At 43.3% G+C, this 121,896-nt stretch overlaps 3 protein-coding genes across 13 annotated transcripts in view; 2 read left to right on the forward strand and 1 right to left on the reverse strand.

Moving 5' to 3' along the window:
- Nucleotides 1–10,336, forward strand: part of RAB9A (RAB9A, member RAS oncogene family) — a 37,196-nt gene extending 26,860 nt beyond the window's left edge. For all 6 annotated transcript variants that reach the window (XM_040336527.1, XM_040336526.1, XM_040336523.1 and 3 more), the window contains one exon: nucleotides 5,590–10,336. In XM_040336527.1, coding sequence (XP_040192461.1) covers nucleotides 5,621–6,226 — 606 coding nt within the window. In that variant the 5' untranslated portion in view covers nucleotides 5,590–5,620 and the 3' untranslated portion in view covers nucleotides 6,227–10,336. The remainder of the gene's footprint in view (nucleotides 1–5,589) is intronic.
- Nucleotides 10,337–23,569: 13,233 nt separating this feature from the next.
- On the reverse strand, nucleotides 23,570–35,375 carry TRAPPC2 (trafficking protein particle complex subunit 2). Of its 5 annotated transcripts, none has more exons than XM_040336531.1 (5): nucleotides 35,267–35,375; nucleotides 30,986–31,110; nucleotides 29,794–29,938; nucleotides 27,605–27,690; nucleotides 23,570–23,889 (listed from the first exon to the last, which is right to left on the reverse strand). In XM_040336531.1, exons 2-5 carry the CDS (start codon nucleotides 31,076–31,078, stop codon nucleotides 23,791–23,793), a joined length of 423 nt encoding a protein of 140 aa, XP_040192465.1. In that variant the 5' UTR covers nucleotides 31,079–31,110; nucleotides 35,267–35,375; the 3' UTR covers nucleotides 23,570–23,790. The 5 variants fall into 5 exon arrangements, with proteins under 5 accessions (XP_040192465.1, XP_040192466.1, XP_040192467.1 ...); XM_040336532.1 differs by having other exon boundaries at nucleotides 30,986–31,100; nucleotides 35,267–35,369; XM_040336533.1 differs by having other exon boundaries at nucleotides 35,278–35,364.
- A 69-nt stretch (nucleotides 35,376–35,444) lies between these two features.
- OFD1 (OFD1 centriole and centriolar satellite protein) lies at nucleotides 35,445–120,565 on the forward strand. 2 transcript variants are annotated; one of them, XM_040336529.1, is made up of 23 exons: nucleotides 35,445–35,614; nucleotides 40,018–40,138; nucleotides 40,902–41,099; nucleotides 49,134–49,202; nucleotides 49,292–49,322; nucleotides 51,994–52,101; nucleotides 53,688–53,824; nucleotides 55,991–56,164; nucleotides 60,208–60,314; nucleotides 67,506–67,625; nucleotides 68,618–68,691; nucleotides 70,623–70,714; nucleotides 74,869–75,058; nucleotides 76,144–76,274; nucleotides 78,287–78,398; nucleotides 80,908–81,504; nucleotides 82,371–82,512; nucleotides 89,875–89,975; nucleotides 100,836–100,955; nucleotides 106,144–106,283; nucleotides 108,990–109,193; nucleotides 113,087–113,142; nucleotides 120,277–120,565. In XM_040336529.1, the coding sequence occupies exons 2-23, from the start codon at nucleotides 40,037–40,039 to the stop codon at nucleotides 120,320–120,322; spliced, it is 3,051 nt and encodes a 1,016-aa protein (XP_040192463.1). In that variant the 5' UTR covers nucleotides 35,445–35,614; nucleotides 40,018–40,036; the 3' UTR covers nucleotides 120,323–120,565. The 2 variants fall into 2 exon arrangements, with proteins under 2 accessions (XP_040192463.1, XP_040192464.1); XM_040336530.1 differs by having other exon boundaries at nucleotides 35,447–35,614; nucleotides 81,052–81,504.
- The last annotated feature ends 1,331 nt before the right edge of the window (nucleotides 120,566–121,896 follow it).

Below are 121,896 nucleotides of genomic sequence, written 5' to 3' on the forward strand. Positions count from 1 at the left end.
GCTGTGACTTTCTTTTTCACAATTCCTTTTTAGTTGTTGCACTTTTTAAATGAATGATCCTTATCCTGGTGTGTTAGCTTTGTGATTGAGCCTTTTGTTTTATTCATATATGCAGCTATGCGTTTTCTCCACCGAAAAAGAGTAGTTATGCTTTATGTAGCTCGCTAGCTTCAGTTTTGGGTGGACTGATTTTATAGATGCCTAATGAAACTATGTGCATTACAGTTGGCAACTGTACAAGCATGGTTCTTGCACTTTTCAGCAAATTTTCTGATTGACAATTTGCTTGGAATCTAGGAGCCAGCTAAAAAAGTTAGGAGCCAGAAAACGCACCCCGTCCCGACGAGCTTGCGCGCAGAAGCGAACACATACGTGAGCAGCGCCCGCATATGTAAACGGTGTTCAAACGAAATTTTGAAGCGTGACATGTTGGGTATGAATTTACTCGGCGTAACATTATCTTTTATAATATTTTAAAACAATGGGGATAACTTTACTGTTGTCTTATTTTTTTAATTAAAAAAAGTGTCATTTTTTCCCCCAAAAAAGTGCGCTTGTAAGACCGCTGCGCAAATACGACGTGACAGAAAGTATTGCAACGATCGCCATTTTATTCTCTAGGGTGTTAGGATAAAAAATATATATATAATGTTTGGGGGTTCTAATTAGAGGGAAGAAGATGGCAGTGAAAATAGTGAAAAATGACATTAGAATTGCTGTTTAACTTGTAATACCAACGGCCACCACCAGATGGCGCCAGCTCACATCTGGTGGTAATAACTTGTAATACCAACGGCTCACCACCAGATGGCACCACCTCACACCGCCCACCTTCCAAGCCAAGTCGCCAGGACACTATTTCTAGTCACCATGGCGACCTGGCGCCCGGGATTTGTTGATCCCTGTATATATATGTGTGTGTGTGTGTGTGTGTGTGTGTGTGTGTGTGTGTGTATATGTATATATATGTGTGTATGTGTGTGTGTGTGTGTGTGTGTGTATATATATATATGTGTGTGTATATATATATATATATATATATATATATATATATATATATATATATATATATATATATATATATATATATATATACACAGTGAGGAAAATAAGTATTTGAACACCCTGCTATTTTGCAAGTTCTCCCACTTGGAAATCATGGAGGGGTCTGAAATTGTCATCGTAGGTGCATGTCCACTGTGAGAGACATAATCAAAAAAAAAAAATTCCAGAAATCACAATTTATGATTTTTTTAACTATTTATTTGTATGATACAGCTGCAAATACGTATTTGAACACCTGTCTATCAGCTAGAATTCTGACCCTGAAAGACCTGTTAGTCTGCCTTTAAAATGTCCACCTCCACTCCATTTATTATCCTAAATTAGATGCACCTGTTTTAGGTCATTAGCTGCATAAAGACACCTGTCCACCCCATACAATCAGTAAGAATCCAACTACTAACATGGCCAAGACCAAAGAGCTGTCCAAAGACACTAGAGACAAAATTGTACACCTCCACAAGGCTGGAAAGGGCTACAGGGAAATTGCCAAGCAGCTTGGTGAAAAAAGGTCCACTGTTGGAGCAATCATTAGAAAATGGAAGAAGCTAAACATGACTGTCAATCTCCCTCGGACTGGGGCTCCATGCAAAATCTCACCTCGTGGGGTCTCAATGATCCTAAGAAAGGTGAGAAATCAGCCCAGGACTACACGGGAGGAGCTGGTCAATGACCTGAAAAGAGCTGGGACCACCGTTTCCAAGGTTACTGTTGGTAATACACTAAGACGTCATGGTTTGAAATCATGCATGGCACGGAAGGTTCCCCTGCTTAAACCAGCACATGTCAAGGCCCGTCTTAAGTTTGCCAATGACCATTTGGATGATCCAGAGGAGTCATGGGAGAAAGTCATGTGGTCAGATGAGACCAAAATATAACTTTTTGGTCATAATTCCACTAACCGTGTTTGGAGGAAGAAGAATGATGAGTACCATCCCAAGAACACCATCCCTACTGTGAAGCATGGGGGTGGTAGCATCATGCTTTGGGGGTGTTTTTCTGCACATGGGACAGGGCGACTGCACTGTATTAAGGAGAGTATGACCGGGGCCATGTATTGCGAGATTTTGGGCAACAACCTCTTTCCCTCAGTTAGAGCTTTGAAGATGGGTCGAGGCTGGGTCTTCCAACATGACAATGACCCGAAGCACACAGCCAGGATAACCAAGGAGTGGCTCTGTAAGAAGCATATCAAGGTTCTGGCGTGGCCTAGCCAGTCTCCAGACCTAAACCCAATAGAGAATCTTTGGAGGGAGCTCAAACTCCGTGTTTCTCAGCGACAGCCCAGAAACCTGACTGATCTAGAGAAGATCTGTGTGGAGGAGTAGGCCAAAATCCCTCCTCCAGTGTGTGCAAACCTGGTGAAAAACTACAAGAAACGTTTGACCTCTGTAATTGCAAACAAAGGCTACTGTACCAAATATTAACATTGATTTTCTCAGGTGTTCAAATACTTATTTGCAGCTGTATCTATACAAATAAATAGTTAAAAAAATCATACATTGTGATTTCTGGATTTTTTATTTTTTTTTGATTATGTCTCTCACAGTGGACATGCACCTACAATAACAATTTCAGACCCCTCCATGATTTCCAAGTGGGAGAACTTGCAAAATAGCAGGGTGTTCAAATACTTATTTTCATCACTGTGTATATATATATAGTTGCTGTCCCTTACTATGACCAGAATTTCTACAAACAAGCTTCAAAAATGATTCTCTTTGTAAGGGTAGGACAATCCCTTTACAAGACTGTGTATCAGATTGGCAACATGGGTTATTTCTCTGGAAAATCAATGAGTTTTTTTTTTTCTAATTATGATTGTAACGGGATGTCCCACACTCGCCTTGAGTGCTTCTGTCATATAGTGCTTCCTCCAGTCTGAATATAGATATTATAGCCGCATATTACAACTAAGAACTAGGCAGGACTCGTTTGGCTGCAAAGCTGGGACTGTTTATTTGAACAAGAATACAGGCTTTTATGCACTTGAGAAGGAGTCCCACACTGTCAGAGACCATCATGGCCTTTTTAATAATGTCCTTTTGCATTACATAACAGAACATCTTCCTAAATGCTTGTAACTCTTTAAAATGGCAGGGCCTATAGTCGGTAGGCAAGAGACTAGCATTCAGTCCCCTCCAAAAGCCTCTGTCCTGAGTGAGTCTATCACAATGATTTAGTAATTTTTTATTTTTTTTTATCAATCTCTTCGCAGATGATTAAATTACATATAAACTCAAAGAATTGCAAGTTAGGACAAGTGCACCTCTTTTAGACCGTTAAATTCCATATGCTTCCATTGCCCTTCTCTCTGAGGCGAGAGTGATGGTCATAACTCCTACATATGGTAATAAAAAGTAAGGAAGAATCATGCTAAACATTAAATGTGAAGTCCATGGGTGTATCCATATGGATTATAATCCTCTGTGCAAATATGTCCACAAGCAATGTGATAATGGTTCAATTTCTTTAATAACGGTGTCCATCACAAAAAAAGTGCAGTGAATCTACCAATAGCTGTAGAAACTGCTATCCAGGTCCTATAGACATTTTATTGCAGGGGGTCGGTGTGCGCCCATGGCTTAAAACCCAGCCGGGAACTTTCTCCACATCTTAGGGATTCTTCAGGGGGGGGGGGGGGGTTGTGAAATGGCGACAATGCAGCAGCACAGCTTGAAGACAGCCGTTACACCTTAACAGGAATTGCATGAAAAAGGCGAGGGGTCCTCAATACTTTCCTCCATAACATCCTAAAAGGGGGGGGGGTTCACCCAAAAAAAACAATTCTAACATTACATTAAGCTCCATTCCGACATTGACTGTACGCTGATCTTTTTTTTTTTTTTTTGCTGTACATACCGTTATATCTTTATTTTCTCCCCCGGCTTCTGGGTAGTGAATCCAGCGGGAGTGGGCGTTCCTATGCGCAGGCTAATTGAGTGACGTATGACATAAGCTTCCCCCGGTGCATACGGCCGCGTCACGAGTTGCTGAAAGAAGCCGAACGTCGGCTTGTTTCGGCAACTCGTGACGCGGCCGTATGCGCCGGGGGGAAGCTTATGCCATACGTCAATCAATTAGCCTGTGCATAGGAATGCCCACTCCCGCAGGATTCACTACCCGGAAACCGGGGGAGAAAATAAAGATATAACGGTATGTACGAAAAAAAAAAAAAAGATCAGCGTACAGTCAATGTCGGAATGGAGCTTAATGTAATGTTAGACATTTTTTATTTGGGTGAACCCCTGCTTTAAGTAAAGAAAGTTCCACCTCTGATTCCTGAGTCAATGGGAAAAGAGGACATGTAGCATTTCTGGCCTCTGGAAACCAGAGCTTCTAGAAGTCTGAATTCTTGTAAATTTTTCAGCACATGGCTGAGAAATCTGCTTTTGTCAGACAGGCTTCATGGTGTGTGCCTGAGAGGAAACTAAAATCAGATGAGGAGAGTGGTGTCATTGTAGGGCATTGCTCGAGTACAATGCAACAGCTATCGCCCTAGATGGTGTTTTCTGTAGGTTGTTTTCAGAATGCATGGTATTTATCCCCTTTTTGTCCTAGCTCCATTGCATCTGCGCTCCACCATTGCAAAATGAGGCATCACCACTGTACTCGCGGAATAGCATGTGGAATGGATGGGGCTTTACCCATCCAGATATAACCCAGGCGTCAACTGTGTTCCTGTGGCTGTCTTCACAGTGGATAGCAGGAGTACAGCAACGTAGTAAGCCTAGACAGGAGAGCAACTGCCAACTGCTTGCACCTGAGAAATATTGGAGGAAATTATAATCGGGGCACCACATTAAAAATGAATAACTCTCCATTCTTATGCCTATAGAACACACTGAGGAATATTTTATTTAAAGCCAAGAACTGGTGTTGACATACAGGCAAACCCTGTCTTTTAACTATGACCCTGGGCCTGCTAGGAGTCCAGGATTCGCCTGTCAAGGTGGGCATGCCCCCAAGGGGTCTTCAGGGTCTGGGAACCATAGAAATTGACCTAGGCCCTGGATCTGTATAGCATGGCTAACTACACACATTACACTATGTGCCAAGGTAAGGCCTAAGGCAGGATCCAGTTCCTGAAACAAACAACAAAGGCCAGACTCACAAACTGGGGTCCAGATATGTACCCAAAGTAACACCAAGATGTACGGATCTAAAAACTGTTAGTTAGCTCAGGGCAATAAGCAGTCCAATTTTATTATTATAATTTTTTTTTTTTTAACCCAATCTCCAAAAGAGAACCGATCTATGCCTAAAAAAATAGAAAGCTCATGGAGTGGGCGGGGTTATTTGAGTGTACACTAGGGGTGGCCCTTGCAAGTTATTTTTTTTTGTCAGTGTACAATCACCTAAAGGTAGTCTGCATATAACCATGAGATTATATTAAACTACATAAAACACATTATATTGTATTGACTAAATCTAATTTGGCTTACTGCAATCTGCAAATGCCTGTAGTGATTTCTTTGCAGCTATTAACGTCCTAATGTATTTTCTCCTTTTTTTTTTTTTTTTCAGAAAATAAATTGGGAGACCTTTCTTTATAACAATGGCAGGCAAGTCGTCTTTGCTAAAAGTAATCCTTTTGGGAGATGGTGGAGTCGGAAAGAGTTCTCTCATGAATCGCTACGTTACCAACAAATTTGACACCCAGTTATTTCACACCATAGGAGTTGAGTTTTTGAATAAGGAACTGGAGGTGGACAATCATTCAGTGACCATGCAGATATGGGATACTGCGGGCCAAGAACGTTTCAGGAGCCTGAGGACCCCTTTCTATAGGGGATCTGACTGTTGCCTGCTGACATTCAGTGTTGATGACTCTCAGAGTTTTCAAAACCTCAACAACTGGAAGAAAGAATTTGTCTACTATGCGGATGTTAAAGATCCAGAACATTTCCCATTTGTGGTTTTGGGAAACAAAATAGACATCAATGAGCGTCAAGTCTCAACAGAAGAAGCTGAGGGTTGGTGCAGAGACAATGGGAACCATCCCTATTTTGAGACAAGTGCTAAGGATGCCACTAATGTTTCGGCAGCATTTGAAGAAGCTGTCAGAAGAGTTTTGGCTATTGAAGATCGAACAGATCAACTGATCCATAATGATACAGTGAATCTACATAGAAAGCCCAAATCCAGTTCAACCTGCTGTTGACTTTTATTTATGGGAAGTCCGCTTCTAACACCTTCAGTATGAGCTGGACTTTTTCACCATATAGGTCTACTATGTATTCATCAGTAGGCCTGGGTTGCTTCACTGGAAAAGAACAAGTGATGAGTAGTCATTTAATGAAACTTCGCTATGGAAAAGCCATAGGCCTCACAAAGACTTTACCCTTGTGGTGCCAGGATATGTACCACACAGTGCGTACGGTTTCCTTGGTAAATGTGCTTATTAATACAACTAACAATAATTTACTATACTGAGACACAGAGGAAGACTATAAATTTAAAACTTCATGTTGTATGACTGATTACATGAATGACAAATATGAGAAAATAATAGACCTATAATAATTATGTTTGTGACCATTTTTCCTTTTAGACTGTGCCCAGTTGCAACTGATAAATACAGAGTTCAATAACTGATAACAGTGAAAGATACCGACTTTAAATGTGATCACTTTGTTTTGATCTGTAATCGGTGTTTGTTTTTCATCACTTATTGCATTTAGTATTGTTATATTTGTACCTGAGACTGTTTGTTCTTTTTGTTTTTTTATTCTAATATCTAAAATCGGGTGTAGACAATACAGAACTGAGAAGCCCTAGTCAGTACAGTCTAGCAGCATTTGTATGAAGTCAATTAACATGCACTTCATTGAGAGCTCGAAAGGCTGTAAGATGGCAGCTGTAGAAGTTTATAAGCTACCGGGCTTCTGGAATTTATCTGGCCCTGCCAGGAATGAGAAATCGTGAATATGCATAATATACCCTTGCCTACGATGAGAAAAAAAATATATTTTGGAGCTATGATCAGTGTCTGATAACATAAAATTAAGTTTATGAACAAGCAATGAGCTATATTTAAAAACAAATTTATTTTTTGGGGGCAAGGGAGTAGGGGTTGACTTTGGGCCGCTGTATCTCAGCCTTTGTAATTTCCTGCGGAAAATTGTGAAACCTGTATCCTCGAACAACGCTGATAAGAAGTTGGGTATCTTGGATACATGATACTTCAAGTGTTATTAAAGGCAATGTTGTATATATTTTTTTTAAATAACATGTTATATTTGCCTGCTCTGTGCAATGGTTTTGCACAGAGCAGCTCAGATTCTTCTCTTTGAGGGTCCCCATGCCGGCACTAGTGCCCCCAGAGCAAGCAGCTTGCCCCCAGCAGACTCGCTCCCGAGCAGCTGCTCTGCGTGTCCATTCACACACAGAGCCTCGGCTCCACTCCTTCTCTGTCCCCATTGGCTTACTGGCTGTGCTTGACAGTAGCTGTCTCATACAGTGAGGGAGAGTCCCTAGCGAGCCAAGGCTCCTGTGCACATCGGTGAGGTACAGATAAGTATTGGGGGGAGTTGCTGCACATAGGTGTGTGTTTTGTTTTTTTAACCTTTGTGCATAGAATGCATGAGGGTAAAAAAACTTGAGCCTTTAGAACCACTTTCAGCAAATACCTTGTTCACATACAACTAATAGCCATAAAAATAAAATTTTGCCCTGTTAGGATCTAATAAAAAATCATGGACTTTTTCCTTTACATTTTCAGAGGATGTCGTTTAAGGATCAGCAATCATGGTCCGCAAGCTACTGATCTTTAGTCTGGACCAAGAGCTGCCTTTTGATAGCTCTGTTTTGCTGTGATCACCCTCCTAAACGTTGGCTGCCTAGTGACGCATACATACAACGCATGGGTGTTAATGCCCACCCTTTTGCCACTGCACATGTGTTGGGTGGTAGTAAAGGAGTAAAGCATGGGTCCTTAGGACAGAGCCTTTTGCCATATTTATGCCCCAGAGTGTATAACGTGCTTATACTCTCCTCTTTAAATAATATTATTTTGTCCACTATAGTACCAGGGTAGTTTTGTTTCAAGTTAACAGTTGGTTTACAAAGTAAACCTTTAGACAAAAGCCTCATTTTAAAAAAGGTTACATCCAAATAAATTGATTCAGTTCAGACTAGCTCTTGGCAACTGTGAGAACATGAGTTTTTCTCTGTACTAGTTTCATCACAATTACACTAGCACAGTATAGCTCATTCTGTCTAATGAAGAGTAAAGGTCTCAGGTGCCTGCTACTAGAATTCTGTGCATAAATAGTTGCAAGATCGAAGACGGGCAGATGCTAATAGGCGGAAGAATCTCCATAGGGATAATAAACTGGCACATAACCCAACCTGTGAGTTTCTGCTTCGGACATGTCAATCTAGTTGGAAGGGCATCACCCTTTTGATCAGTTGTTGTACAATTTAAGAATTAAGCATTTTTTTGACACTGCAGTATCTTAAAGTGAACCTGTACTTTGCTAAAGAAGGACAAAATGGGGTTACTTTAGTGTTCCTCCTATACACTCCCTTTCTTGCTTCCTTACTGCTTTGATTGGCCACCCAGAACAAAGAAAAAAAATTCAGGTACGGTGAGCATGTGTCTTCCCCCTCCACTCCTTTTTATGTAGTGACTAGTTGATAGGCACCAATGGAGTCAAAGGAGCAAAGAAAATTATTAGTGCTGTGTAAGCTATGACCAGAACAACTTAATTACTTAAAGGTCGTCTTCTCCTCATTCTTGTGGGCAATGAAGAGGTACCTGTTAGCAACTCGGAAGGTGGAGGTGAATCTGTTACTTTGCCGTGCATAGGCAAATCCCTTTAACTCTGTTTTCTGTGTTCACACTTCTGTAACTTTTTTTTTTATTTTTAACATTTTGCATCATCCAAGCAGGTGCAAATTGGCGGAATCTTCTTAATCTGCACCCTGTACAATATGCAGCCTATTTGTTCTAAACGGCATTGTCATCAGTTATGTAAATTTTGACTTTTTCTCAAAACTCCTCAGCTAAGCCCTCGTGTCTAACCACTACCCTAGGGATGATGACATGTTTACTGCCCCATAGAGGGCACAGTCAAAGGAAGGCCAGACATGTCTTAGGTGTGTGAACTCTGATTGGCAGCCTGGTTTTTCCTTTGCTTTGTAAGTGGCAAGATGGCAGCACAACCCAGTTGGGGAAAAACTTGTTATTTCAGGTACATAGTTTTTGTTCAGCGATAGCTTTATAAAAAAAATAATTCATATTTGGCAGCAAGTTTTTTAAAACATTGTCAAAGAAAATTGTTGCTACTAAATATACAGGCATTACTGTCCCAGTAATGCCTGGTAATGACAATGGGGAGTAAGGAGAATCTGCCAAATAGAAACTGAGTTTCTCAGACTCCCCCCCCAAAATATAAAAAAAAAATGTTGACTATAGCTTTCACCTTAAATACATGATTCCTGTTCTATTAGCATTTTATAGGACAGATATTCGGAATAATGATGACCTGGTCTAATCAAAATATCCCTTGATAATGACTGCTCCACAGCAACCAGTCAGTTTGTGATCTGCCGTGGAAAATTTACAATTGAAGAATTAAAGTTTAAAATCGTAATAATCGTGTCAGGAAAACAAAGTGTGTAAAAAAAACTATACTTGTATGTCACATTCACTAAGCTATAGTGATTCTTCTATGAAATTGTGACCATAATTTGGGAAAAGAGAGCTAAATGATAAGTCCCAAGCCTAAAAATAATAGTTTGTGGTGGTAACATGCATTTATAATTATGGCCTACTCAATTGAGCCCATTGAAGTATTGTATTATGCAGAAAAAGGAGAAATAGCCAGATTTATTGTGTAAAACAAATGTAAGATTTAAAAATAATAACTTGAATGTGTAAAAAGCACTACTTGAGAAGGCGTTTTAACAAATAAATGTTTGGATTTATTTTTTTTATGATAGTCTGCATTCCATTGGTTTACAAATTGACTTGCTAATTTAAAGATATTTAGCATTTTTTTTTAATTTTACAGGTACTTTTTTGTTTTCAGGCTTTCCTTTCTAATGGAAATGAACAGTTCGCTTAGGGTCCTAATCCTATAAATGTGGAAGCTGCCGATTTGGAAATTTGTATTCGGTGATGTGCTAATTTTTAAGTTTGAGAAAAATGTTTGCATTATGTATGTTTTGTAGATTTGTCAAATCAATCGTTCTAATTGCCTTCACCACTGCTGATTATACAGTTCCTGAGATGCTAACAATAAAGCACTAGGTATTTAACATTTAACACATTTTTTTTTGTGTCCTTTTTTATCTTTAAATAGTGTGTTTGTAACAAATGAAAAAAGACCACCTTCGATGTTTCTTTGCACTACTGTCACAGAACATTAAATCAACATTGAAACTGTAGAGTGCAAAATGTGGTGCATCTGGTTTTCTGGAAAGCTGAAAGCATAACTCCGGCCAAATTTTTATTTATTTTTCCCCATGTCCTTATTGCTGATCTCCTACCTTCACCAACTTAATCACTGTAATAACAGCACAATTGGCACAGCGCGCTGTCGATCATAATGGCGGGAGGCGGGACAACAGCGGGTGGTGTTCTTGTATACTATACCTGACACCGTGGGAGATTCCCCGCGGTGTCATGCAAGTGATTACTGGTAATAATTCCCACCCGTACTGGTGGGACTGACATGTGGCACTGGTAGGTCTGACAAGCTCCCACCACGTTGCACTGGTTTGTAGTTATAACATTTTATTATTTATAAGGGGCTGTAACCTATCATACCATGTATTGTATTATGTATGGCTTGCTAGCTGCAGAATGAGAGGGTGTGATTTATGTTGAAGTGGGCAAGTTCACATTTACATGTACAGGCGTAGTGTGCCTCCCACATTCACTCCCATCCCAAGGATTTATGGGAATTGTAGGCTGATTACAGTTAGAGAGAGAAAATAGGATATGCTGCAATCGCTGTTCTAAGAGATTCTCCCTGCCAGAAAAGATGCATTTCTTGAATCACAAAGCAGACTTCCTGAAAATTAAATCGGTCATATCTCTTAAACGGTAAGAAATTTCACAAATGTAATAGCTGGTGTGTGTGTGTGGTGGTGGGGGTGTACTAATGGGGGATTTTTTTTGGAAAATCCCAGCGTTCTGCTTAAAGGGATATTTTATGTACCTGCCAAAAATTATTTTTGGCCTGAGAAAAGAAAGACGCAGCTATCACATTGAGGACTGATAAGCGGCAATATTACATTTTTGTTCTTGGAGGGGACATCACAATCTCTTTCACATCAAAGTTTAAAATGGTAAAAGCTATGCAATTTTCCTTTTTAGTTTGCATAGGGATTGTGAGTATACAGCCTTAACATTCAGCCACAATTTATATATTTCTTTGAGATCTGGGTTCTGACTTGACCATTCCAGGACATTAATGTTTTTAAATCAATCATGTGGCTTTTTGCTTGGTGTCACTGGAGTTTATTTACTAAAGACAAATAAAGCTGTACAGCTTTCAAGGGAATTTGCATGTAACAATGTTGTAGTGCCACAAGATTAGAGGCTTTGTGGATTAGTCGTGCAGCTGGAAAGAAGTCTGTGGCAGCATGGAATAAGGCAAAGATTCCCCTGGTCAAAAATGTACCACTTTATTTTTCAGAGTACAGTTTTTAAAGTCAATTTAGCTATGGTCACTGCTCTGGTCTCAGATTCTCCATGTGCACAGTTCAACCCATCTAACTGTAGGGGGGAGCATGGCTTCTGAAGTGCTGCTTCCTTAACTGTGACAAACCCGCTGATTTAAAGCAGCAGTAGGTACACCCATAAGGTAAGCAAGCTAAACTACCTTTTTCACCAGGGGTACCATGTTGGACTGACAGCACTGTGGGATTGGTTTACTAAAACTGGAGAGTGCAAAATCTGGTGCAGCTGTGCATGATAGAAAAAGGAATGAAGTTGCGCAACTTCATTCCTTTTTCTGTACTATTTTTGTGTGTATAACACTTAGTCGTTGCAGCTTATATTATTTTAGTTTTTTCTAGCGCGGTAATTCTGTTCTTTTTTCTAAGCTGTACATGATAGCCACTTGGTTTCTAACTTTAACCACTTGACAACTGGGCACTTAAACACCCTTAATAACCAGACCAATTTTCAGCTTTTGGTGCTCTCACGTTTTGAATGACAATAACTCAGTCATACAACACTGTAACCAAATGAAATTTTTGTCCTTTTTTTCCCACAAATAGAGCTTTCTTTTGGTGGTATTTGATCACCTCTGCGTTTTTTTTTTCACGCTATTAATGAAAAAAGAACGAAAATTTTGTAAAAAAAATGAATTTTTCTTCATTTCTATCATATCATTTTGTAAAAAAGTAATTTTCCTCATACATTTGGCCTAAAATGCATACTGCTACATATTTTTGGTAAAAAAAAAAAAAATAATTTGGATATTATTTAGTCTGGGTGAAAGTTATAGGGTCTACAAGCTTTGGTACCAATTTCTGAAAATTGAACAATTTGATCACACCTGAAGTACTGACAGCTTCTCATTTCTTGAGACCCTAACAAGCCAATACAGTACAAATACCCCCCAAATGACCCCTTTTTGGAAAGTAGACATTCCAAGGTAGTTAGTAAGAGTCATAGTTAGTTTTTTGAAGTTGTCATTTTTTCCCACAATTCTTTGCAAAATTAAGATTTTTTTATTTTTATTTTTTTCATACCAATATTGTCATTATAACAGGTTATTTCTCTCACATGGCATGTATATTCCACAAATGACACCCCAAAATATATTCTGCTGCTCCTCCTGAGTATGGCGATACTACATGTGTGAGACTTTTACACAGCGTGGCCACATACAGAGGCCCAACACCGAAGTAGCAACTTCAAGCATTCTAGGAGCATAAATTACACATCTAATCTCTCAACCACCTATTACACTTTTGAAGGCCCTGGAGCACCAGGACAATGGAAACGCCCACAAAGTGACCCCATTTTGGAAAGCTAACACCCCAACGTATAATCTATGAGGCATAATGAGTCTTTTGAACAGTTCATTTTTTTGCAGATGTTTTTGGAAAATGTGAAAAAAAAAATGAAAACGCATTTTTTTTACACAAAGTTGTCCATTTATAGGATATTTCCACAACATAGCATGTACATAGCAAAAATTACACCCCAAAATATATTCTGCTGCTCCTCCTGAGTATGGTGATACCACATGTGTGAGACTTTTACACAGCCTGGCCACATGGAGACCCAACATCCAAGAAGCACCATCAGGTGTTGTAGGGACACAAATTACACATCCAATTTCCTTACAATCTATCACATTTTTGAAGGCCCTTCATATTTCTAACACAGCATGTACATACCAAGAATTACACCCTAAAATACATTCTGCTGAGTAATGGGTACAAAAAAAAAAGGATTACCTGTGTTTTTAGTAGTGCAATTGTCCACAGGAGGAGAGCCCTGATCCAGGCAGCAGGCAGGGACGTGGTCAGCGACAATGAATGGAATTGTCCAGGCAGCAATATTGTTCATAGTCGGTACATAGCCAGCAGTGCCAAAATATTGGTCCTGGTAGTAAGGCCAGGAAAGAATGGGGACAGGGGTAGAGGCTTCTCCCACCCAAATCTCTTTGAAGCCTCCGGGCAACCAGACCCTAATCTGGGAATGAGAAAACTAAAAAATTAGTTTTTTCATCCAGAAAAACAATTCTGGAGCCCCTCACATGTGTGAGACCCCTGTGTTCCCACTAGCATAGCAGGGTAAAAGATCAATCCAAGGGGCAGGCAAAAAACGTGGTCAAACAGTCCAGGGTCAATTCCAGAGCAGGCAGATGTAGGTACAGTTTAGGGTTAGGCAAAAGAGTGGTCGTATAACAAGCCAGGGTCAGTTCCAGAGAAAGCAGATGTATTTTTAGCATTAGGCAAAATCGTGGTCGTATAACAGTCCAGGGTCGGTTCCGGAGAAGGCAGAGGTATGTAGAGTGCAGTGGCATAAGGGGTGTGGAGGAAAATGACAGGGAATTTGAATTTTGTTTACCTAATAATTTTCAATAGTGTGGTAACGGCGGAAACATGCACCTAAACAGAGGCCTGGTTGGGAGGGACAATCGGGACAATAAACTGTTGTGTCTCTTCTGACTCTGACTCTGGCGCACACCCGGCATTTCTTCTGACGGGCTGCACCTGTTCGACGGGGGGGGATTTTGTCAGGAAAGTGCCGTTCGTGAAGTCTGCTCACGCAATCAGTGCGAAGAATGTCTGGTGGCATTTCAGGGAACAAAAGGGCGGTGATAACGTCTTCTTGGTAGAGTAGATATGGAACGGGATTCTGTGTTGCTTTTTTGTAGATAACATAAGAGTTATAGAAGGCCAAACTGAAAAAGTAAATGGACACTTTTTTATACCAGTGACGGGATTTTCGGGAGGGAAGATGGGGTTCAATCATCTGGTCATTGAAGTCTACGCCACCCATAAATAAATTGTAATCGTAGACACAAGATGGTTTCTGCACTGGGCCGCTTCTTTTGGGGACTTCCACGTAGGTGTCATTGTGGATGGTGGTGAGCATGTGGACATCTCGTCTGTCCCTCCACTTGACAGCCAATAGCTCCTGGTTCCGTAAAGACGTCGTCTCTCCTCGTCTCAGCTTCTGATTCAACAATTTTTGGGGGAAGCCCTTTCTGTTTATTCTCACTGTGCCACATGCTGGGGTGTCTCTCCAGTAAAGATTTCTAAACAGGGGCAAGCTGGTATAAAAATTGTCCACGTAAAGGTGGTATCCTTTTCCAAGTAGTGGATAGATGAGCTCCCAGACGACTTTTCCACTTGTTCCGATGTATTCGGGGCATTCGCGGGGATGTAGTTGGGAGTCCTTCCCTTCGTAAACAATGAAGGAGTAGATGTACCCCGTGTCTCGGTCACACAGTTTGTACATCTTCACCCCATATCGGGCCCTTTTGCTTGGGATGAATTGTTTGATGCCCAGCCTGCCGTGGAATTTTACAAGGGACTCATCTATTGATATATTTTGTTGAGGGGTATATAACTGGGGGAATTTTTCAGAATTTTTTTTTAGAAGTGGCCGAATTTTAAATAATTTGTCAAAAGCAGGGTCATTTCGGGGAGGGCACTGGGTGTTGTCATTGAAGTGGAGGAATCGTAGAATAATAAAGTATCGGGATCTGGGCATACGGGATGAGAAGACGGGCATGTGGTGGATGGCTTTGGTAGACCAATAGGAGTACCCTTTGTTTTTTTTTGAGAGACCCATATTGAAGGTCAGGCCTAAGAATATTTTAAACTCCTCTACGGTCAGGTCTCTCCAATGAAAGGGGCGGGCATAGCTGGAATCGGGGTTGCTTACAATAAATTGCTGAGCGTAGGGATTGCACTGGGCCACAATAGATGACAATAATTCGTCTGTAAAAACTAAATGAAAAAAATCAATCATGTCAAAATTATCGGTGTTCACCTGTACACCTGGTTGGGCGGTGAAAGGGGGGATACTTGATGCTCCAGAATTCGAAGGCAGCCACAGGGGGTTTTGAAGGCCATAGGGAAGGCTGGCATGGCCCCTATCCCTTTGGGGCAGAGAGGACACCCTACTGGTGCCTGACCTTTGTTGCACTGCTTGTGGGGTGGACGGCACTGCTTGCGGGGTGGACGGCACTGCTTGCGGGGTGGACGGCACTGCTTGCGGGGTGGACGGCACTGCTCGCGAGGTGGACGGCACTGCTTGCGAGGTGGACGGCACTGCACTAGTAGTAGGCTGCTCCACGCCAGAACGCCTTCTTTTAACGGGCACAGGTTCCTCCTCTGAATCCGTATCAGACCCGCTTCCTGTTACGGGCTCATAGGCCGAATCGGAATCGGACAGAGACTCCTCGCAGCTGTCATCAGACGCCCATAGTTTCTGGAAGGCCTGCTCGGTGGTAAAAAAATTTTTTGCCATACTGGTGGCTAGTGAGGCTGGACTGCAGAACACTGGTGGGCACTAGTGGCACTGCAGTGGCGCAGGTGTAACTGATGGGCAAATGTGGCACTGGTGTGGCTCTGGTTGCACTGCTGTGGCTCTGGGGTCACTGATTAGCAGGCGGCACTGGTGGGCACAGGCGTCACTGCAGTGGTGCAGGTGGAACTGGTGTGGCACTGGTGGGGCACAGATGGCACTGGTGGGGCACAGATGGCACTGGTGGGGCGCAGATGAGCACTGGTGGGGCGCAGATGAGCACTGGTGGGGTGCAGATGAGCACTGGTGGGGTGCAGATGAGCACTGATGGGCACAGGCGGCACTGATGGGCACAGGCGGCACTGATGGGCACAGGTGGCACTGATGGGCACAGGCGGCACTGATGTGGCTCAGATGACACTGGTGTGGCTCAGATGACACTGGTGCGGCACTGGTTTGGTACAGGCGGCACTGGTGTGGCACAGGTGGCACTGATGGGCACAGGCGGCACTGATGTGGCAAAGATGACACTGGTGTGGCACTGGTGTGGCTCAGATGACACTGGTGCGGCACTGGTTTGGTACAGGCGGCACTGGTTTGGTACAGGTGGCACAGGTGGCACTGATGGGCACAGGTGGCACTGATGGGAACAGGCGGCACTGATGTGGCAAAGATGACACTGGTGTGGCACTGGTGTGGCTCAGATGACACTGGTGCGGCACTGGTTTGGTACAGGCGGCACTGGTTTGGTACAGGCGGCACTGGTGTGGCACAGGTGGCACTGATGGGCACAGGCGGCACTGATGGGCACAGGTGGCACTGATGGGCACAGGCGGCACTGATGTGGCTCAGATGACACTGGTGTGGCTCAGATGACACTGGTGCGGCACTGGTGTGGCACAGGCGGCACTGGTGTGGCACAGGCGGCACTTGTGGGCACAGGCGGCACAGGTGGCACTTATGGGCACAGGTGGCACTTATGGGCACAGGTGGCACTTATGGGCACAGGTGGCACTGATGTGGCAGTGTTGTGGCACTAATGTGGCACTGGTGTGCACTGGTGGGGCACTTGTGGGGCACAGATGGCACTAGTGGGGCACAGATGGCACTAGTGGGGCACAGATGGCACTGCCTGGGGCACAGATGGCACTGCCTGGGGTAAAGATGGCACTGCTGGGGAACAGATGGGGCACTGCTGGCACTTACTTTCATTGAAAAAAATCTCTCTCCTCTTCTCTCACGCTGCAACGGTGTGAGGAGAGGAGAGAGATGACCTGCAGGTGACCCAGCCGCAGGGTTTGTTTACAAATGTGATCGCGCTGTCATTGGACGGCGCGATCACGTGGTAAGGAGCCGCTTCCATTGGCTCCTTACCGCGAGTGCTGTTGCTGCGGGTCCCGTAGACCCGGCGAGCACCGGCGATCGCGTGTGCGCGCCCGCTCGGGCTCGCACAACTCCCTCTCTGGGAGGACGTACATTGACGCCCTCCTAGAGTACAGGAACTGCTCTGTAGCCGTATTTTGGCTATAGGGCGGTTACCAACTGGTTAACTTGTTCAATTTAAGCTTTGACAAAAAAAAAACTTGAGCTGATCAGTTTCTATGTAGAGCTTCACCATATTTTGGACTCTCCAGTTTTAGTAAATCAACTCGTGAAGTCTCACCGGTTGACACTGCATCTGTCTTGGTATGTAGGTGAAGAAGCCAATATAAAACACGATTTCTGATACAAGTAGTATTTAAAATATATTGACTTAATATAGAACTTGGATAAAATGCTTTTAAATTGACTGGAGTTATTGTTTTGAACAAATATTGTAAAAATGTATATTTGCATATTTTGAGTACTTTTGGCATTGGAATTCACTCCCCACCCACCAGTATCTTTGCTGGAGAATCGGATTCAAATATGTTGGGATGGTGACAACGCTGCCTTGCAGTCTCTCTGTGCATGCAGCATGTCTACTCTCAAATGCATGCTTCCAGTTAGGACTATAGGTGTGTATTCTGATGCTTTGAGTGCTGACAGGCACCAGACACCACAAAGCCCTGCTTTGGAAGCCACTCCCCAGCTCCTCCCATTTATGAGCAATCATTTAACAGCTGCATCATTCTGTACATTCTCTCTGCCAGTGTACTCATCACAGCCGCAGATCACCTGATTGCTGTATGAGATGTAGAGCGCATGCTTTCTAGCATGAAGTTCAGGGAAGCATGAGGAGACAGTCAATGGGTATAGAAAAGAATCACCCCCCTTTTTTTAAAATCACATTTTGTTGCTTTGCAGCCTGAAATGAAGACACAGTTTGTTTTATCCAGCTGTATTTACTCTTTACAACATCCAAGTGGAAGATATAACACCAAGTCAGAAAAAATAGGGTTGCACCCATATTGGTGCCAATACTAGGCATTTTCACGAGTATCGGTACTCGTGAAAATGCTCCGATACTGGAAGAGATATAGGCTTGGGAGCAGAACCCCCCCCCCCCTCCAGACAGCTTTCTTCTCTGGTGCAGGCCATCTTAATGCATAGGCCAACCTAGGCACTGTTGGGGGAGCTCCTGCAGTTTCCAGTACTCCTCTGGCACTTTTCCGGGTGTCAGAAGGAACCCCTGAGACAGAGCTATTTACTACTGCCTATGTGGGTGGAAATTTTACTGCACCAATCACAGGGGATGGAGAGGAGAGCCGATGGGAATCGGAGCAGTGCACATCCCTCCAGAACAAGTAGCAGGGGTAAGATAATGCCTGGATCTAGGGGGGTATTAGGGAGTGGTGGTGTACTGGGGAGGCCTCCCCACTTCTAAGCCCTCCACCACCCCTGATGTATGCTGGTAGTCTCCGCATGGTACATATCTTGAGCTAAGTGCTCCTGTTCCCCATCCCATTCTCTGTGTGCAGTGAATGGCTAGCTACTACCAAGTTTCTGTTCCTACCATGGAATTTCACAGGTTGGAACTGCAACCAGGAGCTAGCTATACACAGCACATTGTAGCTGTAAGGGAATCAGATTTCAGCTCCAGTGTGTGCTGTGTGGGGAGCAGAAGCTCTGAGTTCCTCGTCGAGTTCTGGGATGAAGCCGCCGAGGAGCTCGGCGGGCCGCCTTCTCCCATTGAACAACGAGAAAATAGAGAACATGTTCTCTATTTTCTCGGCGGCTCCATCGAGCCAAAAGTGTACAGACGACAGAGTTTCTCGGCAGAATCCGGGTTTTGACCGAGTTTCTCTGTGAATTCTGCCGAGAAACTCTGTCGTGTGTACGGGGCCTTACTGTGTTCAGTGCAGGGATGGGAGGCAGAGCTCTGCCTAGTGCACTGGCAGCAGTGACCCCTGTACTGCGTCATCCTTCCCTCCATCAGCTGTCACCTCTGCCACCATGTCTCCCAATGGCCCTCCCATTCCCCTCCCCAGTGATCACATCCTTTTCCATCCCAACTCTCCCACCCCACAATTCCTATTTCACCCTGCTCTCACTTACCCCTTTACTCCCCCTCCCACCCTGCCCTCACCCCAGCCTCGCACAAACACCCCTCTACCTACACTTCCTAGGCAATATGTATCAGTATTTGGAATCTTGGGGGGGGGGGGGGGGGGGGAGAGAAAGAAGTATCGGTACTTTTGTGTTTAAAATAAAATTAATAAATGGTATCGATGAATACCTAAGAAAAAATTGTGCTTTATTTACAGCCTTTAGTCTGTTGGGATATGTCTGTACTAACTTTGCAATATTTGCCCACTCTTCTTTGCAGAGCTGTTCAAGTTCCGTTACATTTGATGGTGGCCGTTTGTGGACTGCAGTCATTCCACAGATTTTCAATGGGGTTTAAATCTGGGCTCTGACTAGGTCATGCAAGGACATTCACTTTTTTTTCTCCTTCAACCACTGTGTGGTCATTTTTGCTGTGTTCTTTGGGTCATTGGCATGTTAAAGGGTAAACTTTTTTCCCATTGACAACTTTTTAGCAGAGGGCAGCAGATTTTCCTCAAGAATTTGATGGTATTTTGCCCTATTAATTTTCCCTTCTATCCTGACAAGTGCTCCAGTCCCTGCTGCAGAGATATCCCCCCATAACAGGATATAACTACCTCTGTGCTTTACTGTAGGAATGGTGTTATTTGGATGGTGAGCTGTATTGGATTTCCACTAGGCACATCGTTTGGTGTGGAGGCCAAAAAAAATCCGTTTTAGTCTCATATGACAACAACACCTTTTTCCATGTGGCTGCAGACTCTTCAAGGTGGGTTTTGGCAAAGCTCATGTGTGACTGCATGTGGCCTTTCTTGAGGAGTGGCTTTTTTTCCCTCACAACCCTCTCATACAAGCCACATTTGTGGATAATTTGTGGTATTGTTGTCACTTGCACACAATAACTACTCTTCATCATAAATTCCTGCAATTGCTTCAGAGTTGCTGTAAGCCTCTTGGTAGCCTCCCTGGCCAGTTCCCTCCTGGTTATTTTATCCGGTTTGAAGTGACATCCCGATCCAAGGAGGGTCTGTCATACCAAATTCCACTTCTTAATGATAGACTTCACTGTTCTTCAAGGCATTCTCCTGACTTGTGTCTGTCCACAACTTTATCCCAGGGATCTTTTGACAGTCCCTTGCCACCTTGATTGATTGATTCAGTTGCACTATCGGGGACTGAAATGCTCCAGGAAAGCAATTTTCATGCTGAGCTAATCAAAATGATCACAGCTCAAAAGTCAAATGGCTTTGTGTGCCATTGAGAAGGTGATTAGTTACACTTGATTTGAGTTTACAAGTAATTTTTAAGAGAGTTTTTTTTTTAGTTTGTTTTTTCCTGACATGTTGGGGTTATATCTTTCACTTGGATATTATAAGTTGCACTGAGTAAATACAGCTGGATTAAAAAAAGCAACAAAATGTAATTATTTTAAAGGGAGATTCTTTTCTTTACCCACTGTATGTCTGTGAACCAGGAAAGTGAGAGGAGCACAATTAATGGTAAAAGTGCTATATTCTGCTGAGTGTTTACTACAGGTAATTTAATCCCTTAGGCCTGGTTCACACTATTGTAGGAATCGCAGCTATTCTTGCACCCGCAGTCAAAATGTGCAGGGCTGCCATTCACTCTTAATGGCAGCACGTTTGTGGGTGTGGGAACAACAAGAAACTGTAATGGTGCAAAACCATCATGCTATTGCCTGGCTGCTGTTTCTAAAATGGTGCACAATTCTCTTTTTTGCAGCCTATTTAATAAATGGGCGGCCGTGCCCTTGCAAACGCGGGCCACAAATCACAATAGTGTGAAGCAGGCCTAAGACCTATCCACTACAGAATACGTAGACGTAAAATAATTTTGCATTTGTTAAACATTTTGGCCCAGATTCTCATACATTTACGTTGCTCCTGGGCAGCGTAACGTATGTGATTTATGTTACACCGCCGCAGGTTTACAGCCTGATTCTCAGAACACTTACCTGTAAACTTGCGGCGGTGTATCGTTAAATCGCTAGGCGCAAGCCCGCCCAATTCAAATGGGGCGGGCACCATTTAAATTAGGCGCGCTCCCGCGCCGAGCGTACTGCGCATGCTCCGTCTGGTAAATTACCCGACGTGCATTGCGCTAAATGACGTCGCCCCGACGTCATTTGCTTAGACGTTTACGTAAATGGCGTCCAGCGCCATTCACGGACGTCTTACGCAAACAACATAATTTTTTTTAAATTCGACGCGGGAACGACAGCCATACTGAACATTGGTTGCCCCTCCTAATAGCAGGGGCAACCTCGCGCGTCGCGTACACTACGGAAACGACGTAAATTCTCAGCGTCGACTGCGCGTATGTTCGGGAATCTCGCGCAATTACCTCATTTGCATAGACGACGGGGAAAACGACGATGCGACACCTAGCGGCGGGGAAAAAAAAGAGCCTTACGCCTGTCAGATCTAATGGGTATCTATGCGTAACTGATTCTAAGAATCAGTCGCATAGATACCCGGGGCCAGATGAGGAGTTACGACGGCGCAAATGGTGTTGCGCCATCGTAACGCCTTTGAGAATCTGGGCCTTTATTTTTACTATTACTTACAATGACTGTTTTTCCACTTTTCTTGCTGAGTGAGGCACAGGTGGTTTAACCCTGCCCTTCACACTGGCATCCTGAGAAGTTCCTGTCACATGTTCCAGGAGGCAGAATTCCAGATAGTGAAGGGAGATTAAAATGGGAAGAGCGAGGAGGAAAAGGAAATTACAGTATGCAAAGAATAAAGTCTGCCATTGTCTATACCTATATCTGTAGATTGCTAGTACTAAACATTTCTAGAAATTACTTTGTTGTAATTTTTATGGTGTGAGGTTCCTCCAGAATATTACGTTTCCACCCTATCACTGGCTGTACAGGTAGAGGGCTTTACTAGTGAATTTGATTATACTAGCATCAAAGCCTGTTCAAATGTTGTAGATCCCCACACAGACATGCAAGTTGATTTGAGAGACCTCTGTGGAATATTTCAATTTTCTTTCATAAAAAGCATCCAATAATACCATACACAGCATCATCCATGTTGCAAATTTTATTCTTGAATATTGTGTCCCAGTCAAAATATTTTTGCTTAACAAAAAACATACATCTATTACAAGCAGTTGTTTTGCACAAAACACAATTGTAATGACAGTTCCCTGCTTGTGTTTTTATCTTGATAGCATCTTTTTTATATTGGTCCAAGCTAGACCCATGTAAGTATGCAATAAAGATCATACTTGGAGTTCATCTTTAGGCCTCTTGCATGTGACACTCCTGATTGAGCATCTACATTTTCAGGCTTTGTTTTGCATTTGTACATATTTACGCACATTTTTATGCGTGCAAACTTATTCTTGCCTTCTTTTTGCACAATATGTATATGAGCATTTGCATGCATGAGGCGTAAATTACTGACCAAAAAAGCCAATTTTTTTATTTTTACAGCTAATGGGCTGTATTTCAGCTCAGATAAAAATAAAAAGCTGTACTGAGCTTTTTCAAGCTGCAGTGTTGCAGCCATTACTCCTTGAGGCCTTAAAAGTGTAACTAAATACATTTTTTTTTTTTTTTTTTTTTAAGTTTTGGACAGTTGAGAGGGTCTACAACACCTGTAATTCTTTTATTGCTGTCTGTACCCCCCTTAAAGTAGATTCCCCTTCTCTATTTGTCCTGTCTTTATCATGTTCATTGAAAGTAAATAAAAATGGGTTGTCTCCAGAAAATAGAGGGGAAATCTTCCAATGGGAACACTAACTCTGGTGACCTGGGGGTCCCCTAGAGATTCCCTTAATTTGCAGGGATTTCCGCTAACCTGCGGTTTGGCTATGGGACAGGAAGTGAAGGGAAATCTCAGCCATAGGACACACAAAATCTGACAGGGGTATAAACCTCCCTTGCTCCATCCAAAATGGAAAGAAAAAAAGTTTTGCCTATAGTTCTACTTTAAGTTTGTATCTAGGCTAGCTTTTAAATTGTAAACCGGTTGGGAATTTTTTACACAGCATTACTCCTTGTAGCCAGATGAAATGTATGGGTAACCTGATGCAAGAAGAAAAAAAAAAGTCAATTGGTCTCTTATGTATTTCCACAATCTCTAGGATATATCTGTAATAATACATATTGCATACTCTTAGGCAATCCAGTAAAGAGTTGTCAATTGGGAAAAAAAATCCAATAAAAGTTTCTTGGAGAAAAGAATAGGATGTCGTAGCTCTCACAGGATGCACTCTGGCTCATAATGGAATAAATATCAAGCTTGCTCAGTTCCATGTGACTGCTTCATTTAGCTTAATAGATGTTTCTTGCCAAGGAACTGTATTTTACGATCGAAAGCAGTAGATCGTACAGGGGTGTTGGTTTCATAAAAAGGATTCATGGCAAACTGTGGAAAGAAAACAAAAGTACACATTTGTATCTACCTTTTTAATGAGCAAATACTAGGACTAGAATGAAGAACGTCGGCATTATAGGAATTTAATGTCCATACTAAACAGTCTGGGTGGCAGTTACAAGGAAACTATCTTTGTACCATACAGTATAAAAATCAGCTTTCTAAGCAGGATACATGTTGATGCTATTAGAGAAGTCATTGTTTTAAAGCAAACAAAACTGTTATTTAATGTATGCATGAAAATATTTTTTAATTTTAACAGTTTTGTTGTTTGCTTTAAAACGTGTTCTGTTGAAAAACAAACTGGCTGGCCAGATCACCAGGTGAAATAATGGAAAGAGCAAGAAAACTAATGCAACCAAACTAATGCAACCACAAAGAATTCCTGAGCTGCAATATAAAAAAAAAATAGATAGATAGAGATATATCTATATATATATATATATATATATCTAAAGACAGCTTTTCTTTTTCTTTGTGTTGGATAAAGTAGAGAGGGATTTAAACAGCTGTCAGGTTTTTTTTTTTGCTTTCCATGACACGTTTGGGGAGATTCACTCTCTCTTTGTCCTGTTTACTAATCAAAACAGGAAAAGAGGGTAAATCTTCAAAATGTGGAAACTAGTTCTGGTGACCTGGGGGGGCCTCAATAGATTTCCTGAATTTTGCAGGAATTTCCTCTCACTTCCTGTTTTGGCTATGAGACAAATTTAAGGTAAAACATAAAAATGAAAAGGGGTTCTAACCCTCCTTTTACTCTATCCAAGGTGGAAAGCAAAAAAGTTTTGGCCATAGTTCCACTTTAAAGTCATTCGGTCTGATTTAGGCCCCTTTCACACTGCTGCGACTTGAAAGTTGAGTGATTTTACGGCCAATTTACCGCAATTTCAGGGAATGCCTGTGCAAACTTGAGGTCTATGGACCTCAACTCGCATCAAAGTTGGACCAAAGTAGTACAAGGACTACTTTGAAGTTGCACAAATATGAATGGTTATCATTGGGGAACGAGTTGTCATGCAACTCTGATGTCCAAAGTCACACACGTGTGAAAGGGGCCTTAGGCACACACGGTAAGTTTATGTTCGTTCAGCCAGAAACAAAACTGAGCAGCTCATGAGGAGGACTCCACCCCCATGCCAGAACACACCGGTCAGCGCTCTCAGCCACTGGTAAAATGTCTCCTCAACCTGACGCCAGCGTTGCATCAAGTATTTGTCGTGTGAGCTGCCAGGCATTACAGTGATTTATCAGGTAAATTAGACTGCTTCTCATTGCAGAAAGGTTGTAGTTTACGTGATCCCCTTTATTGGCCAACTTAAGTTAATAAAGTTCAAGCTTTCAAGATGCCTTAGATTCCTTCTTCAGCCATTATGGAATTCTGGAAAACACATTTATACGAAGAGTTACAATTATAATTCAGAACTGTATAAAGTCTGAAGAAGGAATCTGAGGCATCCTGAAAGCTTGCATCTCTAATAATATTTTTTACGTTTTGGATAGAGTGCAGAGGGGTTGGAACATCTGTCAGTTTTGTGGTCTGTGCTCCCATTGCAGAGATTCACCCCCTCTTTGTCCTGTTTACCGTTATCAAAAGTAAAAGAAAATTCCAAATTTTGGGTTGACAGCAGAACAAAAACAGAGGGGAAATCTTCCAATGAGGAGACTAGTTCTGGTGACACACCAGGATTCTCTCACTTTGGAGAGATTTTCTCTCACTCCCTGTTTTATCTATTGGACAGAAAATGAAAATCTCGCCTTTGGGACACAGGTGGTGAAAAAAAACTGACAGGGTTAGAACCCTCCTTATGCTAACCAAAATGAAAAAAAAAAAAAAAAAAAAAAAAGTTTTGCCCTAAAGTGATTGTATAGTCTCTTTTGTCTCTATAAAGATAACAAACATGGTATACTTACCTTCTCTGTGAAATGGTTTTGCACAGAGCAGCCTGGATCCTTCTTTTCTCAGGTCCCTCTTTGTTGCTCCTGTTGAGTGCCCCCACAGCAAGCAGCTTGCTGTGGGGGCACCCAAGCTAAGCTGCAGCTCCATTCAGACACAGAGTTGCGGTTCGGCCCTGCCCCCTCTCTCTCCTGATTGGCTGACAGCAGTGGGAGCCAATGGCGCTGCTGCTGTGTCTCATCTAATCAGAAGGGGAGTGTCCCGGATGGCCGAGACACTCGTCAACATCACTGGACAGAGATGGGGCTTTGGTAAGTATTAGGGGGGCAGCTGCCCACAGAAAGATTTTTATCTTCATGCATAGAATGTATGAAGATAAGAAAAACTTCTGACTTTACAACCCCTTTAAGTAAGCCAATAAAGAGAGCATCATGTAAACTCACTTTCTCAATTAATTGATCCCTAACACAATCCATTACTTTACTACTGCCTATCATTGACATTTTTCTGTAGGTTGTGCGTTTTTGTAATTGACGTAATCTCAGGCAGCCAAGCATAGTAATCTCTATTACACACAAACACAAAATTCGGTATTCAAGGGTGTGTTTTATATTGGAAAATACAATACAAAAAATTCCTTCCACTTCCAATACCAGCTAGCAAGCAAAAAAATAATCCTACACCGTTTTAACAATTTCTGTTAAACAGTTTTTGTTGCATACGCATGCAAATAAATGTGGAAGCCCCACTGCATTATTAAGTGCCCCCTCTGTGCAATTCATATCTCTAACAGAACTCCCATCCCTGTATATTATATAAAAATGAATAAACTGAAGGCAACTATGCCTGGCGGTAGCCCATTTCTCCTTAAAGGTGAAGAGACCCAACAGAAGCCCAGTTAGGCCCCTTTCACACAGCAGCTGGATGACAGGTTTGTGTCCACTCCGCTGATGCAAAGCAAACACAGACACACCCCACTGTACTCTATGGGGCGGTTGACTTCCAACTGTCATCCAATCCAATCCAATGGATGGGGAGCCGATCCCCATCCACTGACATCCACCACTGCTCCATAGAGAGCAATGAAGGTTCCAATCAGGTCTGCTTAAAAAAACGTCAGAACATCTATGTGAAAGGGGCCTAAAGCACAATAGCAGAAATCAATTCACTACTTGCTTCGTATTGGTGCACTCAGGGCTGTTATAAATCACCGATAAAATCGACCCCATGTTTCTTGAAAATATATTGCATCTCTTTGATTTCTATAATTGTAACGCTATTAATAAGTAATGGACAGGTCTTTCCTCTGTACTTTGTCCAGTGATTGTCTGGGACAAAGAACTGCATAACATTATGTATGCATTTTGTCTTTTCTACCTACATGTCTCAAATGTAAATTCAGCAATTTTCCTTAGTGTATGCAACTGTTTATTTTTATATTGTATAGAACCATGGGAGTAATTGTTATGTGTAATATAACCACCACAATGTACACGAAAGGCCAAAAGCATTGGTTAATTTTGCTTTTTACAAAAGAAAATGTGCATGTTCACAAATGAATGTCTGCAGCTTGCTGAACAACCTCTGCGACTAAGTATACAATCAGTTCCTCTTCCAAAGATTAGGAGAACAATCCTCTCAATGTGCATTTACAGGAAAAAGACCTTGACTCCAATAACAGAATGGATGTAAACCTAGTATCTGTTCATCTATAACCCTACTGTATAGCTGGCCATCTGCTAAGTAAATGAACTGTGAATTCTCTCATAGCAAGCTGGCATACACACTGTAAAAACAAACATTATGCCATACCTTGATGTACAAGTCATACGCTTCATTAAAGAAATTCTTTATTCCATCTTCTTGCCGGACATCGTGCAGCATAATGAATCTCATATGTAAAATAATAAAGCTAAGGAAATTTAACAAGTGTTCACTTTCTGGCTTTTTATTTATTTTTTATTAAACTTTCTGAAAATCTAAATCCCATAACGAAAAGCCTATGGAAAAATCAGAGCCCAAATGGTTTCTAAAACATTAGCCATCTTGGACTGAAAAGATAGGACAGCTCAGAGTACTTCAGAAGTCAAAAAGTTTTTTTTCTTTCAATAAAATCAACTCCATGATGGGCTGCTGCAGCAGTTAGTGCTAAAGACCTCAGCACTTAAAGTGATTGTAAATCCTTTTATATACGCAATGAAGTTACTGGCCCCAGGTGATACACAGAGATGAAACAAATCCTCCTACATAAGTTGTACCTGTTGTCTACATCTGTTTAAAGTGCAAAATTTATAAAGTTTGTCTGAGGTGTCAGAAAAAAAGGGATCAGGAAGCTAAAATGACACTGTGCAGAACTCAGTAACGAAAGCCGATTGGATGGAAGGGATATATCCCCTTTACACAGCATACGGGGACAGAGTTGAGGCTGTCAATCAGCTGGAGATCCCTCCCATGTAACCTTTTTTTCTATTAGTGTCTGGAAAAATTGTCCGAAGTGATTCATGATGATAGCAAAGGAATTAAGTAGCAGACAGAAATGACACTTAGTACTCTGGATTGAGACAAGAACACACTATAGAGGGATATGCTTTGTTCATATTTCATGTCTGAAGTTAACAACCACTTTAACAACTTTGCTGTGTGGTTTTTGGTTGAAGCATTTGGTGTTGATTTACTAAAGGCAAATTTACTCTGCACTACAAGTGCAGTGACTGTAGATCTGAGGGCAAGATATGAAAAAAAGGGAATCTCTGCTATTTTTTTTTATCCAATCATGTGCAAGCAAAAATGCTCCTTTTTTTTCCTTGCAGGTCCCTCTCAGATCTACAGCTGCTGCACTTCCAAGGGCAAATTGGATTTGCCTTTAGTAAAAAACTTTGCCTGTCTTTGAATTTCATCTCTAAAGCATCTCTACTCCCTGGTCATGTTTTTGGGTGGCCCCATCCCCTTACTGGGTTTCATGGGGCCACCTTTGCGTGGTGGTATGCACTCCTGGTTGACAGCTACAGCCACTGCATGTGTACCACTTTAACTTTCTTACTATCTCAGTCTAACTGAAAACCTAGACAAGCGCATATACACTGCCTGCAAAGGTAGGAGACATCTGACCGGGTTAATGCTCCCCCTGCTGGCTGTATGTGTTAAATACAAAATATTCATGTGCAATCATTTATATTTACCTGAAAAAAAATTTTTTTAGGATGTTTTGAACATAATAAATTTGTCACACTAAGAAAACCACTGTTTTGTACTGCAGATAGTGAATAGAACTAGAACTGTGAAAGTCTTTCAAGCAAATGTTAGAATAGGTCAAATGGCTATTCAGGGAAATAACATATGCCTTTAAAGCTTTACATTATTAATCTTTTGTGTGCATTGGCATCATTCCTCAAGCAGATCTACTGATGAAGGAAGCTCTGTTGTTGAATGACAATTAAAGGGTCACTAAAGGAAAACATTTTTTTTGCTGAAATGACTGTTTACAGGGTATAGAGACATAAAAGTTAACTGATTCCTTTTAAAAATGATTAAAATAGATTAAATTGAATCATATAATGTGCCTCTAGTTTCACTTTCGGTTTTAAACTGGTTTCATGTTTATGTGAAGTAAAGAGACCCACAGAACAAAAACAAACAAATCCAGGGCAGTGTTTTGTTTTTAAAATGAATCTGATTGGTTCTGAGGAGTTTTAGACACACAGTAATGACAGCTTAGACCACCATGAAAAGCTCCCAGTACTGTGGTTATAAGGAGCCAGACAACCAGGAAGTGTGGCGATCACAGCAGAATTACAGCTACTTCAAAGCAAAAACGAACAATAAGGACATGAAACCAGTACTGCAGTAAGGTAAAGGAAGCTATTTAGCTAAAGAAAAAATTTCCTTTAGTGATCCTTTAATCAGTACTAAATGAACCAACAGTCAATTGCTATAAGAAAGCAGAATATAATTAGGAAATGTGCAAGGTTAACTTTGTATTCGTAGACTACAGAAAAGGATATGTCCAGCTGTTACAAAAGCAGAAACAAACCATTCATTAAACTTGTCAACTGTCTTGAGGTACATGTTGTTTGACAACCACATGTTCTCATCTACTAGGTCAAGTGCTGCATGGGCGATGAACTGGTTCAGATGGCGATGATCATCCTTTGAGGGAGAAAAAAAATAAATTACATTTAGAAATCAATATCTTACCGTCTGTGTATCTAGGTAAAAGTCTAAATGGTACAGAATGGACTACACCAAGCTTTCACGTTGCATAAACATTGAAGAGAAAAAAAACTCAAACTTTGGCTGGGCTGAAAACACAAGAAATGGCACATTGTGATTAACAGAAAATACCAGTCAGGACAAAAGTCACCAATAAACTGTACTGGTTTAAGTCCACTGTTATATTTTTAACCAAGAGCTCCAGAAGTACAAAGACTGAAGTTTAAATTCTGACCAGCTGAGTAGGCAGATGACAGGTCAGTGTCACCCCCACTTATGCAGAGCATACATGGACACAGTCTGCTCTACTCTATGGGCGGTCGGATGTAAACAGACCGCCTGTCCATTCACACCCTACTGCCATCTGATCCGATGGACAGAAAGGGAACATCTGTCTGTTTTTAGCGGATTGGATGTAGCCGGATGTAAACTGACACATGTCTGTTTACACTCACCTCTCCATAGAAAAGAATGGAGGTTCTAACAGGGTCTGCCTGAAACACGGACAGAACGTTAGTGTAAAAGGGGCCCAACTTTTATTTTGTAATACTTTTATAAAGGGGGGGGGGGCTAACTCTTAGTTGATGAGCCTGTACATTTTTCAAAGAGTTGCCCATTGACAATTTTGGGCGTCGTAGTCTTTTACCATTTTTTGGGAGCAATTTTGAGGCTTGATATCTTTGATATTTAATAAAGATGGCAATTCATTTTTTTAGATTTGACAGAATATTTGGAAAACATGTTGTGATTGTTTGCACTAATGCACTAAAAACATATTTGCACAAATATCATGCAACATAACAAATTGCAACTTACATTTACTCAACAGGTCCTCCGTTTTCAGAAACGATATTGTTTTTTTTTTTTTTTTACAATTCACTAATGCCATTATAATGTGTGTGAAAAGAAGAAAATGGTCCAGCAATGAAAGATTTAATACAAACACCCACCAGTGGAAAACTCAAAACAACTAGATACAAATACCTTCGACTCAGTCTTTCCTGGGGGCAGAAATTCCATCTCAAATACTGGGTTGTCATGATGTCCCACAATCACAAAATAGAAGCTGCCAGACATGTCAGGAATATATCAGGAATACCTAGGTACAACTACAAGTAAATTGTTATTATACAAGATTTATTTAGCGCCAACAGTTTAACGCAGTGCTTTACAACATGAGAGCAAACAGTACAGTTACAAGAGGAATCAGAGGGCCCTGCTCATTAGAGCTTACAATCTAAGAGGGAGGGTCAAGAGATACAAAAGATAATAACTGTGGGGGATGAGCTGAAGAAAAATAAAAGTACAGTTGTATAGTGGTACAGAATTAGAATAGAGCTCATAGTATTTGAAATTCCATTGTAATTTGACAAACCATGGTTGTGTAGGCCAGTGTGTTTCCCAAAGTATGGGAATTCTGGGAAATCAAGCCTGTCACAAATGCCGCTGCTGCTTTTCAGTTGTCAAAATACTGCTTCAAACCTGCTGACCAACCAACTACCACTTACTGCTATGGTAGTTGCTTAGCTGTAGAGCTTCATTCCTTATCTATCAATCAGTCTATATACCAGCTCTATGATGTACATGTTGAGGTTCATTTACTAAAGGCAAAAAGAGAATGAAGAGAAGAGAAAGTGGGGCTTGATTTACAAAAGGCAGATGGACTGTGGGAATATGGTAAAGCTTCACTTTGTAAAGAATACCCAATTAGGTGCAGAAAATAAATAAAAAATAAAACAGCATTGTTTACTTGCACATGATTGGATAATGGAAATAAGCAGAGCTTCACAACGTTCACAGAGCTATGGGAAAATGAGCACAACTGTACTTGCAAAGTGCACAGTCTATTTGCCATTAGTAAATTCACCCCACTGCATCTGTTTGATGTTTTTGCTGAATGGCTCCTCTCTTCATTCTCTTGTCCATCAACTGAATTGTACTTTCTAACACAGCCCTGACTAAAACACAGAATCAAATTATCCTGTCTGTGCCACAGCTAGTGCACTGTGCCTGTTATGGCATTCAGGAGACCTACTATGCTGTTGATCACATTTGTCACACTATTTGCCTTTGTTTCCATTTGCTAGACTACCTTCTCAACTGATCACTTAAATGTTTGATAGGCATGCACCAGCCGGATACTCCCTTGTCAGCATGTTTGGGTGCCATTAATTGTAAAGCCATTTGTTAAATGCAACAAGTATCTGAATCTGCCTTAATATTAGCTGTTTGTAACCTCTTGCACTCCTCTCTCTGGAAGGGGAAGCATGTGAGGCACAAATAAAAGGTGGATTTGGCTCACTCAGTAGAGGTAAAGAAGCTTTTTGTTTACTTTATAAAGCTTGTGCATCACATAGGGGGTTATTTACGAAAGGCAAATCCACTTTGCACTACAAGTTCACTGCAAGTGCACATGAAAGTTCAGTCGCTCTAGATCTAAGGGTGACATGCAAGGAAAATAAAAGACAGCATTTTAGCTTGCACATGATTGGATGATAAAATCAGCAGAGCTTCCCCTCATTTCAGATATAACCCTCAGATCTACAGCGACTGCACTTTCAGGTGCACTTACAGTGCAAAATGGATTTGCCTTTTCGTAAATAACCCCCATAGTATCTAGATTTGGAGCCCATTTAGGCTTCCACACGAGAGCCTTTAGAAGTACTTTACCTGCAGTAGCAAGAAGGGAATACACGCACAGTATTTCCCTTTTTGTTTATTTTTTATAAGACACTATCCTGGCTGTGCTGTCTAGCAGGTCTGTGTAAAGCTAAAACATAGTTATACAAAGCTATACATCCTTTTGCTGGTAAAATTGCTCCAAAAAATGTAATTTATCTGTGTATTTAGCAGTTTACATGGAGTTCATGCAGTATCAGTCCAATGCTGCATCCCCCCCCCCCCCGACACCTCTACACTGAGAACCGAGCCATCAATCACTGTCGATGGCTCGGTTCTCACAGCTCCTCGAGCAGAGAGCTGTAGACTATCAATCAGCTGCTCTCCTCCTCACTCACTGGAGTGCTGAGCTGTGGAGGGGGCAGAGCGGCCATCTCACGCTCTCAGCGGCTCTCAGAGGCTGAGCCGGGTGTCAGTCCAGATCGATTTCTGTGACATCATCAGAGAGCAGACTTCAGTCTGCTCTCTGCTGAAAACGGGTCACAGGAGTGCAAAACAAATTGCAGTCCTGTGACCCAGAGGAGAAGCCCAGCCAATCGAGCTTAGAATGGACTGCTCCTTTAAAGGATAAGTTAATCTTTAGGAACATGTTCCACCTGATTTTAAGGTGGAACATGTAACATGCTCCCAGTGCTGCAGCCGCACAGGGAGAAGTTCCCTGTACTAGCTGCCACTATTTGAAAACAGTATGGCTGTGCAGGGCTCCACCCATATGGCTGCTTAATTCAGACACACAACTGTGTGTATTTTCCTGTGAATGAACTACAAGTCCTGACATCCTTAGCGGCTGTCAGCTTCTAGTTCTCAATGAACTACCACAGTGCTGTGTTAATTCATCAAATCTTCCTGTCAGGGAGTATTGGCTTACCCGTACGGGATATACGAGGCAGCCGATACACTGACAGTGTGCAGAAGACCTACATGACATCAGAGATCTGCTGATCACTGGTGCAATGCTTTCCAGGCTACTGCAAAAAATAAATAAAAAAATGCACATTTATTTTTTTAAAGTGAACTTATCCTTTAAGAAAAGGTAATCTATAATAACTAAGGATGAGCTTGGCGTGTTCGCATGCTACTAGCGGTGCAACGGATCGTCATTGATCCGTGATCCGAACCGAAAAACATTGACCAGAACCGCACACACGTGATCCGAGGATTGATTTCTGAAAAAAAAAGTTGTTACGCATTTTCAGTCCACACACAGCGTGGTCATGGCGAGCGCAGGAACTTGAACGCCTCGCGTCATTTAAATCCCCTGTATGGGAGCATTTTGGCTTCCCTGTCAAATAGTGGTGCAACGGATCACAGTTGATCCGTGATCCGAACGGGTCACCCCCTTCGGATCGGCACACACTGTGATCCGCGGATTGCCGCGGCTCCAGAGCTAGGCCAAAGACGCGGCCTTTCCTAATGTTATGGCCCAACTCCAGAGCCGTGGCCATCTTGGTACACCCGGCGGCGGCCCTCCTCTCTGTTTACACCCACAGAGGAGGAGGAGCCAGCACTCATGGGACACACCGCTGGGGGGGGGGGTCTGTCTGTACTACCTGTGGGGGTCTGTACTACCTGGGGGGTGCCTGTACTGAGAGGAGGGGGGTGTCTGCACTGATATGGGTGTCTGCACCGAGGGGGTTCTTTACTGAGGGGGGACTATAGTTGGTGGGAGGGGGGGTGACACCATTTTTTTTTTCTGCACTGGGTGATGCCACTGCAGTGGGGGATATTACAGTGGAGGAATGTGAATATTACAGTGGGGGAGAATTTTTTTTTTTTTTGCCGATCCGAAAAATGATCCGATCCGTGACTCCTGATCCGAGGAACGATCCGAACTGTGAGTTTTTTGATCCGTTGCACCCCTACATGCGACACATGCAGAGCCCGCCAGGAAGTGTGCACAGCGCTGCGCTAATCACAGCCAGGGAGACATTGTCCCGATGCTTGGCTGCAGAGATCGGGAAATGTCTCCCTGGCTGTTATTAGCGCAGCACCGAGCACACTTCCTGGCGGGCTCTGCATGTGTACTATGCGAACACGCCAGAGCTCATCCTTAATAATAACAAGACACTACTGGGCTAAAACGTGTCCCAGATGATAGGAGATTGACAAACATCTCCTTTAATAACACTGTGTCGGATGCAGAACAACTTTCCTGTCTATGATTAGAACGCTCTCCCAGGAAAACCAAACAAAATCTAGGTAGCTGCGGAACAAATATGCCTGCCAACGTTTGGGCTAACTCACTTCACTGCCTGCCAATGCATGCGAGGAAAAATGTCACAAGTAAAAACAGGATTTTACCTCTTCTTCACTCCACCCACAAATAAAATCTGTCTAGAGTTGGGCTTTGCTGTTATATAGAAGTACCTCTGTGCACAATGTCCTCTGATAATAGAATTACAGTATAAATAAAAACACATCCTGGAAGTGGGTCAGTGTACAACCCAATGTTTACAGAGGAGATAATATGAGGATACATCTCCACTTATTATTCCCCAGCCTGACTACTCCTCTGTGCTTACAATGACTACCACCAAAACCCCCCGCACCCCATATACACACCGTATTTCCCTCACCCCCAAATACCTCTTTCTCACATCAACAGAGCTTTCCGTCGCAAGGCAATGACGTTCCAGAGCGCTCTTCCAATCAGATTCTCTACAGATGACAGCGCCGACCATCAGGAAAAAGGAAACTTTATTGACAAAGAGCATAGACAACGGACGTATTCGGGAATCGAGGCTTGGGACGCGGAATACGGCCCTGTCTGGTATTGGGCAGTAGAAAAACTAGCAGAGGATTGGTGGGGAGGTCCCGGGCTCTGCTTGTGATTGGCTGTGTGGTAGCTTCCAGTGGTCTCGGCGGTTATGAGTTGTGTGTATAGAGGAGTGCTGGTTGGTAGTGGAGACGACGCTGTGTGTGTTCCCTGCTGTAGTGAGTACATGGCATTGTCTTATACTTCTGTACTGGTCTGTGGATGGGGTGGCAGTGCAGTATGGGGGACTAACCTTAGTGTTACTTATCTCCGAATAGCTGAATTCAAACCCAGATCAGTTTTAGCTTACTGCACATCTTCCAATCTGATTGTACAATCCCCTTTTTAGCTGGTCATACACTGTGCAATCTCCTTTCAGAGTTACCAAAGCTATGAAATGAGAGGACAAACTAAGAAATTTAGTTTGTGATAAATCAGGCAGGCGCTTGCCCTACATAGCTGATGGTAGATCTCCAGGAAATTGTACAGTGTATGGTCAGCCCTAGATCTGACAACTATGACTACAGTACAAGGCCCTGCCTGACTTGATACAAATCGATTAGATAGTTTAAGTTGATTGCACAGTCGGATTGTAACATGTATGGCAACCTTTATAAATCCCCCCCCCTTTTTTTTATTTATTGTAGCTTCTCTTTTGTCTTTCTCCTCTCCAGGTTGTTCTCATGACTTGTTCAATCAAAGCAGATGTGAGCACAAATGCCGATAATCTCATACAATGTATAACATTGTCATTTATAAAACCTAGTGTGTGGGCATCATGAAACCCCACCCATGTGCAGAAAGAACACCGGGCAATTGTTTATGATACCCACTAGGCATTAAACCCAAAAACGAAAGATGAGCTCCGGCGTGTTTGCAAAGCCCATGTGCCGAGCACGCCAGGAAGTCGCACTGCGCTAATCACAGGCAGGGAGACATTGTCCCGACGTGCGGCTGCAGAGATCAGGAAATGCCTCACTGCCTAGGATTAGCGCAGCGCAGTGCCGACTTCCTGGCGGGCTTTGCACGTGGACTTTGCAAACACGCCGGAGCTCATCCTTACCAAAAACAAACATCTTAGATGTGGTGACTGTATTCGTTTTCCTTTTTTCTTCTTCTATTTTTGTTATCAGTAAGTCTGTTGTTTTTCAACGGAACAAGCTGTCTCGCAGTTACAGGGACGAGACAAACCATTTTTTAAAGGGGTTGTAAGGTGTGTGTGTTTTTTTTTTTTTTTTTTTTTTTTTTTTTTTTTTACTAACAATTTATACTTGCCTCCACTGTGCAGTTCTTTTTGCACAGAGTGGCCCCAATCTTGGTCTTCTGGGTCCCTCGGTGGCTGTCCCGGCTCCTCCCCGCAAAAGCTAACCCCCTTCATGGGAATCGCTCTCCCAAGTGGGTTAGCTTGCGGGCGCGCTCCTGTGATACAGCCAGTGGCTATAGCTGCCGACTGTATCACTGGGCCCCGCCCCCGTCATTGGATGTGATTGACAGCAGTGCAAGCCAATGGCTGCACTGCTATCAATCTATCCAATCAACGGGCAGACTCCGTGGAGAAAAGGACGCCGGACACGCGCACAGCAGGTGAACAGGGTCAGGTAAGTAAAACGAGGGGGCTGGGGGGGGGCCATCGTTGCCTGGTGTTTTTTCACCTTAATGCATAGGATGCATTAAGGTGAAAAAAACACAAACCTTTACAATCCCTTTAACACTGGCAGGGGTGCTTACAATGATCAGATTTTATCTACTCATGTAAAACCTTTATCCTAAAAGGGAAAAAAAACTGATTAGAAAGTGTGAGCTGGAGTTTGGCTTTATTTTATTAGTGTATTTAAATCTGCTAGTACATCTAACACTCTACGCTTACCAGACTAACAATTTTGTTGTCCAAAGGTGTCCTTGTGCTCCTTCATCCAGAGTGGTGGCACTCTAATACAGATGGTGTGTTAAATTTACTGGCAAAATCACCAGGAGAAAACGGAGGGAAAGCCAAAGAGAATAAAATAAACAGGGTTCTCAGAGCTATCCTTCCCTGTGGATGCCTAAAATATAACAAATCAAGGAAGGATTATTGTCCATAGAATATTACGGTGTACTGCCCATATAAATGTCCAGGTTGTTGGGTTGAAAACATTGCCTGGAATGTATGAATCGGGTAACTGTATTCAAAGAGGGTTGCAAGGCTGCTGAACCCATAGAAGGAAAGGAGGGGTGTAATTCAGTTTAATAATCAAAGAATAAAATGTTCCACTAACGAAGGTAACAATAGAACAAGTGTGAGACTGGTAAAGGCTCTGTGCAGTGATGTCCTGCCCAGCGAATAGCTATTGGCTGAGGAAGGAGGCGTGGCTTGCCTCCGAAAATGCATCCCAATTGGCTATTCCTCTCTGAGACTGACAGCTTGAGTCCCTGGCTTTTAAAAGCTTGTTCCCCCAGTGTCCTCCGACATCCTTCTGACACCGGAGCCGCAGCGCAGAGGCATGGACTGACGGCTCCACCACAGTGTTGCCAACCTCAGGCAGCATTTTTTACTGATAAAACATGTCAAATTTACTGGCAGAGCATATTTTTTTTTTACTGGCAACCTGAAAAAATGACAGCTATCCTAAAAAAAAAACCCAAAGTTATTAAAACAGTATAAACACAATATGGAAACACTGACAATGCCCCCAAACAGTCATTTGCCTGCTTCAGACTTAAAAACTCAACACAGCATGACAAATTATCATCCTCTAATATTTACAGACAGTTGTAAAAAATCACAGATTTTTACAAACTGACAGTAAGTTTACTGACGGTTGGCAACCCTGCTCCACCAGAGGGCAGAACATCACTGCACAGAGCCTTTACCAGTACCGCTTGTTCTATTGTTACCTTTGTGAGTGGAATATTTTATTCTATGATTAATAAAACTATTACACCAAGGGTGCGCTTGGCGCTCCTATCCCCTCTCCCTCCTCTCTTGCAAAGAGAATAAAACTAATGCAGGCTTCACATCTAAGGATTGGTAAGCTGCAATATAGTCAATTTTTGGTTTTGGGTTTATACCACTCTTAAGCCCTGTACACACGATCGTTTTGTCCAATGAAAACAGACTGTTTTCATTGGACAAACCGATCGTGTGCGGGCTCCATCAGTTTGTTTTTTGGTGAAAAAAAAATAGAACATGTTTAAAAATGTTCCTATGGATAAAAAACGATCGTCTGTATGGAAGTCCATCGGTCAAAAATCCCTGCATGCTCAGAATCAAGTCGACGCATACTCGGAAGCATTGAACTTCATTTTTCTCAGCACGTCGTAGTGTTTTAGGTCACCGTGTTTTGGCACGGTTGGATTTTTGACTGATGGTGTGTAGGCAAGACTGATGATAGTCGGCTTCGTCGGATTAGATTCCATCAGATATCCGATCGTGTGTACAGGGCTTAACACTCTACAATTCATGCTCATAAGCTCTGATGACTGGAATGCTAATGAGGTTAATTCAAGAAAGCAGAGGCTTGATAATGTAATTTTCCATAAAAAAGTGTAGAAGCCCTCCAAATTAATGTTGTCTTTTATTTATTTTTTTTCCTTGCCTAATTTAAAGCGGAACGTTACCCATAACAACTTAAAAAATAATGTTCTTTCGCAAGCAACATTCATTCCACATTAAAGCGGTCCTCCACCCTAAAGTGGAGTCCCGCTGATCGGAACCCTCCCCCCCCTCCGGTGTCACATTTGACACCTTTCAGGGGGGAGGGGGGTGCAGACACCTGTCTAAAGACAGGTATTTGCACCCACTTCCGGCCACACGATACGGGCGAAAGACGGGCATTCCGTCACATCCCGTCTGTCGCCCGTTGTGTGCTGGGAACACTCGGCTCCCAGCACACAGCGTGTGAGCCAATCGGCGGGCGCAGCGCGACTCGCGCATGCGCCGTAGGGAACCGGGCAGTGAAGCCGCAGCGCTTCACTTCCTGGTTCCCTCACCGTGGATGGAGGGGGGAGCAGCAGAGTGACGAGCGATCGCTCGTGCTCTGCTGCGATCGGCGCTGGACTCCAGGACAGGTAAGTGTCCTAATATTAAAAGTCAGCAGCTGCAGTATTTGTAGCTGCTGACTTTTAATATTTTGTTCCCATGGCACATCCGCTTTAATAGCTATGACAGTGTTTCTCAACTCCAGTCCTCAAGGCACACCCACAGGTCATGTTTTCAGGATTTCCCTCAGATGAAACAGCTGTGGTAATTACTAAGGCAGTGAAACTGATCAAATCACCTGTGCAAAATAATGGAAAGCCTGAAAACATGACCTGTTGGGGCGCCTTGAGGACTGGAGTTGAGAAACAGAAAGTTGGGGCAGTGTGAACCGAGCCCAAGGCTGTCAGCAGATTGACCTCTACAAATTCAGCAATGCCTAAAAATGGAGAGCAACTGAGCATGTGCAGAGCAGGGTGAGACTGTGTATTACTGGGTTTTAAACAATATAGACACTTATTTTTAATGTTTTACATTGCTATAATTGGAAAAAGGGGCAGCCTGAAGGGATCTAGCCGGATTTAATTTTTTGACTAAAGTTTCACTTTAAATTCTCTTTGTTTTTAGTGATTTGAGTTCCTCCTGCATGATGTCTCACGGGAAAAATAAATCTTTGACCACCCAAGAAGACGTGCGCAGAAGACTTTATCAAACCTTTAAAAGCAAAGGCGTTTTGGATTCATTGAAGGTAATTTTTTCTTCCCACTATATAACTGATACACATACTGCATACGGTGCATCTCAATAATATACAGTATATGTGTGTTGGAGAATACAACTGTTTCACACATTATGGTATTTATATCATGCACTGGATGGAAAGACCCTCATATTACAAAATAGGCAGGTCTTCTGTAATTGGGGCGCTTCTAATTGACATAACAAACCTAGACCGCTCTGTGTTAACTGGGAATCTATGAACCACATACTGGCTTTAGCTCAGTTCCCTCCCATTGGCCATGGTGGCAGTGCCCTTGCCATGCTAATGTTAGCTAAATAGCTACATCCTCCTAGCTGTATATCTGCAATGGGAGATGTGTGTATACAGAAGTTAGCGTGGATCTGTTTTAGGGGATGGTTCACACCAGAATTTCTGCATTCTGGATGTATTTCTGCATGCTTGTTTTCGATGCATCCTGGTGCATGTCCCTCCCTCTTCTTCTTTCTTCTTTCTTCTGTTTTGGTGCTTTTTATGTGTTTTGCCACATTCCAGATGCATTCCATACAGAAAAAAATGCAACATGTTCTACTTGTGTTGACTGCTTTGTAATGCACTGCGCCCTGTATATGTAAAGCGCTGCATAAATTGGCAGCGTTCTATAAGTTCCTGTAATAAATAAATAATGACTCAAGCATTTAATAAATGTATTTGTTTGACTGCCTTTTTCAGTAAGAAATGAATGTATGCGTATGTTAATACAGTTTTACACTTTGCCAATTGAATTCCTTAGACACAGCTACGAAACCAGCTTATTCAGGATCTGAATCCTCCTTCATATAGTAAAGAGCCGCTCCATTCTTCAGACACTCCCAGTAACTCTTTGGTACATCAAGTATGCAACAGCCTGGTAGCAGACCATATGAGAAGATGTGGTTATGAGTACTCTCTGTCTGTTTTTTATCCAGAGTGTGGACTGGAGAAGGAAAAGGTGAGGTGGCTTTTCATTCACGTATATAACTCTCTAGTAAGAAAGTTGCAGCAATTGACAGCATGGTTGCTAATTTGTTGATTTGTTGGCATTTTCTAAACTTTCTATATAATGGGTCTCGTCAAATGTTTCATTGCTTGATCCAATAATCCAAGTGGCTTAGTTGACCTATTTATAGATGTCACAAGACATGGTAACACAGGCAGCAACCTTGTAATATAAAGGGTGCCTGTACTTTTATAAATCTTCTATTCTACACCCCAGTATCACATTCTATGCACTAACTTGTCAGTGCAGTTCAAATGAAGTGATCAACCATTGCTTTTTATGGCCAGGCAGAAATATGTGCAGCATGTCACAGGGCCGCATGAACATACCACGCCCCGGGTAGGCTATAGCAGTGTACATCATGGACCCTTTTTTCTCGAGTCGTCTTCCAGGACGGCACCTTGAGAGTAGACTGGCTCCACCTGACAGGAAACACAATCAAAAAGAGGTTTAAAAACCCCGCCCCTCCCCGTGCACCTCAGTTCATGATTGTGTTTCCCCCAGCGAAACGTTTTTTTGTTTTTCCAAAAAGACCTAAGGCCTGGGGCTGGTGGTCCCCCTCCTGGAAGGTGAGCCATGGGTCCTGGGAGGCCTTGAGCTCAGTGAGGCTATTGCCTGTCCGGAGGGTCTCCCTGTATTGAGGGGGGGGGGAGCGGAAGGAAAAACCATGTTTGGAAACCCCCCCCCCCCCGGCTAGGTGTATCTGGGATAGTGGCTACCTCAGAACACCTAGGTGGCTGGAATCCCTCTCTCCCGAGCGTCTTCCTACCTGCTGGGCCGGGTAAAGATGCATCTCCGCGCTGTGGACTCGGCTGCTGTTCTCCCAGGCTCGTTTCTCGGTGGAGCCAGCATTCGACGCTGCATCGATGGCGGCGCATGGTGATGACGTACTTCCGGTTCCGGTCTTCACCAAAATGGCGGCCGCCATCGGCGTTAGCTCACACACACGGATCGCAGCAGGGGAGAGAGTGGCGCCCGATTCGACGGTGCCATGGAGCGTGAGGACCGCCCGGCACTATCCGCTGCTGCAGAGGAAGCCACCAGGGGTGAGTCTACCTCTAAAAAAACTCATTGGGGCACTTGGACTGGGTCCTTATTCCCCACACACCCCCCTTCCCTTCCCCTACTCCCTTTTTGTATTAAAGCCTCTGTCTTTTACTTTCAGGGGAAGAGGTTACTGCCCAGGGGGAGGCTTCTAGTGTTTCTGCTAAACATACATCTAAAGCTAAAAGATGTGGGAATTGTAGCATTAAGCTAGCCACTGACTATTCCAAGCTTTTGTGTGCTAAGTGCATTCAAAAACTTACAGGGAAGGAAACTTCGCTAATAATGAAAGAATTCCTGACGGTTCAGTCAGAGATGCTTTCCACATTAAACGAGAGGAAGCCTTAAAACCCAAAGGACCTGATCCCCTAGCAGCTGGACCCTCCTCACAGGAAAGCTTATCCACCTCGGCTCCAAAATTGTTGAGGGCTAGGGACGTTCTTCTGTCAGACTCTGAGGATTCAGAGGCTCAGGAAGAAGGTCTCATTGATAGCCAGACAGATGAGGAGGATGAAGATGCTAGATCAGGCAAATTCATTTTTTCAGCAGATGACATGGGTGGTTTACTGGCAGCTATCTATACCTCTGAGGGGATTCAGCAGCCGACCGAACTAGTGTCAGCACAGGATAAGATGTACCAGGGTTTAGCTAAACCCCAGCCAAAGGTTATCCCAGTTCACCAATCTCTTCAGGACTTAGTTCTAAAAGAGTGGGCAGAACCTGAAAAGAAGTTACTTAGGTACAAAACCTGGAAAAGGCGCTGTCCCTTTAAGGAGGAACTAGAAAACAAATTTTTCAAAGTCCCTAAACTAGACGCTTCCCTAGCTCAACTGTCTAGACAGTCTGACCTCTCCTTTGAGGATGCTGGGAATTTAAAAGATTCATTAGAGTCATAGGTAGCGCTGTCGCCTATCTAGCAGACGCATCAATTGAGTCCGCTCGAGCCTCTGCTAAAACAGGCGCTCTTATTAACGCCTCAAGAAGGGCACTATGGCTCAAAACATGGGAAGGAGATTTGGCCTCCAAATCCCGTCTCTGTGCCCTGCCCTTTGAGGGATCCCTCCTCTTTGGGACAGGTTTAGACCAGGCTCTAACTAGGGCCTCAGAAAAGGGTAAACGGTTCCCTCCCAAACCTAAACAAAATAGGAGGAGATTTTTTTCGAGGCCCCCAGAATAAAAATCGACCTTCAGACCGAAGAGCGGCCTTTAATAGGAAGTGGATCACAGGGAAGGATAAACCAAAAGGGGGAATCCTTTTCCCTGATCCTAAACCCGCTGGAAAAGACTCCAAGTGACTCGAGAGTCGGGGGAAGGCTCTCCCGATTTCTTCCAGCTTGGGAAAGCATAACGCAGAGTCCTCATATTTTGCAGATAGTGAAGGAAGGCTACAGATTGGAATTCCGCCATCTTCCCCCACCAATTTTCCTCCTCACTCATTTACCCCAAAATCCCCTCAAAGCGGCAAGCCTTCTAGGGAATGTGTCAGACCTAGCACAACAGGGGGTCATAGTCACAGTTCCGGTAGACCAACAGGGTCAGGGGGTGTACTCTCACATCTTCGTAGTACCAAAACCCTCGGGAAAATTCCGTCTAATCATCAACTTAAAACCCCTGAATACTTATCTCCTCTACAAGAGGTTCCGCATGGAAAACATTTACAGTCTCAAAGGACTTCTTTTAGAAGGGATATTTATGATAACCATAGACCTGAAGGACGCCTACCTCCATGTCCCCATTTACCAGGACCATCAAAGATTCCTGAGATTCGCCATTGTTTCCCCTCAGGGGATCCAACACTGGCAATTCACCGCTCTCCCCTTTGGGCTTGCCTCCAGCCCAAGAGTTTTCACAAAGGTGCTAGCAGAGGTGGTCGCCTTTTTACATCTGAAAGGCATCTCCCTTGTCCCCTACCTCGACGATCTGCTGCTGTTCAATCCCAGTCGGGCACTTCTTCTCACGGACCTGACCACCGTCCTGACTACACTGGAATCCTTAGGATGGATTATAAACAGAGAAAAATCTTCTCTCCTCCCAGAACAGAGAAAGATCTATCTGGGATTCTTAATAGATTCCTTAGAGAAAAAGCTTCTCCTACCAGTAGACAAGGTCCAGAGACTCATCTCAGTGGTCAGGTCTGTCAGGGGAACAGCAGATATTTCACTCAGGGAGATCATGAGGTTGTTGGGACTTATGACCTCATGCATCCCAGCAGTTCCGTGGGCTCAGCTCCACTACAGGCCACTACAGGCCTTCCTCCTCTCCTCCTGGGACGGGAAGGAAACATCCCTAGACTCCAGGGTCTCCATTCCAGAGTCGGTAAAGAACACTCTAAAGTGGTGGCTCATTCCTCGGAACTTGGAAAGAGGCCTTCAGTGGAACCAGTCAAATCCCCTCAGGATAACTACGGATGCCAGCTCCTGGGGATGGGGAGCCCACATGGCGGGCCTACAGGCCCAGGGTTCCTGGGATCGACACCAAAGGGAGTCGTCTTCCAACTTCCGAGAATTATTAGCGGTCGGAAGAGCCTTGGAAGCGTTCGAGGAGAGAATCCTGAACCAGGAAATACAAATTCTCTCCGACAACGCGACCACGGTGGCGTTCCTGAACCATCAGGGAGGCACCAGGTCCCGTTCGCTCCTAAGGTTGTCCCTAGAAATTCTAGGCTGGGCAGAACAGAGGGTCCACTCCCTGTCAGCAGTCCACATCAGGGGAGTCCTAAACCTAGAAGCGGACTTTCTAAGCCGCCAACCCATTCTCCAGGGAGAGTGGGAACTAAGTCAGGAGGTCTTCGATTGGGTATGTCATCATTTCGGCATCCCAGAAATAGACCTCTTTGCTCACAGGAGGAACAAGAAGATAGAAAGGTTCTTCTCCCTCTCCCGGGATCAGGGATCGGAAGGGGTGGACGCGTTGGCCCAGGCCTGGACATTTTACCTAGCCTATGCCTTCCCTCCTCTGAATCTGATCCCGAGGGTATTGCAAAAACTGAGTCGTTCACAAGGGAAGCTGATCCTGATCGCTCCCTGGTGGCCCAAAAGATCTTGGTTTCCAATGTTAGAACAGTGGTCGGTCCTTCCTCCCCTCCCTCTCCCGGTCCGGGTGGACCTTCTGCGGCAGGGGCCGATCTTTCATCCAGAGCCAGGCTTTTTCAGTCTGACGGCCTGGTACTTGAGAGGTGGAACCTGCAGCGGAAGGGTTGCTCAGAGAAGGTAATAGATACCCTCTTAGCGAGTCGTAAGGAAGTTACCAGGAAGATCTATGCCAAGACCTGGGGGGTGTTTTCACGCTGGTGCGCAGCAAGACAAGCCCCACTACCCGAAATATCGGTTATCTTGGAGTTCCTTCAGGAAGGGGTAGATCTAGGTCTAGCTACGAGAACCCTAAGAGTACAGGTTGCCGCCTTGTCCTACTTTTTAGACAAGAGGCTGGCTCTGGATCCTCTTATTAAGAGGTTCCTGACGGCCAGGGATAGGTTGTCACCTATACAGATATCCAGAGTTCCCCCTTGGGACCTCTCCCTGGTGTTAGATCAGCTATCCAAACCTCCGTTTGAACCGATAGACAGCATCCCGGTTAGGCTGTTGGTATTTAAATTCTCCTTTCTTTTGGCCATCACCACGGCCAAAAGAATAGGAGACATGCAAGCGCTCTCAATCAAAGAGCCTTATTTTCGTTTATTTGAAGACAGGGTAGTCCTAAGTCAGGATCCCCTGTACCTACCTAAGGTGGCAACGAAGTTCCATAGGTCACAAGAAATTATACTTCCTTCTTTTTGCGCAAACCCACAGAATGAAAGAGAACGAACCTTTCATTGTTTGGATGTAAGACGCTGTTTGTTAATTTATTTAGAAAGGGTGAGCGAGTTCAGACGCTCATCACACTTGCTAATCAACTTTTCAGGACAGAAAAAGGGTTGCCAAGCATCTAGAGCCTCCATATCTAGATGGATAAGACAGGCAATTTCAGTAGCATACAGTAAGGCTGGCAAAACAGTACCTAAAGTCAAGGCACATTCCACGAGATCTATAGCAACCTCCTGGGCAGAGAGAGCAGGAGTTTCAGTGGAACAAATCTGTAGATCAGCAACGTGGTCAAGCCAGAATACCTTTCTAAAACACTACCGAGTGGAACTCCTGTCACCCCAAGACTTGACGTTTGGCAGAAGAGTCCTGCAGGCAGTGGTCCCGCCCTAAGGTAGGCCTGAGGGTTACTTGCTTATCTCTCAAGGTGCCGTCCTGGAAGACGACTCGAGAAAATACCAGTTACTCACCGGTAGCTGTTTTTCTATGAGTCTTACAGGACGGCAGGCCTATTTCCCACCCTGAGGAATTTATATGGTTTGTATTTTTATATACTGGTTCCCGTGCTCTTATGGTGGTTACTTTATCACGAACTGAGGTGCACGGGGAGGGGCGGGGTTTTTAAACCTCTTTTTGATTGTGTTTCCTGTCAGGTGGAGCCAGTCTACTCTCAAGGTGCCGTCCTGTAAGACTCATAGAAAAACAGCTACCGGTGAGTAACTGGTATTTTTTTTTTTTTTTTTTAATTGTTGAATGCCTACCTGCAATGCTCATATTGTGGCTTCACAATGCACTGTGCCAGTGACCCAGAACAAACATGCAGGTCCAAAAGCCTGCATAATTATATGATTATTTATTTGTCAAGCCACAGAGTGACAAGTTTACTTGTAAAGACTTGTAGGGAGCTTTTGACAGATGGCATATACCACATTCTGTTTCCCTTGGGGCTAAATTTCTAACACTTAACAAACACTCCTATAGCATTAGTATGGGTGTTAGACTCGCATCGATGAGCTATAGTATCTGGCGTTTTACAAGCCTTTAAAACGCTCCCCAAACGCCCTATGTGCAGTTTTGAAGCTTTTGAGCATTAAGGCGCGTTAAAATTGCTCCACAGATATTACAGGAAATAAACACATTTTAACACCCCGCTACCGCGCTGCAAATGCCTGCCAGAGCATTTGTGACGTTTTACCATGGACTTGAATGGGACGCATTGAAAGGCTTCAAACACCTCCTGACTCAACATGAGGCTTCAATTTTGAAGCAAAGCGACGCTAGCACTTCATGTTTTGATAATGTGAACAGCACTATGTGCTGGCCATTGTATCATTTGCATAGGCGTTTTAGGGGCGTATTTAATTCCCCCTCAAACGCCTGCTTTTAATGCCAGTGTAAACTTAGCCTTAGAGTCGCCTACCTATGTGTATTGGAAGAAGAATCCTTACTTTTTTTTAGATGAAACTCATTGTTTGTACTTATTTGACAACCTGCACTTGCCAGTTACCAAAAGCAACACATTACAATGCAATTCAGGATCATGTAAAAAGTCTCCTTAAAGCAGAGTTCCGCCATTTTTTTTTTAGGTCAGCAGCTACAAATACTGCAGCTGCTGCCTTTTAAGATTGGGACACGTGCTTGTCCAGGGCATCCCTGATGTCCTCACCCGAAGCCTATCTGTCCCTCGGCTCCGGGGTGGAGGTGCCGGTATCTTCAGCAAGGGAATCGGGAAGTGAAGCCTTGCGGCATCACAGCCTGGTTCCCTACTGCGCATACCGGAGGGGGGGAGGAACCAGAAAAGCGTAAGTTCCATTTTTGAGTTGAACTCCGGAGATTGAGGATGATTCATGTGCGCGCAGAAGCGAACACATACGTGAGCAGCGCCCGCATATGTAAACGGTGTTCAAACCACACATGTGAGGTATCGCCGCAATTGGTAGAGCGAGAGCAATAATTCTAGCCCTAGTCCTCCTCTAACTCAAAACATGCAACCTGTAGATTTTTTTAAACGTCGCCTATGAAGATTTTAAAGGGTAAAAGTTTGTCGGCATTCCACGAGCGGACGCAATTTTGAAGCGTGACATGTTGGGTATGAATTTACTCGGCGTAACATTATCTTTCATAATATTAAAAAAAATGGGGATAACTTTACTGTTGTCTTATTTTTTTAATTTAAAAAAGTGTAATTTTTCCCCAAAGTGCGCTTGTAAGACCGCCGTGCAAATACGGCGTGACAGAAAGTATTGCAACGATTTTATTCTCTAGGGCAGGGGTGTCAAACTGGCGGCCCTCCAGATGTTGCAAAACTACAAGTCCCATGAGGCATTGCAAGGCTAACAGTTACAAGCATGACTTTCACAGGCAGAGGCATGATGGGACTTGTAGTTTCGGAACAGCTGGAGCGCCGCCAGTTTGACACCCCTGCTCTAGGGTGTTAGGATAAAAAATATATATAATGTTTGGGGGTTCTAATTAGAGAGAAGAAGATGGCAGTGAAAATAGTGAAAAATTACATTAGAATTGCTGTTTAACTTGTAATGCTTAACTTGTAATACCAACGACCACCACCAGATGGCGCCAGCTCACACATCTGGAGTAATAACTTGTAATACCAACGGCTCACCACCAGATGGCACCAGCCCACCTTCCAAGCCAAGTCGCCATGACACCATTTCTAGTCGACATAGCCACTGGGCGCCCGGGATTTGTCGAGCCCTGCTCTTAACAGTTCTAGAGATGTGTCTGCTGCAAAAGGTGGCTACTTTGAAGAACCTAGAATATGAAATATATTTTCAGTTGTTTCACACTTTTTTGTTATGTATAATTCCACATGTGTTAATTCATAGTTTTGATGCCTTCAGTGTGAATCTACAATTTTCATAGTTATGAAAATAAAGAAAACTCTTTGAATGAGAAGGTGTGTCCAAACTTTTGGTCTGTACTGTAACTATGGCTTAAAATACCATACACAAATCAACTCCTGGAGTGGTATTGATACCTAGGTGTCAGTGACACCTGTGTTTTTTCTTGGTCTCTTTATGTTATGATATTTGGTTTAATTGTACTGTCATTTTTTTTCCCAGTTTCTTTGTATTAGACTAGTTCAATAACTTAAAAATGGGTTGCATTTTTCTTTTTAAAGGTTCTGAATATGCATGACCTGATGCAACTGATGAAAATCAACCCAAAATGCAGGCTACACCATTCTCTGGTAATGTCTGTTTCTTTGTATATATTCTATGTCATGCTTGGTAAAACTTCTCATGTTGGTAACCGGCCTTCTATTTTTGTTTCCTGCAGACGTCATCCCTACAGAGCAGCAATGCAAGAGGTATACTTATTTGCTTCCTAACCATGAGCGTACATTTGTAGACAAGACACAAGTCTCCCACACATTTGAGAAATATTACTAAAGGGGTTTTAACATGTTTTCTGTTTAATTTTTAATTTTTTTTCTACGTTTAAGCTTGTTTTGTGCTATTTTGTACGAGATTAAGCTCTGTTATAGGTTTAATTGTATTATACCCAAATTATAAAATGGTCTTTTATGAATAAAAGATGTCCTTTATGAATGACTTTAGTAAAGTTCCAAATCAACATGGTTTCTGAAAGTTAAAAGCTTGACAGCTGCTGAATTGTACTGTTCTTTAATCCATAGCTATACACTATGAAGCAATTATATAATAAGGCCTCTTTAACACAGAAGACCATCAGACAGTAAAAACAAGCAGTTGAGCTGCGGTTTTACTGTCCCCAGACCGGCCACCTAAAAGCTACTATGCAGCCAGAGGGGGCTGTGCACATCCTGCACCCAAATGCTTTGAGTGAAAAACGTACCTTTTGCTTGTCAAGTTACCTGCCTGTCAAACTCACCTGTTCGCCTCCTAGATGCCTGGAAGCAGCTGCTTAGCTGTCCTCTAAAACATTCCACCACAGCTTGCTTTTTCAGAGTCTACCCAAGTGTGAGCTTTACAGACATTTTTTTTCCTATTACCTCTGATGGGTTTTTCTTAATATCTGTGTCCCCATTGAGGACATTTCCCCTCATCTCTTCTTGCAGAGACACAAAGGCAATGCAAGTAAATCTTCTAGAAGTGAGAGAAATTTCCACTGTTGAGTATTGTCCCTGGAGCAGATCTTAACTTTGGGAGATTTTACATTGGAAGGACGTGGTGCCCCCTTTCGGCCCAGGCTTTTTTCCTGCTTTGTCAATAGTCTCCTCCCAAAATTTAAATTGATATACAAGAGTAGGGCATGCCCTAAGAAGTTCACCAAAGTATGGCAACCATGACTAAATGTTTTTAAGAACTTCTGGGGGGAGGTCCTCTCCTCACAGCGCTCTCAGTGGTTTTTGGGGTGCTGTGATTCGGTACTTCCTACTTGGTTACTGATGCTCTATCTGGGCAGAAATTGCTTTATAGGAAACAAACGTTTTATTGCCTGCGAGCCTTTAGAGTTTTACTGCTGCTGTGGGGTCGTTTGTGCTGTGACTTTGAGTGTGTGTATGGCGATGTTTGCTTTTGTGGTACTTTTGTTATGTACAGAAGGCTCATGCTTTCATTTATACACTGCCTGATTGTTGCAGCTGCTGCACTTACATGTTGTAATGTTTTTTTTGTTTGTTTTTTGTTTTTTCTTTTGTTGTTTCTTTTAAAAAACTTTGAAAATAAACACCTTTTAAAAGAAAAAAAAAACTTTGGGAGGTTTCCCCTTCCCTCCTATTCCAGTGACCACTGTAAAAATGTATGGTTGTTGTAAACCTCAAAAATAAAAAATGAACAAAGCGCATCCTTCTATAGTTTATACTAGCATGATCTCCAAAGCAATGGGTCTGGTTTCACTCTGACCTCTTCTCCCTCTCTGCATCAATCACTGATAGAACTCTAAGCAGACAAAACAGCCTGCAGGGAGGTGGCCTGTCCCCTGCCATCGTATAACAGGTGACTCATAAAATTGGCTCTGTATGTTTTTTCCATGAGCCTGTGTTCCTTCCCTCCACTCAGCTATTGGTTCATACTACAGCTCAATGATTTTAGCTCTGCAGTGTGTGATGTCAGACCCCCCACTTCCTGCATTTTACTGCTGAGAAAAATCCTTTGAGCTGTGTGTTTTGCAATGCCCCACAGATAAACAGGTACAACTTATATAGGAGGATTTGTTTATTTTACAATGTTTTTATTAGGAAAGTAATAGAACCAAATGAGTAACATACAAAAAAATTAAATCTCAGCAGAGTGTACTCCATTAAAGGGGGTTTGTTTAATATGTGCGTATCACCTGAGGCTCTTCACTTCACTTTTACAACTTGGGTATGTAAGGGTTTATAACTACGTGTAAGTGAATTTCCCAGTTGGGAACACAAATGGCAATTAAAAAAAAAATATCAGAGATTCTAACCATTCCCTGTTCTACCCAAAATGGGGATTAACATTTCGGCCGCAATTCCACTAGTTGCTAGCTTTAGTCTCAGTCTCCATTAACCGTAGTTGCCTGTATTTACTTTTTTTAACAATTGCTGTATAAGCCGAGGCACCTAATTTTACCACAAAAAAATGGGAAAACTTATTGACTTGAGTATAAGCCTAGGGTGTCCATCTGCATGCCTCACTGTGTCCACGACAAGACTTACATTTAACATGGGAGTATATAGAAGGGGAGCCCGGCTTTGAAAAATTGGTGCTCCCTGGCCGTAGGTCCCCTAAACAGCAAACTTTGCTCACTTGTAGAGAAAGAGTGGGGCTATATGTGTGCCAAGTTTGGGGTCCAGGGGAGCTACGGCCAGTACCGGGTCCCTAAAGTCCGGGATATCAGGCGCAAAAAGGTGACTCGAGTATAAGCAGAGGGGGGCATTTTCAGCACAAAAAAATGCGCTGAAAAACTTGGCTTATACTCGCGTATATACGGTAACTTCATGTTTCCGTATTGATATATGTTGATCTTTACTTGGATAGTTATGTTTCACAATCCACATGGCTCAAGAATATATTTGTTTGAATTTACAGGCCTCCTTTTACAGATCTTGACAGAGCTGATAGATCACCACCTAAGCAAAGATGGCAGAGATGTCGACACTCAAACGGTCACAACATCACCATACCAAGAGTCAATTGGTACAGCTATTTTCATTTTTAAATGTAGCCCTTGACATGAAATTGGGCTTCCAGTTACAATAGAAACGCCCAGGAGTGGACTGACAACTCATGGGGCCCCCAGGCTTACAGATGGCCACCACACCAGGAGGCAGGGCAGCTAAAATCTCAGAATTTTGACATCAAAAGCATGCCGGTTTTGGACATATCAGGGACAGATGTAAAAAAAAAAACACAGATTTTTACATACTGTCCCTGGTTTTATTGAGCCTGGCAACCCTGATGGGGCCCCCTAGAGGCATGGGGCCCTCGGGCAGTGCCCAGGAGTCCCAATGGTCAGTCCGCCTCTTTCTAGAGAAATGTGATATTGCAGCTCTTTCTGTGAGATATACTGTAGATATCTGCAAGTATTTATTTTTTTGAAGAATGACTTTTCAGCTGTGAGCAATGCAAACCACAGGGGGATCAATGCTTCACTGTCTCCGATTCAGGGAGGGGTCTGAAGCAGTTGGGCATTTTATTTACACTGTGAAACCTGTTTATCATGTGCAAAGGTGATATGTTAATAATTGTGTTAATGGGTTTTATGAAATGAATGTCAGAATATTTTTGGGAAGTTGTACCTGATAACATTTTGAGTCATCGCCACCCGTCTTTATGTAGAGAACTGTAGGAGGTTATCTTTTATTTCATAATATGAAACCTCATTTTTCCATACAGCCTTGTGGCAATTGTTCTAAAAACCGTTGATTTAATTGCGTACTTTGATAGCCATAGGGGCAGATCCATGTAGAATTGCATGGGCGCAGCATATGGGAGATACGCTACGCCGCTGTAACTTACTTTTTGATGCTTCGAATCCAGAAAGAATTTGCACCGTAAGTTACGGCGGGGTAGTGTATCTCTTGCGGCGTAACGGCGCCTAATTCAAATCGGCGAGTAGGGGGGCGTGTTTCATTCAAATGAAGCGCGTCCCCGCGCGAACGAACTGCGCATGCGCCGTCCCTAAATTTCCCGCCGTGCATTGCGCTAAATGACGTCGCAAGGACATCATTGGTTTTGACCTGGACGTAAATTACGTCCATCCCGATTCACGAACGACTTACGCAAAAAAAAAATTAAATTATTCGCGGGAACGACGGCCATACTTAACATTGAGTACGCCACGAAATAGCAGCTTTAACTATACGCCGAAAAAAGCCGACTAGAGACGACGTAAAGGAATGCGCTGGCCGCTCGTACGTTCGTGGATCGTCGGAAATAGCTAATTTACATACTCGACGCGGAAAACGAAGGGAACGCCACCCAGCGGACGCCGAAGAATTGCATCTTGGATCCGAAGGTGTACGAAGCCGTACGCCTGTCGGATCTAACCCAGATGCCGTTGTATCTTGTTTTGAGACTTCACGCGGGAAATTTGAAAGTACGCCGGCGTATCAGTAGATGTGCCGGCGTACTCTCTCTGTGGATCTGCCCCATAGTCTCTAGTAAAGTAATGAAAATGGACAGTATTGTGGTTGAATTACTGTATACTGTTTTCAAGTTACCCAGCTTGCTTTTTGGATTTACAAAGTATTCCTAATAATCAAATGTTTCTCTTCATTTAGTGGAGAAACTTAAATTCATTGATGAACAGTTTGATGAACTGTATCCAAAGCGTCCTAAGTTTGAGTCCCTTGAAGGCAAACTGACTGGGTATCGCAGAGAACTTGAGGAACAACATCAGGAAGAGATGACTCTAAAGGTTAGTATGGTTAATACATGCTGGATGGGAAGACTCCTGCCTGTCCTCAGTCACAAAGGGACATTCAGCTGGATTGAAGCTATGTACATGGAGATGACTACTACCTTCTCTCTTCTCAGTGAGAATGACTGGCTGGGTCGCTTAGAAGTTATCCTAGGTAGAAGTTGAAACACCTATAGTATATTGGCAAAGTTGATCACTTACAAAGTCAGAAGTGGTCATTGTGAACCCAAAGTGTGACTTTATATGGCTGTACTTTACCAAAACCTTGGACTACACAAACAGCCCCTATTATGTATTGTATTCAGGGGTCAAGTCCTGGGGAAAAAAGTGTGGGAACTCCCCCATCCACTCCCCCACCAAAATTTAAAAAAATGATACGCTCATATGCATAATTACTAAACTAAATCCCACGATAACTCGCGGCAGACCTCCGCAATGTCTCCTGGGAACAATGACAAAAGCTCCCAGGAGACTTTGCGGTATCGAGGAAGTGACGGAATACCCGCACACTACCTGATGAATCCATATACAGGAAGCGGCCAGTAACATAAAGGATGTTTTTGAATAGAGAGAGCAGACTGCGCAAAGGACAAAACAATAACAAAGCTGCTGAACACTGAGGGTCAATAAGTCCTTGGTCAGAGTATGTAAAAAAAGCAGTGCAGCGCTACTAACAAAATGATGAAAGTCCAAAAAAAAATAATTAATCAAAATGAAGAGAGGATAAGGGTGACTTCTGGAACCTCAATAGGTGATCGGATGAAGACTCCTTATAAAACAGTCAAGTATCCTTAGATAAAAGTACAAGCCGCTCACCTTAGCAGATGGACCTGTGGGTGAGCAGCAGGTCAAATGCGCTGTCCCTCTAATAAGGGGGTATTATAAGATGATAACGGTGCCTCCTCGGTCGATCCTTTTCTCCAAACCGACTTTCAGTGGCGGATGGTCATCTGGTATACTCTCATGTAGTTGAATGGCATGAAAAAGTATAAAGTAGACACATAGTGCTCTCCGTATAGTAACCAAAATGCAATAAGTTTATTTAAAATAAAAGTACTCACAAAAGAGGCACTATATCCTAGTGCGTAGAATATGATCATATATCGATAAAATACCAAGTAGGTGGCTGTCCTGACATCAAAATTGGAAGCCCCCCGCACGCGTATCGTCCCAAGGTACAGGACTTCTTCAGCGGAAGTCCTGTACCTTGGGACGATACGCGTGCGGGGGGCTTCCAATTTTGATGTCAGGACAGCCACCTACTTGGTATTTTATCGATATATGCTCATATTCTACGCACTAGGATATAGTGCCTCTTTTGTGAGTACTTTTATTTTAAATAAACTTATTGCATTTTGGTTACTATACGGAGAGCACTATGTGTCTACTTTATACTTTTTCATGCCATTCAACTACATGAGAGTATACCAGATGACCATCTGCCACTGAAAGTCGGTTTGGAGAAAAGGATCGACCGAGGAGGCACCGTTATCATCTTATAATACCCTCTTATTAGAGGGACAGCGCATTTGACCTGCTGCTCACCCACAGGTCCATCTGCTAAGGTGAGTGGCTTGTACTTTTATCTAAGGATACTTGACTGTTTTATAAGGAGTCTTCATCCGATCACCTATTGAGGTTCCAGAAGTCACCCTTATCCTCTCTTCATTTTGATTAATTTTTTTGGACTTTCATCATTTTGTTAGTAACATAAAGGATGACTAAGGTTCCCCTGCCCCTGACAGTGACTCGAGCTGGGCATGGCCGCTTAGTGAGGGATTGGCTCGGCTGCTCTCGGCTGCTCTAGTCCTGCAAAGGGAACTGCGTTCCTGCTGTGAAAAAAGTGCAGGAACTCCGTTCCCGCAGGACTTGAGCCCTGATTGTATTGTTATGACACCGGAAGAGGTAATGGTAACTTCTTTACTCTTCTTGTAACCTGTAAACCTAACCTACCCCCTCACATACAGTTCCTTTAAAGTATTTGTACCCCTTGAAATTTTCTTATGTTGCAACCAAAAATGTAAATGTATTATATGTAATAGACCAACACAAAGTGGCACGTAATTGTGAAGTGGAAAGAAAATGATAAATGGTTATTAATTTTTTTTTTTTTTTACATGCACGTCTTTCTGTAGAAATAAGCAATATTTGTTTCTTTAACAGCTAAAACATTTCAAAGATGTTGACATTGCAAAAATTAAATTGGAAGAAAGAGAAAAATGTCAAAAGGAGATTTCTGATTTGCGGAGAGAATTGGAGAAAACGTACCAGTCCAAGACGGAGGGATTAGTGACACGAGAGAAGAACGCTGTAGAGAGGCTTCAAAGACAGCAGGAGGTTTGTATGACATAATAAATGTATTTTGATAAAGGTGTGTTCATCATACCTTGTATTTAGTAATTGTGTGACGGTTCCATTTTTAAAGAATTGTTTGGGCCTCATTTACACAGGCTTCAGCTTTATATACAATGCGTACAGCATGTTTTTACAAAAAACATTTTTAAAGCTTTACTAAACTTCGAGCAGCTTTGTTGCTTTTGGGTGTTTCTTGTTTGCTGGCCATCTGTTTCCACAAATACCTGGATTCCCTGCATGCTTTGCAGATCCTCCTACTGTTTACTTACAATTCCCAATGACTAAATATCGCATGCTTTACTGCCTGAAAGCAATGATTCCTGTACGGACACCCCCTCCTGGAAATTCTCCCCTAAGCACCTCTGTAGCTCAGAAGGCAGGCTCTGTGAAATGTGTGACACAGCAGTGCTTAATTACAGGACATAGGGATTATGTGTCCCGAAATTCAAGGAAGTAAATATGTGGGGGTCTTCACATAGTAAGGTTATAAAAGAGAAGTGTGACTTTCTTAAAAATAAAATAAAAATGTACTGACCTAGGTGGATGCAGCATCTGCCCCCCCCCCGACAGCTCTGTAGTGAGAGCTGAGCGATCAAACATCACTGATCGCTCAGTTCTCCGTAGAGTACCACGACTGTCAGTCCTCGCTCTCTGCTCTGCCCCTCCAGTGATCACTGGAGAGCTGGGCTGTGGAGGAGGCAGGAGGGACTGGTTCAGGTTCTCAGCGGAGTGGCTAAGTCAGGTGTCAATCCAGGGTTCTGATGGATCCCAACCATATGGTCGGGACTTTTTCAGAGCCTGAACCATCTGCAACTTCAGCTAAAAACAGGTCACAGGAGTGCATCACTAACTACATCACTGTGATCCATAGGAGAAGTATAGCCAAAATAGTTTTGCCCATACTTCTTTACTAGGCGTAGGCTAGAAATAGTGGAAATAAATGTATGATTTAAATTTTTCACCATAGATATACTGTAACACAGATCTTAAAGGGAGTGCCGGATATTGCGTTCTGTTAAATGCACCCACTAGCAGACTTCAATACACTTCAGCACTGCTTGAAACAAAATCAAAGTCATTTAAACAATGCGACCGACCGCACTCCAATTTTCAGAGATATGTTTAACACTCTTGAGCTGAAGGCTGGTTTTGAAAGTTTCAACAAAGCTGTCCAAAGCTTTATTAATTCTTGATATATGTTCAACATGCTCAAACTGGAGATGGGAGGTTGCATTCAACATTTCCACAAAGCTGCTTGAAGCTTGCTGAAAGCTTTGCAAATGCTTTGTAAAAGCTTACTGTATACAATGCTCTCTTACAAGCTGAAGCCCGTCAACAAGGCCTTAAAAATGTAGAATTAAAGCTCATTTACTTCTGTTTTCATTTAGTAATAAAGACAACAGGCAAATAATTTTGAACGTTTGAGTATGTTATCAACAAAATGTGATAATCAGAAAAGACCTCAACCGTGCCACAATCATGTTCACCTCAACATCATATTGAAACAATTTTTTAGACATAATTTATCCAAACTTTAGAGACCTGTCTGTGTTGCCTGTAGTAAGCAAATATACACTGTATTACCAAAAGTATTGGGACGCCTGCCATTACACGCACATGACCTTTATTGGCATCCCAGTCTTGGTCCATAGGGTTTAATATTGAGTTGGCCCACCCTTTGCAGCTAGAACAGCTTCAACACTTCTGGGAAGGCCGTCCACAGGGTTTTTCGAGTGTGTTTATGGGAATGTTTGACCATTCTTCCAGAAGCGCATTTGTAAGGTCAGGCACTGATGTAGATGAGAAGCCCTGGCTCACAGTCTCCACTCTAACACACTAATTCATCCTAAACGAGTTCTATCGGGGTTGACCTCAGGATTCTGTGCAGGCCTGTAAAGTTCCTCCACCCCAAAGTCGCTCATCCATGTCTTTATGGACCTTGCTTTGTACACTGGTCCAAATCACTCGGTGGAGGGGGTGATTATGGTGTGGGGTTATTTTGTGTTGTTGGGCTTGGCACCTTGGTTCCAGTGAAGGGAACATTTAAGGTGTCTGCATACCAAGACATTGGACATTTTCATGCTCTCAACTTTGTGGGAACAGTTTGGGGATGGCCCCTTCCTGTTCCAACATAACTGTGCACAAACAAGGTCCATAAAGACCTAGATGAGCGAGTTTGGGGTGGAGGAACTTGACTGGCCTGCAGAGTCCTGATAGAACACCTTTTGGATGAATTGGAGTGGAGACTGCGAGCCAGGCCTTCTCTTCCAACATCAGTGCCTGACCTCACAAATGCACTTCTGGAAGAATGGTCAAACATTCCCATAGACCCACTCCTAAACCTTGTGGACAGCTTTCTCAGAAGAGTTGAAGCTGTTTATAGTTGCAAAGGGTGGGCCAACTCAATTTTGAACCCTATAGATGAAAACTGGGATGCCATTACAGTTCATATGCATGTAAAGGCATGTGTCCCAATACTTTTGGTTATATCATATGTCTGCTTTCATTTTCTAGACAGCTGTTTAAGGATTGGAAGCTTTTTGGTTGCTATTCACAATACAATTTTAGTTTCATTCCCTGTGGTCTGTTTCCTCAGCCATGTCCCAATAAAATGACACAAAGAGGTTTTCATCTAGCTAAAGGAAACGCAAGAGACAAAAAGGATAAAAAAACAACCCACCTTCCTCTTGGCTTCTTTCTTTTCCTGCAGCAGACCTTTCTGTCATCAGGCAGGTGTAAGTCACCTTGTCCAAGGTCATACAGTGGGGACCTGGGAGTATCCATGGGACATAGGCACATGGTATTATGCTCTACTTTTCCATCATGTAAAACTGGGCCTGAACATTTTACCAACCGGGGAGCTAGAGGTGCTTTGTCTTTCATCCAGCGGGTTCATTGAAAGAAGGGTGGAAAAAGTCCTGTTCTGGACAATGGGAATAGGTATGGGTGTCATTCTGTAATCATGGTGATCCACTTCACAGTCAGATGGCCAAGCAGCAGGTATGCCTAGGTTGCACAATGCAATAAAAAGAGATTCCTTTCAGAAAAGGCAGAGGTTTAAAAGGGTATTTAGTAGATGAATTTGGTTTTCAGGGCCTTCCTGGTATCAATGAATGATTCATGGTAATGTTACATGATCCATTAAATCCACCAGTTCATGCTCAATTAGGGAACTAACTGGCTTGTTGGCATTTTCACAGCCCTCTTTTGCTGTAGGCCAGCATCAAATAGCGCTGCACTGTAGGATTTTTAAGTAGTCCTGCATGGTATGAATTAAAACTGAATTTCAGGAATTCCACTACTTTTTATAATACCCCCGGAACACAAATATTGCTGTAGTGAACGATGCTGATCCTTCTAAGCTGTGCATCTTGAACAGGAGAGTTTCTGCAGCTGCTGTGCCTTCTCCTCCTCTCCTCCTGCCCAATCACAGAAGCCTTGGTATTATGTGAACACATTGACAAAATACAAAGGCTTCTGTGAATGGGCAGCAGAAGAGGCAGGCATAGCTGCTCTTTCTGTTTCTCTGTTACCCCCTCCTCCCTGGGGGAGCCAATCGGCAAAGCCTTCTTCTTCTCTTTTTGAGATGTTTTAGGAGAAAATTATTGGGTTGGATATGGTACCTAATGTAAAAACGAAATGTGTGCATTTTTCGGGAACCTACATTACTTGCATGGGTATGATCTTCTTTTTTTTTTTTTTCTGGTATTTCTAAGTGTGTGCATTTTCAGAAGCTCTTTTTTTACTAGGTGCATGGTATGATTTTTTTCTAACCAAAGCCAATGTCTACATTAGTAATTATTAGTAATGGAGTTTCAACTGAATAAAAACTAAGTAGTCTAACGTGGATCAGTTATTGGCAAATTGTAAATCTCTATCAGCTGCGAAACTACAAGTCCCTATTTTATTTTCCAGTTCCCTGGCTGACTGTACAGAAAATTTGATTGGCAGGGCATGTTAAGAATCGTAGTTACAAAACCACTAGATATCTATAGGTGTTTATCACTTTCATTTTGTGTTCACAGATTGAATCCAAGGAAGTGTATGCACAGAGGCAAATTCTGCTGAAGGAGATTGAGGTGGTACGGAATCGAGAAATCGAACTTCGACAACGAATGGAAGCTTTTGAGTTGTATGGTTTATGATTATCATTATCGTTATCGTTTTTTTATATATTTTCTTTCTTTCATTGTTAACTGGTATATGCACAGTGAGGAATTAAACTTCAAGGACCTATTGGTTATTACCTCTCCAGGCTTGGTCCCTTCCAGATCAGCTCTGCCCAGTGTGATTCTTCCTAGCAGCATTGAATGTTCTGAATAATTTCTTTATCGTACATCACGGGACACAGAGCAGCATAGCCATTACATATGGGTTATATAGTGTACCTTCAGGTGATGGACACTGGCACTCTCCGACAGGAAGTTCCCTCCCTATATAACCCCCACCCATAGTGGGAGTACCTCAGTTTTTTCGCCAGTGTCTTAGGTGTTGGTGCACGTTGAAGGTTGTGCCTGCAGTTTGTCCTTGGGACCAAGGCCAGCCGACCGGATCCGTCCAAGGTGCTTCATAGCCAAAGTGAACGGTACCCGGGCCCCAATTCGTGGATGGGGTTTTGCCTATAATGCCTCTCCTTGGAGGGCTGGACTCTGGGTTCCAGGACTGGGTTTTTTAACCTATGAATACCTGCTGCCAGTAGTGCTGTATAGGTCCAGGTGTGTGGTGTTCCTGACTTGGACCCCGGTCCCTGAAGGTCTATGACCATACCCACGGTGAAGGGGGAAGATTGGGCCTCTTGCATGAGCAATACCCTGCGGCGTGGAAAGGTAAGCGGGGGGCCTACGGAACTTGGTTTGTCAGTGGGCTCCCCACAGGGGGACTCTGGGGGAAAGCCTTTTTATGCCTCTGTGCATGGGCTAAAGAGAAACCACAAAGTCTGCATGACTGGATGGCTCAAACACCCAGGTATACTGTTCCTCTGGCTGGGCTAATAGACTGCTGCTGCTGCTACAAGGTGTTTTTTTGCTCCATGAGATGTAAAAGGGGAGCATGTCAGGTAAAATACTTACTTCCTGATGTCTGTGTGTGCTTCCAGCAGCTCCTGGGCTCCTCTCCCCACATGGCTTCCTGCTTCCTGCAGAGCGGCGTCGGGAGCGCGCGCACTGTTATAGGCGCCGACGCTGCGTGGAGGGGGCGGGGGACGCCCGGGGAGTTCCCTCCCCTCTGTACATCAGAGGGGAAAACTCTATTTAGCCTGTCAGTCTGCTGAAGGCTGTGAAGGGACACGGAGCAGCGATGCTGAGCTGAGCAGGATAGGTTTGCCTATGTTATGCTGACACAGTGACACCTAGTGGCCGTTTTTTTGTACACACCTTGCTAAAGAGCTGTTTAAGCTCATATTTTCTCTGGAAAGCCGGTGTACTAAGTAGCAGTCAGAGTACTTTTATTATTAGGTACTCTCCTAGCCCAGCATTAAGGGAAGCAATATTAGGATGTGATTAAGCCCTTGGGGCTCAATATTGTTTTCTCTTGTTAGGTTTTGGGAAGTTTAGTTTCTGTCTAACATTACCCTAGCCTAATTTTTTCCTCATTTATATAAATGTGTGTTTTCCTCCAGCTATTACAGTTAGTTGTATATTAGCGGAGTATCTCAGATTTGTTTATCATGGCTCCTAAGGGTGCAGGGAACGCTAAAAATGCTAAAAGTGTTAAAAAGCCGAAGGGTTCCCCATCGGGCTCGGAGGATATTTCCCAGAATCCACCTGCCCCTACCTCCCCGGAGGATCCGGAGGTTGCTGCCCTGGGTGAGCCATCGGGGTTGCTAGGGGCTATGGCGGGCCCTATTCAACCAACTCCTTCCTATGTCACGGAAGAGATGTTAGCCTCCACCTTGGGTGGATTTGAAAAAAGGATGGCCGCTCTTATTACGGCCTCTTTATCCGGGAAGAAGCGGGCTAGATCCCCGTCTCCCAGGTTTGAATCTCCTGAGGAAGATGTCCTTTTCACTGAGGAATTGGAAGATACAGGAGACCAGGCTGAGGATCACCTGGACCATTTAGGTTCTGAGGATTCTACTATAGAAGAACCTTTTTCAGCTTCTCACGCAGAAAAATTGTGGGTTCAGTCCTTAACGGATATGGTGCGGTCAGCCTTTAAAATGCCTTTGCCTCAGCCTCTGGCTTCCGCTGTTTCCTCATTGGGCTCCCTAAAAGCGCCCCAAGCCAACCTGGTGTTCCCGGTCCATCCTTTGTTAAAGAACCTGATATTTCAGGACTGGGTTAAGCCAGACAGGATTTTTTTGCCTCCTAAAAGGTTCGCAGTTATGTACCCTTTAGAGGAGGAGTTTTCAAAAAAATGGGCTGTCCCCACTGTTGACGCAGCCATATCATGTGTCAATAAAGCTTTAACGTGTCCAGTGGACAATATTCACATGTTCAAAGATCCTGTGGATAAAAGGCTTGAGACCTTACTGAAGGCATCCTTTGCCACAGCGGGGGCAGTGGTCCAGCCAGCTGTAGCTGCCATTGGCGTCTGCCAGGCTTTTAAAGACCAGGCCAAGCAGGCCCTAAAGGACCTCCCGGCTCAACAGGCTCAGGACTTGGCCGACCTACCTAGAGCTTTATGTTTCGCGGTAGACGCTATCAAGGATTCAATCCAACAGGCATCCCGCCTATCCCTGTATTTGGTTCACATGAGAAGATTACTTTGGTTAAAGAACTGGTCTGCAGAAACCCCCTGCAAAAAGCTCCTTACAGGATTCTCCTTTCAAGGAGAGAGATTGTTTGGAGAAGATCTTGACAAATATATTCAAAAGATCTCTAGTGGTAAGAGCACCCTCTTGCCGGTTAAGAAAAGGTTCCGGGGTCCCTTTAAGCGTCCAACCTCTCCAGTTCCAGGGCCCTCATTCTCTAGGCAGTATCGACGGCCTCCTGGACGCGCAGCTGCAAACAGGCCACAAGGCCAACCTGCAGGGAACAAGAGACCGTGGAACCGTAAGCCGGTTAAGGCTGCCCCTAAGGCAGCCTTGTGAAGGGGCGCCCCCACTCTCTCGAGTGGGGGGAAGACTCCGGTTGTTCTCGGAGTTGTGGGGGGCCAAAGTTACCGACCAATGGGTTCTGTCCTCAGTGACTCAGGGGTACAAGCTGGAGTTTCGGGAGTTCCCCCCTCCTCACTTTCAAACGTCAAGACTTCCAGGCGATCCTCAAAAGCAGGCATCACTTCTGTCCGCCCTAGAGCGACTCCTATCTCAAGGAGTGATTATGGAAGTACCAGCAGGGGAGCAAGGACAAGGGTTTTACTCAAACCTCTTCATTGTCCCGAAGCCAAACGGCGACGTCAGGCCTATACTGGACCTAAAGTCATTAAACCGCTTTTTAAGAGTCCGGTCCTTTCGAATGGAGTCCATTCGTTCGGTGGTGGCCGCCCTCCAAGGAAAGGAGTTCTTGGCCTCCATCGATATAAAGGACGCATACCTGCACGTTCCGATATTCCCAGGTCATTACAAGTATCTGCGTTTTGCCCTAAACTATCGGCATTTTCAGTTCGTGGCTCTTCCGTTCGGACTAGCCACGGCCCCTCTGGTTTTTACGAAAATCCTGGCCCCCGTGTTAGCCATCCTAAGGGAACAGGGCATTCTGATCATGGCCTACTTAGACGATCTTCTGGTAGTCGACCACTCAGCGGCCGGCTTAAATCGGGCAGTGTTGCTAGCAGTAAACTGCCTAGAGTCCCTGGGTTGGGTTCTAAACCGGGACAAATCGGCCCTACAGCCCACAAGAAGGTTGGAGTATCTAGGTCTGATTTTAGATACAAGACGACAACGGATCTTCCTGCCCCAGTCCAGAGTGGACTCGATAAGGGAGTTAATCCACTTAGTCCTAAGCAGCACAAGGCCATCTATACGCCTCTGCATGCGCCTGTTGGGAAAGCTAGTGGCCACCTTCGAGGCAGTACCCTATGCCCAGATCCATTCTCGGAGGTTACAGAGAGCGATTCTCACGGCCTGGGACAAAAGACTCCAGGCCTTGGATCTTCCCATTTCCCTTCCCTATGCGGTAAGGCAGAGTCTGTGTTGGTGGCTAGTCACAAAAAATCTTCTGAAAGGAAGATCGTTCAATCCCCCCTCATGGAGGATAGTAACCTCGGATGCCAGCCTATCAGGCTGGGGTGCAGTCCTAGACGATTTAACCCTACAGGGGAAATGGTCAAGGGCAGAATCAGCCCTACCCATAAATGTCTTAGAGATCCGAGCAGCTCGGTTGGCTCTTTTGGGCTGGACGGAGGTTCTGCAGGGCTCCCCAGTAAGGGTACAATCCGACAATGCCACTGCCGTAGCTTATATAAACCACCAGGGTGGCACCAGGAGTCAGGCAGCCCAGAGGGAGGTAGATTGGATCTTTTTATGGGCAGAAGCCCATGTCCCCTGCATCTCAGCTATCTTTATCCCCGGGGTGGACAATTGGCAAGCGGACTTTCTCAGCCGCCAACAGATGTCCCCAGGGGAGTGGTCCCTCCACCCCGAAGTGTTCCAGGACATTTGCCGGAAGTGGGGTACCCCGGAGGTGGACGTTATGGCGTCCAGATTCAATGCCAAAGTAGCAAAGTTTGTCTCCCGAACGAGGGATCCATTGGCCTGCGGCACGGATGCCTTGGTGTGCCCTTGGCATCAGTTTGTGCTAATCTATGCCTTCCCTCCAATACGGATGCTACCCCGTCTTCTTCACAGAATTCAAAGGGAACGCAAGCCAGCGATTCTAGTGGCCCCAGCGTGGCCCCGAAGACCTTGGTACTCCTTGATAAAAAGGATGACCGTAGAGGAGCCTTGGGTCCTCCCTCTACGTCCGGACCTCCTCTCACAAGGGCCATTCCACCACCCTGCCTTACAGGCCCTAAATTTAACGGCCTGGCGGCTGAGTCCCTGATTCTCAGAAACAGAGGCCTTTCAGGGCAGGTCGTTTCCACCCTTATAAACGCAAGAAAACCAGTTTCCAGGTTAATATACTATAGGGTGTGGAAGGCCTATATTACCTGGTGTGAAACCAGGAAATGGGATCCCCGCAAATATACCATTGGGAGAATCCTGGAGTTTTTACAGTTGGGAGTGGAAAAAGGTTTGGCGGTCGGCACAATCAAGGGGCAGGTGTCTGCCTTGTCGGTCTTCTTCCAGAGACCTTTGGCTGCCCATTCCTTAATGAAATCCTTTTTACAAGGTGTTATTCGGGTGAATCCCCCGATTAAAGCTCCCCTGTATCCTTGGGATCTAAATTTGGTTCTATCGGCCTTGCAAAGGCAGCCTTTTGAGCCCTTGTCCGCGATCCCTTTGGTCCTTTTGACTAGGAAACTAGTGTTTCTGGTGGCCATGGCATCCGCCAGAAGAGTGTCGGAGTTGGCAGCCTTGTCATGTAAGGCACCTTATTTATTAATGCATAAGGACAGGGTCGTTTTGCGGCCACTTCCGTCCTTCCTGCCTAAGGTGATATCGAATTTTCACCTTAATCAAGATGTGATTCTTCCATCATTTTTTCCAAAACCTTCTTCTAAGGAAGAGAGGTTACTACATTCCTTGGATGTAGTTAGAGCTGTAAAGATTTACTTGGAAGCTACAGCCCAGATTCGTAAGACGGACGTCTTATTCATTCTGCCGGAAGGGCCCAAAAAGGGCCAGGCAGCGTCTAAGGCCACTATTTCTAAGTGGATTAGGCAGACGATTATACAGGCCTATGGCCTGAAGGGGAAGAGTCCACCCTTGTCGGTTAAGGCTCATTCCACTAGAGCTATGAGTGCCTCTTGGGCAGCGTATCACCAGGTCTCTATGGCCCAGGTCTGCAGGGCAGCAACCTGGTCATCTGTCCACACATTTGCAAAATTTTATCAAATGGACGTTAGGAGGAACGCTGATTCAGCTTTTGGGCAGGCGGTACTACGGGCCGCAGTTTAATCTCCTCTTGTCCGGTGGCACCTCCTGTTTGGTTTTTTCTGGTTGTCTCCCTCCCCTCATGGAGCATTGCTTGGGGACATCCCATATGTAATGGCTATGCTGCTCTGTGTCCCGTGATGTACGATAAAGAAAAAGGGATTTTTAATAACAGCTTACCTGTAAAATCCTTTTCTTGTAGTACATCACGGGACACAGAGCTCCCACCCCTCTTATGGGGAATTTTGGGATGCATATTGCTTGCTACAAAACTGAGGTACTCCCACTATGGGTGGGGGTTATATAGGGAGGGAACTTCCTGTCGGAGAGTGCCAGTGTCCATCACCTGAAGGTACACTATATAACCCATATGTAATGGCTATGCTGCTCTGTGTCCCGTGATGTACTACAAGAAAAGGATTTTACAGGTAAGCTGTTATTAAAAATCCCTTTTTTTGGCCAAAACAGGGAGATTGCTCGTTTGACAAGCATGGGCGTTTTATGAAATCGGTGGACCTGTGTGCAAGATCCTACATTGAGCCCCATTGCTATATAAATAAAATAAAAAAGTGTGCTTAGTGCACCATGGTGAAGAGTGGACATGGTTTTCTTTGTGCATGCCAAGAAAAACAGGAATGTGGTGCCCCTGCAGTGAACTTTGTGTGTGGCCAAATTGCATTAATAGTGTAAGGGGCTTAAAGGGAGGTGGTTAAAAAACAAAAGCCTTCTTGTACCCATAATGTATGCTTAGATTGTTGTGCCACAAGTAAGAGTCTCACAGACATGTACAAACCTTGGCATAGTATTAAAACTCTCCCACTACATATGATTTTCTTGTACACTGAATATATACAGGGAGCCAACACTGTCTGAACCTATCTTTATAGAAGAACTTAATTAAAATAGTCAGGGGGCTGCTTAGTAACCAGCAACTGTTGAGAGTGAGTACTTTGGTCAGAAGTATGTAATATACTATATAATCTTTAACCTGTATAGTGCAGGACTCTAAGTTGGCCATAGAGTGCTGAACAGATTCCTTAGTCCACACAAATTTAGCTGGATGGAGGAATCCTTCCAAGACATTGTCTGTCCCCCAGTAATCCCCGCCACTCTGTTTCCCATTACAGTCCCCCACCCCCAGGTCACTCTGTTCCCCAGTGCAGTCATCCCAGGCCAGTCTGTTCCTCAGTGCAGTCATCCCAGGCCAGTCTGTTCCTCAGTGCAGTCATCCCAGGCCAGTCTGTTCCTCAGTGCAGTCATCCCAGGCCAGTCTGTTCCCCAATGCAGTCCCTCCCGTTATGTATGCTGAGCCACGCATGCACAGCTCATTGACCATTTATTGTAATGGGCTTTAGTGTGGGAGCGCAGAACCTTTTTATTAATATCTTTTTGTAAACCTTTTTCTTTTAGTGCCCAAAGGTTACAGGAAGAGAAGAACAAAACCATGGATGATTTTCTCAGGAAGAGGGAGCTGGAAGTAAAGAACATTGAAGACACATTTGAGCAGAAGTTAAAGAATGAACTCTTACGGTCTGAATATTTAAGTGACTATAAATCTCTCTGAACTACTACTTCTTCCCTTCCTTTTTTTTTTTTTTTTTGATCTTAAGCCTAGTAGTAATAGATTTTCATCTGAAAATTCGCATCAGATTACTTGGCAAATGTCATTCAAGTGTACTTCAAAAATGTGAAGTAAAACCACATTCACTGTTAGAAATGAAATGTTAAAGCTGAACTCCAGGCAGTTTTCTTTTTCCCATAGAAAGTGGCTGTGCAGGCACTGCATGGGTTAACTGCTCGTATAGTCAAGGGGTGACCAGAAAGCTGTATACTCGGCCAATCCTAAATTCCAGCGGCAAACTGCACTACCTTACGATCAAGTGGTGCACTGTTTCTGGCATTGCATGTCCAGAGCAAGTCTATGGGCGTGATGACGTCAGGAACTGTCCACCACACAAGGGGGCAGGAGCTGCCGGTACCGGTCTTGTGCTGGGAGGATCAGATGATTTGGTAAGTATAGCTTATTCTCCCAGTGGTCTCCAAACTGCGGCCCGAGGGCCGAATATGGCCCTCTGCTTGCCTTTTTCTGGCCCTTTGGGCACTATTCCTCCCACTGATACAAGACACTATTCTGCCACTGTCCACCAACAATGGGGCATCATTTCTCCCACTGACACCAAAAATGGGGTACTCCCACTGATGCCAGGAAGATTTCCACTCCTGCTGGCCATAGTCCGGCCCTCCTCTAGTCTGAAGGACAATAAACTGGCCCTTTTTTTTAATGTTTGGAGACCCCTGTCCTAGACAAAAACAAGCAGAAATATTTGTCAGGAATTCAGCTTTTACTTTATTATATTTATTTTATGTGTATAATAACATTTACAGGCTCTCAGACCTTGATCTTCTCTTATTTGAGTTTGTTCTGGTTCACACCACTGTTTATGGACACCGTTCTTAAATGTATTTTTCTTTTCATTGTGTTGATATTGTCATCGGGAAACCAATACTTTAATTTATTATAGATATCAAATTGAACTGAAGGAAGAATATTTAAAGAAATCCCAAAAAGTCAATGAAGACGAGAAAAAAAACAGAGGTAGCACTTCTTTTGTAGTTTTAATATTAATGTTGATTAACCACTTCTGGTCTCTGGGATGTGTTTATTCTTTGCAAGTTGTGCTACATCGCTTTTTGGATATATCAGTTTAATAAGGTTAGAATCACTTATGGGTGTTGGCTAGCAACTTTTTCAAATAATTTAGTTTACATATTATTGGATTGTGCAGATTGAATGTCGGTACACTCTCTAGGACAGGGGTGCCCAACCTTTTGAAGAGCGAGGGCCACTTAAGCAAATTGGTAACCAGTCAAGGGCCACAATGAGCGGAGTGGGCGGATGACAGGTCGTGGCTACCATATAGGCCCTCCTATCCGCCCAGATTAAAGGGGATGAATTCTCTTCTGTTTTTCGGATTGGAGGTAGGCGGGAGTAAACAGACATCTGTTGCTCTATAGAGGTGAATTGAGGGTCCCATTTGGTCGGGCTGATCATGTGAAAAGGGCCTAAGACTGCTTTCACACTGATGTGCTGCGGTTTACCCACACCGCGGGTGCACATGTCTATCCTGTGGGTTAGCTGAACTTTGCCATAGACTCCACCTGTGGCAAAAGCCAGCGCTGTAGAGGAAGCATCGGCTTGTGGGGCTCTGCTCTGCAGCCGCTTTCTTCCTCTACCACCAACTTCATTCACAACACTGATGCTGTGGTATGGCGGGTCTGCAACCTGCGATCTGGGCTTGCCAACCCTCCATTCCAGAGAAGGAGGTCGGGGGCCACATCAGAGGGCTCCGGGGCTACATGTGGCCCCTGGGCCACTGGTTGGCCACCCCTTCTCTAGGATGTTCCTGTACGTCCTTTGGAAACAAGGGATTGATTATACCAGGATTATGGCTACAGCTGTAACCATGATTCTTGGATACAAATTTGGAGCCAGCAATGGGCTTTCATGTATCAGTGACCTGAGCAGCTCTACGGTTGCTTGATCACTTTTTTGCAGGATAGAAATTTGCACTATTTCCCCATCAACACAGATAGTGCTGACAGTGGAATCTCTACTGCTGAGCAATTGTCCCCGCCAGGAAAATACAGCGATTTATTGCTAGCGCAAGCAGCCGTTGGCAATAATCGTAAGAGAATCTGGCAGGCTGGTTGTACCCAAGTTGATCAATCAATCGATCAACTTGGTACATTCAACCTGCCCATTAACAGGTCCAATCTAGACTGGTTCCTGCTGAACTGGCCCAGATTCAAACTGTTTATAGTCAGTCTTGAATGAAGCCAAAAGTTATATGTTTTACGTCCCTTCCAGTATTAGTTGATTGGCTGTCTGGCACAGGCCAGTAGACAATCAAATCTCAGTTTGATCAGCTGCCTTGGAGGCCAGTACCTGTCACGGGCAAAAAATGTTGTTACATCCCTTGTGAGGACAATAGATTTGATAACCATTTTTTTTTTTTTAACGAAACTGCATAAAAACAAATTGAATGAAATAATATATTTGAATGCACACATAGGTCCCCATATGCGAAGCTTACATTTAACTCTAAACTGGTAAGCTGTAAAGGCTTCTTAAAGCATCACCTATGGAGATTTTTAGGTACTGTAGTTTATCGCCAGTTCACGGGCATGCAAAATTAAAAATCTTGACATGTTTGGTATCTGTTTTCTTGGCGCAACATCATCTTTTTATGTATTGCCAAACATTTGGTATTTTTATTGTTTGTTGTGCATTAAAATTAATGTAAAGTGGTTGTAATAGAATTGCACCCCTATACTCTTCTTTATGGGTCCGCTGCTGTTGCTCCTGGCTCCTCCTCTCTCTTGCTGGTGCCCCAGTAGGAAACCGATTCCCGTGGGGGCATTCGTATGTAATAAAGTAATTTTCTAGGAAAATAAATGCTTGATTGATTGATTTATTTATTTTAATTATTTTTTGTTTTTTTATTCTGTTTTGTGCTCTATGATTAGAGGAAGCAGCAAGGTTACGTGAAGACAAAATTGTCGTCAGCATGAAGAAGCAAGAACTAGAGCAGACCATTTCCCGAACGAAACACCTAGAGGTAGCTGGCTTTTAAACCTTTTTCTCTTCAGAATGTCCAAAAATTGTACTAGGCCATTGTTGAATAAACACAAAGGGAACCTAAAGTATGCGCAGTTACTTGGCTCTGAGGAAGGGGGTGCGGTCCCGAAACACGTCAGTTTTACCCCTTGATGTGATATGGCACATGTGTCCACACTGCTCAACCTTGTCTGGTTTTATGGCTCATTTACAGTTGCCACTTTGCGAGCTGGTTGGTAAGTAGGCTTGATTTTTTTTCCTGGGCATTCCCCAGGCCTTTGTTGATATCCGTTTCAGCCTTTCAATGCTGCTTACTGCATCGGCCAGCTATAGATGAGGGTGGTGGACAAGTTTGTTTCACCTGTGGTGTGTGTATTGGTCCAGCAGCGCACCAGAACCTTTGCAGCCATTGTGCTACATGCTGGGGGTTTGGTGTGCTCCTGTACCTTTTAAGAAGGGGTGGGCTGCCCTTTGGTCCACCTGTCCTCATCTATCCATCAGAATGCATGTGCCTCCATTGTGGGACCACAGACTCCTCCAGGGTGCCGTGACGTGGCTCACCTATTCGTTTGCAAATGCGCGCGGACAAAACCCCTGTTTTTAACGCATACAGTTAGCGCCCTCAAAATTTCAACTCGCCTGCTCGCATTTGGCGAGTTGAAATAAGTTGAGAGTGAGCATGGAGCAGGGTTGCCAACTGTGTGTTACGGACGACTGCTGCCCATAAAATATATGGCCGCAGGCAGGCTTTATAACTGTGCAAGCACAGTGCTGAGGCCGGCCCAGGCTCAGGCAGGGGGCAGACAGTCGGGCGTATAGTTGGTGACATCACGGCGGCGGCGTCTTTTATGAATTACAGGCTGCCGCAAGGGTAGCTGGACCAGCCTGAGAACACGGCGGCCTGAGTGCGGAGGTATCGCATTTGTTACGGAGGAGGAGGAGGCCGAGTACAGGAGAGGCGGGGAGCAGAGATCGGGCGGGGATGGTACAGTTTTCCTCCCCACTAGAAGGTAAGACCCGCCGGGGAGAGGGAGGCATGCAAGTCCCAGACAGCAATGCGTGCAGAGCCGTGCCAAGGTATTGTGGGAATTGAAGCTCACTACTAATTATGTCCAATCAGAGTGTACAGGAGCTGTGCTTCTACCCACTACCTGCCTATAAAGTGCTGGGACTTGAAGTTCCACATCTGCAGAGCTGCATGCTGACAGGAGAGACCAAATGGCCGTACACTGTCCAGTCTGATTGCAGATGACCATAAACTGTACAATTAGATTGTACAATCTCCTGTAAGTTGGCCATACACTGTACAATCATATTGTACAGTGTATGGCCGTTTTACAGGAGATTGTACAATCAGATTGTACAGTGTATAGCCATCTTGCAGGAGATTGTACAATCTCCTGTAAGATGGCCATACACTGTACAATCTCTTTTAAAGTGAATCTTCAGTCCCGCTCTGGACAGTCTTCTGCCCCTCTGGTGTCTAAGTAGATGTGCTGATGAAAGAACCAGTTGGCACATCTGCCCACACACAAGGCCTGGAAAGGATTCGGGTATAAGGGGGAACTCTGCAGACCCCGACATAAAGGGGAACTCGGATGTAAAGGGCATAACTGCAGAGAGCAGACTCTGATGTAAGTGGAAAGTCTAATAAGGGAAACGCAGACCATAATGTTGGGGGGGGGGGGTGGGGGGGAAGCTGCAGACTCTGATATAAGGGACAACTTTGTGGACTGTGATGTAAAGGGAACTCTGTAGTCTGATGCTTTATGTTAATATTGTTAAAATGTATTTTCGTAACTTAATTCTGCAAATAACATTTAACAGTATAATTTCATGAGATCATTTATGAGGGCGTGTTTAGGGGTGGGGCAGGGTGGGGAAACTGGTGGCAAGTGACTCTTGAGGCCTGGCTAGTAGCTCAGGACTTGAAATTTTGAGCCCTGCTGTTAGACTGGTTAATTGGTTGTCTGCGAGCTGGTTGGTAAGTAGGCTTAATTTTTTTTTCTGGGCATTCCCCAGGCATTTGACACTTTGAGTACCCACTTTTTATTGATATTACTATTCAATAAATGTTGGTAATGCACTAGGTGCGTTTGCCTTCCATTTTCTTTTTTATGTGCAATTACTTGAATTCAGACTGGAGGCTACCGTTTGATCAAAAACAAACCTGCTGAAAAGATTTGGAACAAAAGCAGCTGCCTGGACAATGATTTATGGAATTACCAAAGTTATCATATGACAAAAGCCAACATCGTGGAAACACTAGGTTTTACTTAAAGCTGAACTGGTGGAAATTAAATGACAAAGTAATGCAGTGCTCTAATCATGAACACATTATTACATGCGTTTTTTAAATACAAGCTTTAATTTGATCTGGTATTAGCATCATGCAGGCTAATGTGCTGACAAGAAGTATACTGAAAGGAGGAGAGAGCAGAGCGACCAGAAATTAGCTCATTACAGTCCTGATTCTCCCTTCACTGCCCAGTCACAGGCTCACAGAAACTGGGTTGAATGATTCTGGCCATCAGACTTGGAATGACTAGCAGCATGGAAAACACTGCAGAAGAAATTTCTGGATTAAGTGCCGGTTCACACTAGCCCGATGTGAAACCAGCGCGATTCCCGTGCCAGTTCCCACATCGCATACGTTAGGGTTTCCCATTGAAGAATAAGGCCAGGACTCAGGAATTGGAACAGGGACCTCCCCCAGAGGTCAGAAGGTGGGTTCCCAAAGGTTATGGGGTGTGGCTGACCCACCCCCACCAAAGTGTACCACCTACCCCAACTAAGTCGGGGAATGAACAAGTCGGGGAACTATTAGTTAACCCTGCCCTCCGTGAACCACTGCAGGTGTCAATAGAAAGTTAATGATACCCCCAGATCGGTTTGGATATTGCAAACTGTCAAATGGTGCAGGAATCGGATCACATGGGTGTGAACACTCATGTGATCCGCTTCCAGTGCGTACACACGGTGGTTTCACACTGGGCGATGTTGGACATCGCATGTGCTTCGCACCGCACTGCTGTGCAGATCACATGCAATGTTTGTGCAGATGCAAATTCTGCCATATAGATTGTATGACTGAATTTGCATCTCATTTGCACCAAAATGGTACAGGACATTTTTTTTTTTTTTTGGTCCGCACTAGCTTCCAACACCCGATGGGTGTTCACACCTATGCAATCCGATATCTGCAACATATGACAGTTCGCACTGCGATATCTGAACCAATCTGGTGGTGTCATTAACTTTCTATTGACACCCTCAGCAGTTTGCATAGGGCAGTGTGAACTGCCTGCATGTCCTATGCAATGCGGAAACCGGTACTGAAATGGTGCTGGTTCCCTCATCTCGCTAATGTGAACTGGCACTAAAGCAGAATATTAACACAATCTGGGTTTGGTATTTTTTTTTTTTTTAATGGGCTATTCATTTTTATGTTTTTGGCTGCTTCTGCTTTACTACTCCTGCTTTTTTGGGTAATATTTTGTTCAGACTTGGCTGTAATGCTTTACAACTCAACCATTCTAATCCAGTACACCAAGCAGAATAAATAAACATTCAGTAGAATATCGATTACAAGCATTATCCAGCGTTTTTGATTATGGGACAGTAGTATATCAAGTAGGGCACACACCAGTGGCAGTGCGTCCATAAAGGGCGCACAGGCACCTGAGTTACAGCGGCGGGGTATTTTTTGGAAGCTCCTGATTAGAGCCGTAGATAAACAGCGGGCGCCATGCTAGTCGCTTGCTGTTCACTGAATGTTGCATTAGGATCGTTTTCCTAACACTGACCTGCCTCTCAGCCAATCGGGTGCTCGGGTCTGTTACCTGATTGGCTGAAACAGGCGCTGTGATTGGACGCCTGATAGAGAGGACGGGAGAAGACCTCAAGGAGCGTGGAGGATGTCACCGTGACCCGCTGCGAGACGGGTAAGTGCCAGGCGATGCAAGCTGGCAGCATTTGATGGGGCACACTGGTGGCATTGATGGGCACAGTGGCTGAAATTGATGTTGTTTTTTTTTTGTTTATAGTTTCTGAAATTTTTCATATGAAAACAGTACACATCAAACAAAAATAGTTTTTGTTCTGTTCCTGCATGAAAATTCTAGTTTGAAATGTTCCTATTGGTTGTTGTTAAAGATGGAAGTGGACACTTTGAGAGCTCAGCTGTCAACAGTCACCCATCAAAACCACCATCTGACTGACAAGTTGAAGGAATTTGCTGACTACCCCCTGGTGCAGGAAGAGAAAGTGGAGCTTCAGGCACAAGTCAAGTTACTGAAACAGCAACTGGAAAATCTGCAGAGAGAAAATCACATACTGAGAGAAAGTGAGTTTATACTGCATTCTAGTAGTTATTACTGTATGCTATTTGTGGAATATTTTATTGCATAGAGCTGTTATTATACACACGCAAAGATTTCTATGCCTTACCTTGTCTCAAAATTGAGATGAGCCCCGTCTTTGTCTGAATTGTGCCTTTAGCTGCTTCAGTAGCAGCCTAAAATACCCCATTAACAAGCCATTTTCATTATTTTGCGCAGTGATAGTTTGGCTGACGAATATTCCATTTTGCAACACTGTACCCAAATTCGTTTTTTATTTCTTCTTCTTCTCCTTCCCCTTTTTTTTTTTTTAAGCTTTCTTTTGGTAGAATTTAATAACCGCTAGGGTTTTTATAATTTTGCTATTAAAAGGAAGAAAGACCAGCAGTTAAAAAAAAAAAAAAAAAAAAGTTTTCCCTTCTTACTGCTAAAATAAAAATTCCAGAAGAGTATGAGAGAACCTGTAATTGACCTTTTTTTGGAGAGTAGACACCCCAAGGTGATCTCTTGTGAGGATATGTTGTATGTTGTACCAGTGTGTACTTTTCTCTATCCAGCGCACTAAGTGCTATTTCTGTCTGCTGCTTCATTCCTCTGCATGAATCAATTCTGACACCAAGAGGAAAAAAATGTGCCCGGGAGGGACCTCCAGGACACAGCCTGTGACTGACAGTCACAGTTCCGTTCCTGTGTGGAGGGGGGTATGTCTCTTCCATCCTATCAGCTCTTGGCTCTCCTCGCTGAGCTCTGCAGAGTGACATTTTAGCTCCCCTCCCCCTCTTTTCTGACAAATTCTGCACTTTTGAGCGGCTATAGGGAAGAGAAGACTGCCGAGAAACAGGTACAACTTGTGTAGGAGGCTTTATTTCATCTGTGTATCACCCAGTCACTTCACTGGTTATATGTAAGGGTTTACAACCACTTTTTAAGTCTGTCTTGAAATTACATGGAGAATAAAATATTTTTTGCCATACAAAAAGATGCAATAGTGGATAGGTTAGGAAAATTCTAGAGCTATACATGCATTAGATGTTGGAAAGCATCAACCTCCTAGACAAAATGTACTGTATCTAAATCTTCTTCTCTCCAGAATCATCACACCCATCGGCGGAATTCCTGTCTCTTCAAGAGGACCTGAAAAGAATGGAGGCTGCTAGAAAGTTTGACCAAGATGAATTTAAAATACAAAGAGAAATCCTTGAAAGACAGCTGGAACTAGAGGTAAGCTTGCAGATAACACTTGGACACACAAAGTTGTGTGGAACTTGCTGGCAATAGTTACAGTGCTCCATAGTAAGGGTTAGCCTAGCTGCCTGGAAATGTTCAGTTGCTATAAATGCATCCCTTTCTGAGTAAAAATAAATGGCCTCTGTTGATACCTGTCTGGCATTGAGAATTGAGTTCAGGCAGTAGTACACTGATCATTCCTCACTGTATAGATCTATTCAGATGTATTCTTGTCATTGAATGCAAGGCTAACATTGTATTCTTTTCACTGAATGCAAGGCTTTCTGAGAATGGAGCAGGTGTGGATGAATGTCACAATCGCCCATATCCAATCACAAAAAGCCTTGTGTTCAGTGAAAATAATAGAGCTTTTTCTGAATGGGGAGGTGTACAACGAGCAATCTGCTATGATCGGTGTACTACTGCCAGAACTGCAAGTTTCAATACTGGACGTTTGATGTTAATAGTACTCTGAGGGACAGTAATGGTAATACCAAATAGAGCAGCAGCCAAATGTAGGGCAGGCATCAATGGGGGGCCCCAAATTCAGCTTTTGAAAATAAGTACCGTATTTGCCGGCGTATAAGACGACCCCCTAATTTTCCAGCTAAAACGTTGGTTTTGGGATATACTCGCCGTATAAGACTACCCCCTTCCTACTAGTCATGCCTCGCCTCACGGTGCCACCATTACATGCCAGACTCGCTGTGCCCCATTACATGCCAGACTCGCTGTGCCCCATTACATGCCAGACTCGCTGTGCCCCATTACATGCCAGACTCGCTGTGCCCCATTACATGCCAGACTCGCTGTGCCCCATTACATGCCAGACTCGCTGTGCCCCATTACATGCCAGACTCGCTGTGCCCCATTACATGCCAGACTCGCTGTTCCCTTATGACATGCCTGACTGTGTCTTGACGATCCCTTACCTTATCCTAAGACATGCAGAATCGCGGCCGTCCGTTTTTCAAAAGCCGCGCCTCCTACTTCTTCTATTCCATGATAGGCGGAACACTCGGCTTCCCAAGAGGCACTGTGTTCAGTGTTCGCCTATCACGGAGGCCCTCTCGTCTGAGGACGAAAGGGCCTCCGTGATAGGTGGACACTAAACGCAGTGTCTCCTGGGGAGCTGAGTGTTCCGCCTATCACGGAATAGAAGAAGTAGGAGGCGCGGCTTTGAAAAATGGACGGCCGCGATTCTGCATGTCTTAGGATAAGGTAAGGGATGTTAGGTTACCGGCGTATAAGCCGACCCCCGACTTTTAAAAAGATTTTAAAGGGTTAAAAAGTCATCTTATACGCTGGAAAATACGGTACTGGTAATTGCATTTTTACATTTAACTAGCATTTGCATTCGGCTTTGTCTATATAATATAATAACTTAATCATCACAATTGGCACAATTATTCCATGTACAAACAAATAAAAAAAAATTAAACATATTTAAATAAGAATAAAATGTGTTGCCCAGCCAAACACTGTATAGTGATTTCACAACACTATCAAAATACAATATACCAAAGAAACAGTGTAGTGCAACACCTATTATTAAACACGATGAATATCAATAAAATATTCTAATCGGTGCACAAAAAGTTCAGGTGTGAAAATGTTTTAAATGTCCAAAGTCATATTATATATATATATATATATATATATATATATATATATATATATATATATATATATATATATATATATATATACTCAAAAATTATGTAAAAAAAAAAATACCTATATAATAGCATGGTGTAACTATAGTATAGTATAGTATACTATTTAACCTGTCTGTAGGGTGTGGCAGGGGTACCTGGAAGCTTACTTCCTCTGGCAGTTTAAGACCGTTTACATACATGTATTTTGTTTGCCTGGATTTATTCATGGCTAGTTACAATTTTTGCTTTCCTTTCCTCAGTTGACAAGCATTTTGGGAAGTTAAGCACATGGCATAACACAATTTACTAGTCTTCCCAGCTAATGCAACAACTCCTGATATTTTGCAGATGGAACGTGGACTTGAAATGAAGATGCAGCTATTAAATCGCGAGGAATCTTTGAGACGGTTAAATGTCCAAGTAGAGCAACTGGATTTTCAACTGCGTCAGACTCAGCAAGGTTTGACTTATTTCCTAAAATTTCCAGAACTGCATTGTGAATGAATGTCAACACGATGCTTCAGTGATTTCATACAGGAAAGTCAATATAATGTTTCTCACATGTCCTTACTGTCGTTCTTCATTGCTAATCTCTATACTGCCAATGTTTTTAGCAGAGCTGTATAAAATGTGGCCACACTATGACTTCTGTTCACAACGAATCTGACTTTGAGATCGTGCAACTTTACTTTAAATCGCATGATTTCAAAGCCGCAGGTCAGTGCGACTTGGCTGACGTTTTTTGTGACTTCATTCACATATGTCTATGCAAGTCGCACCTGAAATGGCAAAACATAGTGCAGGAACCTTTTTTCAAATTCGGTGCACATTGCAAAGTCGGGGGCACACCAATTTGAACAATTCCATTGCTGACAACGGGGTGCAATTTATCACATCGCCTGACAAGTCGCACCGATGATCCAACACACTAAAAACAGAGTATATGTAAGAGAAAAAAAAATTCTATAAGAAATGCCATCAATGGCACCATTGGGGCTTCACTTTCTCATTGGCTTGCTCGAGGCTTATTTACACATAAACTCTGTGTCTTGGACATCTGTAGCATTTTAGGCTCTCAAAAGCCCCAACATTAAGGGCCTGATCCACAAAAACCCTGCGTAACTTAACTTTTGCCATTTAAGTTACACCGCCGCAAAATCTCTACCTAAGTGCCTGATCCACAAAGCACTTACCTAGAAATTTTCAGCGGTGTAACTTAAATCCGTCCGGCGCAAGGCGTGCCTAATCTAATGGGGCGAGTCCCATTTAAATTAGGCGCGCTCCCGCGCAGGACGTACTGCGCATGCTCCCGACGTTATTTTCCCGACGTGCTTTGCGCGGATTTACGTTGCGCCGGGTTTTGAGAATCGCGACGGGCGTAAAAAAAAAAAGACTTGCGGCGGGAAAAAAAAATGACAGCGACGCGGGATAGAAGGGTATACTTTTCCAAGGTGTAAACAGTTTACACTTTGTAAAAGCAGCCCTAATTTTGCGACGGCAAACTAATACTTACGGAGAAAAAACGAAGCGCAAAAGCTTTGTGGATCTCCGTAAGTGCCAATTTGCATACCCGACGCCGGATTTCGACGAGAAATGCCCCCAGCGGCGGATGCGGTACTGCATCCTAAGATCCGACAGTGTAAATCCCTTACACATGTCGGATCTTCTGCCTATCTATGTGAAACTGATTCTGTGGATCAGTTCCATAGATAGAAACAGGGATACGACAGCGTATCAGTAGATACGCCGGTGTATCCCTTTTGTGGATTTGTATACTATTGGATTGTAATGTATACTATTTCTATGGACAAGCTTTATAATAAGCCTTGATCTATTTTTAGCATATTTTAAATATAACTTTATAGATTGTATGTAATGAGCAACTATGATTTGCAAAGTTCTGGCTGTGGTCTTCAGAATATTGGCATATTCAATGCTACCCATCTGCCTGTTTATATTTTTCTGCTTTTGTCTACTTTTTAAATGATGCGTTTAAAAAAAAAAAAAAAATCTTTTTATTTTTTTTTATTTTACAGTCGATTTATCTCGAGTTGTACAGAGATTAGCTAGTGTGTGGAGTGCTTTAAAACATAGGGGTTGATTTGCTAAAATTGGAGAGTGCAAAATCTGGTGAAGCTGTGCATGGTAGCCAATGAATGAATGAATGAAAAACTTATATAGCGCGGCACATGCGAACTGAATCGCTTCTGGCCAATAAGCTTCCAGCTTTAGTTTGTTAAATTAAAGTGGTTGTAAACCCTTTACAACCACTTTAACCTACAGGTAAGCCTAGATTAAGCCTTACCTGTAGGTGCAAGAAATATCTTACAAACCTAAAAGGTGCACCGAGCGTGCCGCTACTAACGGCATCATGCCGTTAGTGGCGGCTCCCGCGCACATGCTCGGGAGTGACGTCATCGCTGCTCTGGCCTGTCACAGTGCCGGAGCAGCGATACCTGGAAGTCACTCCGGGTATCATGGCGGCATTGGAGGATGCGAACGAGTACCGCTGTGAGAGCTTCAAACTCGGGTAAGTAATTTATAATGAGCTAGTATGGTATGCATACTGGCTCATTATGCCTTTTTGTCTTGCAGGTTGTCTTTTTTTATTTATTTTTTTGGACGAGAGGGTTTACTTCCTCTTTAAGCTTTGCATAGAAACCAATCGGTTACCAGGTTTTATTGTCAGAGATGCACCAGATTTTGCACTCTTCATCCAGCTTTAGTAAATCAACCTCAAACCTTCTTCCCTATTTATTTTTTTATTTTTTAATCAATCAGCTCATTTTAACTGCACTTTCGTAAGAATTCTATGCAGTGGTGAATGATAATTTTTGAATAATCAATTGTGCAGAGTCTACCCACTGCTGCGTCTGCTAATCATTTGCATCTAATACATTGATTACTGTATGATTCTATTCCAATCCATTTAATTTGTTGTCCTGTGTGTGCTTCTCTCGCTTGCGCAGCTCTTGAAAGTGGTTATAGCCGTCCCAAGGCAGCTCTGGCTGATCGCTGTGTACTAGATTGTTATGCCAGTACTCATCCTGATACTTCTATTGATAAGCCATCCTTGAGAAGCCAGCGTTATCTGGATTCTATTGTTCACACAGGTGGCATTGCAAGTCAGAAGCATCGCCACCTGGAAGGGACTCGCAGCAGCTCTCCGGATTCAGACCTGGAGTTTGTTGCCAACACCAGAACTCGAATTAAAGAACTTGAAAAGGAGGCAGAACTGGTCGAAGAGGCTTTCCGTAATTATCAACACCGAGTTATTCATGCTGCTGCCGTTCCAAGCTACTCACAGGCAGCTGCTCTGCCAAGCAGGGGGCTTTTAAACACTGCGCCAAATACCCCCCAGCACAGAGTTACTTTTTTAGAAGATAATCTTTCGCCTCAGGACCATATTCTCTTAAATAGGATAAAGACGCAAAAATATGAAAGACTACTGCCAACCGACGTAAAAATGTCTGCACCACAGGCAAAAAAGTCATCTTCTCGAAGGCTATCTTCAACCCCTGTGTCAAGAACTGAAATAACTCACAAAGGGACTGTTTCTTCGGAAGGTAAAATATGTAATCTTTTTCGTGCTAATAGAGCAGTGGTCTCCAAACTGTGGCCCAGGGGCCAGATGTAGCCCATCCAGGGTTGCCAACTTTCAGTAAATTTACAAACAGTTTGTAAAATCCCTAAGTGTTGCACCTGTCCATGAATGTCCGTTACGGACATGCAGCCTACATGTCCGTAATGGACATTCAAGGATAGATGCAAAAAGTACAGATTTTACAAACTGTTCGTAAATTTACTGAAAGTTGGCAACCCTGAGCCCATCATGTTGCTTTTATCTAGCTTTTGGGGCACTATTTACATTCACTGATGCCAACAATGGGACAGAATTCTTCCCAATGACACCAAAGATGGGGCACAATTCCACCCAATGACACCAAAGATGGGGCATAGTTCCTCCCAATGTTACCAACAATTCCACCCCCTGACGCCAAAGATGGGGCACCATTCCACCCCCTGACGCCATAGATGGGACACAATTCCACCCAATGACACCAACGATGGGGCATGGTTCCTCCCATTGTTACCAACAAATCCTCCCACTGACACCAACGATGGGGCATTGTTTATTCACATTGACCTCAGGGCCTTTTTTATTCCCAATGGCCACAGTCTAACCCCCCTTAAGTCTGAAGGCCAGTAAACTGGCACTTTTGTTAAAGTTTGGAGGCTCCCTAGTATAGAGGGAAGAACGATCAAGCGTTTACAAATAGCGAAGGGTACTGTAACACTTACATAAATGTATGTTCTGATGTAGGGCACATAGAACACATGTGTCTATACCGAGTATCGAATTTGGTTGGCTTTGTATACTACATTTATTTTACAGGTGATAATAGTAGCCGTTTTCTTTCACACATTACAGATAACGATGGCTCCTACATCACATCTTCTCACCATAGTCAAAATCATAGACTTTCCCCCATTCCCAAAATTGAGCAGCCTCAAACCCTTCGCTCTGATGTTGTGGATCATGGAGTGCAAGATGAAGTTGAGCCAACTCCCAGGTAAAAAATATAAAACAAAAAAGCCAACTAATGCAAATTTTAGATGATTATTCATTACTTCTACCCATAACGCCACCAAGCAGGGACACCAGCAGTAGACCTGAGATGATTGTTATCCAATAGTGGACTGATCAGATTACAATCTGATGTCTCTGGGCAGCAGGAGACGTCCCTGCCTGAACAATCTGGTTAAACTTAATCTGTCTAATTGCTTGTTTCACAGCGATCAGCTGGCACCAGAAGATGTCTGCTTCTACTCCCTTCTTCTTGGTACAAAGCGGTAAAGTGCATGTTTAGGTGTCCAAAAGGTTCCCAGAATTGTGACAAAAGAGAGATCTCCTGCAAGTTAGATCATGCCTGTGAATCCTACAGTCTTCTGGAGTCTGACTCCAAGGCGAAACTTTTTTTTTTTTTTTCATTTTGAAAAGAGCATAACCCCTAGAATTTTTTAATTTATTTTTTTGCCATTAGTGTACCATTGGGGAGATTTTCCATCACTTCCTGTCTCATGGCCGAAGTGGGAGGTTAAAGGAAATCCCAAACTTCAATCCTAAAGTGAGAGAATCCCCAGTAATTTTAATATAAATATTTTTTTTATAATAAATATAAATATATATATATATATATATATATATATATATATATATATATATATATATACACATATATATATTGATTATAAAAAAAATTATATATATATATATATATATATATATATATATATATATATATATATATATATATATTAATTATATATAAAATACATTTTATTATTATTTTTTTTTTTATTATTATTTTTTATTTACTTTTGGCAAAAAATGGTAAACATGACATATAGATAGTGAGTCTCCCCAATGGGACACAGACAACAATACAAATCTGACAGGCATTCTAAACCCTCTCTATTCTGTCCAAAACAAAAAAAGTTTTGCCTTTAGTTGTAGTTTGAGGTTCACGTTTATGTGGCTCTATGAGACGCGGTTGGCACAGACACGGCAGCATATTTATTTTAATGGACTGCTGTGCCTGCATTTCATGCAGAAAAAAGGTTCCTGCACCATTTTTAAAATGCAGCTGGAGGGAAATTTCCAGCAACTGAAAACGTGCTGTGGTTTCAGGTGTGTGTGTGTGTGTGGGGGGGGTGTTTGGTGCCATTAGGAATGAATGACGGCCCCACGCATCTATCTGCAAAGAAAGAGGTGCGATTAACCCGCTGTCCCACACACACAACCTCCAACACATGTGTGAAACTAGCCTAAGAGCTTACTGGACACATGGGTATGGATGATCTCATTTAATTAGTAACATTTTGTTTAGTAAATGATAGTAAAGCTCATATATTTGAAACCTTGATGTAGAGGAAATGGGTGAAATTCTTATTAAGGGCCAGTTCACACCAGACGCAGTTCCGTTCAGTTTTAGTGTGCATTTTTTCTGCACTAAAAATGCATGCACAGTGTTTTCCATATATTCCAATGGCTCTAGTTGGCTTAAGGGCCAGTTCACACCAGGCGCAGTTCCGTTTAGTTCCGTGTGCTTTTTTTCTGCACAAAATGTATGCACAGTGTTTTCCATGTATTCCAATGGCTCTAGTTGGCTCTAGTTCACACCATGCAGTCCGAAACTGACCGGAAACTGACTGCATGGTGTGAACTAAGGGCCAGTTCACACCAGACGCAGTTCCGTTCAGTTTCGTGTGCATTTTTTCTGCACTAAAAATGCATGCACAGTGTTTTCCATGTATTCCAATGGATCTAGTTGGCTCTAGTTCACACCATGCAGTCAGTTTTTGCACCGGAAACTGACTGCATGGTGTGAACAAGAGCCAATTGGAATACATGGAAAACACTGTGCATGCATTTTTAGTGCAGAAAAAATGCGCACAAAACTGTATGGAACTGCGTCTGGGGTGAACTGGCCCTTAGTTTCCGGACAGTTTCCAGTGCAGAAACTGACTGCATAGTGTGAACTAGATCCATTGGAATACATGGAAAACACTGTGCATGCATTTTGTGCAGAAAAAAAGCACACGGAACTAAACGGAACTGCGCCTGGTGTGAACTGGCCCTAATAGATTTTAGTTTGAATGCAAAAATCTGATTTGCCGCCTTGGGAAATGCATATACTTTCCTCTTGCTGGCAATTAATTTCTTCGCACTCCCTGTGTTGAGTTCTGTTGCTTCTGTGCAGACAGATAGGTCTCTAGTAATACATTTCTCCAGCTATGTGATCATTCAAGCAGAGCCGAGAGCCAGCAGATGTCAGTGTTGAAGGATCATTTAAGCAGCAACGGGAAGCAGAGCTGCGAAGATGAGTTGCATTTCTTCTCAGTTTTACAGTAGATAAGACTGTGGGCACAATTCACTAAAGGTTATCGCATGCGTTATGGCGGTCATGTGACCACATAACACATGTCATAATGAAAATGTAAATTCGCTCATATGCGGTATTTAGCGCAAAAAATAAAAACGCTTGTAAATGCTGCATAAAAAGACATTAAAGTCAATTCATAGAAGGAAATAAATAAATGCATGCAGTAATTTAGGTACTGGTCCAAGCTTTTGATTACTATGATAATGGTCAGATCCTGGGCTTGAGGTAAGTGATTGGTTTAAAAAAATAGGCAGGAAAGTACAAGCTGGAGCAGGTGTCGGCTAGATTCTACTCCGGAGTTGTCTTTGGAGGCTGGCAGATGGCATAGCAGAGGATGGAACCCTTTGAATCCAGTCTTCTGGCATTTAAAGTAATGCAGAAGAGGAGGGGGAGGAGATCTCAAGTGGTCCTTTTAAAGGAAATTGCTGGCTAAATTCACGGATGCTGATACCCTGAAGAAGTTCTGCTTATCCAAGGCACTACTCATGGAGCCGTATACCCAACTCCTAGGGTACCTCGAGCCCTCAACCCAGAGCAGCCATGCCATACCAGCCATGATTAAATTGTTGGCTGCCTTACACTTATAGAAGCGAGATGCTTGCGATAACATACCGCACAGTTTCAAGCAGTATTTGAGGCATAATTCAGAAATATAATGCATGCTTTTTCGAAGTGTTTTCTTTGAAAAAAAAAATATATATATTAAACGCTGTGCGTCATTTTACCGCATACTCGGATGTGGTTAAATATCGCTTAGTGAATTGTATCCTGCATCTTTTATAGTAACCATTTAAAATTCCAGCACTGCTAAATCCTATTTTCTATATCTATCTATCTATCTATCGAGATAGATAGATATATATATATATATATATATAATCGTATATACACGAGTATAAGCCAAGTTTTTCAGCCCTTTTTTTGGGATGAAAATACACCCCCCCCCCCCCCCCCCCCGGCTTATACTTGAGTCGGTGTACCTGAAGGGCTGCGAGCGTCCATTGTTTAAAAGTCGCGTCTTCCCCCTGGTCTCTTCCGTGATGGGCTTTCCCAGCAGACACTCTGTTCAGTGTTCCGCCTATCACAGGCGTTCTCTTGTCCGTGGATGAAAAGACTACGTGATTGGCGGAACACTGAACACAGTGTCTGCAGGGAAGCTGAGTCCGAGGATGAGAAGACGTCCGTGATTGGCGGAACACTGAACAGTGTCTGCAGGGAAGCCGAGTCGAGAAGACGTCCGTGATTGGCGGAACACTGAACAGTGTCTACAGGGAAGCCGAGTCCGAGGATGAGAAGACGTCTGTGATAGGCTGCTGGGAAACGCTGATCACAGGACGGGACTAGGAGGAGACCGCGACTTTTAAACAATGAATGCCCACAGCCTGTCAAGAATTTCAGGTACACTGACTGGAGCACAGTGAGGTTGGGCACAGTGAGCGTGCAAATGGGCATTGTTGGCCCTCTTTTCTGCTTACAGTAGCTGCTGCATTCTCACCCTAGGCTTATACTCGAGTCAATACGTTTTCCCATTTTTTTGGGGGTAAAATTATGTGCCTCGGCTTATATTTAAGTATGTATATGTGTATGTATGTATATTCAGGGTCTAGTGCAGTAATTATGTGGCTGCCTGTAGGCCTCCCTTGGTGCAGGAAAGTTTGAGTTTTGTTACAATGTAATGAACAGCAGTGGTCTGACCATGAATTTGTTCTATCCTTATTCATAGATGCCAGCTATTTGTTGCAGACTAGAACATTTGTGACAGGATCATTCTTACACATGGTGTATATACTATAATAGATACATACATAGAATGGATATTGTAAAATAAGCTGGTAGAATGATCCTAAACATTTCAGCCCAACCCATCTTTGGTATTCTTTAATCACTTTTACTGCATACAGTCACTATATATCCTAGTTTCTATGGGTAGCGTAAGACTAAAGCCTTGTCAATAATAATCGGCAGTAATAATTGTCTGTTATTGGACATTGTAGTTGTAGAGAAATGCTGTGCAGTAATTTATGGTAAGCAGAGAGAAATTGGCTTCTAGCAGAATACTAGCAGAATTTTGAGACTAGGTTAGTGATGTAGCTGGGGCTTTGTAAGTTAGTATTTTGAATTGACTTTGTTGGGTGAGTGGAAGCCAATGGAGGGATTGGCAGAGAGGGGTAGCAGACCCTAAACGGTTGGTAAGGTGGATGAGTCTGGCAGCAGCATTCATAATGGCCTGAAGTGAAGAGGGAGTTGCAGTAGTCAAGACGAGAGATAACCAGGGAGTGAACTAGTAGCTTTGTGGTGTCATTGGTTAGGAAGGGACGTATGTTGGAGATGTTGCAGAGGTTGATGTGGCAAGATTTGAACAGTGATTGGATGTGGGGCCGAAAGATGGTCCAGGATAGACCTAAAACCTTGGCATGCGGGTACTGGTTGATAGTTGTGCCTTCGATCTTGACAGAGAAATCAGGGGAAGGCACGTAGGGAGGAAATATTTCTGTTCAGCGATGTCCACGAATGTCTCGGCTGTCTGAGATTCTCCTTCCTGATTGGCTGAGACACAGCAGTGGCGCCATTGGCTGTCGCTACTGTCAATTGCAGTCAGCTAGCCAATCAGAGGGGAGAGGGGCCAGGTCGGGGCTCTGTGTCTGAATGGACACAGTGAACTGTGACTTAGCTCGGGTGGCCCCATAGCGAGCTGTTTGCTGTAGGGGCACTGAACAGGAGGGAAGGGCCAGGATCACAGAAGAGCGACCCGAGAAGAGGAGGATCTGGGCTGCAAGTATTAAAAAAAAAATTCCAAATTTGTATTGTCAGCATGCCAATCCTTTAATGGTAAACAAATAGAACTTTCTAAGCTGTTAGAAATTGGCTGAAACCTGACTTTAGGCTCTGTTCACGTCTCTGTGTTCGGAAACGCAGAGATTGGCAATAGCATCAAATCGCAGGACGCTCGTGCATTGCCCATCCTTTTCAATAGCACCCCAATCGGGGTGTGATTTGTCGGGCGACAATCGCGGTAGAGCTTCTTTTGGGTGACGTGCGTCCCGAAATTCTATTTGCATGATTTTACGGCGATTGTCACCCCCCATACGCCAAGATGTGAGAGGAGCCTTAGCGTCTTTGTTGTGATATTGAAGACTGAATTCACACTTCAGCATTTTGAATCACGGGCAGATATGCCACGATTCTGCCCACAATTTGAAAGTGCCAATGTGTTAATATAAAATGTTTAGGAGCTACTTTTGGGTGACATGCTTCCCGCGCTGCTGGTTGCCGCGAATGCAGTGCAATTTATCACGCCGGACCCTAACCTCGATTTTTTTTTTTTTTTTTTTTGGTGTCATTCAAATAAATGCATTTCAAATGCGAGTCCCGCAACTTGTCATTCACACATCAGGCTTTTCAAATCGCAAGCAGAATCGTGGCAAATCTGCACAGGATTCAAAACGCTGAAGTGTGAATGCAGCCTAAAGTGTTATTTCTACTTTACTGACTTTTGCCAAAAGCATCCCCCGAGCCTTAGAGCCGGTTCACACAGGGGCGACCTGTCAGGCGACTCAGCCGCCTGACAAGTCGCGGTCCACAGTAGTCAACGGAACCAACACAAGTCGCTCCGACTTAGAAAAGGGTTCCTGTACGACTTTGGGGGCGACTTGCATTGACTTCAATACAGAAGTCATTTTGCAAGTTGCCTCTCAAGTCGCCTTGCCGAGTCGCCCCCAAAGTCGTGCCGCCTGTGTGTGAACCGACTCTTACAACGTGCTCCATATTTTAAAAGAATGCTTACTATACAACTACTCATTTCATTGCCCAACCCACTCTTTCCTACAGATGGCAGGATGAACTGAGTGTTGAATGCACAGCCTCAGAAACTATTGAATGACCATTTGACTTTGTTCTGTACCCACGCATGCATGGTCCGCTCTCTAACAGCTCCGCGTTTTGAAAGGATGAAAGAGCGAACTGCGTAGAGTACGAAAGCAATCGCTCATTTTTTCATTTCCCGAGCTGCACATCCATCGCTCGGTACGCCACCTGCAGGCCGGAGAGGAGATGGCAAAAAAACGAGCAGCTGAAAAACAAAGTATTCTTTTATTTTAAAAAAAGCACTGCATGCTAATGTACCAAGGACACTGTATATGCTTGAGTATGTTTTTCTCATTGGGTTCTGGCAAGTCAGTAAATATGACTAACCCTCTAAAGTTTTACTAAACCCACAAACTGTGCAACCTAAGGGGTTAATCCTCCGCATTATGTTAAAGGGCTGTTTGGTCCTGTCTTCTTTGATCCACCTCTTCTTCTTCCACTGACTCCAAAACGGGTCCGGATAAGACAGAGTTACTGGAGTCAGGCTGCACATGCTCAGTTTGGTGTGTATTGCTATAGAGTTGTTTTTTTTTTTTTATTTCTTGGGAGAGTGCATATGATCAGCACAGGGCCAATCATCACTGTCCAGAGGGTCAGGGTTCCTGGATCCCGATAGGATAGCCAATGCAGTATGAAAACTCCTCCTACAAGCTTTATCCAGGCATTGATAGAAGTCACAGGACTGCTATATACTGCTGATGAGAAAAGATTCAGCAATTTATATTTACTAAAATAATCGCATTCCCAGGTTCTGTGTACTGTGGGAGCCATATATAATGAATACAGGTTCCTGGGTTTAGTAACACTATAAGGATGTTAGAGAATGAATAACGTTACATTATAAACAGCTAGAGAAGCCCGTAATGGCTTGTTTTAAAGCTCCTTCACTGCTTGTTTATAATATGTAAACGGTTTAAAGCAGAGGTTTAATTTTCTTATATTTTGCTTTCCCTGATTTTTCTTTCCTACCCTAAACTTTTTTTAAATGCTATTGAAATTTTTAAATAAAATATTTCTGTTTTCACATCATACCTTATCTTAGCCCCAGTGATGTCGCCTCTGTGCTCTTCCCATGCAATGTAGAAAAAACTTTTTTCCCCTGGTTTGTGTTTTTATTATCACTAGGGCTGGCCAGCCAGCTGTTGAAAGTTTGGATTCAAGAGACTATTCGAAGCCTGAAACATTACACTCACGGGACTTGAACTTTTCAGACTCATCGTTACAAGGTAAGAGTCCCTTTAGAGGGCAACAGAGAGAAATATAATGCAAGACTACAGTGTATGGAAAAAATCTTTATTGCATCTCTGCATTTGTGAGTTGTGGATTCCAGAATGAACATTTAATTTATTACAGTTTACCAGTCCTTAAATGTGGTGGCTGCCTTTTTTTCCCTTTTATTTTTCTCCCGATGATCCAGACAGTAACCTACTTCTTGTCTTAGGGTGTTCTTGAGGAGGGAGGAGCAATGGAGACACCTTTGGACAGCGGCATTGTCAATCTGGTGAAGGGGTAGGGTTAGACTAGGAGATTTACATGGACTTGACTAACAATAGGCAAATCCCAGTTTTTTTAAAGTTCACACAGAACCAGGGCTGAGGATGTAAATCACAGGCTGTGTGCTGGAGCTCCCTCCCCTGTCTCCTTTTCACCTCTTAGTGTCAGGAAACCTTGTCAGAAGTGATTCATGCTGATAGCAGAGCAACAAGGCAGCAGACAGAAATGTATTTCTTTATCGTTACATCACGGGACACAGAGCGGCATTCATTACTATATGGGTTATATGGAGTACCTTCAGGTGTAGACACTGGCAATCTTCAAACAGGAAATGCCCCTCCCTATATAACCCCCTCCCATAGGAGGAGTACCTCAGTTTTTACGCCAGTGTCTTAGGTGTTAGTCATGGTTTAGCTTGCCTCCGCATCCTTGGGATTAGGTGAGCTACCGGTTCTGTCCAAAAAAGCCTGCGCGCTAAAGTGGTCAGTAACCGGACCCCAAACCCTTGGGGTATAGCCCATAATGCTTTCTTTTTAAGAGAGCTGGACCCTGGGCCCAGAACTTAGAAAACCTTTGGGGCGCCTAATGTTTTCTGTTTGCCAGGGTGCTGTATGGGCCCAGGACAGTGGATCCTTCATGGAAGAAGAAGGTTCCCAGGGCCTGAAGGTCTAGACATCCCCACGGAGATGGGGGAAGATTGGACCTCTTGCTTGGCAAAGTCCTGCGGCATGGAGCAGGTAAGTAAGGGGAAAAAACCTGCGGGGCTTGGCTCTTAGCAAGTTTTTTCTGGGAGGTCACAGGGGACATGCCTAAAGGTTATGCATTGCATCTGGCAAACCAGTCACATATCATGAAGATAGGATGGCTCTATATGTTATATTTCCCCATAAAAAGTGACCTCCCTGGTAGTGTTGCAAAAGCTGTGAGTGGGGCCTTTTATGTACAAGTGTATGTGTGTGTCAGAGAGCTATGCTTACCTGCAAGCCTCCAGGCGATGCTCTATCCAGTCCTCTCCCTCATGCCTGCAGGGCAGGCAAAACGCTGACCTCCTCGTGTGTTCCAGGCCTGCGGCTGCAGGAACAGAGAGGCCCTTCCTCCCAACCCCCCCCCCCCGTCGGCGGGCGCGCGCGCGGTGCGCGTGCACGTGTTATAGACGCATTTGGCGCCGTTTTAGCTGGGGGGGAAGGGCGGGTCAGTGGTTTAAAGGAAGGGGCGGCCCTTCCTTAGATGCCACAGCTCATTCATTTCTCTGGCTTAAGGGAGGAAGGACTGGAGTGAAGCACGGGGCGCTGAGGACACACAGTGGCCAGAAAGAATACTACAGTCTTCAGAAGATTGTGGTTTAGCCTAGGAATAGGCTGGTTTTCTTTTCCATCTCATAGTCTTTTCTTTGGCAATACTACTCAGGGGGATAGAATGTTTTTTCTTGCCTAGATTGAAAAAAAAAAAAAAAAAAAAAAAAAAAAAAAAAAAAAAAAAAAAAAAAAAAAAAAAAGAAGGTGTCATCTAGGGTAGAGGAAACATTTTTTATTCCCCAAACAGGTGTTTGGGCATTTAACTATTATAAGTCCCAGGTACCAATAAGTAGCAGGTGTACCTCGCTATTGTACCATGGCATCAAGAGCAGAGGGTACAAAAGGTGGGGATTCCCCCGCAGAATCTGAGGTCTCGGATAGAGCTATGCCGCTGCTTTCCCCACAGGGAGCCTTTGGGCCATCGGGGTCTGGGGCTAGAGCTGACGCGAGTCAACCCAACCCTAAGGTGGTCACGGAGGAGGTGTTACTCGCCTCTTTAAATGAGATGCGGAGAAGCATGGGAGAAATGATAGCCGCAGCCATGCGGGGTAGTAAGCGGAATAGATCTCCGTCACCCGTGCGCGGACCCTCGGAAGAGGAGGTCCTTTCCTCTGGGGAATTGGACCTCTTGGACAGAGACCAGGTAGGTTCAGGGATCGAAGATCCGGATACAGAGGAGTCTGGGGCAGTCTCCCTGAGGGAGAGCTGGTGGATTCAGGGCTTGACGGACTTGGTCCATAAGGCATTCAACCTACCTGTACCAGATCTCCAGGTATCCACGGTTTCAGCTTTGGGCTCACTGAGGGCGCCTCAAAGCAGTGCTGTGTTTCCGATCCATCCTCTATTGGAGGAAGTCTTGTTCCAAGAGTGGAACAAACCAGACAAGGTTTTCTTTCCACCTAAGAAATTTTCTGTCTTATATCCTATGGAAGAAAAGTTTTCCAAGAGATGGGCTTCTCCTGCAGTAGACGCAGCCATCTCATGTGTTAACAAATCGTTAACATGTCCTGTAGAAAACGTACAGGTTTTCAAAGATCCAGTTGATAGACGCTTGGAAGCCCTACTTAAGAACTCCTTCACTTCTGCAGGGGCAGTAGTACAGCCAGCCGTGGCTGCGATTGGAGTCGCTCAAGCTTTATCGGATCAATTTAAGCAAATGCTTGAACTTATTCCTGCCGAGCAGGCAGAAGAATTTTCGGATGTCCCTAAGGCCATATGTTTTACGGTAGACGCAATCAAGGATTCTATCCAACAAGCGTCACGTTTATCATTATCCCTTATCCATATGAGAAGACTCTTATGGTTAAAAAGCTGGGAGGCTGAGCCCCCATGCAAGAAGCTCCTGGCAGGGTTTCCCTTCCATGGAGGACGGCTCTTCGGAGAGGACTTAGATAAATACATTCAGACCATTTCAAGCGGCAAGAGTACTCTCTTGCCAACTAAGAAGAGGGTTCAGGGACCTGCGTTTAAACGACAGTCCTCCCCTGGGCAGGGGCCCTCTAATGCCAAGCAGTATCGACGGCCTCCTGCAAGAACAAACTTCGGCTTCAACAGCAGATCACGAGGACAGGCTGTTAGGGGCAAGAGGCAGTGGTTTCGCAAGCCAGCAAAACCAGCCCCCAAGTCTACCTCATGAAGGGGCGCCCCCACCCACGAAGGTGGGGGGAAGGCTGCGACTCTTTTCGGAGATTTGGGAAGCCAACATTCCCGACGAGTGGGTACGGTCTTCCGTGGCCACAGGCTACAAGCTAGAGTTCCTAAGGTTTCCTCCTCCTCATTTCCAGGAGTCGAGGATTCCAAACGATCTGGAGAAAAGAGCCGCATTAAGGTCGGCTCTAGATCATCTACTTTCCCAGGAAGTAATAGTAGAGGTACCAGTCCTGGAACAGGGGCTGGGTTTCTACTCCAACCTATTCATCATCCTAAAGCCCAATGGAGATGTCAGGCCAATTTTGGACCTAAAGATGGTAAATGCATACTTAAAGGTCCGCTCATTTCGGATGGAATCCGTGCGGTCAGCAGCTGCCACACTCCAAAAGGACGACTTCATGGCGTCCATAGACATAAAGGATGCCTACCTTCATGTTCCAATTTATCAGCCACATATCTACGCTTTATGGTGGCTTTGCGTCATTTCCAATTCGTGGCGCTTCCCTTCGGGTTGGCTACGGCCCCCCGGGTGTTCACGAAGGTTCTAGCTCCAATCCTAGCCAAGCTAAGGATCCAAGGGGTCACGATCCTAGCATACCTGGACGACCTCCTAGTCATAGACCACTCATCTCCCGGCTTGGAACGAGCAGTGGCCCTCACGGTCCAATACCTCGAGAGGTTCGGCTGGGTCCTAAATCAAGAAAAGTCAACATTCCAGCCCACAAGGCAGTTGGAATATCTCGGCATGAGATTAGACACGGAACAACAAGGGGTGTTCCTACCTCTGAGGAAGGTCAAAGCCATCAAGGAATTAATCCTACTGGTTCTAAGCAAGAAAAAACCGACTATTCGCCTATGTATGAGATTACTAGGCAAGATGGTGGCTACTTTCGAGGCGGTGCCATACGCCCAGAGCCACACTCGCATCCTGCAGGCAGCCATCCTGTCAGCATGGAGCAGAGGGCCACAGGCCTTGGATATCCCGTTGCCTCTCTCATCAAGAGTCCGGCAAAGTCTGTGTTGGTGGTTAGACCCTCAGAATCTACTGAAGGGAAAATCTTTCAGCCCAGTGGCTTGGAAGATAGTGACCACAGACGCCAGCCTGACGGGCTGGGGAGCGATTGTGGATGGTTCCACTCGCCAAGGTATTTGGGCAAAGCCAGAGAAGCTTTTACCCATCAACATCTTGGAGCTCAGAGCTGTTCGACTAGCCCTCAGGGCTTGGACGTCGAAATTGCAGGGGCTCCCGGTGAGAATTCAATCAGACAATGCCACGGCAGTGGCATACATAAATCACCAAGGGGGGACCAGGAGTCAGGCCGCTCAGAGAGAAGTGAGCTTGATTCTCTTATGGGCAGAGGCTCATGTGCCCTGCATATCGGCAGTATTCATTCCCGGAGTGGACAACTTTCAGGCGGACTTCTTAAGCCGCCAGACTCTATGGCCGGGGGAATGGTCTCTGCATCCACAAGTCTTTCAAGCACTCTGCCAAAGATGGGGAGTGCCGGACGTGGATATCATGGCATCGAGACTCAACAAGAAGCTAGACAGGTTCATGTCCCGCTCAAGGGATCCGATGGCCTGCGGAACCGATGCTCTGGTTTGCCCTTGGCATCAGTTCAAGCTTCTTTATGCGTTTCCCCCGCTCCAGTTACTACCCCGCCTGCTGCGCAGGATCCGGGTGGAGCACATACCAGTTATCCTGGTAGCTCCAGCATGGCCCAGAAGGGCTTGGTACTCACTAATCCTAAGGATGGTAGTGGGAAACCCTTGGACTCTGCCTCTAAGGCCAGACCTGCTATCGCAAGGTCCGATCCTCCACCCTGCCTTACGGCATCTAAATTTGACGGCCTGGAAGCTGAATCCTTGATTCTCAGGGGTAGAGGTCTGTCTCAGAAGGTAATCTCTACCCTAATCAGAGCCAGGAAACCGGTCTCTAGGGTGATTTATCATAGGGTCTGGAAGGCCTATATAGGCTGGTGCGAGTCCAAGCTATGGCTTCCTCGCAAGTTCACCATAGATAGAGTTTTAAGTTTTCTCCAGCTAGGAGTGGATAAAGGATTGGCATTAAGCACAATCAAAGGACAGATTTCTGCCCTGTCAGTGTGGTTTCAGCGGCCACTGGCCACCCACTCGCTGGTTAAGACCTTCCTTCAAGGGGTCTTACGTATTAAACCTCCAGTTAAATCCCCGCTTTGTCCGTGGGATTTAAATCTTGTTCTGTCGAGTTTACAGAAACAACCGTTTGAGCCGTTGGCTGAAGTTCCTTTGGTTCTACTGACAAGGAAGTTGGTGTTTTTGGTTGCCATAGTTTCCGCAAGAAGAGTTTCGGAACTGGCAGCCTTATCCTGTAAGGAACCATATCTTATATTTCATAAGGACAAGGTCGTTCTCCGCCCTCATCCTTCCTTCTTACCGAAGGTCATATCCAGTTTTCATTTGAACCAGGATTTGGTATTACCATCCTTCTTCCCTAAACCTACTTCCAGAAAGGAAGGGTTGCTGCATACCTTGGATATTGTCAGGGCCATGAAGGCCTATCTTAAAGCTACAGAGAAGATCCGGAAAACAGATGTCCTGTTTATTCTACCGGATGGGCCCAAGAAGGGGCAGGCAGCTGCAAAGTCCACCATTTCTAGGTGGATTAAGCAATTGATCACTCAGGCCTACGGCTTGAAAGGGTTGCCTCCTCCAGTATCATTAAGGGCTCATTCTACTAGAGCCATGGGCGCCTCCTGGGCAGCGCACCACCAGATCTCTATGGCTCAAGTTTGCAAGGCGGCAACCTGGTCTTCTGTCCACACATTTACAAAATTCTACAAGTTGGACGTAAGAAGGAATACTGATACTGCCTTCGGGCAGGCAGTGCTGCAGGCTGCAGTTTGAGACCCTCGGATTCCGGGGGCTCCTCTTTTTTTGAGTTAAATTTAAAATTTAAGATTATTTTTCTCAAATAAGTTGGATTTATTATGATTTGAGTATATCTCTAAATTAAATCCTTTTGTCTTGGAGATGTTCTCCCTCCCCTCATTGTAAGCATTGCTTTGGGACATCCCATATAGTAATGAATGCCGCTCTGTGTCCCGTGATGTAACGATAAAGAAAAAGAGATTTTTAATACAGCTTACCTGTAAAATCTTTTTCTTGGAGTACATCACGGGACACAGAGCTCCCACCCCTCTTTTGAGGACCATTTTGGGAGGCATACTGCTTGCTACAAAACTGAGGTACTCCTCCTATGGGAGGGGGTTATATAGGGAGGGGCATTTCCTGTTTGAAGATTGCCAGTGTCTACACCTGAAGGTACTCCATATAACCCATATAGTAATGAATGCCGCTCTGTGTCCCGTGATGTACTCCAAGAAAAAGATTTTACAGGTAAGCTGTATTAAAAATCTCTTTATTTAGTGCTCTGAATTGAGACAAGTACACACTATAAAGGCATAGTTCATATTTCATGTCTGAGGTTCAGAACCACTTCAAAAGTATAATTATTAAAAAAAATAAAAATAAACCACACAAACAAATCCTTCTTTTTTTTTTTCATAAATTAACCCTACATTCTCTACCTTTTTTTTCCTTGTTAATCATCAGTCTCTGATTAAATAATGTAAGCCCCTTGAGGACAGGGTCTAATGTGAGTGTACAATATATGTGTAAAGCGCTGTGTAAAATTGACATTGCTATATATGTACCTGTAATAAATATGTAAATATTTAAAAAAAATAGCTTAGACAGTGTAGAGGATACCGTGTGGGGTAAAAATGAAAGTGGTCTTCTCAGTTACGGGTAAAACAACATTCTATGCAAGTTTCACCTTCTGGTAATTTTATCTGGCAAATCCAAATTTTCACAAAATAAATTTACTATAGCGACCATTAAAATCCATATTGACCTAATTTTAAAAGACTTTTTATTGAGGCTGTAACTGCTTCGCTTTTGCCGATGGTGAAGTATCCTGTAGAGAGAAATGAACTCTCCTGTAGAGGGCAGCAGAGGTCTCTTCTTGTCAGTGTAGTTTTGATGATATCCAGGACCACTGGACTGTATCAGCACATCGCTAATGTTTTATGTCAATGACCACAAAGTGTTCTTTTAGTACAAGGGAATGTTTTTACAATCTAATGTCCCAGAGGACGATAAACAACAATAACACAGTCCTCCAAACCAAATCAGCTGTGCGTAATAAATGTGATTGTTTTGGAGACGCAGAACTGTCGGTAAACCGTGCATTGCATAGCAATAGGACTAAAGTCAAACTTTGGAAAGTATCTGTAAAATGTAATAACATCACAGGACAGAGTACAAGAACATGAAATTCCTGGGTCACATTTTAAGATTTAAAATTTAGATTTGTAATTTTTAAATACTGTATTTATCGGCGTATAAAACGCACCCCAAGTTTAGGAGGGATTTTTAGGGTAAAAACCGTTAGGAGGGAAGTTTAAGCATAAAAACTTACATTTAAATGCCCATCAATGCAGCCTTATCAGTGTCCATCTGTAGCCTTGTCCATCGTTGCAGAATGATCAGTGTCCATGCAGCCTTGCCCAGTGTCCATGCAGCCTTGCCCAGTGTCCATGCAGCCTTGCCCAGTGTCCTTGCAGCCTTGCCCAGTGTCCATGCAGCCTTGCCCAGTGTCCTTGCAGCCTTGCCCAGTGTCCATGCAGCCTTGCCCAGTGTCCTTGCAGCCTTGCCCAGTGTCCTTGCAGCCTTGCCCAGTGTCCTTGCAGCCTTGCCCAGTGTCCTTGCAGCCTTGCCCAGTGTCCATGCAGCCTTGCCCAGTGTCCATGCAGCCTTGCCCAGTGTCCTTGCAGCCTTGCCCAGTGTCCTTGCAGCCTTGCCCAGTGTCCATGCAGCCTTGCCCAGTGTCCATGCAGCCTTGCCCAGTGTCCATGCAGCCTTGCCCAGTGTCCTTGCACCTTGAACGTTTAAAATTACCGCCGCGGCACAGATAGACAAAACAGGATGTCCTGTGTACTCGGCTGTACTCTGCTCCTCTCGCAGTTCCGCCCCTTGCCCAGGCTCCTATGATGGACATAACACAGGTCCAATGGCTGGACTGGGCGTGACTGCGAGCCGAGCCTAGCCAAGTACACAGTACACTCGGCTATGTGTATATCGGCGGCGCTTGCTCCTCTTCCCCTCACAGACAGCGGGGATTGGCGTATAACACGCACCCAGGATTTCCCCCTGATTTTAAGGGAAAAATAGTGCGTGTTATACGCTGATAAATACGGTAACCATATTCCCAGAAGATGACCCTCTCTTTCAAAAGAAACATTGGTTGGTTGTTGGATGCCATAGGAGCTCTACTTTTGTACTGATAGAGATTAGATATATCAAAGTATCCAGTGGTAATAAAGCATCGGCTTCTGTCTGATTAACATAAATCTAAAATCCTAAGCCCAATTTTGTGACTTTGACATGTGTTAGTAAAACTGTACATCCTCACAAATAGTAATGGATATCTCCACCCTGATTTTTTTATTTTATTTATTTTTTATTTGTTTTTTATTATCAAAGGAAATTAGATGTATATTTCTCTGTACTACCATAAGCTTCCACAGAGGAACAACCCAAGTGAAATTTTCCTGCTCCTGACGATTGCAGCGATGTATGTTGGGTGTTGCTTGTACCTGTAGTACAGCCCAAAACAATAGTGCGCATTTTGCTTCCCTTTTTTAATTTATTTTTTATCCTGCCTAAAGCACACTGACACTAATTGACACTGATACTAATAAAGAAAACAAAATTCTACCCCCCCCCCCAAAAAAAAGACTGGCCTTGAACTTTGACCCAAACACTAACCCTGGCGTTGACCTAGATCAATCCTTTGATCCAGGCATTTATTTTATTATTATTTTAAAAAAATGCAATGCATCTCTCTCCATTCACAGAGAGAGAAAACATGTGGGGAGGGCTTCACAGCGACTGATCACTGTGATAGCCAATCGGAGGCTATCGCAGCGATCAGGTGACCCAGAGTCGGGAGTTACGGGCCTCACGGTGAGACCCCGGTCTCTGCGCGGCGCGCTCCCAGAACAAAGGGAGATATGCAAATATGCACCCCCATGGCCAAAAGCCCAGTGCAGTGGGACCCCATATTTGTGTGATGTTGGTGTAAAGGGGTTAAAATCGAGTTGAAAACGTAAAAAGAAAAGGGTTTGTTTATAGCTGGAAAATATTTGTTTTACTACTGCAGTGTTTTTTCGATTATCTTTAAATGAACACAGATTTAGTTTTACTTTTGTTAAAATTTTGTCTTTGAGCCTTATTAAAAAGGTTTGACTGTTGCTTCATATGCCCCCCCCCCCCCCCTTCCAACAAGACATCTGCCTGCATATGACATGTTATGCAAAATCCCATATAAATATATAGCATCCCCATCTCAAATTATCATCCAAACCGTCCACTCTGCTCCTCCCAAGACCTCCTGCTCTCTAGTTCCCTTGTCTCCCCCTCCTATGCATGCACCCAGGACTTCTCCTGAGCTTCTCCCATCCTATGGAACTCCCTTCCCAAATCTTCTCAGCTATGTCCTACTCTGACCGCCTTTGGTGATCCCTGAAAACTCCTTTCTTTATGGAAGCCTGTCCTGCCACAACCTAAAAACTTGTATCTGCTCCATCAGCATATGCCCCCATAATTATTACCTTTTGTATCACTTGATCCTCCCTTTTAGCATTGTATCTGTACATTGTAAAGCGCTGCACAAACTGTTGGCACTATATAAATCGTGGACATTTTGCAACAGTTTCTTACTGTATATGGTTAATATTACTAATATTTGTATATCTTCTTGTAAGTCGATGTAACCAGTAAGGAGAGGAAATTACCCTGTGACTAATCCACTAATAGCAATAATACTTCCACTGGCGGTAATGATGGATTTTATGATTTTTGCTATGATTATATGAAATAATTATTATCATATATTTTTTTTATTTAGCTCCAAGTAATTGACCTTCGTTATTCTAGGTCACTTCCGGCTTTATTTTCTTCGGCATCAGGCAAGCCATTTACTACCCACCCTGTCACAGGGTTGAGTTGATGTCTTTGCGCTTTTATTTGTATTTTATTTTTATAAATCACTTTTTACAATAGAAGACTTCCCAGAAAACGGCATATTTGAATGATGGATAACTTTCATTATGCTTCTGAATTGTGCTTTTTCCATTGAATTCTTTGGTGGAGTAGGGATGAATTTATTTTGTAGTTCTCATGTGCCAGATACATCCATTGTACTAACCTATACGTTTCTGCTGCACATACTTTGATAGCGCCCTGGTTAGTTCTTTTTCTGGGAATTTATTCCTCATTTCCATTTCTAAAAAGAAAAGGCAACGTTGAGGGAGTTATTTTTACAGTTCAAGTGGCGAGCAGTTCTAGGAAACATTTCGGCACTGGACATCTATAGGCAAACGTATGTGTTTGGAAATCATTCTCCCTCTCCATGATGGTTCAGTGACGGCAATGTTAATGAAGAGAGAGAGAAAATAGAATGAATCTATTTTTCTGCTTCTATAGAATTGATCCTAATGCTGCATAGTGTGTGAACTCAGTCATTCCCAGACAGTTCTGCCAGGCTTTGAGCTAGAAGATAATGGGATCATTGTTTAACTGTCCCCCTCCTCTTTCCCGCAGACCAAGAGGACATACCAGAGCAGCTTGAAAGTGACTTGTCGCATCCATCTGAGGACTCTGTCCATGATATTCGTGTCACTGCAGATGTGCCAGTGGCAGCTACTTCAGTACATGACTCATGTAAGTTAAGGCATTGTATTTTACTTTGCAAGTCTTGTGAAAACGAGCATTTTTTACATCTGCAGTTCCCGCTAAGGTTCGATGAACATGGTGCACTACTCTGATTGATGAGCCATTTGCCAATGATCACTTGTCAGGGCAGTGGGGCAAAATCTTTGTAAAATACAGGGCACGACAACGATGGCATCAACTCGCTCTTAACTCGCTCTGCTTGCTACTTTTATGGAATTCCACTGGTACTACATATGTCTACTCTGGGGTTGATTTACTAAAATTGGAGCACTCTGCATCTGGCGCAACTGTGCATGGTAGCCAATCAGCTTCTAACTTCAGTTTGTTCAAATAACCTTTGACTATAAAACCTGGACACTGATTGGTTTCTATGCAGAGCTGCACCAGATTTTGCATGCTCTAGTTTTAGTAAATCTCCCCCTCTGTGTTGACTGTGTGTACTATGATTATTGCCTTGGACATAGAGCAGTTTTCTTACTGAATACATTTATATTACGAGACAAATTCTATGCCCTGATGTCATACCATGTCTTGTGTTGGTCTAAAAAATTATTAATAACAAAAAAAAAAAACATCTTTGCCATTTAAAGGGGTTGTAAAGGAAAACATTTTTTTATAATAAGCATCCTTTACCTGCAGACATTGCTCTTTTCACTTCCTCATTATTCGTTTTTGCTCAGAAGTTGCTCTATTTCAGGGATATGCAATTAGCGAACCTCCAGCTGTTGCAAAACTACAAGTCCCATCATGCCTCTGCCTCTGGGTGTCAAGCTTGTGGCTGTCAGAATCTTGCTGTGCCTCATGGGAGTCGTAGTTCTGCAACAGCTGGAGGTCCGCTAATTGCATATCCCTGCTCTATTTCTTCTCTCTTCTGTTCACTTCCTGTTTGTCTGATTGTTACCGACCACCGTGATGGGAGGCTTTACTGCGGTGGTCAGTAACGTGCTCACCCCCTCCTGGGAACTACATCTGTGTGGCAGGATGCTCTCTACATGTTAGAGACTTCAAGGAGGTGTGAATTACTGGGTGTGCCGCAATGCATACTGGGAAATGTAGTTCTTACATGAACGAGCGCCGCAAACCAGGAAGTGAATGAGAGAACAGAAACTAGAATGCCGGAGGTGATATAGATGAAGGAATTTAATAGGTATTTACTCGTTTTTTTAACAGAATCATTACACTATTCTGTCTGTCTACCTTGCAGACATTAATTTTAGGCAAAAAAATGTTTTCCTTTAGTGACCCTTTAAGACCTTTATGCACACTGGACGTTTTTACAGCAGCTGTTTTTGGCAGTAGACATTTTTTTCTACAGTCAATAAACTCTCCATCATGTTATCCTATGTGTCCATGCACATATAGGTTGTTATCTGCAGTTTTGGGCAGTGGCGTATTTGAGCAGTAAAATCCCAAAACTAGTGGGTTCTGAGAGATGTTTTTTCAGTTGTAAAAACACTCGCTGATAAACGCTCAAAAACGTCTTCAGCAAAAAACGCTATTGAAAAAAAGTTGAAAAACTCACTGCAAAGCTACTGCCATTTTTCTAACAAAGTATCCCGCTTACAATACGCCAACCAGCACAGAGACAAGCCTCAAACCTTCTGGCACAAAGTCATTTGGAGTGATGAGACCAAAATGTAGCTTTTTGGCCACAACCATAAATGCTACATTTGGAGAGGCGTCAACAAGGCATATGATGAAAGGTACACCATTCCTACTGTGAAACACGGAGGTGGATCTCTGATGTTTTAAGGATGTGTGAGCTACAAAGGCACAGGAAATTTGGTCAAAATTTATGGCAAAATGAATGCAGTATGTTATCAAAAAATACTGGAGGAACATTTACATTCATTAGCCAGAAAGCTGCGCATGGGATGTACTTGGACATTTCAACATGACAATGATCCAAAACACAAGGCCAAGTCAACCTGTCATTGGCTACAGCAGAATAAAGTGAAGGTTTGGAGTGGTTCAATATCATTGAAACATATAAAGAAGAAAGGAGGGCGCACCGACCTTGTGCATTACCAAAAGTAAAATGTATTCAAAAATGTAACAGCAGTCATCATACTCGCATACAAATGTGATAAAAGAGCTTGTAAATACAACAGTAAGTTTAATTTTTTCTCTAAAATCGGCAGCGGAGGAACAGATGGTATCGCAAAAATGGCTTGCGTGTTTCGAGGGAGGACCCTCTTCCTCTGAGCTAAAGCGTTAAATGACTAGCCTCCTCTAGTTATATCGTATCTTTTGCAGGGGATGTGTAGTGTGGGGATAAATGGGCAGGCACTAAACTCCTCAGCATGGTTCAGCAGGGTTTCTTTTACCACCTCATAACCGCAGAGGACCACCACCACCGGCTCCATCAACTTCCAGATAGTGAACATTGAGCCATATTTTTGGCTGATCAAGGTGTAGTTTGTATCGGCCATAAGCTGATTTATATACTTCGGGGTGCCCAAGAAAGGCAGTGGGGTTGGTTCAGGAGGCAGAGACTTGTACCGTCTATGCCAGGGGTGTCAAACTCCATTTCATTGTGGGACGCATCAGCATTATGATGGCCCTCAAAAGGGCCGGTTGTATCTGTAACATTAGATGTCCAACGCAGCCCCTCCCCTTACATTAGTTGTCAAGAGCCACCCACCATCAGAAGTTGAGTCCCCCACCCTCCTTTACATCACAGTGCACCCCTCCTTACCTTATTCTGCTCCTGGGAAGAAGATGGATGCATTGCTTGAAAGCAGAAAGTACAAGGTCTGGAGAAGGACCAAAGGAGAGGTGTGAGGGCCACATGAAATGGCCTGGAGGGCCAGATCAAACTACACCTTGCTCAGCCAAAAATATGGCTTTATGTTCACTATCTGGAAGTTGATGGAGCCGGTTGTTTGGTCTTCTTTATCCCCACACTACACATCCCCAGAGAAGCATATGCGATAACTAGAGGAGGCCAGTCATTCGTTGCTTTGGCTCTGAGGAAGAGGGTCCTCCCTCGAAACGCGTAAGCCATTTTTACAATACCATCAGTTCCTCATTAATGTCCAGTCCAGGTTGCTGATTTTAGAGAAACGATTCAACTTGCTGTTGTATTTACAAGCTCTTTTATCACATTTGTATGCGAGTATGATGACTGCTGATAAATTTTACTTTTGGTAATGCACAAGGTCGATGTGCCCTCATTTCTTCTCTATATGTTTCAGCTCTAAGGATACCCATTGTTCTGAGGAGGGCAGCAAGACCAGTGACATTCCACATATAAAACCAAAGGGTTGGTCGCTCCACATATTTATAGTCTAAGACTAAGCCCCCCCTGTTGTACTCAATATCATTGAGCCACTCTGGGGAGATCTCAAGCGTGCAGCTCATGCAAGACAGCCCAAGAATTTACAGGAACTGGAGGCTTTTTGCCAAGAGGAATGAGCAATTTTCTGAGAAGATCATCTGAGAAGATAAAGAGCCTCATCCACAAATGACTTCAAGCTGTCTTAAAGGGGGCAATACAGGGTATTAAGAACCTGGGTATGTAAACTTTTGTTTAGGGTCATTTGGGTAGTTGCTGTTTTGATTTGATAATAAATGGCTTCAGCCAAACACACTAACCATGAGTGAAAGAGTTTTTGCGTTATTCGTATTCTCTGAAAAATTGTTTAAGAAATCCTAAATTCTGCCATGATATGTAAACTTATGAGCACAACTGTATGTGCTTTTGTTCAGATTTCATGACTGAGGTTTACAAGTACTTTAAAAATTCTGATCCGGATCAATCATGTCACAAAGTCACAAAATGGGGGGTGTTTTAGTATAATTTCACACCAGCCTTGTCTACTCTGCTCAGTAGGGAATCCATGAACACATACCCTGCTGGGTCAGGGCAGAACAAGATGGGTGCCACTTTTGTGACATCCAAGTTGTTTTGTTTTTTGTCCGTATTTTTACAGCAGACCATTTCGGATCTTTGGGATGGCCGATAGAAAAAGAACTTGCTTCTCTTTTGCAAAAATCATCTAATGTCTGTGGATAGCTTCACACTCTACCCAGGATATATGCTGTATGTAGGCTCAGATCCTGTAAGGCTTAGGCTCTTTCACACGTGCGGACCGTTTTTTTTAGATCAGTTTTTTATCATCCGTTGTCATCAGTTTTTCATCCGTTGTCATCAGTTTTTCATCAGTTTTTCATCCATTGTCATCAGTTTTTCATCAGTTTTTCATCCGTTGTCATCAGTTTTTCATCCTTTGTCATCAGTTTTTCATCCGTTGTCATACGTTTTTCATCCGTTTTTTTTTTTTGTTAGAACTTTATTTTTATTACATATTTTGATGAAAAACGGATGTTAGCAGATCGGATGTTAAACGGATCGTCCGCTAACATCTGTTTTTCGTCCGTTTCGTTTTTTTGACAGAAAAAAAATAGGGATTTCTTCCGTTCAAAAAAACGGAGCTTAACGGAGACGGATGTTAACGGACGTTAGCGGATGCTCATCCGCTAACGTACGCTATCCCATTGGAAAGCATTGCAGTCCGTAAACGGACATATTAGAAAACGGAAGAACGGTCCGCACGTGTGAAAGGACCCTTACAGAAGTATATGTCCATGGTTATAGGTTGGAACTCTATGTAGCCTTGCTGAAAATATTTTTCCTAATGGTGACTTCTGAAGACTTGGCCTGCAGACAACCTCATTATAGAAAATAACAAAATGAGTAAAGGAGTGTCACTGGATATAGAAACATAAAAGGAATCTTGAGTTCTCCTGCAAGCCACATATTTAAACAGGAGTTAATGTTGTGAGTTGCTGGTTGGATTGTTTTGAGCATAGCCGCTACCAGCCTGGTAGATGTAGGACCAGCAGGTAAAAGAAAGCGGTCATGCATTGTAAATTCTGGTACATTTATGTTGTTTATATTGCCATGGGGGATAAATGTAGGCTGTCTTGGTGGTTGTGAAAAATACCATTGGACTTCGCTGTCTTTTGGCTTTGGTACTTTCTTATCCAGTAACCTGTAGCAAGTATGCAGCAAGTGATGTCGGAACTCCAGATCCAGCTTGTAGCCAAAGGATCAGCATGACAGCCACACAGATAACAATCTGTATTTTTTTTTGTGATGGTTTCTTTTATTCATTGGTAACAAACCTGTGATCACTGCAGCTGCAAAATGTTATTTTTTTTTTTCCTTCAGTGAGAAGTGGAGATAAAACAGAAAATCAGAGCCATAGCAAACATGTAGAGGAAATTAGACAGAGTTTCCCTCAAGAGTACAAAGTTGAAGATCAGAGAAAGAGTCCCGAAATCCTTGAGAAATCTGATTATAAGCAGGAGGTAATGAAATCACTTTACAGTATTAAACACTTCAAAGGTTGAGTATTCGACTCCATTTTTTTATGTATTAGACGGTGCGCGCTTTTTGTAAGCTTTAAGTCTATGTGCAAATTATGAGTTAAAGTTTATATAGAAAAAAGTTATATGTTGCAACTTAATCAAAAAAAACTAATTGTATTCTATCTATCTATCTATCTATCTATCTATCTATCTATTTTATATATATTCTCTATCTGGTGATCCTGCCAGTAAGACCTTTCTCTTCCTAGAGTAGCAATGCTCACCTACTGTACTGTATCTATCACCCTAGGTTTCTATCTAGATTTGGACTGCAAACATCTTAGGCCGGCCTTTAGATGGTTTGAATCTTGGCTGGTTCAGCAGGAACCGGGGCGAGATTCAAACCATGTGTGGGCAGGCTAAATGTGCCCCAAGTTGATCGATCAACTTTGGTAAACCAGCCTGCCTGATTTTCTTTGCGATTATCGCTAGTGGTTATAACAGCCGCTAGCAATGATCACTGTCTTCTCCCAGTGGGGAAGGCTTCCCCTGCCCGGATCAGACATTTGCTCGGCAGGAGGGATTCCCTTGTCAGCACTGTCTATGTTGATGGGGGAATCGTGCAAATTGCTTTCCTACAACACGCGGTTGCAGGGAAGAAATTTGCACAGTGTTTGGCCTGCCTTACCCTGTCCCCATCTCCATTGCATGGGGAGAAAGCGTTGAGTAGTTCACAAATGACAGCTTGGAAAGCTGATAACAAATTTGAGATATCCATTCAGTACACAGGAAGTTACAAGGAGACTGGATGTCTATTGGGATCAACAGATTTTTTTACTTGCTGCGTATATATAATTAAAATGATACAGTACAACCTAAAAAAATGCAGCCACCACATCTAAGCCTGGTAATATATTAAATTTTTGTTATTTGGGTTTACATATACCTTTAGCTAAAACAATGTCTCTTTAATGTGAACCTGCACAGGTTCTTAAAGTGGTATTAAATCCAATAACAAATATTTATTATATTGCAGCCTACCATTACTTAGATATGATGACTGCATTTGTTTTTCTTTTTTGAGGCTTTGTTTTTCTATATTTCACCTATTAATCCGCCCAGTAAGTCTGTTGTTGTTTTTCAACCTTTTTTAACAGACCAAGCTATCCAGCAAAAGTGGCCAAAATGTTAGAGACAAACTTTTTAACACTGACAGGGGTGGTTGCAGTGGTCAGCTTTTATTCCTTTATCCGAAAAAGAGAAAAACTGCTGTAACTGCTTAAAAAAACTGTTGGCTGGAGTTGGACTTTAATTTACTAGTCAAGTTCATTTCAGTCTGCTAGTGCAGTGTTTCTCAACCCCAGTCCTCAAGACACCCCAACAGGTCATGTTTTCAGGCTTTCCATTATTTTGCACAGGGGATTTGATCAGTTTCACTGCCTTAGTAATTACCACAGCCGTTTCATCTGAGGGAAATCCTGAAAACATGACCTGTTGGGGCGACCTGAGGACTGGAGTTGAGAAACCTTGTGCTAGTGCATCAAACACACTACCCTCTTCCAAGATTCACAATGCTTCTGTTGAAAGATATCTCTGTTGCCCATACTCCTGCAAGTGCCTCTAGCACTGCAGACATGATATAAAGCTACAAGGCTGTAGGTACAGAAGTATACCAGGAAGTGCACTGCTATTTTTGATGAGTGACGTGGCAAAAGGTACATTATTCAGGGTGTTACTTGGGCATACTTACAATTTCTACTTGTTCCCAATAGCATCGCATATCCTCACATTTTGAGTCTACAGATTTTGTATCTACATTTTAAAATTACTTTTAAACCTTTAATACCTTCTACCCTAGTTGTGTGGTGTAGGCTGAGAGTGCATAATAAATAACGAACAGTTAAAGTGAAACAAAAAATAAATAGAAAATGAGTGAAAATGGTGCAACAATGCCCTTAAAATGATCAAAAATGGTGAGGCCTATACACTAGTATCCAACCAAGGTACTCCCTGCATGGAGTTTGCATGCTTCCTTGGATTTCCTCCTATGCTCCATAGACTGTGGTAAGTTAGTTGGCTCCTGGCTAATTTGACCCAAGTATGTATGCATGCATGCATGTAAGATAGGGACCTTAGATTGTAAGCTCTTTGAGGGCATGGACTGAGTGCACAATTGGTAAAATGCTAGCTCTATTTGAGTAGCTAATGAGCGTAGAAAAACTTATTTTGTTTACATTTTAATTACTACTGGACATATTAGTCACACCTTGTAGTACTAACCCATAGGTGTGAGTACTTCTTCATACCTCTTACCCTCTTGTTCCTCTAGTAAGGATGAGCTCTGGCGTGTTCGCATAGTACACGTGCAGAGCCCGCCAGGAATTGTGCACGGCGCTGCACTAATCACAGCCTGGGAGACATTGTCCCGATGCTCGGCTGCAGGGATCGTGAAATGTCTCCCTGGCTGTGATTAGCGCATCGCCGTGCACACTTCCTGGTGGGCTCTGCATGTGTACAATGCGAACACGCCAGAGCTCATCCTTGGCCTCTAGCAGATATCTGCTCAGAATGGCTGCATGCAGAAGTTCTCAGGTTGTGTGTTGGAATGCTCAGATTCTAAGTTGTCAAATTTGCCTTACATCCTGTGTGTTTTTGATTAGTAGATAATATTCTAAAATAATATCTTGGTGTGCCTCGTATTCTAAGATCTCTGTAGCAGATTCTAAAACATCCCAAGAAGAAGAAGAAGAAGAAGAAGAAAATTCAAGAGCAAGGTTACCAGAACAAGAAGATACAATAGTGAGAGGGGCTGAAGAAAATGCCAGACTAAGTACTTCCGAAGAGGAAAATCCCCTGAACAAGTACATGCAGTTACTTCTCCAGAATCGAGCAGAAGAAAAGCCCTACAAGGTGAGCTGCAGACACAGATACTTTGTTATATACACATACATGGTTAATGCAAAGTCCTCAATCCATGACACTCGCCCTATTGTACGTTGTAGTGAGCTAGTTACTAATACAGGGAAAAATGATAGGCACAAGATGAGGCAGCTGCCATTTCTCTGCACTTTATAGATAGATATTTCTAAGAACAGTGTCCTATACATTTTAAAATCTAGCAACAATGGTAGTGTATTGGAGCAGTAAATATGCCTTTTTTATGTTCTGTTTAGTTTATAACTGTATTTTTCATCCTTTGAGGGCCTCAGCTTGATGCTTAAAGTGGATGTAAACCCTCACATATAACCAGTGAAGTCAACAGCTTCAGATGTGCTTTGGAGAGAGATAAGAAAACACTACAGATATATGTGCCCAGCTCAAATGTTCATGAATTGGGTTTACATCCACTTTAACCAAGGGTTGTACTGACACCCAAAAAACAAATGGACACTAGGCACATAGTAAACCAAAGTCCAGCCCCCAAGAAGCTATAACACCTCCCACCAGCTTGGTTTTGCTTGGGGTCCTTAGGAAGATGGATGTTTCTTTTCTTTCTGCTGTATTTTTTGCTTGAATTAGAAGATGTTTCTACTAACAGCAGCAGTTAATGGATTCAGGCTGGAGTTTGGAATTCCTGGACATTTCTCTAGTTGGCCAACGAGCTCAGGTTTTCCCAGGCTATTGGGTATACTAGTGTTCTGTCTGTTGCAGTCGGCACTGACTACACATTTTGTATTCCAATTTTTTTAATTTTTTTTGTTAGGGTTACAACTACAAAATAAAAACCGTTAATCATAGGCAATTGAAACATAGGCATGGCCTGCACCTTGACTTAACACTATATCCCAAATAATGCTACAGTAAGTGGATGAAGCGCATACAGGAAAAATATACAAACAGCAAAGGTGCTTGAAATGCGTAACAACCCCATGCAAAGCCTTGTCCTTCTGCAGATAGGCAGCGCACTTCCACCCAATGACACAATGACTAAGGCAGATAACTCGCCATCCAGGCATCTCTCAGTGTAAATCTATGTTGCATAAATATGTAATCGAAGGAAAAAAAAGGGGGGTAGATATAATTCAAGCACTGGGGCTACCTTTGTTTCACATTAAAATCTGGATACCCAATGGCTGTGCACAGCAGACTGCGATCTCCGTCGTCGCAAATGAACCCTGGTCATGAATGCCCAGCCCCCTTTTGTCCAACCTAAACAGTTCCATAGATAACCTATCTCGTCTGTGTCTATGGCATGACTTGTCTGTATGGATCTGTAGTCCTAAAATTAATCCAACATGCCCAAGTTGTCTTAGAGGACATTCAGTCTTGCGAATTATGAAGAATCGTTTTTTCCATTTCTTCTGTTCAGTCTCGAGAAACAATCGCGTAAGCCTGAAGGCCATGTATCCAGCCAATGAGCTAGTATACACATTCTGGTGGCATTTATCATATGGACTGCTTGTGATTTCTTGTAGGTCCAAAATGATTGTTTGTTTATTAAAGTGTAACAAATATTAGAGTGAAGTAAAGGCCAAAGAATCACCTGTCACCTAGAGGGATTGTCTTGTAAACTCTTCGCCAATAATCAGAAACCCAGGTTGGCGAAGAGTATATGTGAAAGAAGGAACCCTCCTCTTCCAGGCATCGCCAACACTGGTCTTTGTGAAACATCAAGTGCATGCGTTCACACTCCTCATCCTCCAGTTTACAGTCAATGTTTCCCATTTCCCATGCTGAGCATGTTTGGTTTAGGGAAGCCTTGTGCCTTCTGCATTTCTCAAAGATTCCAGGTAAACCCTCAGCCGTTTTTGATTCCTTTTTTCATCCCTGGGGACTTGTTCTTCTTCCTGTCTTTAAGCAAAGGAATTTTCTTCAGTTATGCAAGGAGTTATGTCTCAGTTGGTCCATCTTGTAGCTCCATGTGACTAGAGATTTAAAATGCTCACCACCACCTTTACTAGCAGCTTCTGACACAGATGCCTCATAGCTCTCATTCTGACACTGCACGCATCCTTGCATAGAGAAAAGCCTAGGCCTATATTTAGCTGGCAGGTTAAATCTCTTAACTTGGAGTTGGCAGATGCTGGTGTCGGCTTATTATTTGCGTTGTTCAGATGATTGTTGCTAGCATCTGACTGGTGCTGGAAGCTGTTCGACTTATGCCTCAAGAAACCCCTTTTCTTCTGTCCAGATCCACAGTGCATTCTATCTCAAGCTGTACTTGGTAAAGCAAGCATGTAAGAAGGCCATTTTAAGCCTGCCTTTAATGGGAGGCAGTCTTTTCAACTCTTTTGATAGACAGAATCATTAGTAACGCTTCGATGAGTAGATGCATTTACCCAGACACAGAATCTAAGGATTAATAGCGTAGGTCGACAGCTTCTTATTGTGCATCAACATTTTCCCTTTGTTCCTCTAAGTCAGGTTCCAGTTCCTGAACCCACAAACCTTCTTCTATCTCCTTGGACCAGGTGGATTCTAAACACTGGCAAACCAGGAGATCCAATCCTGCATACAATTCCGCCGCCATAACAAGTTTGCCTGAAAGGTTTTTGAGTAATCATCATTGTACTGTAAGGTTGTTTTGCCCAAGGTTGTCCCTGCTTTTCACCTGAATTTGGATTTTGTTTCAACTTCCCTGTGCCTGATTCTGGTTCAACTCAAGCAGATCTTTCTCCGTTGCCTGGATATGGTGAGGGCTGTCTGGGTTTACTTTTCTGCCACTACTTCCTTTAGACAGAATCTCTTTCTGTTATTCCAGATGGACCTAAAGGAGGATATCATGTTTCCAAATCCACTATTTTGATTAGACAGGTTATAGTGCAGGCCAGTCAGCTGCAAGATAAAGTCTGCTTTTCCTGTTAAATCTGGTTGCACTGGGGTAGCGAGTGTTTCTTGGGCTTTTCACCATCGAGCCTCTGTGTCTGTGAAATTTGCAACCTGGTCTTTTTGTACATACGTTTGTGATGATAATGAAGTCTTGGGAACCTCAAACTGAAATGGAGAGTTGTCACAAATCGGAGACAAAATTATCAAACTGAAAAGTCAGCTCCAGACACAAAGCAGACCACCATATATCACATTACACAATGTTGCAGTCACAGCATACTTGACAGGACATCATATCTCTTGGTCTTAATGTTCCCATGGCAAAAAAAAACTCCAGAAGAGCTCTCAACAAGCAGCAGTTTGATCAGGATTGTCCACCATACAGGCATTTAGAAGCAATACCCATCTGCTCTTTATCTCAAACACTACACACAATTCATGATCCTGGTTAAAACAAAATGACAATCATAAAAAATGTTTGCCCAAATGTCTAGGTATATTCCAAATGGTTTGATACCGAACAGACCTATGCTATAAGGTATAGCAGGCAAGTTGGTCATATTAACTCTCCTAATTGATATAAGCATCTGATTTTATATCACATTTTATCTCTATCAAATTGTGACTTCCTTCAGTGCCGTAATATGTTGGTTGTCAGACTGGAAAACGTGGTCATCTGGAAATATTGATACATTTAGAAAAACTGGTATCGAGTTAGTGCCTGCTGAACTATCATAAAACACTTTAACACCCCTTCAGCACACTTCTCAGTCGCAGGAAAGTGGACATGAATGAGATTATCAAGCGGAACTTCAGAAAATTATGATGCCTGGGCTCCATTCCAGTAAGTTGACCACATGATTACTGACTTCTAGAGATAGGGCTTATAGCCAGTAACATCCAGTCACGGGATGCAGCTCTGTGGTCCAGCCTGGAGTCTTTAGCATTTGGCTTGAATTACAGTACATGTACCATGACTCTGTGTGAAGTGTCCAAACTGTGATTTTTTGTTGTTAATGTACTTCATTTTTCAGGTTCCTAAAGAATCGGTGGATGATGTTTCTTTGGTTGAAAAATTTTCTAATGACAGGTAAAACATTTATTTAATTGTAATGGTCACCCCAATTATTTGGTCCTGTTAACACTTGCCGTATTTTTCTAGGTTTTAGAGGAGGAAAACGAGTAAAAAAAATATTCTGACCCAAGCAGTGTACTAAAATATTTACCATTGCCCATGAAATGCAGTCTGACCAGTGCCAATGACTCCTGGTCCCTGGCCCTGTTGTGGCTTGCTGGTCTGACTGCTCTCCTCTTCTCTTCTGCCCGTTGCGGGTGGGCACTGATTGCTGAGGGACTGGAAGGTATTTGGAGTGAGGCGGCGACCAATGCAGGTACACTATAGGTTTGCAGCAACAGATGAGCAGGCCCAGTGTGTGGAACAACTTGTAATAATGTTGCGTGGGCATGCCTATGTGCACTGAGCCTGCTCACCTGCTGAAAAGTTTCCTGGGCTTCTTCTACATGGGTCGGGCCCACTTCCCTTGCTATATATCATGCATGCTGCTGGGTCCAAAGCAGATGGTCGCTGCTGCCGCGGACCAGTCTGACCCCAGTGAGTTCCAGCAGATGGCGCCGTTGCCTCCCTTCTGCAGCCATGCCCTCAGACCAGGGCCGGCCCGTTATGTAACACAGCAACAGGGTGGGGGCGGGAGCCTGGTCATTATTCGCTCCATAAGATAGACACTTTCCCCCATGTCAGGTGGCACCTATGTTTTCTCCATGCTTTACTTTGGCTACACTACACTGTGGACAAACTACATGTGTGTCTCAAATATGATATGTAAGGCTCCTCTTCCTTTCATTTCTACCGTTTTTTACTGTTCCGTTTCTGGCACTGACTATTTGTACTATTTTTAAATGCTGGAACCCCAAGCATATGGAAGGCTTCAGTTTGAACACACGTCTGTATTTCCAGTTTTGAGTGGCAATAATTTTTGACTACTATTATTACTTTTATAGTGTAACTCTAATGCAATTGAAGCTAATTTGTAAAAGTTTGGTGACCAAACACTTAATAGAGAGAGAGGGAAATGTGGTATTACTAAACCATTGGTGCTGTTTGAGGAAAGGCGTTGGGAACATTGACATTCTGCTTTTCATTGTATGCAGTCTGCAGCAACTATTATGTGCTGGAGGGGGGCTAATTTCCCTTTAGGGTTCAGTGATCCTAGTGCACCACGCTGAACCCCTACAAAGTATTTTTTTTTTTTTTTTGCTTGAATGACATTTTAAATGTCATCTGACCTTTTCACAATAAAAAATTGAAAACTATCCTTATTACACATATATTTAATGTGTTTTATTGCGATCTCTTTACAAAATATATGGTTTTGCCAGTCTAGGGCATTGATGGATCAAGTGTATAAACCTCCTAGGGTAATAACATCTTAAAAAAAAAAATGGTATTTGGGATTGGAGGTTCCACAAAACGAAGGTGTGTGTGTGTGTGTGTGTGTGTGTGTGTGTGTGTGTGTGTGTGTGTCACCTGCGGCGCCATACGTTGTGCTCCACATAACACTGTGCTGTCTCACCATCTGAATTTCTTTATCCTACATCCTGGGACACAAGGCACCTTCATATCCATTACAATAGGGTTGTTGCCACCCTCGGGTAATCTAAGAATGGTAAAAAAAAAAATTAAAAAAATTCCCTCCTAGGCATAACCCCTACGATCTTGGCAAGGCTACATTTTTTTTTTTTTGCTAGTTTCTAGGTGATGATCATGTCTCTGCAGTCTCCAAGAAAATAGCTAGCTTCTCAACAATTCCATATGGGAATAGGAGAATGGTTTTATCGGGATCCATTGCCTACAGCTTTTCTATGCTCAGAGAATTGGTACTGTAACCCAGCACTGGACATGCGTGTCGCATCAACATTCATGACTCCTCTGGTGGCACTACAGGTGGCAGCAGTACACTTCCTGTTGTGGGACTACAGGTCCCAGCAAGTATTAAAGGGCCCACACTACACTGTTTAACCGGTTGGAGTGGTGGAACACTGGCAGGATTGAAATGGTCTTCTCTCCTGGGGTAACCAAAACACTGGTGCTTAGAAGCAGAATGCCCTCCTGGCTGATGTAGACTGCTGTCCCCAGCAATGGTTCCTTTTACACTTGTTGGCAGGCCATGTGTATGCAATGGCAGTGAGGTGGGGATGTAGAAGGGAAGGGACGCTGTATGCATTTATCAGGTAGAGATGAACATATATTTACCCCAATAATAATGTATCCCCTGGGTGTCAGATGGAAGGAGTCAGATCCACATGGAACACCCTATCAGGCATTTTTGCTATTTCTGGGGAACCTTTCTCCAGTACTTGTGTCAGGTGAGAAATATTTATCTGCTATTGCTGTTTTAAAACCAGCTCTCTGGAATACTGTCCAGTTTAGACAGCCTTGGTCACAAATTGAAGTGTTCTCCTCTCTCCCACTCCCCCTCTTGACAAAAGAACCACCAGGGGAGGATGATGTAAAGAGGGAAGCACAGTATGGGCTAGAAGGAGATTCAGAAGTCTCCTCATCTGTGGAATCTATTCTGGAAGAACCTCAAGGACAGGGTGTTTCACAGACCCAAAGAACCCTTTGTGGGTGTTCTGGAAGTGGTCTGGGCTACGTTAAAATGACTGCTTCCTTAGTCCTCCTCTCCGAAGGTTACAGGTGTTGGAACATAGCGTCCACCACAACATCCTCAATCCCTCCCTGTGCATCCTCACCTACAGTGCCTTGCGAAAGTATTCGGCCCCCTTGAACTTTGCGACCTTTTGCCACATTTCAGTCTTCAAACATAAAGATATAAAACTATTTTTTTTTTTTGAAGAATCAACAAGTGGGACACAATCATGGAGTGGAACGAAATTTATTGGATATTTCAAACTTTAAAAAAAACAAAAACTGAAAAATTGGGCGTGCAAAATTATTTAGCCCCCTTAAGTTAATACTTTTGTAGCGCCACCTTTTGCTGCGATTACAGCTGTAAGTCACTTGGGGTATGTCTCTATCAGTTTTACACATCGAGAGACTGAAATTTTTGCCCATTCCTCCTTGCAAAACAGCTTGAGCTCAGTGAGGTTGGATGGATAGCGTTTGTGAACAGCAGTTTTCAGCTCTTTCCACAGGTTCTCGATTGGATTCAGGTCTGGACTTTGACTTGGCCATTCTAACACTTGGATATGTTTATTTGTGAACCATTCCATTGTAGATTTTGCTTTATGTTTTGGATCATTGTCTTGTTGGAAGACAAATCTCCATCCCAGTCTCAGGTCTTTTGCAGACGATGTAGGGAGATTTGTTTCTGGGTATAGGAGAGGGTTTACATCCACTTTTAAAGTGATACTAAACATATTTTTTTTTTAGATTTATATAAAAATTATGTTATACTTAAATGCTCGGTGGCTTACCCTCTCTTTTTTGGTCTTCCATTGATGCTGTCTGCTCCTTCTTCTTCCTGTGAGTTCCCTCTTATCAAGATATGGGCTGGGGGTTTGCTGACAAACCGGACTGTGTGCATTCATAGATGGCACTGTTGAGCCAGAACAGGATTTGACTGACAACAGCAGGAGTCTATGGCTCCCACTGCTCTCTGTGTCTGGTGAAAGCAAGAGAAGAGAGCAGTACTGGATTGGTGAGAGGAGTTGAGTAAGGGATATGGGGGGGGGGTGAAGGAACAGATAGTAGGGTGTTTCTTACCTTGATGCAGAGAATCCATCCTTGTGTCCGAAGTGCAAATACACATGCCCAGAACCAATGTTAAAATCAACCAACAATAGCAGAAGTTGACCAAAGGGTGGCGGTAAAGAGCAGAAAAACCACATGATGTTGGGAAAGTTTTAGGAAAGTTTACAGAAAAGTCAGACCGTGTGTACGAGCCTTAACGTTTACCCTTTTAAGGGGAACATTTGTTTTATCTTTGCATGAATACATCCAGAAAATGATGGTGTGTAAGAGTACCTTGTTACCACTCAAAAAGTCAATACCTACAGTTCAGAAATCTGCTACTCCGTCCACTTCCAAAAAGCATTTTGCCAGTCTCGGGCCTCGGGCACCAAGCCCCAAAAGGCCATGAACTGCAATTTAGTCAATCGGATTCCCTCTTTGTGCTTTTGGAAAGCTCAAACAAGGGTCACACAACTTCCACATCTACCATTTCTTGATCAATTCGGTCTGAAGGGAAAAGCTCCACCGTTTTTATTGATTGCTTATTATGCCAGGAGTGTTGGCATTTCCTGGGCTATTCGTCATCAGGCTTCAGTAGCTCAGGTTTGTAAGGCTGTTCTTCAGTTCACACTTTTACAAAGGTTTTACAAAGTAGATGTTCGAGCCACAGAGGACACTTCCTTTGGTCTGTGAGTTTTTCAGGCTGTTGCATGAGGTTCTAATCTGTTTTTGGTTTAGTTGTTGGGGGGCCTGTTGGCTTGTTGCCATGTTGCCCTTCACTCATATGGAGTGCTTTTGAGGCCTCCCTATTATAATGGATATAAAGTTGCCCTGGGATATATGATAAAATAGATTTTTGGTTTACCTGTAAAGTCCTTTTCTTGGAATACATCACAAGACACAGGTCCCACCTCACTTCCTTTTGTGTTTCATGGCTTTCTACAAAAACTGAAGTCTTGCTTAGGTGAGAGGGATAATGCCTAGTAGGGCATTTCCTGTCTTTATTTTGACAGCCTCCAATCACCTGAATGTGGCAACGTAACCCTATTGAAATGGATATGATGGCCTGTGATCTACTCCAAGAAAAGGGTTTTACTGGTAAACCAAAAATCTTATTTCACCACACAAGTAATCAAAACAAAAATGAATGTACTGTATTTAATGTACACAGACTGTCATGTTTGGAGAAAACAAAGTTCTGCATAGAATTACCAAACTTTTTATATGTAAATCATTGTAGACGAATTATAACTCCTTTTGCCTCGTCTTCCCTCTGTGTGTGGCCTGTACAATTTGATGGTCTGTATCTAGTGCACCATTACCAAGTCCTATGTTTTAACTACCTCAATACTAGCATGTCTCTTAATTTCCAAAAAATGGTATTCACCCTGGGGTATCTACTTTTTGTTTTATTACATTTATTAACCACTTCAAAACCGCACGTCATATGACGTCCAAAAAGGGGATCTCTTATCCGGGGTGGACGTCCTTTGATGTCCTGTACTTTGTGCGGTCATATCTGAATGATGCCTGCACCTAGAGGCATCTTTCAGATATCATTTTGTTCCGGCAGCGATCCTGCCCACCATAAGAATGATCATAGCATGCCGCTTTATCGTTCTTGTAGTCGGCGGGAGGGGACATCCCCCCCTCCCACCGCCATCCGGTGCTTCTCTGGGCTCTCCCTTGCCATCGGGGGCCCGGAAAGATGATCGCCGTGCGCCGGATGGGAGGCATAGAGATGACTGGTGACCAGATGGTCACCAGTCATCTCTATGACCGTCGGAGGGCCGGGCACGATGTCATGACGTCACGCCCGGGTACCTGTAATTAAACAAACTGCAATTGCGGCTAGTAAGAATGAGATCTGTGAATTTTTTTTCACGATCTCATGCTTTCCAGCCTGGAAGAGAGATGTGGGGTCTTATTGACCCCGCATCTCTCCTTAAAGAGGACCTGTCGCACACTATTCCTATTACAAGGGATGTTTACATTCCTTGTAATAGGAATATAAGCGATCGAGAAAAAAAAATTTATAATAATAAAAAAAAAAAAATTTAAACGCCCCTGTCCCTGGTAGCTCGTGCTCATAAGCAAAAGCACAGGTAAGTCCCGCCCACGTACTTGTAAACGTCGTTCAAACCACACATGTGAGGTGTCGCCGCATGCGTTAGAGCGTGTGCAACAATTCTAGCACTAGACCTCCTCTGTAACTCTAAACTGGTAACCTGTAAACATTTTAAAGTGTCGCCTATGGAGATTTTTAAGTAACAAAGTTTGGGCGCCATTCCATGAGTGTGCGCAATTTTAAAGCATGACATGTTAGGTATCTATTTACTTGGCGTAACATCATCTTTTTCGTATTTTACAAAAAAAATGGGCTAACTTTACTGTTTTTTTTTTTTTGTTTTTTTTTTAATTCAGGAAACCATTTTTTTTACAAAAAAATGGCGTTTGAAAAATTATTGCGCAAATACTGTGCAAGATAAAAAGTTGCAATGACCGCCATTTTATTCCCTAGGGTGTCTGCTAAAAAAACATATATAATGTTTGGGGGTTCTGCGTAATTTTCTAGCAAAAGAATGATGATTTGTACATGTAGGAGAGAAGTGCCAGAATAGGCCCGGGATGGAGGTGGGTTTTAAAGCCCTGTATTGAAGTGGTTAAACTAAAAAAGGCCAACAGCAGAGCGGCTCAAATGTAAGACTTCCCAATGTTCGAAAAGCCAGGTCCATGCCTTGACCTTGGTATCGCTAAAATTATATAGTTTAATGAAAACCATCTATTCAAGCAAGATATCCAAAAAATATAAATAAACTACATATGAAACTTTTATAATCCTTGATCGAAATACCTCTGATCAGTAGCTCCAGAAAGGTTCTCGTTGAGGTTACTGGCAACAAAGGAGGTTCCACTAGTCACTAAATATAAGGGTTTATATTCATTTTTTGGAATAGTGACCTTGGTAGATTAAACTTTTTGTTCAGGAACAATATGCAATGTAAATTGTTATAAATGTTTTGTTTGTTTATGCACACTGAAAGTACCTGCCTTTCCTCTTTGAAAATACTCCAACGCCATTTGCAAATCTCATAAACCTGAGATTTTAAATTGTTTTTAAAAAATATACAGACATCTCTCATTCTACAGACCCCTCTTCCTCATATTTGAATTTATGCATCATTTTCCTTGTGAAAGTATTTTCCCCGTGGTGGGGGGGACGGAACATTACTAGCCTTTTAAATGGAGTGTATTTTCTTAAAAAGCAGATGGACCGGAAAAGAGACGAATTTAAAGTATTTTGGTGCTTTGTCTTGTTTATACAGTAGTATATGGCCAAATATATACTTTGCATATTAGAATATCATTCATTAAAAAGGTAAAACACCAGGTTTCCTAGGATTCCATTAAGGGCTCTTACATGGCCTTTTTTCACAATGTGTATAAATCATGTAATTGTGAAGCTACCCACGTAGCTTTCTGCCTATTAAGATCATTTGTGTCTTTCTTCAGTATCACAGCTCATTCGATGGGAGAAGCAGATGAGGCGTCCTGGTAAACAGTCGTTTCCTCTCTTCAAGATAAATCCAAGTCCTTTGAATTTTCAGATTAATGGTTTGTGTGACCGGCTCAGGCTCTCTGTTTGATGTGCCAGTGTTGGCAGGAGCTGATTCTTATGGCAGAAAATGTTGCATATCTTCCTGCTGAGCCTGTTAACTCCTCATGTCTGCAATTGCTCATTAAGAAGACACCAGGAAGGAAATATCTTGCTATGCCATTTTAAATTAAGCCACTGTGAAAAGAAAAAAAAAACTGACAAAAGAATATAGTAGCAGCCATTGTTGACCCTCTTTTAAAAATGGTAGTTGCTTGCCTGTCTAGTTTACTCACAAGCCCTCGTACTTTGAGACATTAACTTTAAAAGGAATGTCAGCAGTCCCTATATGCATACCTGCTGCAGGTCATTGTCTCAAAGTGTTGTAGCCAAGGGGTCAGCAGGACAACTAGCATTTTCTGAAGGAGATATTAGCAGTAGAAGCTGTCATGTTTCTTTTGTGACCGATTTCCTTTAATACGTGGAATCATATTAATGTTTTGTGTTTGTTTGTGATGTCCAGATTCTATTTGATTTTCATAATCGATCCTAATTTTGAGCAACGCATTTATTTAAAAAAAAAAGAAAAAATGTGCATATGATGCATCTTCCCAAATTTTATAGTTCGTACAGGTAAGAGGTTTTCTTTTTAAACCTCAAAAGCCTTGTACAGACAGTTTCATTGTATGTAAGAGCAAAGTGTACAACAACATTTTGTAATGTTTTTGGCAAGCTATGAACAGCTTTGTCTAAATTTAACTAAAGTGCCATTCGGCTGCAACTTGTGGAGGTTAAATCCTGATCTCAATAGGTGTGCTGACTGTCACTTTAAAGTGGAGGTTCACCCGGAAATGAAAATTTTTAACATTAGATTCATGCTCATTTTGTCAAGGGGAATCGGGTAGTATTTTTAAAATCGAAGCCGTACTTACCGTTTTAGAGATACATCTTCGCTGCCGCTTCCGGGTATGGGCTGCGGTACTGGGCGTTCCTATTTGATTGACAGGCTTCCGACGGTCGCATCTATCGCGTCACGATTTTCCGAAAGTAGCCGAACGTCGGTGTGCAGGCGCCGTATAGAGCTTCTTTCGGCTACTCATGATGCGATAGATGCGACCGTCGGAAGACTGTCAATCAAATAGGAACGCCCAGTCCCGAAGACCATACCCGGAAGCGGCAGCGAAGATGTATCTCTAAAACGGTACGTACGGCTTCGATTTTAAAAATACTACCCGATTTCCCTTGACAAAATGAGCATGAATCTAATGTTAAAATTTTTTTCTAGGGTGAACTCCCGCTTTAAACAAGCTGGGTAAATAAAGTGTTGTGCTAATATAAGTAAAAACAGTATGTAACCTATATGGAAAAGTGCTTAAACGTGAATCCAGTCCAAAATTCAATCAATCCAACAAAATGGTGGTGAAAAGAAGCAGTAGATCTGGTAGCCAAGGTTTAGAGATTAAATGAATGTCACTCCCTCCACTGCAGGGGTCGACCACCACTAAATAGGTTTGTTATGCTCTTACCAGAAGGCCAGG

Source organism: Rana temporaria, chromosome 2 (genome assembly GCF_905171775.1).
Source record: "Rana temporaria chromosome 2, aRanTem1.1, whole genome shotgun sequence".
Taxonomy (NCBI): Eukaryota; Metazoa; Chordata; class Amphibia; order Anura; family Ranidae; genus Rana; species Rana temporaria.

What these genes read in the sequence shown, in the direction of transcription:
- OFD1 (XM_040336529.1), top strand. Translation starts at nt 40,037, where the DNA reads ATGATGTCTCACGGGAAAAATAAATCTTTGACCACCCAAGAAGACGTG. An exon ending in GGCTTCAAAGACAGCAGGAG is followed by an intron (nt 56,165 to 60,207) that starts GTTTGTATGACA and finishes TTGTGTTCACAG; the next exon opens with ATTGAATCCAAGGAAGTGTA. An exon ending in GAAAAATTTTCTAATGACAG is followed by an intron (nt 113,143 to 120,276) that starts GTAAAACATTTA and finishes GTCTTTCTTCAG; the next exon opens with TATCACAGCTCATTCGATGG.
- TRAPPC2 (XM_040336531.1), bottom strand. Translation starts at nt 31,078, where the DNA reads ATGTCTGGCAGCTTCTATTTTGTGATTGTGGGACATCATGACAACCCA. An exon ending in CAGGAAAGACTGAGTCGAAG is followed by an intron (nt 29,939 to 30,985) that starts GTATTTGTATCT and finishes TCTCCCTCAAAG; the next exon opens with GATGATCATCGCCATCTGAA. An exon ending in TGCTTTTGTAACAGCTGGAC is followed by an intron (nt 27,691 to 29,793) that starts ATATCCTTTTCT and finishes TTATTATTTTAC; the next exon opens with ATATGAGATTCATTATGCTG.